Source organism: Hemiscyllium ocellatum, chromosome 49 (genome assembly GCF_020745735.1).
Source record: "Hemiscyllium ocellatum isolate sHemOce1 chromosome 49, sHemOce1.pat.X.cur, whole genome shotgun sequence".
In the NCBI taxonomy this organism is placed as follows: Eukaryota; Metazoa; Chordata; class Chondrichthyes; order Orectolobiformes; family Hemiscylliidae; genus Hemiscyllium; species Hemiscyllium ocellatum.
Genome location: NC_083449.1, coordinates 14268032 through 14412210, shown reverse-complemented (window position 1 = coordinate 14412210; position 144179 = coordinate 14268032).

The window sequence follows — 144179 nt, the reverse complement described above, 5'->3', positions numbered from 1 at the left end:
CTAACCTTTGCCTAAACTATCTCAGTGGATGAGTCCTCAAACGTTATCTCAGCTGCTGTAATGCCACCTTTAATTAGCAATGCCAACCCCGATCCAAGCACACCCAATTTAGCATCTTCTCTGTTCTTACTGAAACGTCTAAATCCCAGAATCTATCACAGTCATTCTCTCCCTCCTCTAACTATGACTCTGAAGTGGCCACAACATCGAAATCCCCGGGATCAATCCCTGCTGCAAGTTTTCCGACTGTATTCTGGATGCTCCTTGCATTTAAGTACACACATTTCATATCAAAATCCTGATTGCCGGTGCACTCTCACGACCTTGTAATCCAATCACTGATTTCACTACCCTCAAACGCCTGTTCACTGGAACTACAGTTCAGATTCCCATCTCCCTGCTGCATTAGTTTAACTCCTTCCCCCGCAGAACATTACCAACCCAACCCCCTACTCCCAGAATATTTGTACCCCTCTGGTCCATGTGAAGTCCACTTTGTTTGTAGAGGTGCCACTTTTTCCAGACAGAGCTCCAATTATGCAAGAATAAAAAGTCCCTCTGTTCTTCACCATTCCTGCTGCCACATATTCAGCTCTGCTCTCACCCCGTTCCACACTTCACTGGCAGGTGATAAGGGCAACAAACCAGAGATAACACCTCTGTCTGTTCTAGCTCTAAGGTTCCACACTAGTTTCCTGAATTTCTGCCTGCGATTCCCACCTTTCATCCCACCTACGTCGGTGGTGTAAATATGTACCACGACTTGGGCCTGCTCCTTCTCCTCCTCAAGGATTCCAAAAACAGGATCAGAGACATCACAAACCCTGGCACCGGGGAGGCAATAAACTGAACATGAGTCTCCATCATTCCCACAGTCTCCCTAACTATTCAGACCCCAATGACTAAAGCTCCATTCCTCTTCCCCTTCCCGTCTGAGCAGCAAAGACAGACTCTGTGGCAGATGCCTGTGCCCCATTGCTTACCCTTGGTAATTCCCCTAGACCCACAGTATCAACATGGAATACTTGTTGAAGGGAACCTCCACAGGTGATTTGTGTACTTGCTGCCAATTCCCTTTCCTCCTCCTGACCCCTCTCCTTCATTCGCGTGGCTGTGGATTAACTATCTCCCTTTAACTCATCTCAATAATTGCCTCAGCCTACTGAATGATCCAATCTACATCGAACTCTCAATCCAGCTCCCTCATTGAGCTAGAGTTGGTTGGACGTCCCAGAAATGACGTCAGCAGGAACAATATAGGTGACCATAACATCCCACGTACTGCAAAAGGAACATTCAACTGCCAGAACCTCCAATCCCACTGATCTAAATTCCTAAATAGACCGCTGAAAAAAATGAACAGCGACAGAAAAGACACGCCACCTTCCCAACTGACGCACAGAACATTTATTTCGTTTTGAGGTGGTGGAAAGGTGTGTGATACTACCCGAGTAGTGTTTCGGATAAAGAAGCTGCCCAAATCTGTAACCTTGTACACTCTCCGAACGACGTCAGCAAATAGCGATCACCGAACCTAAAAGTAAGTAATTTCTACAGTATACTCACGTATCACGAGAGACTCAGCTGCACCCAGATGACATTGAATCATCTCCGACAGACTCCAGAAACTAAAGAAGGCCAGAACTAAAGTTAGTAAATTATACAGTATACTCACATATCCTGACTTTATCTGCTGCTCTCTGGTGACCTCGTAACATTTCCTACAGACTCCAGGAACGTATATTCAAGAAAATAAGCATGATGGAAATCGGACCGAAGTTCTTGAACTGTATCTAACAAGAGGAACAAGGTTTCTTTTAAACTTAGAAGACCAAGGGTATACATTTCAGTAGCATTTGACACAAGGTTTTGGACTAAATAGTTACAGAGTGACCACATGGCACTAAGGATGTAAGGAATCTGAAAGGTTATATCTATAATGTCAGTGAGAGGGCGAATATTTGCCCAGTAAAGTTTATGGTATAAAATAAGTATGAGGTCGTGCATGTTGACCATGAGATCAAAATGGCAGGCTGTTAGTGAATGCAGAACACCCCAAAAAGAAGTGCAGTACTACGGGATTGGGGTGTTCCTGCAGAAGAATCATAAGGTTAGCACGCTGGTGCAGCAAGTACCTTGATTGAGTCATTAGGTTTATTCTTGGAATGAAAGTGTTAATTTATCTGGTACATCTAAAATGTTTCGGCATTTATTCGTTGTACTTGAAGTGAACGAGGGGAAATAATACTGAAATGTACAAAACACAGAGGGGTCTTGCGAAGGTAAATGTTGAGAATGCAGTTCTACTCCCGAAACAGAGTCTCAAATTCAGGGACAACGATAAAGAATACACGATGTTGAATTAACATTGTGATGCAGAGAAACGTGTTCTATCAGAAGTTAGTGAATGTCTGGAATTCCCTTACACAAAGAAATGTGGCAGTTAGATCACTGAAAGTTTTTACAGATTGGCTACACAGGTTTTTGACATCTCGGTGAGTTGGGGGATGCCAGGCATTGGCAGGAAAGTGGAGTTGAACCTTGAAGAAGATCAACCATATTCTTAAATAATGACAGGGCAGGTTTGACCGATAGAAAAGCCGACTGCTTTTCCTATTTCAAACATTATCGTGTTCTGTTATTGGAAAGTAACTGGTTACTGACTGTAATCTAGACCACATCTGGAGCAGAAGTTACGGAGAGGAAAAGATTTTTTCTTGAGCATTGCAAGTAAGGAGGAATTGCACCACGATTTGTCAACAGGAGCGCGGAGATACAGGTAGATGTAGGGGAGAGAAATTCTCTTCCCAGCGTTCTTGCCAAATCTATGAACTGAGGTGAATGTTATTGCTATTGCTGTTATGTATATTTAGCAAAGACATAAACTGCAATCTTCAGTTTCAGTCACAAAGTCCATTTCATTTCCATGATGTAACACTACTCAGTCATAATCATCTAAGAAAGAACAGAATTATTCAGAGCCTTGCGTCTGCCTTTCACGATGTACTGTTTTATATCGGTGTATTCTCTCTGACATCAAACCCGCCTACTTCCACAACTATAATATCACCATTCTCCAGTTCAGACTCAGTGCTACTGCTGAATTAGCCGTCATCTACCCTTCTGTTAACTCCAGACTTTATGGTTCGCGTTCTTGTCTGACCACTTAAATTCGAATGGCAAATATTCGAATGAAACCTAATTTCACTCATGGAAATGATAAAGCATCAGGATTTATTTTATTATTTCACTGATAGCCTTTGGTAAAGAAACTTAAGATGAATACCCGGTCTGGACGAAGTGTGACTTCAGACCCACAACAATATATTTGGTTCCATATTATCTTCAAAATGGCCTCGCAATCATGGGCAATTAATGATGTATGCAAATGCTGCCCTTGCTAGTGATGACGACAACCCGTCAAACAAAAGTATTAAAGGCGAAATAAACCAAAAAGCTTTGAATGCTGTCTCTGAAATAAAGTTCTCCAGTATCTGAAAGTGTTGGGGAATCTCAGCAGGCATGGAGCCTCTGTCGGGAGAAAAAAAACAAGACAAATTTCGAGTTCAGAAAATGTCCCTCACATCAGAACAGAAAGCAACTGGGAAAGAATGTTATATGTTTTGGTGTCAGGGATGTTTGGGCTTGGGGTGGAGGGACGGGGTAGTCGGGTGTATGGTTTGAATTGAATGGATGGAGAAATGCCCAGAAAAAGAAGGGGGAGAAAGAAAGGAAAAGGGGCAAAGGGAATCCTAATGATGAATTGGAAGTAAAATAAAACGGGAGTTTATTCTAACTTTTCTGATTTTCTCGTGTTCACGTCCATTTAGGTATGTCCTGCTTAAAGTGAGTTTTGTTCCCTCAGTCTCAATACAACCTATAGCCTTCCATCAGGGACGGACTGTGCTGACACTCAGCATTAAGTGAAGTGGATTGATTCTGGAACTTTTCAGTCAGGACTGCTTGACATATCCAGAGTGCAGTTCACTGATGCATCAGTAGTTGACAGAACTTCCTTATTTATGTGCACTATGTTATGGAGAAAGTCACCTCCAACTGCTCCTATCTAGCAGATTTGAGGAGCTAAATGGAACATAGTTACATGGGACTGAGGAGCAGGAGTGTGTCACTGGACATTTCGAACCATCTCCACTAATCAGTTAGGTTATGGGTGATCAAGTTGTGGTCTTGTCCTCACTTTCCTGCCTGTGTCTCATTATCACTGACTCACTTCTCTGTCAATTTATTAAAGAGCACTTTGAAGAAATGTAAACAGAGAGGTACCACAAATATCTGAGGAAGAGAATTCCCTCTCAAAAGTTCCATACAGTTTTTCTCCTCAACTCTCTTACAGAGTCATACAGCAAGGAACCTCGTCCACATTGACCAGTCATCCCATTGTCCTCTCGCCTTAAATATTTGTCTTTAGTTTTGTTCTCCACTATCCTGGGAAAAATACCTTGGCTATTCAGGCTATCTAGCCCCCGCATGATTTTATAAGCCACTACAATGTTACGCCCAGGCCTCTGATGCTCCAATGTGAAACAAAAAGCACCAGCTGCACAACATCTTCCTGAAAGTCAATCACTCCGTTTCTAGCAATTTGCTTGTAAATCTTTTCTGCACTTTGTCAAGTTTAACAACATCTTTCCGATAGCAGTGAAACCAAATTAAACACATTATTCTAAATGTGCCAAACCAAAATTCTGTACAGTCGCAACATCATCTCCCATGTTGCATACTCAATGCTCTGACAAATGAAGTCAAATATATCAAAAGCCTTCTTCACGATCCTGTCTACTGTGACTTCACATTCCAGGAAATATGACCCTGCACACTTTTGTTCTCCAACACTCCCCAGGGCCCAAACATAAATTGTGCAAGCTCTGCCCTGCTTTTACTTCCCAAAATGCAACACTTCACATTTATCTAAATTAAACACGATTTGTCACTTCTTAGCCTATTGACCAATCTGATCAACGTCACATTCTACTCTGAGGTAAACATTACTGGCCCACTGTTCCTCGAATTTTATTTCACCTGCAAACATACTAAACAGGCAAATGTTCACGTTCAAATTATTTGTATAAATGACACAAAGTAGTGAACTCAGCACCTGTGGTACACGACTGGTCTCAGGGTTCCAGTCTGGAAAGCAATCCTGTGCGAACCACTATCTCCTATCTTCAAACTAATTTTGTAGTCGAATGGCATGCTCAGCTTGGATCCATTTTAAATCTAGCATTACTAACGTGTCTGCCAGATGGGATCCTGTCGAACGCCGAGCTGAAGTCTACATGAATAACATCTCCTACACAGCCTTCATCAATCTTCTTTTTCACCTCTTCAAAAGGTAATCGAGTTTGTTAGACATGGTTTCTCATACACAAAGCCATGATGAGTATTCCTAATCTGTCGTTGCATTTAAGAATGCGAGTAAATCCCCATCACAGTCAATTCTGTCCAACAACTGATGCACCAATGTTATCAGGCTCACTGATCTATCATTCGGGTCATCATTCAACACATGAAGTTATTCTGCTCTTACAAGCTGCTGTCAATGGGATTACTTCCCAGAACAGTTGAATTGGGCTGAATTCCCTTTGCTTGAGTAAGTGGGCAGATTCCAATGAATCTTCGGCATGAGTGGTAAAGATGACTGAGGAGTTTTCAGCTCACAGATATTACTGGGAGGAGGAATACGGCGAGAGGAAGGGAACAATAGGCTATTCCTTCTCAGGAAGATTGCACCTTCTGCTCTCTTGAGTTGAATCTCACAATAACATTATTCAGCCCCAAAGTTGATCGAATGACGTCTCTTTGAACAATGATAGAACTGTATGAATTCATTACATTCCATTTTCCACGTAGGGACATCATTGTTGCTGTCGTACACAATGCCATTTCTAACGTAACAAATAATCTTATTAGATTTGAATAGGTGTTCAAATATGCCAGTATAATTTTAAAATGCAACGTTTAATACCTTTACAATGTTTGCCTGTAAATGAATGCGTCTTATTCTTAAATGACCTCCCCAGTTTTATTCTCCCATACAAGAGAAAATATTCAGCAGGTATTCACTAGCTCAAAACTTTATATGGATATAAAGAATATTTCTCATTATAATACCTAAGCGACTAATTGTGCATATCATCATACCTTCGTCCTAAGATTGAGTAAAGAGTAAAATCTTTGAAAACTTTCCAAAGTCATTGGTTGTTCACTTCAGGGAATAACAACCGCACACAGTACATTAGATATGGTCACAGTAATGGCCTGTATCGATGCAGTAAAAAAAGTCATTACAATCATACCCTATACCATTTGCAAGAAAAAGTGTCATTCCATTTGTTTTCTAAATAATTTGCGATATCTACAGACTATCTTGATGTGATTTGTGTGCCAGGGCACAGAAATCTGCATTCTGCATCCAATTATATAATTTAAAGCTGTTTTATGCAACCTCCATTGCACAAATTTGTATTACTCACAATGTGCTATTTCACTTTTTGCCAACGATTTGCTCACTTCCCTTCCCTGTCTGTATCCCATTGCAGAAACAATGTCTCCAATTGACAGTTTATTGAATGACTATCATGGTGTATGAGCAAACTAAGATACAGTCCATTCGGCCCCTTCATTCAAACAATTAATCTTGATGGTAATTTGTTGATAAACTCAAATTGATCCCTGATGAATCCCATTGGTTTTAGCTATCCAAACTGAAAATCTATAATTATCCCTTCTCTGTATTTCACGATAGCTAACCAGGACTCCCCTGTTCCTGTGTACCATCTTAGAAAGGCTGTATTGCCTCCTGCTGTGCCTTGTCGATGGTTATCGAGGTTTTTCTGAGCTCAGAAGTACTCCATTATGATCATTTGTTGTCAGAGGTGAGGTCGCACTGTCAATGATCCTGATCTCTAAGAGGTTAAAAGATGAGCACAGAACGTAGACTAACTTTTGAGTACAACGCTACGTGGTCAAAAATGAATTCTTACAGATTCAGCGAGACATCTATTTTGCAGTCTCAGTCACATGCTCAGTTTTCACCCGACACATATTGAGGAGGAGAGCAGATTTCCTCTTTTCCTCATTAACATATGCCCCTTGAACAACACAACCAGTTCAGATAATCTTAATCATTAATTTCTTTTTGACTCTTGATGCTGTCTTGAAAAATTTTCACAGTCGCAACACATTAAAATAAACTATTGTCTTTGAGGGGTGATCATATCGAGGTTCATAAAATCATGTTGCACATGGATAGGTTAAATAGACAAGGTCTTTTCCCTGAGGTTGGGAGTACACAACGAGTCGGCATATATTTAGTGAGAGAGGGGAAAATTTAAATGGGCTCCAAGGGGCAACCTTTTCACTTGGAGGATGATGCGTGTATTTCAGTCGCCTGAGATAGTGGTGGAGGCTTGTACTTAGAAAGACATCTGAATCGGTAACTAGAAAGAATAGTTTCGAGGGAAATGGGCCAAATGCTGACATTGAAACTTAATTAAATTAGGACATCTGGTAAGTAGGAGTAAAAATCTGTTCTGTAACATATATCTCTATGACGCGATGAATACTTCATTGTATTCCTGTGTAACTCTTTAGGGGAGCAGAATGCGCTCAGCCTATCTCATCGCAGTGGTACTGACTGGCTGAATTGGGACTTCCTCTGACTCTGTAAGACCGCTGAGTGTTGCAGTGAAGGAGTAGCAAATGTGGCTCGGAGCTGCGGGAGGCCATTTCACACTCGAAACTGCTTTTGTGTTTGGGAACATCATCTTTTTGTGTATAGGTCCCGCTCTGATTTTACTTTCGAAAATGTAGCACCTCACCTTTACCTGAATTAAACTCCATCCGCCACACCTCAGCTCATTAGCCCATCTCATCGAGATCCCGTTATATTCTTAGAAAACCTTCTTCTCTGTCTTGTACACATCCAATTTTGGTGTCATCTGTAAACGCATAAACCATACGTTTATGTTCACATTCAGATCATTTAGAGAAATGATGAACAGCAGTGGACCCAGCACTGGTGCTTGCGACACGGCACTGGTGTTCGGCCGACAGCCTGAAAAGCAACCTTCGTCGACCACCATCTGTCTTCTCATTTCAATCTAAATCTGACTGACATTTTCTACCTATTTTCCATGAGATTTAACCTTACTAAGCAGTCTACCATGAGTAAAATTATCGAACGTTCACTGAAGTCACGACCCCTGCTCTGCACTCATCAATCCACTTCGCTACTTCTTCCAAAATAATCAAGTTAATGAAATGTAATTTCCTTCGCACACAACCAGCTTGACTATCCCTAATCAGACCTTGTACTTACAAATACATGCAAATCTTATCCTCAGGGTTCCCTCCAGCAGCTTGCCCACCAGAAATGGTAATCTCAACAGTCAATACTTGCCTGGCTTTTCCTTCCCAGGTTGTTTAATAATGGCGTCACGTTAGCCACCCTGATGTCTTCCTGTAGCTCAACTGTGGCTACTTATGATAAAGATATGTTGGTAAGGTGCCCAATAAACCCTTCCCGAGCTTCCCACAGAGTTGTCGGGTAACCATATCAGGACCCATGAAGTGCATTTTGTTAAACAGCATGTGGCTCGAGAATGGAATGAACATCCTGAGGAAGTGTTGGATGTGGGTGAAGTTACAACGTTTCATAGACATTTAATTAAGTGCAAGAATTAAGTTGAAGTTTGGAAAAAAATATGAGCCAAGTGCAGGCAGGTGGGAATGGTTTAGTTTGGGTTCATCGTGAGAATGGTCTGTATGGGCCGATAGATCTGTTTTCAAAAATTCTGTATAAATCAATAACACCATATGTGTTTCTATGCCCAAGTATATGTCTACCTATTTGTGCCCGTGTTGATCTGTTTCTGTGTCTATATGAGCCTCTCCATACTCCTCTGTGCATATCTTTCTTTCATTGTTCTTGCGTTAGTGTGTATATGATTATTTGTATCTCTGCCTCTGCATCTGTGTACAACAAGAAATATTTTGTGTTGGGGTGAATCATTGAAATGGGGGTCAAAACCTCCATCCAACCCTCTTCCTCTGTCTGTCCCTCTTCTGTTTCAAGTGATACAATGCCACACTCTTCTGATCTGATTTAGGACTTTTCAGTCATTTCTACAATGTAAGATTATGTTAAAGTTACAGAATGTGCATTAAAATTCATCTCATCTCCTTCTAAAATAGTTCACTCAGAGTTGCTGGGATATAATTGCAATGGAAACGTGTACACTGTTCCTTTTGTTAGAGATAGTGCAAGAACTTACGTCGTGTTACCGTATTTCTTATATTATAGTTTCTGGAGTGTGTCGGAGATGCTGCAAGGTCACCAGGAAGCAGTGTAGCCTGTCGGGATAAGTCCGTATACAGTGTAAGTTAATTCACTTTAGGTCACCTGTTCTTGATATCCTGACATCTGTCAGAGAGTTCGCGAGGTTACATATTTGGACTGTTGTTTTTTGCCAAATGACTATTTGGGTGCTGTCTCCCATCTATGCTCCTCCTCTAATCAAACTAAAATAACTGTGTGTCTCTTGGGAAGGTGGCAAGTGTTATATTTTCGTGTTTCATTTATTTCAGCAGTCTGTTTGAGTATTCAGAATCGTATGATTGGAGGTTATGGCAATTGAATGTTCCTCCTGCATTATGTGGGAGGTAAAGGTCACATCTATTGTCCCTGCTGACTTCATTTGTGTGATGCCCAAACAACTCCAGCTCATTGAGGGAACTGAAGTTTCAATTGGATTTTGGACAGGGAGGCGGTGACTGAGAGCAGTTACAGGAAGTTAGTTCCTCCACAACCACGTGAAGAAGGTAGGAAGATAGATGTGTATCTCAGGCAGAAATTCGGGAAAGTAGGGTGGAAACTTCGAGCTAGAACAACAGGAATTTTATCTCTGTTTTGTTGGTCGTCACACTTGCGGGTGAAGCGAGGATAAGGAAAAGAATGGAGCTGAAGATGTGGCTGCAGGAATAGTATAGAAGAGAGGTGTTTGGATTCGGCGATAACTTGAGCTCTATCTGGGGAAGGTGGCTCCTCTAAAACAGGATGGTCGTCGAATGAGCCAAAGAGGTACCAATATCCTTGGGCTGGGGTCAGAATTATTAATGGCCTTCGGGGGAGGTATTTTAAACTAATGCAGCAGGCAGATGACAACATGAACTGTAGTTCCAATGTACAGGAAGTTGAGGGTAAAGAAGTCAGAGATAGGTTTACGAGGTCGCGATAGGGCACTTGTAATCAGGATTTTGAATTGAAATGTGTGTACATCAATGCCAGGAAAATCCGGAATATGATGAGTGAACTTGCAGCCTGCTTTGTAACTGGGATTTCGATGTTGTTGCCACTTCAGAGCTGTATCGAGCGGAGGGACTGGAATGTTTGTTGCAGATTCCGCAATGCAGATGTTTCAGTAAGAACAGAGAAGGTGATAAAAGGGGTTGGGGCTGATGTGGAGGGTTTGGCATTGTTAATCAAGTGTAGTATTACAGCAGATGAGATAACATTTGAGTACTGAGATAGTTTGGCCTCAGGTTAGCAACAAGAAAGGGGAAGTCACACTGCCGGGAGTTTTCTGTAATCTTCTGAATTATTCCAATGATGGAGAGAAAAAGGATAGCAAAGTTGATTCTCGATAGGTGCGAGAGTAACTGAGTAGTTGATAAGGGGACATATACTTCCCCAACATTTTCTGGGAATAATACAGTTCAAGTATTGTAGATGTGCAAGTTTCTGCTCAATGTGTGCTGGAGAGTTTTCTGACACAGTATGTAGACAGGCCAACAAAGGGCGATGCCATACTGGATTTGGGACTGGGGAATGATCGCGGCCTGGTGTTAGATTTGGATGTAGGTGAGCACTTTGGCGATTGTGATCTCAATTTGATTATGTTTACATTAGCAATGGGCAGGGATGGGTATGTACAGCAGGGGAAGAGGGATAATTGGGAGAAAGACAATTATGATGCGATTAGGTAAGATTGAAAAAGCGTAGAATGGGGAAGGAAACTGCAGGAATGGACGCACGTGAACTCTGAGCTTGTTCAAGGAGTTGCTATAGCGGGTCCTTGATAAGTAAATACCTATGAACCATGGCATACTAAAGAAGTTGAAGCTCTTGTCAGGAGGTAGAAGATGGCTGACGTGAGGATAACGTGTGTAGACTCAAATAGGTGGCTTGAGAGTTATACATTAGCCAGAAATGATGCACAGAGAGAGCTAAAAAGAGTCAGGAGTGGATATGAGAATTTGCTGCTGGATAAGATCAAGGAAAGTTCGAAGCGTTTGATAGGAATATCAGGAATTAAAGAATGACTACAGGAAGATTAGGCCAATCAAAGATAGCAGTGGGAAGTTTTGCGTGGAAATGAAGTACATAGGGGAGGAGCGTAAGAAAGACTTTTTGCCAGTATTCACCTTTGTAAACGGCAATGCTAGTAACAATACATATATGTATGGTTCTAGATTAGATGATAGTGTATTTGACAAAGAGGAGGTTTGAGCAATTTTGAGAATTCTGAAAATAGAGAAGCCCGCTGGGCTGTATGGGATTTATGCTCGGATTCTCTCGGAAGCCAGGGAGGAGATTGCAGAGATTTTAGCTTTGGTCTTTATGGTTCATTGTCGACAGGAGGAGTGTCTGAAGTCTGGAGGACAGCAAATGCAGTGCCCGCCTTTAAGAACGGGACTCGGCTTAAACCTGATTATTATAGGTCAGAGAGACTTGTTTCAGTTCTGGGTACGGTGTTGGAAAATGTTAGAAGAGATAATAATTGTATCATCTGGAACGGAGTAATTTGATTATGGGTAGTCAACACGGTTTTGAGAAAGGTTGGTCATGCCTCAATAATTTCTTCGTGAAGATGACATAACAGATGAATGACAGCAAAGAGGCTGATGTGTGCATATAAACTTCAGCCAGGCATTAGTATGCTTTCACACAGTCGACTATTGCATGAAATGCAGCGTTTCGAGATTGAAGGTGATATAGCGGTTTGGATCAGAAATTGTTTAGCTGAAAGAAATCAGCGGGTGGTGATTGATTGAAAATGTTCATTCTGAAGATCAGTTTTCAGTGGTGTGCTGTAAGGATCTGTATTTGGCTATCTTCAGTTTGTCATCTGTGTAAAGTATCTGGCGTAGAAGAATGCTTTTGTAAACTTGCCGATGACACACAGGCAGGCAGAGTTGTGGATAGTGCCGATGGATGTTACGGGTTACAGAGTCACAGAGTCATAGAGATGTGCAGCATGGAAACAGACCCTTCGGACCCACTCGTCCATGCCGAGCAGATATCACAATCCAATCTAGACTCACGTGCCAGCAGCCAGCCCAGATCTCTCCAAAACCTTCATATTCATATACCAATCCAAATGCCTTTTAAATGTTGCAGATGTACCAGTCTCCATCATTTCTTCTGACAGTTCGTTCCATACCCGTACCACTCTCTGTGTGAAATAAAGTTGCCTCTGAGGTCTCTTTTATATCTTTCCCCTCTCACCCTAAACCGATGCCCTCTAGTTCTGGACTGCCCGACTCCAGGGAAAAGACTTTGCATACATACAACATCCATGCGCCTCATAATTGTGTAAATCACTATCAGGTCACCCCTCAGACTCTGATACTTCAGGGAAAACAACACCAGCCTGTTCAGCTCATTGCTCAAATTCTACAACCACGACAACATCCTGTTAATTTTTTTCTGAACCATTTCAAGTTCCATAACATCTTTCCAATAGGACAGAGACCCGAATTGCACGCAATATTCCAACAGTGGCCAAACCAATGTCCTCTACAGCGGCGAAATGACTTCCCAACTCCTGTACTCAATGCTCTGATCAATAAAAGAAAGCATACCAAACGCCTTCTTCACTAATCTATCTACCATTTTGAAGGAACTATGAACCTGCATTCCAAGGTGTCTTTGTTTAGTAACACTTCGTAGGACCTTACCATTATATGTATAACGCCTGCTATGATTTGCTTTCACAAAATGCAGCACCTCGCATTTACCTGAATTAAACTCCATCTGCCACTTCTCAGCCCATTGGCCCATCAGGTCAAGATGCTATTGTAATCTGAGGTAACTGTCTTCGCTGTCCACTACACCTCCAATTTTGATGTCATCTGCAAACTCACTAACTGGACCTCTTCTGTTCGTTTCCAAAGTATTTATGTAAATGACAAAAAAAAAAGAGGACACAGCACTGATCATTTTGTCACTCCACTGGTCACAGGTCTCCAGTCTGAAAAAAAAACCCTCCACCACCATCCTCTGTCTTCTACCTTTGAGCCAATTCTGTATCCAAATGGCAAGTTTTCCCTGCATTTCATGAGATCTAACTTTGCGAATGAGTCTCCCATGGGGAACATTGTCAAACGCCTTTCTGAAGTCCCTATATATCACGTCTACCACTCTGTCCTCATTAATCCTCTTTGCTACTTCGTCAAAATCTTAATTAAGTGAGACATGACTTCCCACGCCCAAAGCCATGTTGGCTGTCCGGAATCAGTCCTTGCCTTTTCAAATACATGTACATCCTTTCTCTCACGATTCCCTTCAAAAACTTGTCCACTACCGAGGTAGGTCTCACTCGTCTATAGTTCCCTCGCTTGTCCTTGCCACTCTTTTTAAACAGTGGCACCACTTTCGCCAAAGTCCACTCATTCATCATCTCACCTGTGACGATCAATGATCCAAATATCTCAGCAGATAAGATGCAGAGCTGGGCTGAGAACTGGCAAATGAAGTTTCATGCGGAAAATTGTGAGGTAGTTCACATCCGAAGACGTAACAGGAATGTAACTACTGGATTAATTAACTCCTTGCAGTGCAGATGAACAGAGAGATAACATTGTCCAGGTGCGTATATCCTTGAAATTTTCCATCTGGACTGATAGTGTTCCTTGAATTTCCTGTTACTTGGATGCTGCCTGACCTGCTGCGCTTTAGCCAGGAACACATTTTCAGCTCTGATAGTGCTGTCAAGAGGGCATACGGTGTGTTACTATACGTTTATTACTGTGTGAATGCTTTCGGAAACAGCAAGTCATGCTTCAAGTATACAAGACACTGGTAAGGCCGCACATGGAGTACTGTGCACAGTTCTTTTCACCGCATTATAAGGTGGACGTGGAAGCTTTGGAAAGGGTTTAGAGGAGATATACTAGAGTGTTGCCTGGAATGGAAGTTTGGTTTTACGTGTAAAGGCTGAGGGAACTGAAGCTACTTGCATTGGAGAGGAGAAGGTTGAGAAGTGAATTCATCAAGACGTATAACATAATCCAAGGGTTAGGTAGGGTGGACAGTGAAGGCGTTTTTCCTCGCATGGTGAAGGCTTACACAAGGGGACGTAGTTTTACATTGAGGTGTGACAGATTTATGTCAGTTACAATGAGTTGTTTCTTTACTCAGAGAGTAGTAGTGGAGTGGAATGGCCAACCTGCAACTGTAATCGATCTCCCGATATTCAGGACATTTTAATGTGTATTGGACATAAATGCAGACAACAATGGATTGGTGTATGTTCGATGGGCATCAGGTTAAATTGATAGGTCAGCACAACATCGAGGGCCGAATAGCATGTTTTGTTCGATGTTCTATGAACTGTTCTATGTTTTATCTTTTAAGTTCGATTAAATACTTCGTCACTCCTGCTGAAAGAAACTATATGAAATATTGGAGTAAATTCTCTGCCTGTTCCCTGAAATCAATTCTCCAGTTACATCCTCCAGCTGTTCCTCGCATAATATAATGAGTCTCTTCCAAGGGTCACAAACACATTGTATTTTTTAAAGTCTGTAAGGAAAAGGTCTTGCAGTGAGTTTATAAATGTGTTGCCAATTATATGCTTTCACCTCAGTCGATTTTCGCATTCCGTTTTAGACCAGAAATATCACATAATTCTGCAATTGAAATGCCTGGTTCTGTCCAATCATCCAGCGGGAACCTGCATGTGTGGTTGAACAGCTGAAAGTGATTCCATTCTCCCAGTTTCTCTTGCTCTGTCATTTCTGTTTGTTTTCTTCATATTTACTGCAAAGGCAGAGAAAAGTCAGACTTGTTATCTCGCATAAAGTACTGAACATATTTTGAAATTTTTTTTGTTTTTTTTCCTCTCAATCCTTCAGGCAGAGGGTAAACCAAATGACTAAAGCTGGCACTGATATTCCAACAGTACCCACACGCTTTCTCATATCCCTGTTGCAATGTAGTTTGAGCAGGAGGTGAATATGCTTGTGTTTTCAAATTGTGCACATGCATCCCTGTGACTGGTTTTATGGATGTGTTTGAGTGTGATTACCTCTGTGACCACCTCTACGCGCAATTTCAAATAGTTTAAATGAGTGAAATACAACATGATGACTCAGAATCTAAGACTTCCTGTCTCTCTGTCCCTTTTGCATTCAGAATGATACAATCCCACGCTCCCTACATCATTGTGCACACATTCAATATTTGCTTGTTGAAAACAACATCAATCCCGTGAAACCCCTCAAGTTAATCCAATCGATTACCCAGTCCCCACTGCATGAAACAACGACAGTCACATTGGTCCTGCGTTCCCCGAGGGGTGGCATGGTGTTTAGAATTGCTGCATCATAGTGGCAGAGAGCCACGTTCAGTTCCACCCTCGGTGGATATCTGTGTGGATTTTGCATGTCATTGCTGCGTCTACAAGATTGTTCTTTGAAACTATGGAGAGACCTTGCTCGGCTGAATGACTTGTTTCTTTACTGGAGGTGTTCAATGCCAGTGGACTTCTACTCGACAACATTGACAAATTGATCAAAAGTTAAATGCAAGTCGGTAACGTCTTCAATGTTTGTTTTCTCTTTGGTTGGATGTGCGAGGGTAATTCTGCTGTTGCAATCATTTTCTTACAGTTGTATGGTGCAATACAGGGACGGGTACAGATACTGAGTCTGACACCAGCACACTTATCTCCCAAAAAGTGTGCCTTCTTGACAGAACTAAACACGGAATTTCCTTTCCTTTCTTCATTCCTTCCATCCTTCCTCTGTCTTCCTTCCTCGCTCTTCATTCCTCTCACTTCCTTCCTCTCCCTTTCTTTCTCTTCTTTCTTTCCTTATAACCTTTTTCTATGCTTCTCACTCCCTTTCTCTGTCTTTCTTACTTTCTTTCTCTATCCTCTTTCTGTCTATTTTTCTCTCTCTTTCTTCCCTTGTTTCTCTCTGTCCTTATTTCTTTCTTTCTTTCTTCAACACCACTGCTGAATTCACCAATCCTTGATTTATTTTCACTCATTGTTCGTGAGGAATGCTGGCCGTTCGGTTATTTGTTTCTCGTCGCATTTTCCATTTGAGAATGTTTGGGGATGCGAGTGAAATTCTACTTGAACCATCTGCTGCCCCGGTGCTATGGAATGGCGCACAGAGAATTATTTGGGAGGGAATTCTCGCATTGTGATGCCACAGAAGGAATCTCTGACACATTTCCAAATCTGGATGGTGAATGGATCTGAAAGGAACTTGCAGGGAGCTGTATATCTACCACGGTTCACATTCGAGATGAAGGTGATCATGGAAATGGAAGGAGCAGCTTATTACATACCTGTTCATTCTAGAAACGTTATTAGTTGGTCATTTGCTATGGACTCAAAATGTTAGGTGCTGAAAAAGACCAGTTTGGAGGCGACTGTGTTACTGCTGTTTGTTGGAGGTTAATCCCCCTCAACTCCCCAAACTAGCGACAATATAACGCATAACGGGTACAATCTATAATATGACACGTGATGTGACATGTAAGCAATGCGGTGAGGACTTTACTCACGATTCAATAGAAATGGAGAAGGTTTTATGGGGTTGTACACAGTCAGGAGAGAATAAATTACAGAGACAGCAGTTAGCTTCAGCCACAGCCTCAGATGAACCTTGGTAGTCCGCATTTACACTTTCACAACTCAATTTAAGTCAGCTTTGCAGCACTTGAGAATTAGTAAGCATTTCTCTTCCAGCTGGACATCCCCCTCTTTACACCTTCCTATTCTGCATACTCCTCCAGTGGTTTGGCAGCCAATGGTTACACCTGGAAAGTAAATACGAGGAAGTAATTGATGAAGTGGTGAAATAATTGCATTGGAAAAGAAACCAGCACAAATGGTTCTGAACTAAAATGAATTCTGCACTCATGGGAAATGACCGCACTGCTTCACCAAATGTCATGCAATTAGATGGTGGACATGCAGGACTGTCACTAGAATCACAATTCACGACTAACTATTCTGAGGTGAAAGTTGCAAAAAGTGTTGCTGGTTAAAGCACAGCAGGTCATCAGCATCCAAGGAACAAGAAATTCGACGTATCAGGCCAGAGCCCTTCATCAGGAATGATTCCTGATGAAGGACTCTCGCCCGAAACGTCGAATTTCCTTTTCCTTGGATGCTGCCTGACCTGCTGCGCTTTAACCAGCAACGCATTTTCAGCTCTGATCTCCAGCATCTGCAGACCTCACTTTCTACTCTAACTATTCTGAGGACCTGTCGTCGAATCTCTCAATGGAAAGTAATGAAGTTCGGATGATATTCAAATTGTGTAAAGAAAGTAAGAAACACCTACTCCACTCGTTTCCTTCAGGGAAAGTAAACTGATATTTTTCTTTTCCCTTTTCTTCTTTATATGTGACTCCACATTCACCGAAATGTGATGGATTACTGAATGCCCTTTGGAGCCATTAGGAAGGTGCACTAAATATTGGTTTTCCAAGAGATGCCTCCCTCTCACGGACAGAATTTGTACATATCAACTAATTCATTTTAGACATTCGTAAATCTAAACACTAGAGACGAGAACGTAGTCTTCAGGGGGATGAATCTCCTCCACCTGACCTTCTGAATGCTTCTAAACGATGTTTGATGATACATGGACTCACCTGAAAAGAAAATACGTGGTTGCAATCCTTCATCAGCAGTGCCCAGATGCACCATCATCAAGAATCCAAGAACTAAGAACAGGGGAGTTCTCATGGTCACTGATTTCTTTTTTCTGCATTATGAACTACCTGGAGAAGTGGAACTCTTTATATGTTAACACAAATTATATTGCTGTTAATAATTGCAAAAGAAGAAGTATTCTGTGATGTTCACTCATCAGTCAAGCATCTGCTCAGATTAAGGAGATTTGTAAGTGGAGAGACAGACATGAATCATGATTAACCTGGTGAAAACCAGTGGGAGCACTCTGCAATGTTTCTGCTAAGTAAAATCAAATATGGAGGGCTGCCATCGAACCATTGTTCCAGAACTGATCATCTCAAAGTACAATGTAAATGCTTCTTCTTGTTCATTCAGTCGTTGTGGGCATCACTCATTTGACCAAATTTATTATATATCTCTCATTATCCAGACAGAACTTAAAAAAAGACAAGCATATTGCAGTGAGTTTGTAATCACATGCAGCTGATTTCCTTCCCTGGAGAACATTTAGAAAGACATCAGTTTGCATCATATGTTCTGCATGTGGTTACTCAGTATATAAGGCGGAGGATCACTGCTATTTCAACAGGCAGCAATGTATAATCTGCGTGTTTTGGAAAATAATACGATATCATGGAGTCATACCCGTGCATACAATGGATAAACGACAGTTCTGTCTAACGTCTATAACGCGGGGTTCATATCCTAAATTAATGAAGTCGCATTTTTCGGGTTGTTGCCCGTACCCCACTAAACCTTTCCTATTCATGTAACCTTTAACATGACTTCCCAACATTGTAACTGCACCAGACTCAAACATTTCCTCTGGCAGCTCAGTGCAGACGCACACAGCCTTCTATGTCGTAAAGCTGTCATTTGGGCGCCTTTTGAATCTTTCCCCTCTCACCCTTAACCTATGCCATCTAATTTTGGTCGCCCCTACCCTGGGAAAAGGATTTTGGATATTCAACGTATCCGAGACTGTGATTTTATAAACTGCCATAAAGTAACCCCTAAACTCCCGAAACATCAAGGAAAAGAGGCACGAAATATTCATTATCTCCCTGTAATTCTAACAGTCCAGCCCCGGCAATGTGCTGTGAATATTTTCTCTACCCATTAAAGTTTGCCATCACCTTTCTTATAACAGGGAGATGCGTGGAACTTTTGATAATCCAAAATTGAACGGAACATTCAAAAGTCACCTGTCCAATAAAGCTGAAACTGCAATACCCAAATGAATTGACCAATAAAGGCAAGGTTCCCAAATGTCTTCTTCACAGCACTGTCTAACGATGATACCACCTTCAAGGAACTACGAACTTGCAATCCAAAATCTCTTACGTCGGCAATACTCCTCTCGACTCACCTTTAAATACTTAAGTCCTGCCTTGATTTGCATTGCCAAAAGGTAACACCTCATATTTATCCAAATTCCCGACACAGGCGACTGACTGTGTGAAGTTTGCACATTCTCCACATGTCTGCGTGGGTTTCCTCCGGGTGCTCCGGTTTCGTCCCGCAGTCCAAAGATGTGCAGGTCAGGTGAATTGGACGTGCTAAATTGCCCATAGTGTTAGGTAAAGGGGTAAATGTAGGAGAATGGATGGGTTGCTCTTCGGCGGATCAGTGTGGTCTTGTTGGGCCGAAGGAACTGATTCCACACTGTAAGTAATCTAATCTAAAAATAAATTATATTCCATCTGCATATCCTGACCCACTGACTCATCTGATCAAGGCCCCGTTGTACTCTGAGATAACCTCCTAAACTGTTAAAAATGTCGACAGTTTTGCTATAATGTGCAACTTAACAACATTGCTACGATATTAAAATCCAAGTCATTTGTATTAGAAAAAAACAAAAAAATGGCAGTGGAGACGGCAGCAATCCTTCTGGTACGCAGCATATCACAGGAGTCTACAATCATCCTCTTTCTCCTACCTTGAAGTCATTTTTGTATCCAAATGTGTAGCTGTCACTGTACATCATGATATGATCTCAGCTTGCTCAGTTTGCAAAGCTGACACGATAAACATACTGATATTGGACATTCAGTAGTTTGCGGATTATGAATGTTCTGCACTTCCGCAATGCATACTGTTTAAGACTGTTGAGCCATCTGTGAGACAATCAGAAGTTAGCAGGCGGTACATTGACTTCAACATTGAAATGTTTGCAATGTGGGACAGCAGATAATTAAACTTTGACAAGTCTGCAGCCACTGCACTGACTGCAGTATTATAATTCTGGATCAGTGGTGCTGGAAGAGTTCAGCAGTTCAGGCAGCATCACGATGCTGCCTGAACTGCTGAACTCTTCCAGCACCACTGATCCAGAATCTGGTTTCTAGCATCTGCAGTCATTGTTTTTACCTCTTCAGTATTATAATGCCCTCTGCGAGAAAGGGCGGCTATTCTGTCACTCAAAATTGTGCAAAATATGTATTGTCGACAGTGATAAAATATTGAAGGTAATGCAATTACTCAGTGAGGGATGACTGATATTTGGAAACGGTGTGAATTATGTAAGTACTGCAATACCTGCAATGAAGGACAGTTAATATTTGAACGCTCAGCAGTGTTCATGTTATATATTGTTGAAGTTACTTCAATGTCTACATTAACTGATGACTGATACTTGTACACTCAGCAGTACTAATTTTTGTAATTTGTATAGAAACACAATGTCTGCAGGATTAAAATCTCTATTATATTTCAGGTCGACGTTGTCACACTCTGCTGTGTGCAGACTGTGTATTGTCTGCAAAAAGATAATGCTGACAGCAAGAGATAACTGACATTGGACATTCAGTTGTGTGCATTCTGGGTAATGGACACACGGGCTAACAATGAGATGCTTCATCCTATCCAGATTTATCGTGGGACAATACAGTCTTTGTTGAATTCTGACAGACTGAATGGAGCCTTGTGGCCAGTGAGATCCGCGTTAAACGCAACATTTTAACAGACTAATCGACTGTGCAAAAGCAGCGGAGAATGCTGCATACCGCATTCCTTAAATGGTAGTATTTCTTCCAGTTGTGTGATTTTAGACTGATCTGCAACTCTTGAGGAGAGAATTGGCCCCAGCTGATTCTCACGACTGGTTTGCACTTCAATAATGAGCAATAAATGAAAAGCTACTGAGGGTCGTATTTGTGTGATGGAAATGTCTGCATCTCTTTTTACCCAGGAGGCTGTGGTTCATGTCTCCATTTTCATATCAGATCGAGCAAGAATAAGATTGACGTTAAATGGCCTCAATGTACTGTTCAGGATAAAAAATGGCTGTTGTTTGTTGAGGCCACCATTGACATAGGACACTGCAGCAAAAAGCCTGTTTTTTAAACTCGTCGCCAATCTGCGGAGAATGACGCCTTTTAATCCTTGAAAGAAGCTGTGAAATTATGACAAGACCACTCCTTGATTCTTTTCGATAGTTCTGCTGCGACTTTCCTTTTCGAGTATCTATTTACTTTCAACATTGCGTGGAATGACTAAATGAGATTACAGCTCACCTTAGCCCGGCGGTTTACACTTACTAAGTCTTCAAAGTATATTTCCTCAATCTGCAAATCAATCTTCGCCCGGACCCATTGATAAACCACTGCCGGTAACTGACTTTCCCCAAACTCAATCATGTCTTGGAAGCATACGTGCAGATTTATGCGCACTGCTATATTACCGATGTCTACCACTCGGACAAATCAGCCATTACATTAGTGCTAACTCTGGGAGCTGAGACTATGCAAATGGCGGTCTGATTGCCGAGGTTAAAATAGAAATAGCATGTCTATTCAGCATTCTGTGATGTCCTGGGATCTGGAATGTGCTGTTGGTTCTTTATTTTCATTCTGAATCTTCCATTCTCTGTATCAGTATCTTATTCTGCTTTTCCATCTCTATCTCACTTTTGATTTTATGTATCAACCTGCATCTATTTCCATGCCTGAAACTGATTACTCTATTCTCTGGATCTCTATCTCTGAATTTTGTTCTTTCTTTGCTTTTCTTGCAAAACAGTTTTTCTTCCCCCGTTTCTCAAATAGTTTCCTTGGTTATAAATTGCACTATTCGCTATTTATTAAGGAAATTGAACAGTCTTCCAACATTCTTACGTTCTCCCAGATGTTATCTTGCCTCCGCCGTGCCAGAATCCGGGAGATCGCCAATTGGATTTACTGGATTGTGAAGGGAGAGGATGACCAGCTGGAAATCGTGTTACATATTGACACAAATGATATCGACAAGAAAGGGATTGAGGATCTGAAAAGTGCCGACAGAGAGTTAGGTTGGAAGCTGAAGAACAGGGCGAGCACTGTAGTGATCGCAGGTTTCCGACCTGTGCCTTGAGACAGTGAGGTGAAGTACAGTCAGCGAGTGCAGCTGAACACGTGGCTGTGAGGCAGATGCGGGGTGGGCTTCAGAAACTTAGATCTCTGGGATGCCTTCTGGGCAAGCTGTACAAGAAAGACGGGTTGCACCTGAATTGGACGGGCACAATTCCCCTGGGTGGGAGATTTGTTAGTGTGGTTCAGGAAACTTTAACCTAGTTTACCAGGAGGTGTGAACCAGTGATACATATCTGAGAAGGGGGTAGTTGGAGATGGTACAGTGACAGGATATAATGAATCCATCAGGAAGGTTATTTACGTAATTAAACAAAGGAATTGTTTAAAGTGTGTCTGCTTCAACGCAAGATCTGTCAGAAATATCTGTTAGAACATGGGACTATGATGTTGTGGCCAGAAAGAAGACATGTGTTTCACAAGGGCAGGAATGGTCGCTAGATGATCCAGGGTTTAGAACGTTTAAGAAGAACAGGGAGGGTGATAAAAGGGGAGGCGGTATAGCATTGCTAATCAGCGAGTGCATTACAGCTACGGAAACAAAGTTTGTTGAGGAACGTTTGTCTACTGAGTTAATATGGATGGAATTTAGGAGCAACAAGGGAGCAGTCACCTCATTGAAGGTTTTCTACACACCCTCAAATAGCAGTAGGGAGTTTGAAGAACTAATCAAACTGGCAGATTTTGGAAAACTGCATGTAACAGAGTCGTTGTATGGATGACTTCAACTTTCCAAATATTGACTGGGAACTCTTTAGTTCAGGTGATTTGAATGGAGCCATTTATTGTGAGGGGTGTTCAGGAATTTTTCCTTGCTCCGTATACGGACAGGCTGACGGAGGGAGAACCAATTTTGGATTTGGTGCTCGGAAATGAGCCAGTGCAGGTGTCAGATGTCGCAGTGGGAGACCATTTTGGTGACAGTGACCACAACTGCATTTCATTTATCATAGACTTGGAGAGGTAAAGGAACATTTACCAAGGGAATAAACCTAATTGGGGAATATGGAATAATGACGTTATCAGCCAGGAGTTGGGAAGTGTGCCAGGAAAATTGCACAAAGACAAATGATTTCCACTTTGCAGAGCGAGCACGGACCTTTTCCACATGAACGTGTTCCACTCTGAGCGCCTCAGTGAAAAAAACAATCCTCTCGATGCCAACGTAGTCAGCGTGTGTGTGTCTGTGTCAATATGTGTGTGCATGTCTGTGTCAATATCTGTGTGATTGTCTGTGCATGTGTGCGTGTCCATGTGGATTTATGTTTTTGCGGGTGTGACTGTTTATGTACGTGTGACTGCGTGTGCGTGTGTCTTTGTATATGGTGTGTGGGTGTCTGTGTTGGGCTGTGTGCGTATGTGTGCGTGTTTGTGTTTATGTGGTGTGTGGGTGTCTGTGTGTGCGTTTGTCCCTGTGTGTGTGTTGATGCTTTCGTAAGTGTGGTCGTCTGTTTGATTTTGTGTATGTGCCTGTATGTATGTTGGCCTGTTTGTGTGTGAGTAGGCGTCTCTGTGTGCGCGTGTGCATGTGTGGGTGGGTGACTGTATGTGTGTATGTTCATATGTGCCATTGTTCGCATGCCGGTGCATGTGTGTATGCGCCTGTGCATTGGGAGAGCGTGGGTGTCTGTGTGTGTATGCTTACGTGTGCTGGTTTTTCTGTGTGTGTGTGTGTGTGTGTGTGTGTGTGTTTGTGTGTGTACGTCAAAGAGTGTGGCTGTGTAAAATCACATCAGGTCAGGCAGCATCTGAGATGCAGGAAAATCGACGTTTCAAACATGAGCACTTTATCAGGAATGAGGCCTAGGGGTTTGAGGGATAAATGGGATGTTGTGTGTTCGTTTGAAAGGCAGCTGGGAATGCGGTGGGGAAATGAAGATGAGTAGAATGTGATAGGTAGTGGAGGTTGGACCAGATAGTTAGGAAAGATTATGGAAAGGCAGGGCGGTGCCCAATTGGAGGGTTGAATCTGTTGCTGTTGAGGGGAAGCACCACATGTCTTTACTGCACTTGCTGCCAGTTCCTTTCTCCTATTCCTGACGGTAGACACGCTACCTTTTTCATGTGGTTGTGGAGGAACTAACTTCCTGTAACTCCTATTAGTAACCACCTCCCTGTCCTCAGTTATCCAAAGAAAATCCAAATGAAACTCCAGTTCCCTCAACGAGCTGGAGTTGTTTAGGCATCACACAAATGAAGTCAGCAGGGACAATACAGGTGACCCTCACCTCGCACATAATGCAGGAGGAACATTCAACTGCCATAACCTCCAATCATGCGGTTCTGAATACTCAAACAGACCGCTGAAATAAATGAAACACGAAAATAAAACACTTGCCACCTTCCCAACAGACACACAGATATTTTATTTTGATTAGAGGAGGAGGATAGATGGAAGACGGTACCCAAATAGATGAGATTATGGATGATCTGGGAGATGATGGCTTGGTGGTGAGAGGTGGGGTCATTTTCTAGGGGAGAGTAGGAGGAGTTGTCCTTGAGCTGGCGTTTAGCATCAGTGGTGTGAAGGTGGGTGCGCCAAACTACTACCGCGCCTCCCTTGCCTGCTGGTTTGATAGTGAGGTTGGGGTTGGAACGGAGGGAGTAGATGGCTGCACGTACCGACAGTGAGAGGTTGGAGTGGATGAGAGGGGTTGAGAGGTTGAGGTGGTTAATGTCGTGACAGCAGTTGGCTATGAAGAGATCGAGGACAGGTAAGAGGTCAGCACGGGGTGTCCAGGAGGATGGAGTTTCAGAGGGAGAAGTGGTCGTCAGAGGGTGGGCGAGAATCTTGATTGAAGAAGTAGGCACGGAGGTGAAGAGTTGTTTAATGTTCCGCTGCATGTTGAACACATTAATCCGATAGCAAAGGGGAATGAAGGTGAGGCCTTTGTTGAGGACGGATCTTTCATCCTCAGAGAGTGGTAGTTCTGGAGGGATGGTGAAAACTCGGCAGTACTGGGAGCTATGACCTGGTGTGGAGCTAGAGCTGGGAATGGGGGCGGAGTTAGGCGTATGGGCGGGAATCACGGCGGGGACAGAGATCGGCGTGGGGTCGGGGTTAGGCATGGTGACGGAGATCGGCGTGGGTGCGGAGACACATGCACCGTGGTCGTTGTGCAGGTAACTGGAGTGGCTGGGGGCGGAAATGGCTGCGGCGACGGCATCCCAGGGGGAAGTGGCTGTGGCGATGACAGAAACGGTGTTACTCCCGATAGCCGTGGACCCCCCGAATTTGTCGGCGATAGTCTTCCTGGCAATATTGGAGGCGGTTGTCTGGGTGGCGATCGCGGAGGCTGCAAGGTCAGTGGGCGCGGAAGTGACGCCATGGCTCGCGGCGAAGGTTGCTTCTCCTGTTGCTGCAGCGGCCGCGTCGTTCATGGCGCCCGAGTGATTTCAGAGGCGAATGGAAGATTCTGAAACAGTTGGGGAACTCAGAGTGTGGGGGTAAGTACATGAAAGTTTTTGGTACTTACTGTCTTTAATTTCCCATGTGGCTCAGAAGAACTGTTGGTTTAGTGTATAGATTGTTTTGTGGATGAAGAACAGTAGAGGTCCTTTGCAAGTCTGCGAGAGTGTTGTCCTGAGGAGGTGTAGGTCTAATTGTAGGGAATATATGTAGCGGTGCATGGCTACAAGCGTGGAGCAGAGGATCCAGAGGGAGATCTGTTGCTAGAGGCTTCGGATTTGTTGTAGGTACTGGTTGTCCTGGTTGGGTCCAAATTCTGTTGGTCTGAACGTAGTCCAGCGTCTGTACGGGCTCTGTCGGTTCCATCGGCAGGTGCTGAGCAAGGAGATATGGTTGTGGTAGCGAGTCTGTTTGAGAATGTGGCTGAAGAGCTTCTGGGTAGAGGAGATGATTTGGGCTTTGCAGTGTGAGAGGGAGTCACTGAAATCCTAGTAGAGGGATGAAGAGAGCTTCTTCAAGGAAGATATCCTCAAAAGAGGATTCGCAGTAGGTTATAATCTTCGAGGAGAAAGTGATAACTGCAAATCCTGGAGATCCGAGCTGAAAATGTGTTACTGGAAAAGTGCAGCAGGTCAGGCAACATCCAAGGAGCAGGAGCATCGAATTTTCGGGCATGACCACTTCTTCATAGTGCCCTTGTTCATAGTATTGAGTACAGGAGTTGCGAGGTCATGTTGGTGCTGTGCAGGACATTGTCGGAATGTTGCATGCAGTTCTGGTCTCCTTCCTAACTGAAAGATGTTGTGAAACGTGAAAGAGTTCAGGATTAATTTGCCAGGATGTTGCCAGCGTTGGAGGATTTGTGCTATAGGGAGAGGCTGAACAGGCTGGGGCTGTTTTCCCAGGAGTATCCGAGGCTGAGTGGAGACCTTACAGAGGTTAGCAAAATGATGAAGGGCATGGATAGGATAAATAGGCGAAGTTATTTCTCTGGGATTGGCGAGTCCAGAACGAGATGGCACACGTTTAGGGTTGGAAGGGAAAGATATAAAAGAGACCTAATAGGCAACTTCTCCACACAGAGGGTAATGCGTGTTTGTAATGAGCTGCCAGAGCAATGAGTGACTATATGGGACAGCCGGAGGATGGAAATGTGGACTTGATTTCAGGGAACAGGCAGAGAATTAACTAAAATATTTCACATTGATCTTCACAGGGCAAGTCACGGATTATATAATAGCATATAGAATATAAAACAGAGAACGTTACAGAACACTAGAGGTTCTTCTGCCCTCAAAGACGTGCTGACCTGTCAATTTAATCTGACACCCATCGAACATACACCGTTCCATTGTTGTCCATATATATGTCCAATGCCCATTTAAATGTCCTTGACGTCAGGGAGTTTACTACCTTTGCAGGCAGGCCGTTCCACGCCTATACTACTTTCTGAGTAAAGAAACTGCCCATTGTATCAGATCTAAATCTATTTTATATCTGGTTCTCTTTGTCTGGCCTTCACATCTCACTGTCCACCCAACCTAACCCTTGGATTATGTTATACGTCTCGATGGAATCACCTCTCAATCTTCTTCTCTACAACGAAATCAATTTCAGTTCGCTCAGCCTTTCCTCGTAAAACATTCCCTCCATTCAAGGCAACACCTGAGGAAATCTCCTCTGAGATTTCCAATGAAAGCCAACACACCGTATGCCTTTTTGACAACCCTATCAGCCTGGGTGGAAAATTTCAAGGATTTATGCACTTGGACAAAGTTAGCTCTCTGTTCATATGTACTGCCAAGATTTCTATCTTTACCCGAGGACACTGCATTCTTGTTACTTCGGAAGTGAACTCGCTGACACTTTTCTGTGTTAAACTTTATTTACCACTTCTCAGCCCAGCTCTGCATCTTATCTATGTCGTTCCGTTACCCATAACATCCGTCGGCAATATCCACAACTCTGCCTACCTGAGAGTCATCAGCAAATTTACAAACTCATCCTTCTATGTTCACATCCACTTCATTTACAAAACTGACAAACAGAAGAGAGCCAAAAACAGATCCTTGTGGCATACCACTGATAACTGATCTTCAGGATGAACATTTTCAATCAATTACCATCAGCTGTCTTCTTCCAGCTAGCCAAATTCTGACTCAAACCGCTAAATCACATTCAATCTCGAAACTCTGTATTTGTTCAATAGACTACTGATCGGAAACTTATCAAATGCCTCACTGAGGTTAGTATGCCCACATCAGCCGCTTTGCCTTCATTCACATGTTTTGTCACCTTCTTGAAAAACTCAATAAGATTATTGAGGCACGACCTACCCTTCTCAAAACCGTGTTGACTATCCTTAATCAAATTTCTCCTTTCAATATGATATAAATTTTATCTCTCACAATATTTTCCAACAACTTACCCAAAACTGAAGGAAGTCTCACTGACCTTTCATTATCAGGTTTATCCCGACCCCTCTTCTTAAACACCATAACAGCATTTGCTGTCCTCCAATCTCCTGACACTACTCCTGTCGACACTGATGACATAAAGGTCAAAGCCAAAGGCTCTGCAATCTTGCCTGTGCTTTTCAGAGACACCGAGCGTAAACTCCATCCAGCCCAAGGGACTTACCTATTTTCAGATTTTTCAAAATTGCTAAAACCTCCTCTTTGTTATCCACAATCTCATCTAACCTATTAGCCTGCATCTCCATATTCTCACTAACATTTCCCTTTTCCAATGTGAACACTGATAAAAAGTCTTCATTCAACAATTCCCCATGTACTCAGTTTCCACGGTCACCCTCCCACTACAATCTTTGACTGGCCTAATCTTCCTCCAGTCATTCTTTAATTCCTGATATTCCTATCAATAGCATGAGAGCTTTCCTTGACCTTATCCAGTAGCAATTTCTCATATACTCTCCTGACTCCTCTTAGCCGTCTCTGTGGGTCTTTTCTGGCGAACGTATAACTCTCAAGCCCCCTAATGACACTTCACACCTTGTCCTGCCATTAGCCTTTTTCTCTCTCTGTACAAGAGCTTCAACTTCTTTAGTACACCATGACTGATATGTGTATACTTATCAAGGACTCGCAGTAACAACTCCTTGCACAAAGTCCACATTTCATATGTGTCCATCCCCTGCAGTTTCCTTCCCCATCCTATGCATTTTAATTCTTGCCGATCACATCATGTTATCCCTCCTGCCCTGCAGTATACACCCGTCCTGCCCATTGCTATTGCAAACATAACCGAATTGTAATCACGATCGCCAAAGTGCTCACTACCTCCAAAACTAACATGTGGCCGCGTTCATTCCTCAGTACCAATTTCAGTATGGCATTGGCCCTTGTTGTCCTGTCTCCATACTGTGTCAGAAAGACCTCCTCCGCGCATTGAACAGAAACGTACATATCTAAACTACTTGAACTATATTATTCCCAGTCAATATTTGGAAAGTTAAAGTCCACCATCAAAATTGCTCTGTCACTACCATTCCTATCACGAATCATCTTTGTTATTCTTTCCTCTACATCACTAGAACTATTCGGAGACCTGTAGAAAACTCCCAGCATGGTGACCTCTCCTTCCCTGTTTCTAACCTTAGCCTAAACTACCTCAGTGGATGAGTCCTCAGACGTTATCTCAGCTGCTGAAATACCAGCTTTAATTAACAATGCCAACCCCCATCCAAGCACACCCCTTTTAGCATCTTCTCTATTCTTACTGAAACGTCTAAATCCCAGAATCTCTCACAATCATTCTCTCCCTCCTCTAACTATGTCACTGAAGTGGCCACAACATCGAAATCCCCGGGATCAATCCCTGCTGCAAATTTCATTTCAAAATCCTGATTGCCGGTGCACTCTCACGACCTTGTAGTCCAATCACTGATTTGACTACCCTCAAACGCCTGTTCACTTGAACTACAGTTCAGATTCCCATCTCCCTGCTGCATTAGTTTAACTCCTTCCCCCGAAGAACATTACCAACTCAACCCCCTACTCCCAGAATATTTGTACCCCTCTGGTCCATGTGAAGTCCACTTTGTTTGTAGAGGTGACACGTTTTCCAGACAGAGCTCCAATTATTCAAGAATAAAAAGTCCATCTGTTCTTCACCATTCCTGCTGCCACATGTTCAGCTCTGCTCTCACCCCGTTCCACACTTCACTGGCGGGTGCTAAAGGCAAAAAACCAGAGATAACACCTCTGTCTGTTCTAGCTCTAAGATTCCACACTAGCTTCCTGTTTTTCTGCCTGCGATTCCCACCTTTCTTTCGACCTACGTCGGTGTTGCAAATATGTACCACGACTTGGGCCTGCTTCCTCTCCTCCGCAAGGATCCCAAAAACAGGCTCAGAGACATCACAAACCCTGGCACCGGGGAGGCAATAAACTGAACATGAGTCTCCATCATTCCCACAGTCTCCCTAACTATTCAGACCCCAATGACTCAAGCTCCATTCCTCTTCCCCTTCCCGTCTGAGCAGCAAAGACAGACTCTGCGGCAGATGCCTGTGCCCCATTGCTTACCCTTGGTAAGTTACCTAGACCCATAGTATCAACACACTATACTTGTTGAGGGGAAACACCACAGGTGATTTCTGCATTTGCTGCCAATTCCCTTTCCTACTCCTGACGCCACTACTTTATTCGCGTGGCTGTGGATTAACTATCGCCCTTTAACTCATCTCAATAATTGCCTCAGCCTCTCGAATGATCCAATCTACATTGAACTCTCACTCCAGCTCCCTCATTGAGCTGGAGTTGTTTGGACGTCCCACAAATGAAATCCGCAGGAACAATATATGTGACCATTACATGCCACGTACTGCAAAAGGAACATTCAACCGCCAGAACCTCCAATTCCACTGATCTAAATTCCCAAATAGATCTCTGAAAAAAAATGAAAAACGACAGAAAAGACAGGCCACCTTCCCAACTGACGCACAGAACGTTTATTTCGTTTTGAGGTGGAGGAAAGGAGTGTGATACTACCCTAGTCGTGCTTCGGATAAAGAAGCTGCCCAAATCTGACACCTTGTGCACTCTCCGAATGACGCCAGCAAATAGCGATCACCGAACCTAAAAGTAAGTAGTTTCTACGGTATACTCACGTATCACAAGAGACTCAGCTTCTCCCAGGTGACATTGTATCATCTCCGAGAGACTCCAGGAACTAAAGAAGACCAGACTTAAAGTTAGTAACTTATACAGTATACTCACCTATCCTGACTTTACCTGCTGCTCTAAGGTGGCCACGTAACATCTCCGACAGACTCCAGGAACATATATTCAAGAAAATAAGCAGGATGGAAATCGGACGGAAGTTCTTGAACTGTATCTAACAAGTGGAACAAGGTTTCTTTTAAACTGAGAAGTCTAAGGGTATACATTTCAGCAGCAGCTGACACAAGGTTTTGGACCAAGTGGTTACAGAGTGACCACATGGCACTAAGGATGTAAGGAATCTGAAAGGTTATATCTATAATGTCAGTGAGAGGGCGAATACTTGCCCAGTAAAGTTTACGGTATAAAATAAGTATGAGGTCGTGCATGTTGACCATGAAAGCAAAATGGCAGACCGTTAGTGAATGCAGAAGACCCCAAAAAGAAGTGCAGTACTACAGGATTGGGGTGTTCCTGCATAAGAATCATAAAGTTAACAAGCTAGTGCAGCAAGTACCTTGATTGAGTCATTAGGTTTATTCTTGTAATGAAAGTGTTTATTTATCTGGTACATCTAAAATGTTTCGGCAATTATTCGTTGTACTTGAAGTGATCAAGGTGTAATAATACTGAAATGTACAAAACACAGAGGGGGCTTGCGAAGGTAGATGTTGAGAATGCAGTTCTATCCCCGAAACAGAGTCTCAAATTCAGGGACATAGATAAAGAATAAGTGATGTTGAATTAACATTGTGATGCAGAGAAACGTTTTTTATCCGAAGTCAGTGAATGTCTAGAATTCCCTTACACAATGAATTGTGGCAGTTAGGTCACTGAAAGCCTTTACAGATAGGGAAGATAGATTTTTGACATGTCAGTGAGTTGCGGGATGCCAGGCATTGTCAGGAAAGTGGAGTTGAACCCTGAAGTAGATCAGCCATATTCCTATTTAATGACAGGGCAGGCTTGAGAGACAGAATAGCCTACTGCTGTTCCTATTTCAAACGTTATCATGTTCTGTAATTGGAATGTAACTGGTTTCTTTCCTTGAAGTCGTCTTGTGCATCGAGGAATTCAGTGAGAGCAGAGGATTAGAGTGAGCTAACTCTGGGTGTGGTACGGGAGCGGTACCGTAATCTGACCGTAATCTGGACTGTAACATCGCCCACATCTGGACCAGAAGTTACACAGAGGAGAAGATTTTATCGTGAGCATTGCAAGTAAGGAGGAATGGCACCACGATTTGTCAACATGAGCGCAGAGATCCAGGTAGATGTGCAATGATGGGGGAGAGAAATTCTCTTCCCAGGGTTCCTGCCAAATCTATAAACTGAGGTGAGTGTTATTGCTATTTCTGTTATTTATATTTCGCAAAGACATAAACTGCAATCTTCAGTTTCAGTCACAAACTTCACTTCATTTCCATGATGTACGACGCCTCAGTCATAATCATCTAGGTTGGAACAAAATTGTTTAGAGCCTTGTGTCTGCCTTTCACGCTCTCCTGTTTTATATCGTTGTATTCTCTCTGACATCAAACCCGCCTACTTTCACAAGTATAATATCACCATTCTCCAGTTCAGACTCAGTGCTACTGCTGAATTAGCCGTCATCTACCCTTTTGTTAACTCCAGACTTTATAGTTTGAGTTCTTGTCCGACCACTTAAATTCGAATGGAAAACCTAATTTCACTCATGTAAACGATAAAGCTACAGGATTTATTTTATTATTTCACTGATAGCCTTTGGTAAAGAAACTTAACATTAATACCCGGTCTGGACGAAGTGTGACTTCAGACCCACAACAATATGTTTGGCTCCATTATGTCTTCAAAATGGCCTCGCAATCCTGGGCAATTAATGATGTATGCAAATGCTGCCCTTGCTAGTGATGACGACAACCCTTGACACAAAAGTATTAAAGGCGAAGTGAACCAAAAAACTGTGAATGCTGGATCTCTGAAATAAAATTCTCCAATATCTGAAAGTGTTGGGGAATCTCAGCAGGCATGGAACCTCTGTCGGGAGAAAAAACAAGATAAATTTCGAATTCAGAAAATCTACCTGACATCAGAACAGAAAGCAACTGGGAAGTAATGTTGTTTGTTTTGATATCAGGGATGGTTGGGCTTGGGGTGTAGGAACGGGGTAGTCGGGTGTATGGTTTGAATTGAATGGATGGAGAAATGCCCAGAAAGAGAAGTGGGAGAAAAAAAGGAAAAGGGGTAAAGGAATTCCTAATGATGAATTGGAAGTAAAATAAAACGGGAGTTTATTCTAACTTTTCTGATTTTCTCGTTTTCACGTCCATATAAGTATGTCTTACTTCAAGTGAGTTTTTTTTCCCTCTGTCTCTCTTCTCTTGGTATTTTGATCAAATCATTGGGAAAACTGGTGCTGCCATTATATTTGCTGAGATCCAGAGAAGGTAATGTGAATTGTCAGCTACGTCTTTGGTCAGAGGAACTGTTACTATGGGACTGTGCAGAAATGTAACGACTTTCTCAGCCAGCAGTAAAACTGAGGCATTTTCAACACTGAATTGGTGCACGATTTGTGTGGGGAATCGATTTGCTCCTGTCATTGGAAAGTCAGTGGAGGCGCAGTGGATGCTTTCTTCGGGCTTGTGTTATCAGCTGTGTTCACTCAAGTTTATCCGAAAGTCTGGTGACCACTCTCCTGACGAGATATGGGTACTGCATTGACAGTGTGCCTGGGTCCATGGTAAACAATTGAGCAGAGACTGCCCAGAAGGGAAGGTAGACTGGTGAAAATGAGGAACTGCTGGAAATTAGAATTAATGAAGCATAAGTTTTTGAAAAGTTAATTGAATTGGAGCTTGATGAGTTGATGCATCTGTTGAGCTTTCTCCCAGAGTATTGAGGAGGTAGCAATAGAGACAGTAAAGGAATTGTTGATTATTCTTCAATGCTGGTTAGATTCAGGAAAGAAATCTGCAGGCTGGAAAGCAGGTCATTTGAAACTAAGTATTTTATACAGGCCGAAGAGGGAAAACACAATACTACATAGTTTTATGTCAACTGTGAGAAAAATATTGGAACTTCTCAGAAGGAATGTGATAACTAGACACTTTGAGAACAATGATATGATTTGATCGAGATGGCTGAAATTCAGGAAAGGGAAGCGATCTTTCATAAACCTTCTGCAGTTTTGGAGAGAATGTCCGTTGTGACGTCAACAATTGAGACCAAGTGGAAGTGAAGTATTTGAATTATGAGAAGAGATTGACATGGCTGAATACGGGTGAGTGGAGAACGTTAGACTCCATGGGTAGGTAGGAATGGAATACATACCACGCGGATAAAAATTGGGTAATGGACAAAATGAAGACAGCATTTTTTACCTCTGGACAGAAGGATTGTGGGGCATCAAGTGACCAATGCTTGAATAATACATGCTTACAAGGTATATACAAAAATTGCATTTGAACAACATACAGAATGATTCAAATTTATGTTTATTCAACAGGGAGAGCTTGCGAAGTGCTGTTGTTAAAATGGACCTTGGTTATAATTCAGTAGCAGGGCCTTAAGTGGTTCTTCATGCAAAATGATTAAGGTATCAGAGTAAATATGTCTTACTCAGTAGTAGTGTTTTGTTGAGAGAGTATTTGGGATATTGTGGACAGATTTGGTCTGCTTTGTAAAAAGAAACTAATCTCCATGTCAAAGACACAGTGCAAAGGAGTTTCACCAGACTAAACCCTGGTGTGATGTTAGCGTGAGAAGAGATTGAAGCAGCTATGTCTTTAATCTTTAGCGCTGTGAGAGTGTAAGAAGTTGAAACTTGATATTTATGAACACACACTCAATATGTCCCAAACAGCCATAGAAGATGAGAAATTCCATACTGTCGGTAGTATGTTTGATTCCCATTAGTTTACATGCCTGCACAGAGATCTCATATCGATTGACAGAGATGCAGGCTCTGAATGAACCCTGGACGTTTTATTGCTCTGTAACTATGTGACACTGTACTCAACATGGCATTGGTTGCATCTCTGTCAGCAAACACATTGCTTTAATTCTGAAACAGTTAGCCGTCCCCCACCAGCTTGTGACCACCAGAGAGAACATGGTTCTGCTCTCTCAGCGATAGAAGGTGCTTCTGAGTCTGGTTGAAAAACAGCTTCATTCCCACTGCCAGAAAATTATGTTGAAGCAACGCGTATGTACTATGAGTAACGAAGCCACGAGGAACAACAGGGAACAATTCATCCTGCTCCATTTGTTTCTGAAGTTGAAGCATCTCTGACACCTTCTTGTTACTGTGTTAGTGTATTGAGGAGCTGAATGACCCCTTCTTGTTCCTTTGTAAATATTTCGAGATTGAAACACCCTCTTAATGATCCTGTGTAAGTGACGGGTGAAAGGGAACAGACTTCCTGTCGTCCTGTGTAACAGGTGGGAGGGACTGAATTGGCTATCCCTCTTCTTCCCTAATGGTTTTGATGAGCTAATGGGCTTCTTCACATTGTTGTGAAGCCAAACTGAGGTACTGAATAAAATCCTTCAGTTTCTGTGGAAATGTGCAGCGTCTGGCAGTGCTTTCATATGAATGTTAGCGACACTTTAACAACACAGGATTGAATGATCTCCAGGCCTTCTTGCACATGCATACAGACTGCAGCAGGAGATTTGGGGGGACACATTGTTCTGAACCTTCTGCAACCTACAAGGAATATCCCCATTTCTGATCAATGCGGACTAAATTCGCTGAATACTTGCTTCCACACCGCAGACATTCCCTGATAATAAACTGGAGATACCGGGGGTGAGGAAGCTACCCTGAGGATTTCCTGCACAGATGTCCCACGGTTGAGATGATTGTGCTCTGAATGACTCCAAACAACGGAGAGGTCGCAATGGATTTTCATGAAGCGCAATTTTGGTCAGATTCCTTGATGTCATCTTCAGTTAAATAATGCCTTGATATCGGGGCCAGTTGTTCTTACGACAGAACTTGTATTCATCTCTATAAATCTCATATCAATAGATCATGGTATAGATTAATTACAGTGTCGAATAGCCCCTTCGGCCCAACCGGTCCACACCGACTCTCCAAAGAGCAACCCACCCAAACCCATTGCCCTACATTTAGCCCTTCACCTAACACGACGGGCAATTTAACAATTCACCTAACATACACAATTTTGGACTGTGGGAGGAATCCGGAGCACCCAGAGGAAACCTGCGCAGACACGTTGAGAATGTGCAAACTCTATACAGACAGTTCCCCGAAGCAGGAAATGAACCGACTCAGGAATTCTGGCGCTGTTAGGCAGCAGTGCCACCCACAGTGCCACCGTGCCACCCTAAAGGTGTCGGAGCAGGGATTGATTTCTTCTAAAAGAGAGCAACGAAAGACAGGAATTATCTATTCTACAGGGTCAGGAGAGATAGATCACTGAAAGGTCACCGAATGAACTTCCTTATTTCTGTGCACTATGTTATGGAGAAAGTCACCTCCAACTGCTCCTGTCTGGCAGATTTGAGGGGCTGAATGGAACATAGTTACATGGGACTGAGGAGCAGGAGTGTGTCACGGGACACTTCGAGCCACCTCCACTAATCAGTTAATTTATGGGTGATCAAGTTGTGGTCTCGGCCTCACTTTCCTGCCTGTGTCTCATTATCACTGACTCATTTCTCTGTCAATTAATTAAAGAGCACATTGAAGAAATGTAAACAGAGAGGCACCACAAACAACTAAGGAAGTGAATTCCCACTCCAAATCCTTCCTATTAATAGGAACATCTTAGTGCCTTTTTAATTTGTAACTTTACCATCCTCTATCACTTTCTCTGTTAGCCCGTTCCACACACACACCACACACTGCATGAAAATTCTGTCCCTTTTATATCTTTGTCCTCTCACCTTAAATATTTTCCTTTAGTTTTGGGCTCCACTATCCTGGGAAAAATACCTTGGCTATTCAGGCTATCCTGCCCCCGCATGATTTTTTTAAAGACACTATAATGTCACGCCCAGGCCTCTGGTGCTCCAATGTGAAACAAAAAGGCCCTTCGCAAACAACCAGTTTGACTATCCCTAATCAGACCATGTACTTACAAATACATGCAGTCCTTATCCTCAGGGTTCCCTCCAGCAGCTTCCCCACCACAAATGTTAAGCTCAATAGTCTATACTTCCCTGGCTTTTCCTTCCCAGCTTGTTTCATAATGGCATCACGTTAGTCAACCTGATGTCTTCCTGAACCTCAACTGTGGCTACTTATGATAAAGATATCTTGGCAAGGTGCCCAATAATCCCTTCCCGAGCTTCCCACAGAGTTGTCGGGTAACCTGATCAGGACCCATGAAGTGCACTTTGTTAAACAGCATGTGGCTCGTAGATAAAATGACCATCCAGAAGGAGTGATGGATGTGGGTGAAGTTACAACGTTTAATACACATTTGATTAAGTGCAAGAATTAAGATAAAATTTGGAAGAAATATGGGCCAAGTGCAGGTAGGTGGGAATGGTTTAGTTTGGGATCATCGTGAGAATGTGCCGACAGATCTGTTTTCAAAGATTCTATATAACTCGATTACACCATATGTGTTTCCATGCCCAAGTATATGTCTACCTATTTGTGCCCGTGTTTATCTGTTTCAGAGTCTACATGAGTCACTCAGTACTCCTTTGTGCATTCCTTTCTTTCATTGTTCCTGCGTTAGTGTGTATATGTATGTTTGTATCTCTGCCTCTGCATCTGTGTACAACAGGAAATCTTTTATGATGGGTGTGATTCATTGAAATGGGGATCAAAAACTCCATCCAACCCTCTTCCTCTGTCTGTCCCTATTTTGTTTAAAGTGATACAATGCCACACTCTTCTGATCTGATTTAGGACTTTTTAGTCCTTTCTAAAATGTAAGGTTATGTTAAAATTACAGAATGTGCATTAAAATTCGTCTCATCTCCTTATAAAATAGTTCACTCAGAGTTGCTGGGTTATAATTGCAATGGAAACGTGAACACTGTGTGGCAGGAAAATTGCACAAAAACAAATCATTTCCACTTTGCAGAGGGAGCACGGATCTTTCTCCACACGAAGGTGTTCCACTCTGAGCGCCTCAGTGCAACAACAATCCTCTCGATGCCAACGGAGTCAGCATGTGTGCGCCTGTGTCAATATGTGTGTGCATGTCTGTGTCAATATCTGTGTGCTTGTCTATGCATGTGTGCGTGTCTGTGTGGATTTATGTTTTTGCGGGTGTGTCTGTTTATGTACTTGTGTCTGGGTGTGCGTGTGTGTCTTTGCATATGGTGTGTGGGTGACTGTGTTGGTCTGTGTGCTTATGTGTGCGTGTTTTTGTGTATGTTGTGTGTGGGTGTCTGTGTGCGTTAGTCCGTGTGTGTGTGTGCTGTTGTGTTCATAAGTATGGTGGTCTGTTTGATTTTGTGTATGTGGCTATGTGTATGTTGGTCTGTATGTGTGCGTGTATGTGTCTCTGTGTGCGTGTGTATGTGAGTGGGTGGGTGGCTGTATGTGTGTATGTTCATATGTGTCATTGTTCGTGTGCCTGTGCATGTGTGTATGTGTCCGTTGGGAGAGAGTGGGTGTCTGTGTATGTGTGTGTGTGTGTGTGCGTGTGTGCTGGTTTGTCAGTGTGTGTGTGTGTGTGTGTACATCAAAGAGAGTGGCTGTGTAAAATCACAGCAGGTCAGGCAGCATCCGAAATGCGGGAAAATGATGAGCATTTCGTCAGGAATGAGGCCAAGGGGTTTGAGGGATAAATGTGCGGGTGTGTGGTTGGTTGAAAGGCAGCTGGGAATGCGGTGGGGAAATGAAGATGGGGAGAAGGTGATAGGTAGTGGAGGTTGGAGCAGATATTTAGGAAAGATAATGGAAAGGTAGGGCTGTGCCCAATTGGAGGGTTGAATCTGGGATCAAGTGGAGAAACGGGAAATTAGGAAACTAGTGAAATATGGTGTCTAGGTGTCTCTGTGTGTTTGTCGCTGCGTATCAGTGTGTCATTGAGCGTGTGTATGTCTCTGTGTGTTTCTCTGTGTCTTTGTGTGTGTGAGTGTGTGTGTGCGTGTGTGTGTGCATGTGTGTATATGGTAGTATGTCTGTGTCTGTGTGTGTTCCTGATTTTTTTGTGTGCGTCTGTGGTGTGTCAAAGCTTTGTTGATCCCTTTGGCCAGAAGCTGTTTCCTCGCACATATACTGACTATTTCTACTTTATCTACTAATCCCTCCAGAATACACCTAAGTTGTTCATTCCACCTTCTATTACGACCTTGAGCTATGAATACAGTCTTAATGATGGCAATAATTTGCTGCTGGCACTCCCAGCTTTACCCCTGCAGAAGCAAATCTGAGTCAATACTCCATAACTCGCATCTCAACTCAAACCAAAATCCCGTTATTCCTGCACAGATTGATTTATATTGTTGTTGGGTCTAGCAATGCCTTTGCTTTAATATACTCAAGGACGTCGTCACCTCTGTCCTTGGCACGGTCTTCAGTCTCCCTCTGTTGATTATCCAAACCCCTGACAGTTGTTCACATTTAAACCGATTTCCTCCATATGTTTTCCCTCAAACAACAATTTTCATATCTACTTCCACGAAAAACACACAGACACATACCGAAACATCCAAACACACATAAACACACAAACACGTTCACGCAAACCCGTTGCCTTATACTGGTGCAAAGGAGATGCATACATACATTTTTGGGAGCACATTTCCTGTCACTCCCTGCATTGCAAATCTTTCCAAAGAAGGCATTCTTCTACTTCAAGCATAGCAGCAATACACTGGCAAGTGTTTTAAATTCTCCCGATGTTGTACAGGAGGCCCAGGTTATGGAGTAGCCCGTTATCATGGTCTTCACAGCTGTCCATTCGGGATGTTCCCTTGTTCCCGTTTATCGAGTCTGGGATAGTTCTGCGAGGCATATTCTTAATTTGATGTCACAATGCATTTCAAATTATCTAACAATGCCTTTACATAATGTTCTTATTCTTGTATTTGAGCCCACCATTATCTAACTTCTTACTCCCAGTCCCCTGTCTCCTTATTCATATTTTCGCAACACGTTATCAATTCAAGAGTTCCTTGTTTTTACGGTATCCTTCCCTGTCATTGGATTTTGGCTCCCTAGACTATCGAGTGCTGGCATTGTGAGGCTCAGAAACAATGGAATGTTGAGTGTGGGGCTATTGCTCACTTCGCGGTATGTTCCATGAGGAGCTTCATGTTGGACAAAGGGGTTTCAGCAGCTTTGACTTACGGCTTAGTAACATGGTCTGTGCCTATCCATTGAAAATCTGCGTTTGTCCCTCTTAGCTGATCGTGTGGTCAGTAACACGAGGAATTCTCTTAAGTAGGCGTGCAAAGAACCAGGTATCTAATTTGTAGCTGAAGGACTAATTCCAATTATTGGAAAGGTAATGGCGATGATGGGGATGGTTTTTCCAGAGTTTGTGCTGTGAGCTGCCTCAGACATTCAAGGAGATCTGAGAATTTGGTGACCCAAATCTGGATGCACCATGGGGATGTAGTTCAGCATCTGGATCTGCAACATGTACAACAAATGGAGCAGAGGATGTTGATCTCTGCAACTACGGAGTGAGCGCGAGTGGCGAAAGGGATCTGCTGCAACTGTGTATTATATAATCTGGATACACACATAATGTCACTGACCCTTTACATAGACCAGCGCACAGTCTCCATCTCCGTCCCACACACACACTCCCCCTCAGTCTCTCACACAGACAAACGAACTTTCTCTCCAATTCAGACAGTCATTCCCCCTCTCTAACACATGCACACACTCGCGCGTGCACATACACACTCATGCTCCCCAACATCCTCTTACACAAACACACACACTCTCTCTCCCCCTCACACAGACACTCTCCCTCGCGCATTTTCTCTCTGTCACTCCCACACACAGGCACACACACACACATACACAGACACACACGCACACAGACACACAAATGCAGACACATTGACCTCTTGGTTGAATTTGCATTTTCACATTTGTATTTGCAGACACATTGTATTTGACGACATGCATGCCTTAATGGAGTGGGACAGGGGCAGGGGAATTGAATTGTCTTGAGCCTCCTTCATTGCAAAGCCGTTGCCACTCGACGTCAGTAGGAAGAACGCCTCATATTTCGCCTTGGGAACCTGCAATCATACGAGATCAAAGCGGATTTCAACAGTTTCCTCATGGCCCCTCCCCCAACATTTTCCCAGTCCAAGCATTCAAATCGGCACTGCCGTCCTGACTTGCCACCACCATTCCCATCTCTCCACTCCACCTTCGTCTACGACCCATCACCTTCTCCCTCACCTTCGCCATTCTGTCACATTCTCAGCTACCTTCCCCCCAAATCCGCCCCCTCCCATTCTTCTCCCTGTCTCTTGGACAGAAATTCTCAATCCTGATGGACGATGTATTCCCAAAACATCGATTTTCCTGCTCATCGGATGCTGCCTGACTTGTTGTGCTTTTCCAGCATCACACTCTCGATTTCGATTGCCAGCACATGCACTCTTTGCTTTCTTTTTGTTCAATCCCCATAGTTTTCTCACAACGTCTTATACTCATAGCGGAACAGTAGCTGAGCTGTTAGCACTGCTGCCTCTCAGTGCCAGGAACCGCGATTCAATTCCCACCTTGGGCAACTAGCTGTGTGGAGTTCGCACATTCTCTGCATGTCTGCATGGGTTTCCAGCCACAATCCAAAGATTTGCAGGTCAGCTGAATGGACCATGATAAATTGCCTGTCGTGTCAGGTGCATTGCTTAGGGGTAAAGTTAGGGTAGGGGAATGTGACTTGGTGGGGTAATCTTCAGAGAGTCAGCTTAAACTTGTTGGGCTGAAGGCCTGTTTCCATACTGTAGAGAACCTAATCTAATCAAGTGAAGCTTGTTATTGTAAATTCTTCATTTTCTGTAACCTATACGTTCCCTTTCAATTCCTGTATAACAGGCACAAGGCTGTATAGGAGCTGCGCCAATTACTGTGTCAGAGGCACGAGTGACCGAATGGACTCATTCTGCTGTTCATTTGCACAGCCGCTAGCTGAGTATCCTCCTGGTGTTCCAGCATTATCGTGTCAAAATTTGAACAAGACAGCATAGCCTCAAGATTCGAGGGAGCTGTTGTAGAACTGTATTGAGATGGAAGTTCTTGACCAAGAAGATTTTGAATCTGTGGAATTCCCTGCCCAGTGAAATTGTTGAGGCTTTGTCATTGAATGCTTTTGAAGCTAAGATCGACAATTTTTTGACCAGTAAATGAATTAACGGCTATGATGATAGGCTAGGTTAAGTTGAGCTGATGCCATGAAAAAATCTGCCACGATCTTATTGAAAGGGGGAGCAGACACTAACGAACAGATGGCCTTCTCCTGCTCCGTGTATTTCTGTTCTTACGTAATGGTAAGAACAAGTCAACAAGAAACGGGAATCATATTTGAGCAACTGCCTGGTCGACACTTACAGAGCAGCAAAGGATGCAATGCATTTGGATTTTCAGCAAGATATTCGATAAAGTCTCCGGCCGACTTTGTAAAGTTTAATGTTACGGGATTGGCGCCAAACGATGGACATGGTTTTAGAACAGAAGAGCTGACACAAAAGAGTGAATGGGAATAAAGCAATCTGATTTGAAATGGAGGGATCATATGGTGTCGCAGGGATCAGTGCTTGTGTGTCAGCATGTCAAACATTTGGTTAAGAGATTGAAATGCAATAAACCAAGCGTGCTTTTGGCAGAAAACGATGTTAAATTGTGAATGCATGAGGAGGAGGATGTAAAAAAGCTCCAAGGTGACTGAGATGAGTTGCGTGACGGGCAAATAAATAGCAGATGAAGTTTAATGTGGGTAGCTGTTACGTTGTACAATTTGGTTGGAAAAATAGAATAGGAGCCTACCATTTGGAAACAGATCAGTTAAAAATGATATTTAAAGGGACTTGTGCTTTTTTGGTTTCTTCTGTGCAGTCCACTGGTCCATTGAGTTGTAAAGCCAGAAATCAATACAGGGAGTGACATTGACACGGTGACCACTGTACATAGACCCAACAAGTGGGTAGGTGTAACGTTGAAAAGGATCTGGATATCCCTGTACACCAGTCACTGAAAGCAATGTTGCAGGTACAGAAAGCAGTTGGGAAGGTAAACGTTGTGTTGACATCCAATTCAGGGCGATTTGAGTGCAGAGACAATGATGTCTTGCTGCAGCTGTATTGGGGCTTGCTCAGACACCCATCTGGAACATATTGCAGTATTGTGTGCAATTTTGGTTTTCTCACCTAATAAATGACACACCTGGCATTGAGAGAGGGCAGTGAAGGATGGCTAAACTGGTCTCTGTGATGACAGGCTTCGAACATTAGCAGAGCTGGTGTCGACTGGGCCTGCATTCCATTGGGGTGAAGGAAAATGAGAGGAGATCGTATTAAAATATATAAAACTCTGACAGCGTGAGGCAGCTTGGACGCAGAGAAGATGATTCCTCTATCTGGCACTTCTAAAACAAGGCTGCCTTGTGTTGAGATGATAACAAATATGTGCATTCAGAGGCTGGTGAACGTGCAGACGTTTCTACCACATAAGGCTGTGGAAACCAAGGCACTGAATATAAATTAGGATTTCTAGACACTAAAGGGAGAGATAGCAGGAGTACGGTATGGATATAAAGGATCAGCTATCATCATATTGTGTTGGGTAGAAACTTCGAAGGACCAAAGAGGCTACTGAACTTCATATTTTATAGCTTCCCAAGATCAGACATGTTGTAAGATATGCACAGTGTCCGAAAAGTGCATTGAGTATATAGTTGGCCACGAACTAATATGGCGGAGGCTCAATGTGCTGTTTGGCCTCCTCCTTTCCCGATGTTTCTGTGCAGCCGATGGAAGATAGCTATAGATGTTGTCACGAGTTCTCAGGTGTTAGGAAGGAGGCCTCTGCAGTGTCCACAGGACAGTGTTTCCCAATCCCTTTCCCGATAGGAAGGGTGGTACAGGGTCTTTGTACAGTTTTATCCTTTAGGAACCCGGAACAGTTTGATACAATTGAGTCTCTTGTTTTTCTGTTTCAGAGACCAGTGAAGAGTTTATCACATGTCTGTGTCTCTGGAATACCGCTTAGGCCAGGGGATTTGCTTTCTGAAATAACATTGTGGAAGCAACTTTGACATTGACATTGGCTTCTAGATCAATACTACTGCCATCAGATTTTAAATCTAGATATTTTATTAATTGTTTTCAAGTTCCACCAGCTGCCAGAGAATTAACTTGGTCTGGATTAGTAATCCAGTGACATTTCTACAACAGCACATCTCCACATGGGACCTAATCAGAAACCGTACTGGGCATGACATTTTTGTGCCACTTGACAGCTCTGTCAAAAACAACTCTCATCAATTTGACTGTCATGATGGGACTGAGTGGGTGGTAATTGGTCACGATGTAATTATTTCCCTCTAAGGGGGCAGGACATAGTTCAGTAATTTTTCACACTGCCAAGTAGATGTCAGAGTTTGAGCTGAAATGTAACAGCTTCCTCAGGACAAGGCTTATTGTGCTGCACAGATGTTCAGTCTTATTGCAGGAATGGTATCAGAGCTCATTGCCTTTCACGTATCTCCTGTGTTTAGTTGTTTCATGTCACACACAGCGAATCGAATTGGTTGTGGACTGGCACCTGTGATTCTGTGGGCATCATGATGAGGGTGAGGTAGAAAATTGACTCAAACGTTCGGGCTAAGGATGTTGCAGATACTACATCATTATCTTTTACACTGATGTGCAAGGCTGTTCCAATATTTAGGATGAGAACATTTGTGAAGCCCTCTCCTTTGGAGAGTTGTTTAATCGTCCATCATTCTTTATGAGTTAATGTGCAGAGCTTCAATCTGATATCTGCCTTGGGATCATTGCAAGCTCTCTAAAAGATGTTACTCCTGTTGTTGGAATGTAAGCAGTCAAGTGTGTTAGCTTTACGTGTTGTCATCAGGTTTAGTTACACATGGTTCTGATGTTGGTTTGTTTCTCCACACTCATCATTCAACCATAGATCAGCTTGATGGTTACACTCGACCAGGGATTATCCCAGGCAAAAAGTTACAGATTGTTGTTGAATGCAATTCTGCTGCTGCTGTGATCGACATCGGCACATGATTTTCAGGAAGTCTCGATTCAAGAAAGCTCTGAGATCATTTTTAACCAGGAAATGTAATTGAGGCCATTGAAAAGTTGGTGATAAAAGGGACATTTCAGAGTAATACACTCTAAGAGTCATGCTATATGCATAAAGGCGCCCAACCTGCCTCTGCTCACCAGATTTGCTTAACTGAACTCGTCCTATTTGCCTGCATTTGGCACATACCTCTCTAAACAGTTCAATTCATGCCCCCATTGAATTGTCTTTTACGTATTATAATTGTAATCGACTGTACCACTTTCTCTGACAGCTCGTTACGTATACACGCCACCTCTGTGAGATACAGGTGCCTCAGAGATCCCTTTGAAATCTCCCACCTCTCACATTAAACCTATGCTCTCTGGTTTTTGACACCTGTACCCTCCAGCAAAGTCCTTGGCTATTCACTCTATTCATGCACCTCATGCTTTTATAAACCTCGACAAGGTCGCCTCTTCGCCTCGTATGCAAAATGGAAAAATAATCTCAGACAATCCAATCCACCCTTATATTTCAAAACCCCAGTCTCCATAACATAATTTAAAACACTGCGTAGAGAAATCAGAATCAATGTTTTGAGTCCAGTGACACTTCGTCCGAATGCTGAGGAATAATGCAAGTATCTCAGCTAGTGACCCTGCAATTCCTTCCCCAGCTACTCAAAATGACCTGGGATGAACAAAAGGCATTGGATATTTAACTACGGTTTAAGACCTACTGCATTTTAAGACCTCCAGCCCTTCTTCCTCTGTAATTTTGACTCATTTCAAAATAGCACAGCATAGATTTATTTCCTCGAATTTCATCGCTTTCATATCTTTCTCCAGAGGAAGTACTGATGAGATATCTTTGTGTAGGATCTCACCCATCGAGCAGGAACAGGTTGGAAGGCAGCGCAGTGGGTGAGGTCGAATCCTTGTGAGGTAGTGTGAAAAGAGCACAGCCAGGCACTTATTGATCATGCTGTTGAACTGTTTACTGTCTTTCCTACTTTGTCTCACTTTTTCAGGAAAAAATGCATTGTTTTACATTTTAACATTGTTCTCTTCATTTTTCTCCTTTACACCAAGAATCAGGACCTTGGGCGTTGGGGTGGGTGTTGGGGGTGGGTGGGTCGGCGGGGGGGGTGTTCGGCGGTGGGAGGCTTTGTGCATAAGATTTTGTCACTCTTGGCAACTTGTCCTCATGTGAGTTCATAAAACTAACCAATCTAATTCTTCCCTTGTGGGTCCACACGTAGATGGCTATTTGATCTTATTTTTTGATAGATATTTTTATTGAAAAAAGATATTTTAACAACATCCTATTTCAAACTTACAAAATAATACACACAAATACAAACATTAATACCCAATTAGATATTAAATAAATAATGGCCACAATGTAGGAAACAAAGTGAAAAGAGCCCTATTCTCTCCCTAGTTACTCTTTACCATTAATAAACTTGTGAACCCTCTTGTGGTACTTATAATCTATATTTGCCAAATCTGTCTCATGTCCGCTTTTTGACCCCCTGATCTCTCCCAACAGTATATATTCCCCACGCTTCTTGAGGGATTCACTTGAACCCCACTGCCTGTACCTGACAATTACCGCTTTCTTTGTCGGTGACCATAGCCTCAGTACACCCAATCATGGCCTGCTCCCTGCTCGTGCGAGCATTTTCATGCACATTAACAGGAACATACTGTCCCTGAACTCTCGTCATCTCGCTTGAAAAGTCTCCCACTTGACAGATGTCCCTTTACCTGTAAACAGTTTTCCCCAATCATATTATCTAAGTTCTTCCTAATAACATCTAAATAAGCCTTGCACTAATTGATAACATTAACTTGAGGGCCAGGCCTATCCTTTCCCAGAACTATATTTCAAACTAATAGAATTATAGTTACTGGTCCCAAAGTGCTCGCATTCTAACAGCTCAGTCACTTTCCCTTAATTATTTCCTAAGGAAAGGATATTCTTAAACTGGAAAGAGTGAAGAAGAAATTTACGAGAATGTTGCCTGGACTCAACACTCTGAGCAATCGGTAGAGTTTTGGCAAGCTGTGACTTGGTTTCTTTAGCGCGTGACAGACTGGGGTGGGGTGGATCCCCACAGAGGTATATAAGATCATGAGAGGCATGGCTAGTTTGAATGCACTCAGTTTTTTCACAAGGTTGAGGAGTAAAGGACTGGAGGGCATCAATTTAAGGATAGAGAGGAAAGAGAAAAGGGAATTTGAGGGGCAAGGCCTTTTTAAACAGATGTTGGTATGCACATAGAATGAGTGGCCCGTGGATGTGGTTGAGGCGGGAACGTTAACAAAACTTAAAAGGTATTTAGCCAGATACATGAACAGGCAAGGTGATGAAGATATAGGCAAAGTGCAGGGAAATGGGATTGCTTGGATGTACATTTTGGTCAGTATGAATCAGTTTGGAACAAAGGACCTGTTTCCGAGCTGTAGGGCTCCATGACTCCATGTCAGTATGACTGGAACACACCGTTTTCTGGCCTGTCTGCTAGCACTTGGCTTGTTTCAGGACATTTCAATGAATTCTCATTACAATTTGCAACGCTACATTAAAACACCTTCAATGTGAGATAAAGTGTAATAAAATTCGTTTCAATGGCTTCCAAAGTTCTTCAAACAGAGTGGCTGGATACAACTCGACAGCTGTGGTAAGCATAACTCCCACTGCGGAACAGACATCGAGCCCGGGTTTATTGATCAATGCTCTCATGTTGTCTGCATAACTTCTGGTGATGGATACCTGTCTAGTCCGGATTTGGAGTTCAAAGCACTGCTATGGTCTGCATTGTTCCCCGTGCTAGACAATTATCTAGTTTGGGTTTATAGATCAATGCCTTGTTATAGCCTACATAGCTCCCGTTGCTGGACAGATATTTCGCCTGGGCTTATAGATCAATGTACTTCTCGAACCTGCATCTCTGCCAGTATTGGACAGATATCCAGTCAAGGTTCATAGATCAATGCACTGTTGTGGACTGCATAGATCCCGGTGCAGGACCGATGTCCAGGCAGTTTTTTGTTTATAAATTAATTGACTGGCGAGGTCAGCATACCTCCAGTTGATGGCCAGACATCTCGCACGAGTTTATCAATCAATGCAGTACTGCGGCCTTTATAGCTCCTGGTAATGGACAGATATCTAGACTGGGATTATAGATCCACGCACAGCTGTGGTCTGCATAGTCCCCAGTGCTGAACAAATACCTAATTCGGGTTTACAGATCAATTCACTGCTATGTTGGGCATTGCTTCCCGGGCTGGTCAGATACCTTGTCTGGGTTTATCGATCAATGCCCTGCTGTGATCTTCCAGTGCAGGACCAATATTTTGTCCAAATTATAAACAAATGCACTGTTTTCGCCTGTCGAGCACCCGGTGCTTGATGAATATTTAGCCTGGTTATACAGAATAATGCACTGCTCTGGTCTTCCTAACTCTTGGTGCTGGACAGACATCTAGTCTGAGTTTATAGATCAATGCACTGCTGTGTTCTGCATACCTCCGTGTGATGCACAGGTTATTGAGTTCAAGTTTGTAGATCAATGCACTGCTGCGGTTTGTATCTCTCAACGTGCTGGATAGATATCTCGTGATTCCTGATGAAGGGTTTATGCCCGAAAGATCGATGCTGCAGCTTCCCGGATTATGCCTGACCTGCTGTGTTTTTCGGACACTACACTCTCGACTCCATCTCCAGCATCTGCAGTTCTCACTTTTTCCCTCTGTACGGATATCTCATCCGTGTTTATAGATCAATGCACTGCTGTGGGTTGCACAGTTCCCAGTGATGGACAGATACCTAGACCAGGTTTATACATCAATGTACAGCTGTGGTCGTCATAGCCCCCCGTGCTGGACAGATATCGAGCTCGGGTTTATAGATCAATATAATGCTGTGGTGTGCAGGGCTCCCCATGCATGACAAATATCCAGTTCTGGTTGATAAATCAATGCACTGCTGTGTTCTGCATAATTCCCGGTACTGGACTGTTAGCTGGTCCGAGTTCATTGATCAATGTCCTACGATGGTCTGCTTCACTCCCAGTGCTGGGTAGATATGCATTTCATGTTTATAGATCAATGTGGTCTGCGTAGCTCCCGGTGCTGCACAGATATGGAGTTCAGGTTTATTAATCAATGCTCTACTGTTGTGTACATAGCTCCCTGTGCTGTACAGATACCTAGTCGGGGTTTATAGGTTAATGTGATGCTGTGTTCTGCATAACTCCCGGTACTGGACAGTTAGCTAGTCTGAGATTATTGATCAATGTACTACGATGATCTGTTTCGCTCCCAGTGCTGGGCAGATATGCAGTCCGGGTTTATAGATCAATGTACTGCTATGGTCTGCATAGCTCCCGTTGCTGGGCAGATATGGAGTCCGGATTTATTAATCAATGCACTGCTGTGGTGTGCATAGCTCCCTGTGCTGTACAGATACCTAGTCCGGGTTTATAGGTTAATGCACTGCTGTGCTATGCATAGATCCTGGTGATGGACAGATCTCTAGTCGGGGTTGATATGTCAAAAACACTGCTGCAACCTGCATCATTCCCCATCCTGGACAGATATCTAATTTAGGTTTGTACGTCAATGTACAACTGTAATCTGCGTAGTCCCATGTGTTGGATAGATATCTAGGTTGGATTCTCGATCAATGTAATTCTGTAGTCCGGCTTCATCAATCAATCTACATGAAAGTTGCCACCCCAGGTAAATAGTGCATCTCTGAAAGTTGCCACCCAGTTGCCACCCAAGTAAATAGCGCTGTGAAGAAGGCATATGGTGTATTGGCTTTTATTGGTAGAGGAATTGAGTTCCGGATTCCTGAGGTCATGTTGCAGTTGTATAAGACTCTGGTGCGGCCGCATCTGGAGTATTGTGTGCAGTTTTGGTCGCCATACTATAGGAAGGATGTGGAGGCACTGGAACGGGTGCAGAGGAGGTTTACTGGGATGTTACCTGGTACGGTAGGAAGATCATATGAGGTAAGGCTGAGGCACTTGGGACTGTTTTCATTGGAGAAAATAAGGTTTAGGGGTGACTTGATAGAGGTGTACAAGATGATTAGGGGTTTATATAGGGTTGACCATGAGTACTTTTTTCCACGTATGGAGTCTGCTATTAAGTGGGGGCATAGCTTTAAATTAAGGCGTGGTATGTATAGGACAGATTTGAGGGGTAGAGTCTTTACTCAGCGAGTCGTGAGTTCATGGAATGCCCTGCCAGTAGCAGTGGTGGACTCTCCCTTTTTATGGGCATTTAAACGGCCATTGGATAGGCATATGGAGGATAGTGGTCTAGTGTAGGTTAGGTGGGCTTGGATCGGCTCAACATCGAGGGCCAAAGGGCCTGGACTGCGCTGTATTTTTCTATGTTCTATGTTCTACTGCAGTCTGCATATCCCCCGGTGGTAGACACATATCTCGTGCTTGTGGTTCAATGCACTGCTATGTTCTGCATATCTCGCTGTGCTGGGCAGACATCTTGTCTGGGTTATAGATCAACGCACTGTTGTGGTCTGTATATATCCCAGTGCTGGACATATGTAGTTGACAGTGAAGTGGGTTACCTCAGATTACAACATGATCTGGACCAGATTGGCCAATGGGCTGAAAGTGGCAGATGGAGTTGAATTCAGATAAATGCATCGTGCTGTATTTTGGGAAAGCAAATCTTAGCTGGACCTATACACCTAATGGTGAGATCCTAGTCAGTGTTGCTGAACAAAGATACGTTGGAGTGCAGGTTCATAGCTACTTGAAAGTGGAGTCGCAGGTAGATAAGATAGTGAAGAAGGCGTTTAGTATGCTTTCCTTTATTGGTCAGAGTATTGAGTACAAGAGTTGGGAGGTCATGTTTCGGCTATACAGGACATTGATTAGGCCACTGTTGGAATATTACGTGCAATTCTGGTCTCCTTGAAGGATCTGAGCTACAGGGAGAGGCTGAACAGGCTGGGGCGGTTTTCCCTGGAGCGTCGGAGGCTGAGGGGTGACCTTATAGAGGTTTACAAAATTATAAGAGGCATGGACCGGATAAATAGGCAGAGTCTCTTCCCTGGGGTCGGGGAGTCCAATACTAGACGGCATAGGTTTTGGGTGAGAGGGGGAAAGATATAAAAGCGACGTAAGGGGCAACTCTTTCACGTTGAGGGTGGTATGTGCATGGAATGAACTGCCAGATGACGTAGTGGAGGCTAGTACAATTGCAACATTTAAGAGGCATTTGAATGGGTATATGAATAGGAAGATTTTGAAGGGATATGGGCTAGGTATTGGCAGGTGGGACTAGATTGGGTTGGGATATCTGCTGGTATGGACGGGTTGGACCGATGGGTCTGTTTCCATACTGTGCATCTCTATGACTCTATGACTTTATACATCAATGTACTGCTGTAGTCTGCACAGCTCTCTAGTGATATCTAGTGTTCAATGTTCTGCTGTGTTGTGCATAGCTCGTGGTGCTGAAAAGTTATCTAGTCTGGATGTAAAGATCAATTTACTACTGTGGTCTGCACAGCTCTCTGGTTCTGGACATATATTTATAGAGAGTCCGGTTTTATTGATCCCTGCACTGCTGTGGACTGCATAACTCCGGGTGCTTGTCAGGTCTAGTCCGGGTACATAGATCAATGCACTTCTCTACTCTGAATAGCTACCGGTGTTAAATCAATAACCAATCTAGATTTAAACTCAATATAATGTTGTGGATTGCATAGTTCCCGGTGCTGGACAGGTATCTAGTCCGTTTTCAGAGATCAATGGACTGACCTACTCGACATAGCTCCCGGTAATCGACAGATACCTAGTCTGTGTTTTTCGATCAGTTCACTTCAATGGTCTGCACAGCTTCCAAAGCTGGTCAGATATATAGTCCAGGATTACAGATCCATACACAATTGTAGTCTGAATATATCCCGGTTCCTTCATACTTATCTAATCCGCGTTTATAGATCAATTCACTGCTGTAGTCTGCATATCACCCGGTGCCGTACAGATATCTAGTCTGGATCTATAAATCAGTGCAATGTCGTGGTCTGAATAGCTCCCCCTGCTGAACAGATGTCTATTCCGGTTTTAGAGATCAATGCACTGGTATGTCTGCATATCTCCCACTGTCAGACAGATATCTTGTCAGGGCTTCCTGAACAATGCATCCCTGTAGTCTTCATAGAACCCCGTGCTGTACAGATACCTACTGCAGTACTTTACATCAACGCACTGCTGTGGTCAGCATAACTCCCCTTGCTTGACAGATATTAAGTCCGGGTTTATAGATCAATGTACTATTGTGGTCTGCAGAGCTTCCGGTGCTGGACAGATATCTAATCGGGTTTATAGATCAATTCACTGCCGTGATCTGCATAGCTCCCTGTGCTGGATAGATTATCTAGTCCGAGTTTAAAGATCAATGCACTGCTGTGGTTTTCACAGATCCGTGCTGCGCCGATATCTTCTCCATGTTTATAGAGCAATGCAGGCTTTGGTCTGCATACGACCCAATGTTGGATAGATATCTAGCCCGTGGTTATAGATCAATGCAGACATGTGTTCTGCATACTGCCCGATGCTGGACAGATATTGAGTTCAGGTGTATAGGTTAATGTATTATGTCTGCAACGTATGTCTGCATACATACGGGTGCTGGACAGATATCTAGTCCGGGTTTATAAATCAATGTCCTGCTGCAATCTGCATAGCTTCTTGTTCTGGATAGACATCTAGTCGTGTTTATAGATCAATGCACTTCTGTGATTATCAGAGCTGCTGGTGGTGGATAGGTACCAAATTCAATTTTATAGGACAATGCAGTGTGGCGGTCCGCCTATATCCTCGTGCTGAACAGATGTCTAGCCCGGGTTTATAGACTAATGCACTGCTGTGGCCTGCATAGCTCGCCCTGCTAGACACACACCTTATACTTGTTTATAGATCAATGCACTGCTGGGGTTTGCATAGCTCCCTGTGCTGTACAGATATTTAGTCCGGGTTCACAGATCAATGCAGTGCTGTGGTCTGAACAGGTTCTGTTGCTGGACGGATACATATTCTGTCTTTATAGATAAAAGACCTGCTGCATTCTGCACAGTTCCTGTCGCTGGACAGATATCCTCTCCGGATTTATAGACCAGTGTACTGCTTTAGCCTTCATGCTACTCAAAACTGGTCACATATCCAGCCTGGGTTATTTATCAAAGCATGCTGCGACCTGAATGCCACTCACTGCTTGGCAGATACCTAGTCTGCGTTTATTGATCAAAGCACTGATGTGGCCTGCATTGTTCCCTGTGATGGACAAATATCCAGACTGGCTTTGTAGATCAATGCACTGCTGTGATCTGCATAGCTTCCGGTGCTAGGCACAGATCTAGTTCTGATTTATAGATCAATGCACTGTCGTATTCTGCATTGCTCCTGCTGCTGGACAGATACGTAGTCCGGGTTTATTGTGTTCTGCATAGGTCCTGGTTCTAGACAGATATCTAGTTCTGATTTATACATCAATACACTGAAACTCTGCACAGATCCCTGTGCTGTACAGATATCTTGTTCGGGGGTTTATAGATCAATGCACTAGTGGTCTGCATAGATGCCGCTACTGGACCGATATCTATTCTGGGTTTATTGATGAATGCACTGCCATGATTTGCATAATTTCCTTTGCTGGATAGATTATCTAGTCCGTGTTTAAAGATCAATGCCAGCTGTTGTCATCGCAGTTGCCGGTGCTGGGCCGACATCTTCTTCATGTGTATGGAGCAACGCATTACTTTGGCCTACATTCGATCCAGTATTGGGCAGATATCTAGTCCAGGGTTTTAGATCAATGCAATCATGTGTTCTGCATACCGCCCGGTGCTGGGCAGGTATCTAGTTCGGGTTCATAGGTTAATGTACGACGATGGTCTGCATACATCTGGGTGCTGGACAGATATCTTGTCCGGGTTTATAGATCAATGTCCTGTTGCAATCAGCATAGCTCCTTGTACTGGATAGCTATCTCGTCGAGTTCATAGATCAATGAATTGTTGTGGTCTGCCTAGCTCCCCGTGCTGGAGAGATGTCTAGCCCGGGTTTATAGACCAATGTAGTGCTTTGGCCTGCATAGTTACCCCTGCTAGACAGATATCTCATCAGTGTTTATAGATCAAAGCACTGCTGTCGTCTGCATGGACCCCGTGCTGGACAGATATGTAGTCCAGTTTTGTAGATCAATGCACTGCTGTAGTCTGCATAGCTCCTGGTGCTATGCAAACATCTAGTCCAGCTTTGTAGATCAATGTACTGCTGACATCTGCATAGCTCCTGGTGCTGTACAGATACCGTACTGCACCTTTATGGATCAAGGCACTGCTGTGGCCTTCATAGCTCTTTGTGCTATACAGACATCTAGTCCAGCTTTGTAGATCAAAGAACTGGTGGGGTCTGCATAGCTCCCTGTGATGTACAGATAATAAGTCCGGGTTTATAGATCAATACAGTGTTTGGAAAAGGTTCTGTTGCTGGACAGATACGTAGTCTGTGTTTATAAATTAAAGAACTGCTGCATTCTGCATAACTTCTGTTGCTGGACAGATATTCCTGTCCGGGTTCCGATATCAGTGCATTGCTTTAGTTTGCATACTACCCCACGCTGGTCACATATTCAGTCTGGGTCAATGCACTGCTGCGATCTGAATGCCACTCGCTGCTGGTCAGATATCTAGTCTGGGTTTAATCATCAAAGCATTGCTGTGGCCTGTATTGCTCCCCGTGATGGACAAACATCTTGTCCGGCTTTGTAGCTCAATGCACTGCTGTGGTCTGCATAGCTCCCCGGACTAGACAGATAAGTAGTTCGGATTTATAGCTTAATACACAGTTAAGTCTGCATAGCTCCCCGTGTTGGATAGACATCGCGTCCAGGGGTTTTTAGATTAATGCTCTTCTGTGACTATATGGTTCCTGTTACTGGACAGATATTGACTCCGGATTGAGGCATCAATGCACTGCTGTAGTCTGCACAGGTCCTCGTACTGGACAGATACCTAGTCGGTGTTTACAGGTCAATGTACTGCTGTGGTCTATATAGCTCCCTGTGCTGAAGTGTTATGAACCCCGGGTTTACAGATCAATGCTCCGTTGTAATCTGCACAGCTTCCCGGAACTGCACAGATATCTAGTGCGGGTTTACAGATCAGTGCACTGCTGTTGCCTGCATACCTCCCTGCTTAGACAGATATCTAGAGTCAGAGAGTCATAGAGATGGACAGCGTGGAAAGAGACCCTTCCGACCAACCGGTCCATGCTAACCAGATAGTGTACAGATCAATTCACTGCTAATGTCTGCATAGCTCCCAGTGCTGGACAGATATGTTGCCCAGGTTTATGGATTAATTTCTTGCTGGTGTCTCTACAGCTCCCAGTGCTGGACAGATATCTAGTCCGGGTTTATCGATCAATGCACTGCTGGGATCTGTGCAGTTCCCGGTACTGGACAGAAAACTAGTCTAGTTTTATAGATCAGTGTACTGCAGTGGGTTGCATAGATCCCGGTGCTGGACAGATATCTAGTCAGGGTTTATTGTTTAATGTACTGCCGTGGTCTGTCCAGGTGTGCACTCTGAATAGAATACCAAGTTGCACCAAGCATAGATTATGCTATACTGTGCGCCGTGCTGAATAGATATGGCATCTGGATTTATGGTGTGTGCGATTATCTGTGAGGTGGATTGACATAACAGCTATGTCCACTTATTTTATGACACCATTCTTGTGATTCGACACTCCACCTCTCAGTTCATTAATGCTGCAATGTGAACATGCACAGTATATCATGTTGGTGAATAGAACATCATGTCGGTGAATACACACTGTCTTGGCAGCAGCCACAGTCTATTTACTTAGAAGCAGTCAGCCATTCCCAAAGTTTTGTGAGTCACCATGTGGAAAAAAAGGTTGGTCTCTCGGATAATGGCCAACCTTTTGATACATAGCTCAAAATACCCTCCCCCTCATCACTCCCTAACGGCAATCAACTACATTAAAGTATCCCGTCTGCAGTGAGAAAAATTAGGCCAAATGGGAACATCAGGGAGCAAACCATCAGGGAGATAGAGCAGCACTTCCCACGTCTAAACAGGTCAGCGTGAACACTCCAGTACACACTCTGTCACTAAGCCCTGTAATCTCTGTCCATTTCTTGTAATACACAGCTTTTTATTCTTCCTGAACAATATCCCCAGTTCACGTTTACCCACATTATATTCCAGCTGCAAAATTGTTGTCCATTACTTATCCTACTAGAGATTGTCTACGTCCTCTTGAAAACCTAATTTCCTGGCTATCTTTGTTAGAATACATTTGTTTCATTTCTCGAAAACGCTGATATCGTTTACAATCAGTTGAGGCCCCAGCACTGGTCACTGTGTCTCTGCAGTTGTTAATTTGTGTTCGACTGATAAAGGCTGACTTATCACCAATTTATCCCTACACCTGACTCAGTAACCAATCCTCCCCGTATATCTGTGTAGAAGCTTTAAAAGGCTGAATATTCCCTTTCATTTCCTATGTAATAGGAATAAGAGATAAAAAGCTCTGCTCCAATCCTCGAGTAACACCCTCAAACGGCTGACTGTCCTCATTCTGTTCCTGTTTAAAACTCTTGTTGGGCTGAATGGCCTGCTTCCATATGGGGGCAGTTGTGTGTGGTGCTAAACATGTTGGACCCATCAGTGAACAGCCCATTTCTGTCTTAATGATGGAGGGAAGACCAATGATGCTGCAGCTGCACATAGCCAACAGAGCCTCATGGAAGCTCAGTTTCCATTTGTTTGGCCCTTTCGAAATATGTCCTACTCCAGAGAAGGTGTAAAACATAACAAAGTGTACAGTATCTTCAATATGAGGCTGAGACTTTTCCTCCGCCAGGACTGTGAGCTGGCTGCTCCTACAGATAATGTTCGGAACAGATCCATCTGTGACAAGGGGTTTGGTGAGAATGTTTCCCAGTTTCCCATCACTTCTACAGTGTGGCTGCTGTGCGTTTGAGGTCTCTCCTTGCTCATTCACGAAGATTGGAGTTGTGCATAGTGAGGAGGGCTGTTGTCGGCTGCAAAGGGACTTAGATATGATGCAGAGCTGGGCTAAGGAGTGGCAGATGGAGTTCAACCCTGTCAAGTCTGAGGTTGTCCGTTTTGGAAAAACAAATAAGAATGCGGAACACAGGGTTAACGGTAGGGTTCTTAGTAAGGTGGAGGAGCAGAGGGATCTTGGGGTCTATGTTCATAGCTCTTTGAAAGTTGCCACTCAGGTGGTTGGAGCTTGTAAGAAGGCCTATGGTGTATTAGCGTTCATTAACAGAGGGATTGAATTCAAGAGTCGTGAGGTGATGTTCCAGCTGTACAGGACCTTGGTAAGGCCACATTTGGAATACTGTGTGTAGTTCTGGTCGCCTCACTTTAGGAAAGATGCGGAAGCTTTGGAGAGGGTGCAGAGGATATTTTCCAGGATGTTGCCTGGAATGGAGAATAGGTCGTACGAGGATAGGTTGAGAGTGCTAGGCCTTTTCTCGTTGGAACGGCCAAGGATGAGGGTGACTTGATAGAGGTTTATAAGATGATCAGGGTTATAGATAGAGTAGACAGTCAGAGACGTTTTTCCCCGAGTACAACAGAGTGTTACAAGGGGACATAAATTTAAGGTGAAGGGCGGAAGGTTTAGGGGGGATGGCAGGGGTAGGTTCTTTACCCAGAGAGTGGTGGGGGGCATGGAATGCGCTGCCTGTGGGAGCCGGAATCATTGGTGACTTTTACGCGGCAATTGGATAGGTACATGGATAGGTGCTTAAGCCAAGAAAAATGTTCGGTACAACAACATGGGCCGAAGGGCCTGTTCAGTGCTGTATTGTTCTATGTTCCACGTTCTATGTTTTAAACCTTCTCTGCATTATCTCCAAAGCGTCCACATCCTTTTGGTAATGTGGCGACCAGAACTGTACGCAGTATTCTAAATGTGGTAGAGCCAATATCTTGTACAATCTTAACATAACTTGCCATCCTGTATACTCAATACCCCGTCCAACTAAGGCAAGCATACTATATGCCTTCTTGACCACTCTCTCCACCAGTGCAGCAAACTTCAGGTTAAAATAGACCTGCACTCCCACATCTCTCTGCCCATCAACTTTTCCCAAGGCTCTTTCGTTCATAGTATAATTCGCTCTTTAATAAGTCTTGCCTAAATGCATCAGCTCACATTTTATTTTGGATTGAAAACCATTTTCCACCATTTTGAAACAGTCCCACATTCCTCAGAACTTGTCCCAATGTCCAACAAATCTGAACCCCTCCCTCCTACACCATTTCTCAAGCCACTGTTCATTCTACTTATTTTTTTTTTCATTTTGACATTGGCAAGCACGTAGCACTGGTCGTAATCCCGAGATCAATACCTTTGAGGTCCTCCTCTTTAACTTATCTCCGAGCTCCCTGAATTCTTCTTTCAGAACCTCATGTCGTTGTTTACTTTTGTATCATTGGTGCCTATATGCACCAAGACAACAGGCTGTTCACCCTCCCCTTTTAGAATGCTCTGCAGCTGATCCACGACATCCCTAACCCGAGCACCTGGGAGGCAAAGTACCATCCAGGATTCCGATTTTCGGCCACAGAAGTGCCTATCTACTCCCCTCACAGTAGAATCCTCTATGATTATGACCTTATCTGTCTTTTTCCCGCCCTTCTGAACAGCAGTGCCCGTCACGGTGCCATGATCTTGACAATTGCTGCCCTCTCAGGGGGCCATCTACCCCCACAGTATCATAAACGGTATACCGTTGGAGGGAGATGACCGCAGGGGACACCTGCACTGCCTTCCTATTCTTTTTCTGTCTTTTGGTCACCCATTCACTGTCTCTCTCAGCAATTCTAACCTGTAGTGTGACCAGTTCACTAAACGCGCTATCCACGACCTCCTCAACATCGCGGACGCTCCACAGTGAGTCCATCCGCAGCTCCAGAGCCATCATGTGGTCAAACAAGAGCTGCAGCTGGACACACTTCTTGCAAGTGTAAGAGTCAGGAACGTCAGACACGTCCCTAAGTTCCCATATCAAGCAAGAGGCACATGCCACGGGTCTGAGGTGGCCTGTCATTGTAAGCTTCGCTTTATATGATCGAAAATTAAACAATGTATTTACAGGAGTGCCCGGGGGGTATATCAGTATTTAGAAATGGGGTGATACCGGAAAGTGTGTTGGCATTTACAGGGGAATCATGAGGTGTGTGTAAGAATTTACAGGGGGTTACCGGTGTGTGCTTCAGTACCTGCATGGCTGGGATCACAGGGAGTGTGTTGGGGTCTCCATGCGGGTCCTGGGGAGCGAATCAGCATTTACAGAGTTATAATGGGCACTGTGTCGGTATTTGCAGGGAGGTCCCAGGGAGTGTGTCGGTATTTCGAAGGTGCCCTGTGAAGTGTGTTGGTAGCACAGGAGGCTCACTGGGAGGACAGTGTCGATAGTAATGGGTGGGGGTGCAGGCTGTTTGTCAGTATTTACTGGGGGGTTCCCGAGAAGTGTTTAGCCGAAGCTCCAGGGGAGTGTCTCTGTTTCTACAGGAAGGACCCTGGGAGTGGGTCAGTACTTAAGTGAGAGTCCTGCAAGTGTGTCAGTACACACAGGGGTGTCCCAGGAATTGCGTCAGTATTTACAGGTGGGTCTCAGGAAGTGTTTCGGTATGTATAGTCGGCCCCAGGCAATGTGTCACTATTTACGGGGGGTGGGGGGTGTGGGATCCAGAGGAGTATGTGACTATTTTATGGAGTATCCGTGGAGTGTGTCAGTACACACAGGTCGGTTTACAGAGAGTGTGCCAGTATTTACAGGGCATGCCCAAGATGTGAGTCAGTATTTACGACGGAGTGGTGTTCACAGGGAGTCTGCCAGTACTTACAGGGGTTCCTGGGTAGTATGCCAGTATATACAGGGGCATCTCGTGGAGTCTGTCAGTGTAAGCAGGGCGGGTACTGGGATGTGTGCCAGTATATTAGAGGGAAGGCTCAGGGTTATGTCATTCTTTAGAGGCGGTTCCAGTGGAGTGCTTCAATGTATCCTGGTGTGTGTGTCAGTATTTACAGGCGAGTCCCGGGGAGTACGTCGCTGTTTGCAGGCGGTCATGGGAAATGTATCTGCAATTATAGACAAGTTCTCATGCTGTATTTCGATATTTGCAGGGGGTCCCGGGGAGTGTTTCATTGTTCACAGGGGTCCTGGGGAGTGAATCAGTCCTTTCAGAATGGTCCCGGAGAATGTGTCAGCATGTGCAGGGTGGGTCCAGTGGAGTGTGTCAGTATTTATGGGTAGGGAGGAGGGTCCAGTGAGTGTGTCAATGTTTACATGGTGCTCCCAGGAAGCTTGTCTGTATTTACAGGGGTGACCCGGGGCGTTTGTGAGTATTTACAAGGCTTCTCGGGAAGTGCATCAGTATTTATTGGGGTGTCCTGGGGGCTCCTTGTGGAGTGTGTTGGTATTTATCAGGGTGTCGCAGGGAGTGTGTCAGTATTTCAATAGGGTACCAGGGACTTGGTCACTATTTACATATGGGGCCAGGGTTGAGTATCAGTAGTTACAGGGGTGTCTGGGAAGAGTGTTGGTATTTATTGCGTGTTTGGGGACAGTGTCAGTATTTATAGGCGTATCCCAGGGCCGTTCAAGTTATGATGATATTATTTACATGGGATGATGCTGGTATTTACCTGGTGGTCCAGGGCAGTGTGTCAGGTACTACATGACGTCCCAGGCAGTGGGACATTACTAACAGTGGTGTCCCAAGAAGTGTGTCTGTCATTACAGACTAGCGGTCCAGGTGTGTGTCGTTATTTAATGGACGGTCCCGGGAGCTGTGTAAGCAGTTACAGAGCGGTTCCCAGGTAGTGTGTCATTACTTAGATGAGGCTCTTGACGAGTGTGTCAAACTGGACAGGAGGGTTCCTGCTATTTAGATGAGGGTCCTGGCATATATGTCGGTATATTCAGGGGTATAACAGGGAGTGTGTTTGTTTTTACAGATGGATGCATGGGATTGCGTTGGTATTTAAAGTTGGGTCTCAGAGAGTCTGTCGTTATTTACTGAGGGAGGGGCGTTTGGGGGAACAGGGCAGAATTTCACTATTTCCAGGGACACTCGAGGAGTGTGCAAGTATTTCCAGTGTGATTCTAGGGTGTATGCCAGGGGCGTCATGGGGAGTGTTTCAGGCGGTCCTGGGCAGCATGTTGGTGGTTATGGGGGGTTCGCAAGAGTTTGTCATTGGTTACTCGGTGTCACCGTGAGTGTGTCAGTATTTAGAATAGGGTCGCGGGGAAAGTATTCAAATTTACAGCGGGGGACCCGGGGAGTGCGTCAGTATTTACAGGTTTGTCCACGGGAGTGTATTGGTACTTTCTGTGTTTTCCATGCAGTGTGTCAATATTTACAGGGGATTCCGGGCGAGTGTTTCAGTATTTACTGGGGAAAGATCACTGGACATGAGTTGGTATATATGGAGGGGAGTGACCAAGGTAGAGTGCCATGATTTACACGGGATGGTGCGAGGGAGTCAGTCAGTATTTACTGGGGTGCGGGAGGGGGGCATGGGAGTCTGTCAAAATTTCAGTGGGGTCTGTATTTACAAGGGGTGCTGGGGAGTTTGTCATTATTAACAGGGTCGTTGCAGGGAGTGTGTTAGTTATTACATTAGGTCCCCGGGTGTGTGTCCGTATTTATAGGCAGTCACGGGGAGTATGTCACGAATTAGAGGGTGGTCCTGGGGAGTGTGTCAGTATTTACAGGATGGTCCAGGGGAGTGTTTCTTTATTTACAGCATGTCACGGGGAGTGTGTCCATGCTTACAAGGGGATTTTCCAGGGACTCCAGGGGCAGCCCAAGAAGTGCAATAGTATATATCGTGGGGTCCCAGGGAAGGTGAAGGTATTTGCAGGTGTGCTCTGGGGAGAGTATTAGTATTTGCTGGACGTTCCAAGGGGTGCGTCAATATTTAAAGGAGGCTGCCAAGGACTGTGTTGGTAATTACTAGGGACAGGGTGGGGCAGTGCATCAGTATTTTCAGTGGTGCCCCAGAGAGTGTGTGTTGGTGTTTACTGGAGGTCCAGGGGAGTGTGTCAGTATTTAGAGGGCAGTCCTTGGGAGATTGCCGGTATTTACATTGGGATCCATGGGGGAGCATTGACATTTACAGGGAGATTGCAGGGACTGTGTCGGCATTTACAGAGGAGAATCACAGGGTGTGAGTCAATACTTGCCAGGGGGTTCCAAGGTAGTGTATTATGATGTACACGGGATGGTGCTGGTGAGTCAGTTGGCATTTAAAGGTGTGTCCAGGGGTGTGCGCCAATATTTACTGTGGTGTTCTCGGCAGATTATTGGTATTTACAGAGTGGGTGCCGGGTTCTGTGTTGGACTTGACAGAGCGATCCGGGGGAGTCTGTCAGTTCTTGCAGGGTGTCCCGGGGAGTGGGTATTATTGATTGGGGTGTCCCAAGGTGCGTGTCTGTATATACAGGCGGGGGTCTGAGTGAGTGCGTCAGTATGTATAGGGGTGTCCCAGTGTTTGTGCTGGTATTTACAGAGAGGTCCATGGATTAGTATTTATCGCTGGGGTGGTGGGGGGGAGGGGCGGTGGATTCCAAGAAGTATGTCAACATTTAATCACACCCTGGGAATATAACAGTATTTGGAATGGGGTCCCTGGACTGTGTCAGCATTTACCTCTGCGGTCATGGGGAGCGTGTCAGTATTGGTCCCACAGAGAGTGACACTGTGCCACCGTGCCGCCCACTATTATATGCAGTGAACTCCTGAGGAGTGTGTTGTTATTTACATGGGGCGTCTAAAGTTGAGTGTCATTATTTACAGGGATAGTGATGGAGAGTCATTTTATTTAGAAGGCGTCTAGGGAATGTGTCACCATTTACTGGTGTATCCTGTGGATAAGTGTCCGTATTTGTAGAGGGGTGTTTGCGGGGAGAGTGTCAGTATTGACAGGGCAGTCCCTGGGAGTGTGTCGCTATTGACAGTGAGCACTCATGGAGTGTGTTGTTATTTACCAAGAGTCCCAGGATTCTGTCAGTAATTCTTCGCAGTGTCCATGCAAGTGTGTCTGTATTTATGGGTCGTGTGCCAGGGCTATGTCAATATTTGCAGGTTAGAGTTCCCGAGGAGGGTGTCAGTATTTATAGGGAGGGTCCCGGGGAAGTTAGTCAATAATTAGATGGGATGACTGGGAGAGTGTGTCAGTATTTACAGGGATATACCAGGGAGTGTGCCGGCATTTACAGGGGGTCCCAAAGCGTGTATAGGCATTTACAGGATAGGTCGCAATGTGTATGCCGGTATTTACAGGGTATCCCGTGGTATGAGTTGATATTTGCAGAGGAGAGTCAGGGGTGTACGTCAATATTTATTGGGGGGGGGGGGTCCGTGGGAGTTTGTCTGTATTTATAGGCTGAGTCATAGGGTGTCTGCCAGCATTTACTGGAGAGTTGGCGAACGTGTCGGTATTTACAGTTGGTTCCTGGGAGTGTGCCTGCGTTTACAGGAGGTGCCCAGGGGATGTTGTCGGTATTTAGAGCGGGGTCCTGGGGAGTATGCCAATATTTCCAGGGGGGTTGATGAAAATGTGTCAGTATTTACAAGTCAGTCCCAGGGACTGATTCTGTATTTTTTAGGGAGAACCTGAGGAGTGTGCCTGCATTTACCAGGGAGTGCCTCGGTGAGTTTGTCAGTATTTATGGAGGTGGTCCAGGGGAGCGTATCACTCTTTACGGTGGTGGTGGTGGTTGGGGGAACGAGTGGTGGTGTGTTGGCAGTTATAGGGATGTCCCGGGGAGAATGTCGGTATTTGCAGGGCATCCTGTGGAGTGTGGCAGTATTTACAGGTTTGACCCAGTGGGGTGTCAGCATGTACAGGTTGGGGTTCCCAGGGAGTGCATCAGTAATGCTAATGGGGATTACGGGGAGTGTGTCAGTATTTACAAGGGTGTCCTCGGTATTAATGGGGGGGGGGGGGGAGATCCTGAGGATTGTGTCTGTTCTTACAGGGGTTGTCCTAGGGAGTGTGTCGGTATTTACATAGATGTCTCGGAGAGTTTGAGTGTATTTACAGGAAGGGTCTTCAACGGAGCGTTTAGCAGGGGTTACAGAGAGTGTTTAAGTATTTATGGGGGATCCCGTTGTGCATGTTTATATTTGCAGGGGTGACTCATGGAGAGTATATTTGCATTTACTGGGGGTGTCTAAGGTAGGGTGTCATAATTTACACGGGATGCCGGAGAGTCAGTCGGTATTTAAGGTCAGGGGGTGTATGTCAATATGTACTGGGGGTCCTTGGGAGAATGTTGGTATTTACATGGCAGTGCCGATGATGCGTCAGTCTTTACAGTTTGGTCCCGGAAGTTGTGTCAGATATTAGACCAGGTCCCAGGGAGTGGGTTAGTAATAACAGGTAGAAACCCTAAGCGTGTCTGCATTTATAGGCGGCGGGTCCCGAGCAGAACGTAAGAATTTACAGGGATGTGCTGGGATGTGTGTCGGTATTTTACAGTGATGTGTCGCAGTGCATGTGTCAGTATATGTATGGGGGCGAGGGGTCCAGGGGTGTCTGCTTGCATTTACAGGTGTGTTCCAGGGAGTAGGTCAGTGTTTACCAGGGGGTTTTAGGGAGTGTATCGGTATTTCCACGGGTCCTGGGGAGTGTGTCGGTCTTTACAGCGAGACTCACGGCGAGTATGTCAGTATTTACGGCGGACCCAAGAATTTGTCACTATTTAAGTGGTATCCTGGGAATGTGTCTGTATTGACAGGGAGTGTGTTGCTATTTCCAGTGGGTTCCTGGGGCGTGCATAGGTACACATGGGGGAGAATACGTCTGTGTTTTTGAGGGGTGGGAAGCCTGGTGAGTGTTCCGGAGTTGCAGAAGGGTACCAGAGGGTGCATCATTATTCACAAGCAGCCAGAAGGATAGTGTTACTATTTACAGGTGATTGGAAGGGAATCTGTTTGCACTTGTAAGGGGGTGCCAGAAAGTGTCAGGATTAACAGTGGAGTCCCGGGATGTGGATCAGTATTTACATGGGTCATTCCTGGGGAATTGACCAGTATTAGTGGGTGAGGGTCACGGGGAGTGTGTTGGTATTTACAGTGCAGTCTCGGGGAGTGTGAAAATATATTCCGCTGTGTCCTCTGAAGATTATCAGCCTTTACAGGGGGCATGCTGGGGACTGTGTTGGTACATTTGCAGGAGTTCCCGGGGATTGTGTCAATATTTACAAGCGTGTTGCATGAAGAGTCTCAATATTTATACAGGGCATCCCAGGGAGTGTGATGATACTTATCAGGACTTCCTGAGCAGTGTGTCACTATTTACAAGGGGGCCTCATTGGGTTATCAGTATTTACTGAGGGATACTTGGGAGTGTGTCGGTATTTACAATGAGGCTCCTGGCGAATGAATTGATATTCACAGGGCGATTCTGGGGAGTGTGTCAGCATTTACACGGGGTTCTCGACAAATGTGTCTATATTTACAGGGGGGTTACTGGGGAATGTTTCAGGGTGTTCAGGGGAGGTTGTCAGTATTTACATAGAATTCCCAGGGAGTGTGTCTTTATTTGCTCAGGAAGGTCACAGGGTGTGCAGGACATTGGGGGCTCTTTGGGAAGATGCCATTATTTACAGGTGTTACAAAAGTGTTTCAGTATTTACAGGGTGTTCTGGGGAGGTTGTCAGTATGTACATAGTGTTCCTGGGGATTATGTCAGTGTTTAATGTGTGGTCCTCGAGTGTGTCGGTATTTGAAGGCATGTCCCGGTGAGCATGCCCATATTTACAAGAGGGTTTCAGGCAATGTGTCATTATTTACAAGGGTTACCTGGGGCGTGTGTGGGTATTTACAGAGGAGGGTCCTGCAGAGAGCATCGGTATTTATGGGGGAGAGGCGGGTGGTGTTCCCAGGTGTGTTGTCTCTATTTACAGGGGATGGTGCTAGAGAGTCAGTCGGTTTTTCTAGGGCGTTCTGCAGAGTGTGTCAGCATTTGAAGATGTTCCGAGGGAGCATGTCAGTATTTATAGGGGTATCCCAGGGAGTGTGTTGGTATTTACAAGGGGCGTCCTGACGAGATTGTTGGCATTTATTGGGGATTTCTGGTGACTGTGACAGTAGGTAGAGTGGGGTCCTAGGAAGTGTGTCAGTGTTTACAATGGGGTGCTGGGAAGCGAGTCAGCATTTACAGTGTGGTTCCTGGCATTCACTTGGTATTTACAGTGAAGCTCACGGAGTGGGTGTTTGCATTTGCAAGAGGTTCTCGGGGAGGAGGGTTTAGTATTTGCTGGGGTTTAGCAGGCTGTGAGTCGGTATTTACTTTTTATGCCACGGATTGTGTCACTATTTACAGGGGGTATCACAGGAAGTGTGTTGTTATTTACAGGGGAGGGTTCTGGCGTGTGCATCGGTATTTAGAAGGTCCCTGGGAGGGTGTGATTATTTACAGGGGATGGTGCCTCGGAGTCAGTCAGGATTTGCATGCGGGTCTGGAAGAATGTGTCAACATTTACAGGGTGTCCTGGGGTGACTATCAGTTTTTAAGGAGGTGTACCGAGGAGTGTGGCTGTATTTACAGGGCTTTCCTGGGAAGTTGCTGCTGTTTGCACGGTAATCCTGTGGAGTGTCAGTATTTAAAGTGTGTTCCTGGGGAGTGTGTCTGATTTACACGAGTGTCCCAGGGAGTGTCTCTGGATTGTGCAGCTCTCTAAACTAGAAATATCAGCATGAACAGTTGGCATGGCCCAGCTCTGTCAACCAGGAATCTCATTGTGAACAGCAGATGGTCTGGCTCTCAAAAAATGGGAGTCTCGGTGCGAACAGCCGGGATAGTGCAGATCCAAACCAGAAATATCAGTGTGAACAGCTGGAATGGTGCAGATCCCAAAACTGTGATTGTCGGTGTGAACAGCCATGATGATCCAGATCGCTAAACTGGGAATCTTAGTGTGAATAGCTGCGACGATCCAGCTCTCTAATCATGGGAATGTCCGTGTGAACAGTGATAGATGATTTACAGTCACCATCTCAGTAAAGTTTACAGAGGCAGTGAATGGGGGAATACAAGCATTGTGTGAGAGGGTTTCTAATGGAATGTGGTTAGAGAGAAAACTTAGGAATTGGTGTAGGGTGGTGGGGATTGATGGAGGCAGGTGGTAAGAAAGGTGCAGTTGATGGAATACGAGGATTACGGAGGCGAGGCATGTTGGACGGGTGAGGCTGATGGTGGAAGGAAGGATAGGTTGGTGGATGGAGAAGTGGTGTTGGGTGGATTATGGAGGATGTTGAAGGAGCAATATGCTCTTAGAGGGAAGAGGCTGTTGGTGGAGGGAGGAGGGCGTTAATTGAGAGATAGTGTTGATTGAGAGGGTCAATAATCCTCCCCTCCCCATTGGTGGTGATATATTGTCCTCGACTTATTTGCTGATTTACAATTTGAGTTAAAATTTCTCTTTCTGCGGCCTGTAATCACATCACCATACAGTTCTGATGCTTCAAACTGTCTCTTTTTATAGACTAATTTCAGTGCAGAAGGAGGACATGTTGGCCCATCAAGCATGCACTGACCTTCTCACCAATCTAAGCCCTGTAACTCAAGCATGGCCTATCCCCAGAAGCTGCACATCCCTGGATATGTTGGGGTACGTTAGCACAGCCAATCCACCTGAGCTGCACGCCTTTGTTCCGTTCTTGGAAAGCTGAGCTCCAGGAAGAAATCCATGCAGATTCAGAGAGAAAATACTCAAAATCCACATAGACAGCTGGCCAAGACTGGAAGTGAGCCCAGGTCCTTGGCGCTGAGACGCAGCAGTGCTAACCACTGAAATACCGTGCTGCCTCTTTAGGCTTGGAAATCGACCTTCACCTGCATCCTGCCCTGTTTTATGTCAAATCCCTGTCCATTAATCCGATCATACAATTGACCAGATGACTGGTGACAGAGCAGTCCCCGTGCAGCTCATCTCAATGGAAAAGTTCACTGTTCCCTCAGTATTGCTGCCAGTGGCCCATGAACTGAAATGTGGAGAGATTACTGGATTTAGTGACACAGTATGCACTGGAGAGTTCACTTTGACCCGTTCAGACATAGGAAACTTGCTGCATCTCCCAGACTGTCTGCTCCCTGATGTTCCCACTGGCCCCATTACTCTCAGTACACGCGGGGATGGGGAATGGTGAGGGAGAAGATGTTTTCAGCTGTGTATCAAGGGGATGGCGTTTACAGAGACGCTACCGTTCATCCTATGTGAATATCCATTAACGATGGCAATAGCTCACTGTTTCTAAATGCAGAGGTGGTAGCAACTGCCATGACAGTGGGTATTAATCAACATGATGTAGTGTGCATGGGCACACTACAAGATTAATGGAGTGAGAAAAGGAGTGTGCAATCACAAAAATGAGAAGGAAAGGCATTGCCAGATCAACCGAAATAGTAAGTTATATCACATTCTCAATGCACTGCAGAGAACCATTAACCTCGAGGAGATATCTGTTCAGCACGGATTACTGTGCATATCAAGCTCTGCTTGGTCCAATGCAGGATACAGTAAACTGTGCAGACTATATAAACCTATATAATCTATAAACTCAGACTCGATAGCTGTTCATCACTCTGAACTATGGGGACAAAAGCAGTGCACTGATCGATGAATCCAAAGTAGATATCTGCCCTGCACGGGCAACTAGGCAGAAATTGAGCTATCAACCCAGATTCGATAGTTGTCCAGCAATGGGAGCTATGCAGACAAGAGCAATACATTGATCTTTAAACCCAGACTAGACATATGTCTGGCACAGGATAAATGCAGATCACAGCAGTGCATTGATCTATAAATGCGGACTATATGTCTGCCCAGGGCGGCAGCTATGCAGATCACGGAAGCAAATTGATCTATAAAGCCGACATAGATAATTGTCCAGCACCAGGAGCTGTGCAGACCACAGCAGTGCAATAATCTACAAATCCAGACGTGATATCTGTCCAGCACGCAAAGCCATGCAGACCACAGCAGTGCATTGATCTATAAACACGGACTAGATATCTGTCCAGCACAAAGATATGTGGAAATCACTGCAGTGCAATTCATCTATATACTTGCACTAGATTTCTGTCCAGCACGGAGAGCTATGCAGACAACAGCAGGACAATTATATCCAGGCAAGCCTAAGTGAAGCACTCTGGAAGAGGTTGAGATGCATCTTAACTCACTTTCTCTAATTTACAGTGTTTTTTTCATGTACATTTCCATTTTATAATGAGAAGGGATTGCAAACAAATGCAATGGCAGTGTACTAGCTATGGGCATGTTCATTTCCTTCTGTTAACATCTCCGGGAAAGGATTGCATGGAATCTGCAACAACTGCATTGATTCTCCAAAATCATTCTTCGAAGAAGGAAATACCTTTGAAACATCCTAAAGCTTGCAGCAGAGTTGGAATGTTTCAGCCGGACCTCCTGTGGTCTGCCCACTCTTTGTTTCTCTTTTTTAATTTTGTTCGCTAGAGTGTTTTTTCTTCCAAAACTTTCAAGTTTTAAATGTGAATCAGGATGGAATGCAAGAAGTGAGTCCCAGACTGGAGGCTGGCGTGGGGATTCAAGGCCTCAAGATCGAAGTCACAGTGCGGAAAGGAGGCTGGGCCTGGTATAGTATGGAGACTGGGCACGGAGTGGCATGGAGAGTGGGGCTGGAGATTGAGCCCGGTGCAGCCTGGAGATTAAGACTGTTGCAGTCTGGAAACTGGACCAGTTTGGTCTGGACTCTGGGCCCGGTGCAGTCTGGATACTGTGACAGTTGCAATTCGGAGACTGGGCCTGGAGAGGACGGAAAACTGGGCCCAGAGCTGTCTGGAGACTCTGAGCAGTGCCGTCTGGAGACTGGGCCCAGTGCAGTCTGGACACTGCGCCTGTCACTTTCTGGAGACTGGGACCAGTGAGGTCTGGCGTCTCGTTGCTGGCGCAGGCTATCGTGAAGGGACTGTAAATCAAGTCTGTTGCTGCTTTTCTTTCTTTTTTGATTATTCTGCTGGACTTTGATCGATGATTCATTCAATTTTGTACCGATTATTTAAGAATCAGTGCCTGGATTTCTTGTGCCTACGATGATGCCGTAAGTGAAGAAATTTGGAAGTTTTTACTGCATTCATTAGAGTTCACATGACAATGAAGCCAATTCAATTCAATTATGAGAGTCACTATGTTTGATGCTTTAGTCCTAACAAAGATGTTCTGCCATCATCACTTTGAACAGAAGAGGGAGGGATAGGGACAGAGACAATCAAAGAGTGAGAAACGACATTTAAATCTCCATTTCAATGGAATCATTCCCATAACAACAGAAACCCAAATTCTCAGAGTTGTAGATGCAGAGATACCCAAATTAAGACACGAAAACACACACGCAAAGACGAGGCAAACACAGACAGACAGACGGAGACACACGCACACAAACACACACATACACACACATAAGCATAAACGCACAGGTATATGCAAACATTCGGCTTTTCATGACTGCCTTACCTTCAATAAGATCTGATCTCGGCCTCAACGTTATTTCTTCTTGGGAAATAAGGCTGTCAAAATGTTGAAAAGTTAGAGTGGGAACAGTTTGGAATCAGTGACTATAATTATTTTAGCTTGAAAATAGTTCTCGACAATTATAGGCCTGGTCGACACTTTAACGTTATAAATTTGTGCAAGACCTATTTTGATGGCATTAGGCAGGAACTTTCAAAAGATCGTTGGTGGAAAATGTTCATTAGTGGAGGGACATCAGGCAAGAAGGAGTCATTCAAAAGAGAGATAAGGAGAGTTCAGGGAGAGCATGTTCCTGTTAGCGTGAAGGACAATGCTAACAGAAGTAGGGAACTGAACACGACACGGGGTATTTCGGCTCTGGTCAAGGAAAAAGAAGGAGGTATATATCTGATTTGGACAGCTGGAATCAAGGGAAACTTTTGAGCGTACAGTGTGGGCGGGGACATTTATCAGGGAAGTCAGGAGGACAAAAAGTGGCCATGAGATTTCATTGGCTGATAAGGATAAGGAGAATGGAAACAGATCCTACAATTATATTAAGGGAAAAGAGTAACTAGGGAGAGAACAGGGTCCCTTAAAAATCAAATAACTATCAATGTGTGCTTCCGCAGGAGGCGAGTTAGTTTCATTAGATGAAATCTTCCAACATGAAGACAGTGAAAAGTTTGCAAGTCTCCACATGTGACACAATCTTTGATACAAATGTCCGCTTATTCACGTCCCAAAGTGCAGAATCTTGGGGAAAAGCAGAAAGATAAAGAAAACATACTAAAAATGTAAACCATTGCAGACCTCCATATAAAAGTGGAAAACCCCAGATACGCAGTTTACAATTGCTTTGAGCCAGGACAGATGACTCAAATATTCTTATGCAGCAGCCCAGATGATAATTTGATAATTTTTTCGATAGGTGTACAGTGAAAATGACCCAGAATGAGTTAGCTAAGTTGACTACCAGGTTTTAAAACAGACAAAAGGAAATGCATAAAATTACGGAATGAGAACAGACAGAACAGAATAAAGAACACCTACAGAAATCCGTGTGTCCAAACGAGACTTAATTATGCTGTTCCAAATATGCACAACAGTCCCAATAAATAAACACCTTAAACTCTGTAAAAATGAAACAAAGTCGTGCAGGACGAAGTTAGAAAGGCAGAAGGAGAGAGAGATTCTAACAGCCTATATCCACACAGTCCACTGCTGAACTGCCTCGAACTAAACTTCAGTTTTGAGGACTGACCGCTCTGTTTTATTCTACGGGTCAGTTCTAAAACTCAATTCTCATCGGTTTACATAAAAACAACAAAGGCTCGCAATACCCTTTCATTTCTGTACCAACTCTGCCAACTTGGAAACCAGCCTATTTGCAACTACTCTGAAAAACAATCAAGAACATTGTCTCCTTGAGAAAAGGAATATATTTTTGGAAAAAAATATCAGTTTTGTGAATCCTCCCACCGTAGAAAAATGAACCATCAATCTCTAAAGATGTCTTCATTTTCAAATGGTTCAAAACAACGGGTTAGTAGTCCAAAACACACACGTACTCTGTACTAACTATACACATGCAAACATGCACAATCATATGTGAATTCAGGCTGTGGCACACCAGCCACTCAACGCCACTAAATCTCATTCGAGTCTCAACAACGCATCAGAAAGTACGTTTCCACGACCTGCTACATGCACAAGTGTCGAATTGAATGGCTGGAACAACAAGTTCCATCGAAACAGTCTGGCATTTTTGTCCTTAAATTATTCCAGAAATGTCAATAGGTTATGATAAGTGTATACGATCGTCTCAGATGCATTGCTGGTTATAGAAACAAAGAAACAATGTAATGCCAACACCAGGCTTAAAATCTATTTCTTCACCGTTGAATATTTCTGTTGATTAACATTAAAATTTCTAGGAAAATATCTGATTGGTCTTTCTATTCTCATAATCCACATGTCAGAGCATCACACTGACACCGGCATCTCTGGCATCGATTGCGACCTTGAATGGCTTCATGTAATCAGGTGTAGATAAAACTAAGGCAATGGGTAACCCAGTTTTCAAGATGTCAAATGTCTTTGACAGTCCGCTCTCCACTCTTGCACATTGTTAACAATTCGTTGAGTGGAGCTGCCACACTGTTAAAATTGGCACAAACTTACAGTAAAACCCACTCAATCCCAGCAACCGTAGTACTGCTCTTTTCCAAGATGTTATGGGAAATTCCTCAAATACTTTGTTTTCGCATCCCATGAAGCCATTTGACCAATGACATGGACCATGAAGGTTACCTGCGCTTTGGCAAATTCAACTTATCTAGGTTTACAACCAAACCCGCCTTTGAAGTTGATCAAACAAGTCAGATAAAGGCTGTAAATATTCCTTCCATTTGTGTCTAAAATTACCAGGTCATCAATATACGCCACATAGCTGAGTAATCCGGCAATGACCTTATTAGTTATTCTCTGAAATGTGCTGGAGTGTTTTTTTTCTAGTATCAAACAACATGACTTTGAATTGATACAGTGGATTTGGCGTTATGAAAGCCGAAATTGCCTCTGCACTCTCTGACAGAAGTACTTGCCAGTAGCTTCTGAGCAAGTCTAACTTAGAAACGTAAATTGCTTTCCTACCTTTTCGACACAGTCCTCCAACTGTGGTATTGCATATGCATCAATCTTTGCAACGGAACTGACATTGCAATAACCCACAAACAACCTTTGGTGCCATCTCACTTTGGCATTATGACGGTGGATGTCCTCTAGTCACGAACTCACTTCGATTTTCTCACCTCGGAGCATGTGTTTTATCTCCTTCTGAACCTGTGCCAACGTTTGAGGCTTATGCCTATAAGGACGTTGCTTAATTGGAACAGCATCTCCTGCATCTACGTCATGCACATTTCGGCTATTACTTTCCAGTTTATTTCTGTGTATCTCCCAATGTGATAATAATAATTTGTTCAGCCTATTTCGAGGGGTTTTTTTTGTGGAAGATAACTCAATAATGTATGCCAGTTTGTGACAACGCCCTCATTGTTCAATTTGATTTGTTGAATGCCCAATTCGGAATCCTCTGAACCAAGTTCTTCCTTCAGCGCTGTAATGATTAACATCTACTCCTCGTGCTTTCCTTCCCTGCCAAAATACCTCTCGAGCATGCACATATGACAGTCTCTGTGATCGTTATTCCTGTCTTGTGTCCTTATCAAGTAGTTTACATCACTAAATTTCATCTCTATTTGATAAGGTCCACTAAACTTTGTCTTTAAAGTTTCGCTGAATACTGGAAGTAACACCAATACTTTATCCCCGAAGGCAAAATTGCAATTGATTTTTTTTTATCCGGTTCTTCTTTCATTATATCCTGCGATACGTTTAAATGCTGTATAGCCAACTCCCCAACCTGAAGATTCCTGAAGAAGGGCTCATGCCCGAAACGTCGATTCCCCTGCTCCTTGGATGCTGCCTGACCTGCTGCGCTTTTCCAGCAACACATTTTCAGCTGTGATCTCCAGCATCTGCAGTTCTGACTTTCTCCTAGTCAACTCCACAACTCTATTCAGTCGGTCTGTAATACGTGACACATAGTACAAATGTGTAGTCTCTGAATTCTGACTCACTAATCTTTGCTTAATCAATTTTAACGGCCCTCTCACTTCATGCCACAAAATTGAGTTGCATGGATTGAATTTGTTTAATTCATTTCGTGCATCTCTAATTGCAAAAAGTACTCCCTTATCCCAGGCATCTATAGCCCTGAGCATAAGCCCTAAACATGTTCTTAAAGTATTGATGCCATCTCTCTAATGTTCTCTGCGATTCTGGATGATAGGCAATAGTCACAATTACTGTAACCCCAAACTCTCCATAACCTTTTTGAAGAGTTGGATGTGAATTTTGTCTCATGACCTGACTGTATCTCTATTAGTAGTCAGTATCTCTTAACAAAAGAATAATTCTTCTGTAACCCTTATAGCAATGATATTGCACAATGGACTGTCTCACGAAATCTTGGTGATGTATCCATTATTCATAGTAGATACTGATTTCCACTTTTTGTTCGAGGAAGGGGACCTATGCAATCAATCAAAAGTCTTGTGAAAGGTTTTCGAACTGTGGAAACAGGTATTGAAAGTGTAGGTTTTATTACTGCCTGGGGTTGTTTGATTAACTGACGTGTATGGCATATCTGGCAAAATTCAACTACATACTTGTGTAGTGCAGGAAAAAATGTCTTTGTAATTTAGTCTGTGTTGTCCTCACTCCTAAATGACTTTCAAGTGGTAGCTCATGAGCCACTCACAGCGATGAATATGCTATGGTCTCTATTTCCTCATTAAGGCATCATTTTTTTTTACGTAATATCGCACAAGGTTGCATGAACACTCCTTTTCGGTAATGCCTTTTGATACAACTGCTCTAAGTTCTCAGCTTTATCGTGCAACTCAATGAGCTTAGCAGAGTTTAATATACTTGCAAGTTTACCCATTTTCCCCTTCTCTGTCCAACTTATCTGATCAAGACAAAATCTGATAATGCTGTTTCAGTTTCCTTATCTCTCCCTTTTGATCTCTTCAGCTTCAGCTTGTGCCTCCGTGACCTTGTAAAGACACAGCCTCGGAAAATTTCCAAATAAGATTGTGCAGTGCTTCAGTTGCCTGCTCTCCACTGTCTTCTCAACTGGAGCAGCCAGCATGCCTACCTGTGAATCAGCTAGATCATTTGCAAGGATAAATTATATTCCTGGAGCTGAGAGTTTATCCAGTACTCCTGCCATCAATTCTCCACTCTACTCTGGCCACTCTATCCTCACTTTACATAATGAAGCACTTTCTTTGTCTCACCATGGATTCCTGTTATGAGTATCGTTTCTGGCAATACTCCTTCATTAGTACATATTTCTTCATCTTTCAGCATCACGGACTGAGAGGATCCTGTGTTCCTTAATATAATATTACCTGCTATTCCTGGCCTATCCGAATAAACTTTACCATTGCGTATATATTTTAAGCACATCTGGCACTTCCACCTTAATGAACCTCTGATGCAGCTTTGTAGCTTACCTTGGGCTTTTGGTTACCATGCAAGCGAAACTTCCAGGTTTGTGCAGTTTCCTACAGCTGACTTTCACCAACACAATGATTCTGTGTGGGATACTTAATTACAATGAAAACAACAAAGTTTTTTTATCTTGTTTATTCCCTTCACGATTTTTCTTTTTGCCCTGAGGTAAGTTCTCCTTCTGATATTCACCTTTCCCTTTCCACGTATCTTTGCCCCAGTTTCGAACCCTCATGAACTGTAATTGATTCTGGAAGCCAAACCATATTTTAAGGACCAGCTCACAATCATCTGCCATTTCAGCTGCGATCTTTGTCATTTTGACTCTCTGCTCTTCCACATGAGTTCGCATTAGTTGAGGCAGTGAATTTTTGAATTCCTCCAAAACAATTGCCTGTCTAATGGCATCGCAGGTTTGCTTTATTTTTTAAAACTTCTTATTCATCAATGGCAATTGTTTGTGATCCTTTCAAACTCAATATAGGTTTCATCAGGGTCCCTCGTTAGATTCCTAAAACGTTGTACATAGACTTCTGGTACAAACTCATTTGCACTTAAGATGGTTGCTTTAACATCCTCATACTCCCCAGATTTCTCCTCTGATAGCGAGATTTGAGAAGATTTATAGCTCAGGTTGAGGTTCTGGACCTAGGTTTGCTCGCTGAGTTGGAAGGTTCGTTTTCAGCCGTTTCATCACCATACCAGGTAACATCTACAGTGAGCCTTAGGATGAACTAATGGTGGCATAGCCGGCTTTCTGCTTATATGCTTGGGGTTCCATGGGTTGGGATGTCATTTCCTGTGGTGATGTAATCTCATATGATGATGTGATTTCCTGTTCTTTTTGAAAAGGGATAGTAAATGGCATCCAAGTCGACATCTTTGTTGATAGACTTCTGGTTGGAATGCCATGCATCTAGGAATTCTCTTGCATGTCTCTCTTAGGCTTGTTTTGGAATGGATGTGTTGTCCCAGTCGAAGTGTCAAAGTGGTATTCTTCCTCATCCATATCTTTACTGATAAGGATGACTAGCATCCTTACATACTTTTGCAAATCTACTAAGTTCACCTCGTCCAACTCCAGAAAATTCTTAGCGACTGAAAGAGTTATTGCCATCACAAGCTTGGTCTACCCAACCAAGTCAATACGCAAAATAAAGACACTAGCAACACCCACTCTCTATTTAATTGCCAAAATGAGTCCCAGTCTGTTGTGGACGTGACAAAAACACTCAAAACATTCTTATGAAGGCAGCCTAGAACATAAGTTTGCAATTTGTTTTGGTAAAGTACAGTTAAGTTTGCCAGAAGTAAGTTAGTTAGGTTGACTGCCAGGCTTAAGGGCTTATGCCCGAAACGTCGATTCTCCTGCTCCTTGGATGGTGCCTGACCTGCTGCGCTTTTCCAGCAACACGTTTTCTGTTTAAAACAGACAAAATCCTATTCACAAAATCACGAAATGAAACAAAGGGACAGGACAAAGAACACGGACAGAATTCATTCTATCCAAACTAGACTTCATTATGCTGTTCTGAATGTGCACAACAATTCCAATAGACAAACCCCTTAAACACAGTAAAATTGAAACAGGCTTGCAGATCGAAGTTGGAAGGGCAGAAGGAGAGAGAGTCTAACAGCCTGTTTCCACACAGCCCACTGATGAACTGTCTCTAACTTAACTTCAATTTTCAGGACTGACGTCTCCCCTTTCATTATACGGGTCACTTCTAAAACTTCAAAGCTTTGGCCTAAAATCTCATCTGTTTACTTACAAACAAAAAGACCTCTCAATGCAAATGCATCTCTGTACCAAACCAGCCAACTTGGAGCCCAGCCAGTTCACGACACCTCTGACAAATATCAAGGACACAGTATATTTGAGAACAGGAACAGCCTTTAGTAAAAGGTCCAGCTTTGTGACACAGTTCAACAACAAAGTTCATAAGCACCTGGCCAAGTTTCACAGTCCTCACAAGGACTCGATTGCCCCCACCCCGCTGCCTTGCAGCCTGTTCCTGCTCGATGGCTGAGATCCCACGTGAATATATCACGTCAGTATTTACCGAGTGGAAGCGACGGAACTTGGGCAGACAAAATAAAAGTGATGTTTTGAAACAAGGACACATTATACAAGATGAAGTGCTGCGGGTCTGAAAATGCATAACCTTTGATAAATACCCAGCATACGCTCAAGTGTATGCCACATCATTGCGGGAAGCAAGGGAAGAAACTGCATGACCACTAACTGAGATGCTTATATCATTCCTTACATTTCTGAAGAAGGGTGATTGGACCAAAAACATGAACATTGATTGCTCTGCAATGATGTTGCCAGACCTACTGAATTTTCCCAGCACTTCCTTTCTTTGTTTCTCAAGTGAGTCCCAGATCATTGCAGGGAGCTAGAGAAGAAAGTGCAAGGCCAGGAGCCGGGATGTTTGCGTGATAACATAGATTTGTGAGGAAGGGTCACGTGATCCACAACATTGCCTCTGCTTTATCTGCACAGATGCTGCCAGATCTGTCAAGATTCCCCAACGCTTTCAGCCTTTGTTTCTGATTTACAAAATCCGCAGTTCTTTCATATTTTTATTTGTATAATTAATAGCCGTTGTGAGGTGCTTTAGGACGGGAAAAAAACCGAATGTAGTGACATTATTTTTTAAAAGGCTGCATGAAAATGCTAGGAAATTACAAATCGATAAGTGTGATGTCAGGGGTGGGTAAGTGTTTGGAGGAGATTCTGAGAAACAGGAATTTCATGCATTTGGAAAGATAAGGACTGATTAGGGATCGTCAGACCGGTTTTTCTTGTGGGAAAACGTGTCTCACAAACTGGATTGCAATTTTTGAAGATGTGACCACGAAGAAGGTGGAGGTAAAGCAGCATACGTTGTTACATGGTCCTTATTAAGGTTAAACACAATTGCGGATGGTAAACTGGTTAATAAGGTTAGATCCAGGGGATCAGAGAGATCTAACGAATTCGATACAAAATTGGCTTGGCAGTAGGAGAGAGATGGCAGTGGGAGACATCTGTTGTTCTAACACAAGGCCTGTGACCCGTGGTGTGCCTCAAGGACCAGGTTGCTGCTGTTCATTGCTATTGCAAATATTTTGCGTGAGAATATAGGAACCATGCAAAGTGATTTTGTAGATTCAACCAAAATTGCTGCTATCGTGGATAGTGAAGGAAGTTTTTAAAGAGAACAGTGAGATATTGATCACATGGGCCAGTGGGCCAAGGAATGCCAGATGGAGCTTAATGCAGAAAAATACAATGTGTTGCATTTTGTTAGATAACCAGGGCAGTATTTACACTGTTTTGGTATGGCCTTTGGGGAGTGCTGTCAAACAGAGAAACGCAGGAGTGCAGGTAGAGAGTTCTTCAAAAGTAGAGATGCAGGAGACAGGGTGGTGAAGAAGGTGTTAGGCATGTTTAACCTCATGGGACAGAGCATTCATTACAGGAGTTGGGACATCATGCTGTTGGGTGAGAATTACCAAGAGAATGGTAACACAGCATTTGGAAAACTGAGCACAATTCTTGTCACCCTGCTGTAGCCAGGATGTATTAAACTGGAAAGGGGACAAAATATTTAAAATTACTTGACGGAAACTGGAGGTTTCGAGATATGAGGACAGGCTGGGATTTTGTTCACATGCTGTACGAAGTTGAGGGGTGACGTCATAGAGGTTTATAAGATCATGAGGGTCGTGAAGAGGATGAATAGACACGGTCTGGTCCCCAGGATGCGGGTGTCTAAAACCAGAGAGTATAAGTTTAATGTAAGAGAGAAGATAATTAAAAGGGATCTAAGGGGCAGCTGTTTCTCACAGAGGGTGGTGTGCCTATGTAACGAACTGTCAGAGAAAGTGGTAGAAGCGAGTACAATTGCAATGTTGAAAAGCCAATTGGATGGGTTCATGAATCGGAAAGTTTTGGAGGGGTACATGCCAATAGAAGAAAAAGAGAACTTGTTCAGTTTAGGAAACATGCTGAGCACGGACGAGTTGTGCCAAAGGGTCTGTTTGTATACTGCATGACTCTCACAGTCGATGACGCTCTAACCGCTCTTTCATCACGAAATCTTCGTTGCACTCAATACATTTCGATGTCAAAACTCGTCTGCAAATGCTTTCAATGATCTAGCTCTCTGAACTTCCTTTAGTAGAGAATTCTTGACATTGGTGTGGTGCTGTAAACCACAGAAGCAGAATTATATTCAAGAGCGATCTGTAATATTTTGCCTGGGATAATCCCTCAGTCTACCATTATCATCAAGCTGATGTCGGGTTTCATGATGTGTGTGTGAACATGCCACAGTCAGAACCATGTGTATCTTAACCTGATGACAACATGTTAAAGCTACTACAATTGACTGGTTAACGTCCAAACAGCAAAGCTAACATCTAATAGAGAGGGCGAAATAATCACAAGATTAACAGACGAACTGTGTTGTCACATCCGTCATAAATGGCAATGGACGCTGAAACAAATAACTGGAGGAGAGGGCTTCACAGATAACCGCATCCTAACGAATGGATCAGTCCTGCACATCAGTGTAAAATTAAAGGATGCATTCCCTGCAACATCTTCAGCCAGAAGTGTTGAGTGGATGATCGACCTCAACCTCGTCATGATGCCAACAGAATCACAGGTGCCAGCCTTCAACCAATTCATTTCGCTGCACCTGACGTGAAGAAACAACTGCACACAGTAGATGCGACAATGACAATGGGCCCTGACATTAATCCTGCATTTGGACTGAAGACTTATGCTGCTCAACAAGCCCTGTCCCTGGTGAAGCTGTTTCATTCCAACTCCAACACTGACATCTCCTTGGCAATGTGGGAAATTGCTCAACCATGTCCTATCTCCTAAGAGGCGAATAATTACAATCTGACGAATTACCACCTTCTCAGTCCTGTCACGAAACTCGAATTGGTGGAGGTTCCTTTTCGCATCATTGTCAAGCAACACAGAAATAACCTGCTTAGTATGGTTTCCAATACGTCCCCACTTGGAGATCGTGCTGCTGTGGATTTGTCACTGGATTACTAATCCAGACCAGGCTAATGTTCTCGCAGCTGGTGAAATTTGAATTTAAAAACACTTAATAAAATGTCGCAATGTAAATCTGGTGCCAGTAATAGTGCTCTTGACGTCAATGTCGATTGCAAAAATCAGTTTGCTTCACTAATGTCTTTTCAAGAAGCAAATCTCTCTTCCTTTCCTGATCTGGCCTAAAAGCTATTCCAGACAGACTGAGATGTGATAAACTCCTCAATGTCCTCTGAAACGGCCAAACAAGAAACTCAATTGTATCAAACTGCTCTGAGGCCTGAAACGAATAAACCGGACAGAACACCCGGCACCAGCCTCGGTACCGGAAAGGAAAATGGCAAATACAATCCTGTCGATCCTGCAGACACATCCTTGTTAACATCTGAGACTTTGTGAAAACATTTATACAGCTTTCCCATAGACTGTACAGAAACATCGCGAAAGAAGAAGGCTGTTCAGCACATTGAGCCTCCCCTAGTCCTGTTCATGGCTGATCATCACCCTCATGCCCGTCTCCCACACAATGGATATACTCATTAATGTGATGAACTATTGGAAATAAAAGTTAAACATTAAGTTCAGCTGTCCCTTCGATCCATCGTCTTGTTCACCATTCAATATAATGATGCCTGATTCTTTATTGTAACATGTGCTTTCTCTGTGAATTTCGGTCTAGAAATCCTGACTTATATTCAGGGCCTTGGCTTCCACAATCTTATGTCGGAGGGAATTCCCCAGGTTCACCAGTCTCTGCTTGCTGACATTTGCTCTCATCTCAATGCACTGCCTGTACCAAATACTGTGGGCTCTTGATTTTTACATCTCAGCCAGGGAAGGTATCGTTCCTGCTTCCAATCTGTCTCACCCTGTCAGAGTTTTAGATATTTCCCTGAGACCTCCAAGCATTTTCCAAAACCCCATGGAATACAGGCCCTTTTCGACCCAAACCCTTCCTCCACAATAAACCTGTCGTCCCAGAGATAAGTCGGGCTATCCTTCACAACACTCTCTCAATGTCAGATTTGTCCTTTATTAGTTAAGAAGACCAAAATTGCACACAATATTGCAGAATGTTACAGAGAAGATCTCACCAAGGCCATGTTCAGCTACAGTAAGGCACCCATACTCCTGTACTCAAATCCCCACTAAATGAAGTTCAGTGCTACATTTATTTTGCTAACTGCTTTCTGTTCATGTAATATTGTCTTCAGTGGCTAGTGTACAGGGAGATGGAGATCCTTTTCAATGTTACAGCTGTGACTTGGTGGATCCATGTACACTGGTCAGCATATGAATGTCATTTCCCATGTTGAATTCTGGCTTCAGAACTCACTGCCTTGCATGGTCCTTGGACGTCTGTGCAGGGGGAAACAAAAAATGCAGCATCAATCCCTTTACAGATCACAATTATTCAACCAATCCCTAATCAAATAGAAGGCTTCAATTGTATCTTTTTTCTCCACATCACACAACATCACATCTCTCCACGTTTCTCCCCATCTTCCCTGTATTTACCCAATCACTCCACCTGTCCCAGTCTACTTTCAGCTTTTTTGCATCCTCCTCACCCACTCACAATCCAACATTTTCCAATGCATTATGCAGATTTGGAAATGCTGCATTTGATATGCAGGGAATAGCTAGGGGGCATGCATCGAGCCCTGTGCTACCCCCCGAGTCTTCTACCGGAAAGAAACATTGTTTCTTGCCAGCTTTCCCGTTCTAAAACGACGTATTAATCCCAATCCCATAAGATTTCATTTTACGCACTAAGTTTGTGACTTAATCAAAAATCTTTCTGAAAATCTAAACGCATTGCATATATATTTTCTCCATGCCTAGTCGCTTTCTGAAATATGATTCCCAATTCACAAATCTACTTTGACCTTTTTAGTCCAATGTCTTCTCCAAAGCTCTTATTTACTAATTTCATTCTATATGCTTTTCTTTTCTCAGCAGACTTAAGTTTCTTCATTGTGCTGGGAAGATTTTTTTGTTCTGTTTTCTTTCTCTCTGTGAAGACAGAACTAAGGCATTTGGTTCATATTTCTGCCAATTCCCTGTTCTCCATTCTTCATTCTCTGATTTCAGACTGTAAGGAAGCTGCACTTGTTGTTTTTCTTACCTTTCCCATTGACATACTTCTGGAAGCTATTATATTTCATTCTTATAGCGTGGCTAATAGAATCAGAATAAATCCAGAAATGCCAGCATTAGACTGCTCAATGATTGACCTTCCACAACCATACAGTCACAAAAGTATTGGCTTGGTACCATCAGAAATACAGCACTGTCTAGATTAGTCTCAATTTCCTACTCTTGGCCCGTAGCCAGGAATGTTTTGACTCTTCTATTGCTTGTCCAAGTACTTTTTAATGGTTGTGTGGTTACCAGGACAACTCCCCTCTCGGAAAGGACATTACAGATCTACAGTACCCTTTGGTGAAAATCAATCCTCAAACCCTCTCTAAACCTCAAACCCTACATTTTAAAAATGAGCTGCCTTCTTCTTGGCCCGTTGCCGAAACGGAACAGTCGCTGAAAATCCACACTGTCAATACTCCTCACAATCTTATGATTCTGAATCATGTCGCCCTCTGTCTTCTCTGCTGCAAAGTAAACAAACGGCGCTTATCCAGGCTCTCTTCATAACTGATATGTTCAAGTTCAAAGAATATCCTGGTGAATCTCATCTATACCCCGACAATGTCATTAATTCTTTCCTGTAATGTGACGCCTAGAACTGCATCCAGTATTCCACCTTGAATTAACTGAAATCCTGCATAGCTCTTATAATCTATGGCTTGACGAATAAACGCTACCACCACCGTTCCCTTTGGCTCCTTAACTCGTCTACTACCCTGGCGAGTCACATTCACAGATCTACGGAGAAGCACCGTCTGAGCTTCCTGGTATGCTGGCATTCATTGAGTGCCGTCCTGTCTGGTTCCTTCTTCCAAAGTGCATTACCTCATATTTAACAAGGTTACATTTCTTCAGCCATTTACTTGCCCATATGACCAATCCATCTATATCTTTGTGCAACGTAAGTCCTTCCTCCTAGCTGCCAACCACCAGTTCAATCTGTATTTCAAACGCAAACCTATATCTCATACTCTCCCCAATTCCCGTACTTAATGTTCACATCGAATTTTTTCAAAGAGTACCACAATAATAGGGACACAACACTGTTCCCTCTGCTACACCAGGGGGCACTGAGCTCCAGTCGCACAAACAGCCTTCTACCACCACCCTCTGTCGCCTGAAACCAGGGCAATTTTGGATGTATCTTGCCAAGTTACAAATGATGCCACGGTATGTTACTTTCTCTATCAATTTCAAGTATGTGGCTTTGTCAAAGGCCTTGCTGCCAAACCAAATCAACAAACTCCTCAAATTAATTAAATCATACGAGTTGTGCCTGTCGTCCCTCTGATAACAGTCAAACCTTGCCTCTAAATGGAGATTAATTTCCTCCTTTTCTGTTTTTTCTAACGGTTACCCTAACACTGATCTCATCCTCACTGGTATATCTACAACGCCCTTTCTATAAAGTCGGACCACATTCCTCTTCTCCAGTGCTCTGTCACCTCTTCTGTGGCCGGATTCTGCTTAACAACTTTGTTCGGGGATTTGCCTCCCGTATCTCCCATAGCTGCCTGACCCGTGGCTTTGTCCAATTTGATACTAGCCAAAGCCATCAATCTTTGCCCGCATCTCAAACAATCCGCTCAAGTGCTTCCCATCCCATCTTTTGTAATTCTGTACTGGAATCATCCTTAATCCAGGTAAAACAGATGTGAAGCTCTCAACTAACAATCTATCCATGTTCTCCAGCTTCAGACACAGATTGCCCTCTATGTTGCTCATGGGTCCTAACTTTTCGCTGCATATCCTGTTCTACTTGATTTCCTTGTAGAATATCTTGGGATTCTCCCTAACCTTGCCTGCCTACACTTCTCATGCCACTATGTTCGTCAGTCCCTTCGTATGAACTTTGTAAGTTTCACTGAAATCACCTCTCATTCTTTGAAACTCTAGAAAACACAGGCCTGGTTTCCCCACCAGACAATTTTGCCATTTAGGGATTAATTAGAAAAACGTCCATTGTAGTTCCTCTGTAGTCACGGTATTTTTTCTTAGTTTAGGACACCAAGACTGTACAGAAAACTCCGGTACTTTCTCATCAATGCTCTATGGAACTGGTATAGGAAATCTATACTTGTATATTCTAATTTCATTCACATATATGCAAACATAATTTTTACTTTCCCTTTGCATAGGTTCCTCCCAGTACCTTTCGCTTTAACTTTTCCTGCTAGCATACTGTGTGAGTTCTTTGTTAAAATATCCTCCTGCATATCCGGCTTACCACATCCATTGGTTCACCACTGTGCGTGCATGCAAGAATCATCTTCAAACCATTCCAAAAAAAAAGGTTTGCCACTTAGGATTTTCCTTTCATTGATGCATTTTCATACTCTCCAGTTTTGCCATTACCTTCAAAGTCTCTAATAGCACCTTCTTTGTAATCGAGTCCAAATGTGACAATTTAACTGATCTGCTTCTTGTCATTCTCCATGTTCGTCCCTTATTAAATCATCGGATAATGTTAATAAACTTCCAGTTCTCCAGATTGATTTCCTGCCTTTAAAAAAAATAGGATATTTACACAGTGATCCACAAGGCAAGTAAAATGTCTGTTACTGCTTCCTCCAAAATTCTGGTATGCAGTACATCTGATCGGTCTTTTGTCGAAACGTCGATTTTCCTGCTCCTCGGATGCTTGCCTGACCTGCTGTGCTTTTCCAGCTCCACTCTGAACTCAATCCCTTGACATTTCAACACACAATCCTGGTATCTTTTTAAATGGTACCTCATCATAGATATGAATAATTTTAGTTTGAGTTACACAAGTCCGGCCGGCCCTTGGTATTTCTGGGAGATTTTCCCCTGTGAGGACAGATACTACGTAACTGTTTAGATTCCCTGTCATTTCTCTGTTCACAGCAATAAACTCTATGTAAATTATCTGTCTGATATCTGACCTTGCTTTTATTTCATTCATGTACTGATAGAAACGTTTTGATTGTCTTTATGTTTCCTGCTAGTGAAGGCCCTTTGCTCCTTCACTCACTTTATAACTCTCCATCCTGTTTTATATTGTCTTTCAGTGTTCTTCTCACCAAAGTATATCATTGCACACTGCTCTGCATTGATCCTCATCAACCATGTACCTAAATACTCAACCAACTTGTCACTGTCGTGATGATGTTCCACACTGCCATGACAGGCTTTACAGTTCTTCCACGTTTAGTATCTGCAAGCATTGATATTGTACTGGAGTCATACTTACCTCTGAATGACATAAATTCTGACATACTCAAGCGTACCAGGATACTACAAACTGGCACATTTCCGATATAGTAAGTCAAATAATGACACGCTACCAACCAAACAATAGAATTACTGATGCTCCAGGCAGAATGAGTGCAAATCACGGAGTAAGAGCAATTCCGACAGATTCGTTATGACTGTATTCATGTCACCGTCTTCGTGTGTGAGAGCGGCAGGATTGGCAGTCTTTGCTCAAGGAGATGCAATTATTCCCTCGACTGCACCCAGCTCGCCCCCCAGCGCTACTGCGCAAGCAGCATCAGGGATATAAAGAACATCAAGGACACAGTCATAGAGGGAGAGGGGGAGGGCAGCGGTTCACAGCATCACCCAAACTAACAGCACAAATGCACATGTGCAATGACACAACAGGCTTATGTAGAGAAGAATGAAATTCTACTGAGGCTCCTCAGAATGGAAGTTGGTTATGTGAAGTAATGTTTGTGCTTTCTCTCCAAATTAGAAATGTTCTCTCTTTGGTCAGGATTCCCGACACAGAGTGTACGTATTGAAGTGTATTTCCAATGTAACTGCAGCCAGCGCCTCTAAGTCGAACATTTTGGAAAATGCTGCAGATGAATTTTATTGCGCTTGCTCTAACTTCCAATAATTTGTGATGTACTCTGGAATGCAGTGTTGATGAATGCGAGGTCAGCCATTTTTAAAGGGATAACAGCAAACTGAATTATTACTTAAATTATGAAAAATTGCAGCATACTGCAGTGCAGAGTGACTTGGGTGTCCTTGTGCCTGGATTACAAAACGTTTGCTTGCAGTCTTTAACTAAAATATAGGTACACACCCAAAACACAGATAGAGGTACACTGACACGCAACCATAACCTCATGGACTCAGACTCAGACACATCCACATATCAACACACACACACACACACACAGACACACACACACACACACACACACACACACACAGCAATGTTTTCAAAACAGAGATAGTTGCGTTATTGATTTATACGGGGACCAAACGTTATGAGAAGAAGGCAGGCGAATAGTGCTGAGAAACACAGCAGTCATTATCGGACAACAGATCCGATGTATTGCGATTACTATCAGATCATCAATGATTTACAAACTAAGTTGATGCTTTTGATGTGGGGACTGATTGGATTAGAGTCAAAAATGAGGTCTGCAGATGCTGGAGATCACAGTTGAAAATGTGTTGCTGGTTAAAGCACAGCAGGTCAGGCAGCATCCAAGGAATATCCTATTCTTTGGATGCTGCCTGACCTGCTGTGCTTTAACCAGCAACCCATTTTCAACTGATTGGATTAGAGCCCATTTAGCTCATTCACGTCGATCACCATTTAATACATTGTCAAATAGAAGGAAACAGCGGGTCTGCTATGGGATTTAGACAGGGATGTTAGTGAGAAAACTTTCGTTAAACACAATATATTGTGCGTTCTAGTAAGGTTTTGCTTTCTTGTAAGGACAAAGTAGCTATAACCATAGGTAGAGAGATCGCTGAGCTCTGGGACAGACAGAAATGGAGAGTCCGATCACATGGGTCGGGAGTTGCAGGAAATAAATAGGAAGGAAATGGAGTGATGGATTTCTTTTTGCACATGGAAAAGTTATAATCGGAGGAACATTTTAATGCACCTGTGAAGTTTATTGCTAAGACCACAAATGATTCACTGCATGTACTTCTGATCCCATAAATTGAGACAAAAAGCAAATGTTTTCGAATATGTTTCATAAAATCCCTACAGTGTGGAAACACGCCATTGGGTCCAAAATGCCCATAAGTACTCATCACTGTAAGACTACATTTCTCATTGATAATCCGCTTAACCTGAACATCTTCAGAGTGTGGGAGGAAACCAGAGCACCGGCTGGAAATTTATGCAGACACAAGGAGAAAGTGGAGACCCCATACAGACAGGCAGCCGTGGTTGGAATTGAACTTCGGTCTCTGGCACTAGAAGGCAACAATGGAGATGATTCAGCCACGATGGTACCTCTTAACGCGAGTCCCTGATGAATGTCTCGTTTTGAAGAGAAGGCGGTCAGTTTTAAGAATGCAGTGTATTAATTTTAAAACAGACATTATGAAAACGTGAACTTTTTTTTCAAAATATACATGGACACATATAAACATATTTCAAATGAGAAAGTGAGTTCATTTTCATTAAGGAAATGGCATTGGGTGCAACAGAAGTAATGTAGCACTGAACGTTGCTGGAGCAATACAGTGTGAAAAATACTCAAGGAGACCTCACATGGTTCAGTTTGGAGGTCGGATAACATTACTGTATGTTTCAACTCAGACAGGAGAAAACGGAATGTGCGAGAGAAGGATCGTTGATTGCTCACTCTCTCGTTCTTTATTCCTCGACACAACAAAGTGTGAGAACTGAAAACACTTCAGCAATCTTTACCACTCGTAGAGGATTCCTGTCGATGTTTCATTGGAATTTTCCCACGGTCTGAAGCAAAAGAATCTCTACTACCTCCACCTGCTTCAGGAGAAAATCCCATTGCCAACAGCTTGAATGAACAGAATAACTTCCAGGAACAGAATGATATTTGGGGAAGCTCACTTTTTTTTTCTTTAGTCATGAGTTTAGCTATTATTTTGTTCTTTTACTTTGACACTCTGTCCAGATGCGTGCCTGTGTATTGTGTCTGTGTGCAATGAGGAACAGACAGGAATCATTGGCTGAGACTGCAACCAGATCAGTCACAATGTTACTGACTGGTGAGACAGTGTTAACAGAGTTTCTGCTCATCATTCCTGTGCCCTTTGTTCCATTCAGCCCCTCAAAGCTGATAGACTGCAGCAGCTGGTGACTACTTGTTCATTATTCCTGGTGCACAGCAACAGAGCAGACCATTCACATATCAAGTCAAACAAATACAGTTTCCTGTGGGTTTGAAAATGCTCCTGAAACAAAAACAGAGGATATGTACAAAAGAGACACCTCATGTCGTTTTACTGAGGTCTCCCATCTGTAAGTTGTGTTTCATCTACTGGACATTTTATAGACCCAGATTCACTGTCAATACAGGCCCAAATGGGTCACAAAACCCTCAAGTCTCCCTGACTGCAATATCTCCTAACAGAATTTTAAAACTGTCAAAGAAATGAAGCGAAAAGATAAGACATGGGAATAGGTTGTTCATCACCTCAAGTCTGCCTTTCCCTTGAATTCGACCACGGCTGAACTAATCTAGGCCTGAAATGTACTTGGTTTTGTGAAATACGGCAGGGTACGACAGAGGGGTTTTCGATGATGAACGTTGGGTCCAGTGACCATAAAAGTGCTAGATTTAAAATGGTTATTGAAAAGGATAGGCTGGTCAACAAGTTTAAGATTTGAGTTGTCACAAGGTCAACTTTGAAGGTATTGGGCAAAACTTTCAAATATTCATTTAAGAAGATGGTTTGCAGGTAACGGGATGGCTGGCAAGTGGGAGGCTTTCAAAAGCAAGATATTGAGAGTTCAGAGAAGGTATCTTCCTGTAAGAGTGAATGACAAGACTGACTGAAGTAGGAAACACTGGTAGACTGGAGATTTTCAGGTTCTGGTCAAGAAATAAGGAGGAGGCATATATCAGTTTTCGACATCTGGGATCGGTGAATGCCTTGAGGAATACAATTGGTATTACAGTATACATATAACGAATGTCAGGAAGGCAAAAAGACAATATGAGATAGCTTTCACAGAGATAGCTAAGGAGAATTCGAAGTGATTCGACAAATATATTAATTAAAAAGATTAATGAGGGAGAGGATAGGGCCCCTTAAAACTCAAAGAGCCATCGATGTGAGAATACAACAGGTGAATAGTCGGATTTATGTCATATGTCTTCACAAGTATAAATTCAAAAGTTTTCAATCACTTCTTCTAGCGCCATCTTAGACACAAAAGTACCGAGGCACAGAATTTCGTTGCTTTCCTAAACTGGTCTAAAATTGACTGCAGACACACAGACAGGAGATAAACTCTTGGATGGATACTTAAACAGTTAAGCAAGGCACTCAATTGCATCAAACTGTTCCGAGGTCTTGAAGGATAAAACTTTTTAGCAACACCAACACCCAACACAGTCCTGTCGAACCAGCAGAGACCTCATTCCTAACATCAGAGAGCTTGTGACAACCTTTACATAACTTTCCCACAAACTGCACAGAAACATCAGTAAAGGAATAGGTCATTCCACACATTCAGACTCCCCCATTCTCGTACATGGCCGAATATCTCTGCACTATACATATACACACATATATGAAATATATATACCTTAATGAGATTAACGATTGCAAAATATATAAATTAGGAACTGCAGTATCCCTTCGGTACACATAATTTACTCTCGCATTCAATATAATGAAGATTGATCCCCTATCTCCAATATTACTCCTCCTTTCACACCATGCTTTCAGTGTTTAGAAATCATTGTTTTTATTCAGTTCCTTGGCTTCCACAGCCTTAAAGTAGTAGGGCATTCATGTGGTAGAACATATGGTAGAACTGATAGGTTCACTGGTCTCTGAGGACAGACATTATTCTCACCTCAATGCAGAGTGGCCTGCCTGTACCTAATACTTGGCCCCTTTTTTTAGATGCCCCAGCCATGGAAATTATCATCTGAGTCCAATCTGTCTCACGATATCAGAATTTATTATATTTCACTAAGATCTGCACTGATTTTCCTAAAGCCTATGAATTACAGGCCCTTTTCGACCGAAACTCTGCTCCCACAACAAGCCTGTCATCGCAGAGATCAGTGTCGTCATCCTTCGCTGCAATCCCTCAATGTTAGGTTTGTCCTTTATGAACTAACGATACCAAAACTGCACACAGCACTGCAGAATGTTCCAGCTGATGTCTCACCAAGACACTGCACATCTGCAGTAAGCCGTCCTTACTCATGTTCACAAACATTTCTGAAATGAAGGTCAATACACCATTAACCTTCCTAACTGCTTTCTGTTCCTGCAATATTGCTCTCAGCGACTAGTATACAAGGAGATCCAGATACTTCAATGATACAGCTACCCACTTAATGAGTCAGTACACACTGGTAGCGTACCTATGGCATTTCTAATACGGAGTTCTGGCTTCAGAATCCACTGCCCTGCGTGGGTATCGGAGGGCTGCGCAGAAGGCAACAGTGAGAAGAAGTATAGGTCCCTGTATAGAGTAACGAATCAAATAGTAGGTTGTGATTCTGTTTTTGCCAGCAAAACACAAAACATCAGATAGGGAGAGTCGTAGGGACTTGCAGCAGTTACATAGAATGAGGTGCATGGGTGGTGGAAGGGGTTACAGAGATAAGGAAATGTGCAGGGGTTGCTGGAGTTTCCGCAGATAGAGAGGCTTTTTAGTGGCTATAGGAAATGACAGAGGTATGAAGGTGTCTGGGCGGAGGACGTTACCAAAATAAGGAGGCACATAATGCTGCAAGAATTTATATACAGATACATATGTTTGTAGAGAGTGTGGTAGATTTTGAGGGAGAAAGCAGAGATAGGGAGGAATATAGGGGCTGGAGGAGAGTCCAGAGATACGGAGAGCTGCAGAATCTAGAGTATGGTACAGAGATAAGGCATGGATAGGGGCTGGAGAATTTTACAAAGTCACAGAAATATGTAGATTGTGGAGGAGGTTACTGAGTTGCAATGGGGAGAATATAAAGGCTGCAGTATAACGGAAGGTTGCAGACTCTTGAGAAACTGAGGGAGGTTGCATCATGGCTGGTGGAGAAATAGTGAGGCTGGAGCAGGTTGCTGAGATAAGGGAAAACACAGGGTTGGAGGATTTTACAGAGTTGTTGGGAGGGTTGTAGTGTCTCAGAGAGATAAGAGTCGATGGGAAGTGTGTCAGGAGTGGAGCAAGGTACGGAGATAGGGAGGGTTACAGAGTCTGGACTATGGTATAGCAGTAAGGAATGCGTAGATTTTGGGGGAGGTTACAGAGATAGGAAGGTGTATATGGGCAAGAAGAGATTACAGAAATACAGAACGTTGTGGGGCGTGGAGGAGGTTACAGAGATCGGGGTGTAGGGACTGCAGGAGATTACAGAAATACAGAAAGTTGTCGGATTGAATGAGGTTAGAGAGATACGGATGTGTGTAGGGGCTGGAACAGGTTACAGAAATCGGGATGGGGTGTAGGGTTTGGAGGATGTTGCAGGGAGACGGAGGAACGTAGGGCCTGAATGAATTTAGTGAGATAGTGAAGGTTGTAGGGGTTGCAGATTGGAGATATAAGGAGGGATGTAGATAATGGAGGAAGATAAAGAGATAGGGAAGGTTACAGATGTGAGGAGTTAGCAGAGGTAGGGAGGGGTGAATGCTCTGGAGGAGTTTATAGAGTTAGTGAGCATTATAGGTTTTGTGGGGTTATAGAGACAGAGACTGGTTTAGGGGCTGGAGGAACTCATAGTGATAGAGAGGGATAGAGGGGCTTGAGGAGGTTAGAGAGATAGAGACAAACGCAGGGTCTGGATGAGGTTAGAGATAAGGAAGGTGTTGGGGCCTGAATGAGGATAAAGCGATAAGGACAGTTGTAGAGGCTGCGCGAGGAAGAGAGATAGGGACGTGTGTGGGGTCTGAATGTTGTCGATATAAGGAGGGGTATCGAGGCTTGAGGAAGTTAGAGAGAGGGGTTTAAGGGCTGGAGGAGAGTACAGTGATAGGGAGGGATGTAGGCTATGGAGGAGATTACAGAGATAGAGAAGTGTGGAGAATCTGGAGTTGAGAGAGAGAGAATGAGGGGTGTAGCGGTTGGAGGAAATAGGGAGGCGTGTCGACTCTGGGGAAGATAAAAGATGTAGTAAGGTGTGTAACGGCTAGAGGAGCTTACTGAGACGAGAAAGGGTTTAGTGTTTGGAGGTCGTTACTGAGATATGTAGGTTTACATGAGCTGGATAAGGTTACAGAGACAGGGCGGAGTATAGAGTGCAAGGAATATTACAGAGGGAGGAGGCGTTTAAAGTCTTAGATACATCACAGAGATTGGGAGGAATTTTGAGGCTTAGGGATGTTACAGAGACAGGGAAGTATGGAGAGTGAAAGGAGCAGTTACCGAGGGAAGATATTTAATTGGGTAAAAGGAAATTATGATGCTATCAGACAGAGATTGGGAAATACAGTCTGGGGGCAATTCTTCCACAGAAAGAGCACAGTTGACATGTGGAGACTATTTAAGGAGCTGTTGTTGCACGAATTTGTTCCTCTTAGTCTGGCAAGAAGGGGTAAGATAAATGAACCTTGGATGACGAGAACAGAGGAACTTCTCGTCAAATGAAGAAGACAGCTTATGTAAGGTGAAAGAAGCAAGAATCTAGCACAGCTTTAGAGGATTACAGGCTTGCTAGAAAGGAACTCAGAAATGGACTGAGGAGAGCCAGGAGGAAGCACGAAAAAGGCTTAGCAGGAAGGATTCAGGAGAATGCAAAGCCATTTTATTCATACGTGAGGAATGTGAGATTAGATTAGATTACTTACAGTGCGGAAACAGGCCCTTCGGCCCAACAAGTCCACACCGACCCTCCGAAGCGCAACCCACCCATACCCCTACATATACCCCTTACCTAACACTACGGGCAATTTAGCATGGCCAATTCACCTAATCCGCACATCTTTGGACTGTGGGAGCAAACCGGAGCACCCGGAGGAAACCCACGCAGACACGGGGAGAACGTGCAAACTCCACACAGTCAGTCGCCTGAGGCGGGAATTGAACCCAGATCCCTGGCGCTGTGAGGCAGCAGTGCTAACCACTGTGCCACCGTGCCGCCCAATGATCAGGGAGAAGGTAGTGCCAATCAGGGCAGCGGGGGGAACTTGTGCGTGGAGTCTGAGCAGATACGGGAAGCCCGAAATGAGTTTTTTGCTTCTGTTTTCACCAAGGAAAGGGATCTTGTTGTAACTTAAAACTTAGAGGAGCTGGGATACAGTCTTGCACTTGGTTTTTGCTGGTTCCAGCATTTGGATATTTTAGGAAGAACAGAGAAGATGGTCAAAGAGGTGGATTGTTATTCTAGGACAGTATTTCAGTTCAGAAAGGATGTTTGGGGAATCGTGAACTGAGGTAGAATGGAACAAGTTTAGAAACAGGAAAGGAGAGATCACCCTGTTGGGAGTTTTCTACAGACCTCCGAATATTTCCAAAGATGTAGAAGAAAGGAGAGCAAAGATGATTCTCGATAGGAGCGAGAGAGACAGGGTAGTTGTCATGGGGGACTTCAACTTTCCAAATATTGAGTGGGAACATAATAGTAAGAGTACTATATATGGGTCTGTATTTGTCCAGTATGTGCAGGAGGGCTTCCTAACACAATATGTAAACAGGTCAACACGGGGCGAAGCCACATTATATTTGGTACTGGGTAATGAGCCCAGCCAGGTGTTAGACTTGGAAGTAGTGAGTACTTTGGTGATAGCGATCACAATTCTGGTATGTTTACTTCAGTGATAGAAAGGGATAGGTGTGTATCACTGGGCAATAGTTACACCTGGGGGAAAGACATTTCCGATGCGATTAGGCAAGATTAAGGAAGCATAGGATGGGGAGGTACACTGCAGGGGATGGGTACATTAGAAATGTGGAGCATATTCAAGGAAAAGCACCTGTGTGTCCGAGATAAGTATGTACCTGTGACCCATGGAGGAAACTGTAGAACGCTGGAGCCGTGGTTTCCGAAGAAAGTGGAATCTCTGGTCAAGAACAAGAAGAAGGCTTATGTTAGGATGAGATGTGAAGGCTCAGTTAGGGCGCTTGAGGGTTACAAGGTAGCCAGGAAACACATAAAGAGAGTGGTCAGAAGAGCCAGGAGGAGACTTGAGAAGTTGTTGGCGGATAGAATTAGGGTAAACCCTAAGGTATTCTATAGATACTTAAGGAATAAAAGAGTGACGAGAGTAAGTTTAGGGCCAATCAAGGATAGTAGTAGGAAGTTGCGAGTGGAGTCAGAAGAGATAGGGAAAGCACTAAATTAATATTTTTCGGTAGCACTAACTCTAGAAACGACAATGGTGTCGAGGAGAATACTGAGATACAGGCTACTAGACTAGGTGGGATTGAGGTTCACAAGGAAGAGGTATTAGAAATCCGGCAGAGTTTGAAAATAGATAAGTCCCCTGAGCCGGATGGGATTTATCCTAGGACTCTCTGGGAAGCCAGAGAGGAGATTGCCGAGCCTTTGGCATTCATCTTTAAATCGTTGCTGTCTACAGGAGTAGTGCCAGAAGACTGGAGGAAAGCAAATGTGATTCCCTTGTTGAAGAAGGGGAGTAGAGACAACCCAGGTAATTAAAGACCAGTGAGCCTTATTTCTGATTTTGGTAAAGTGTTGGAAAAGATTAGAAGAGATAGGATTAATTATCATCTCGAAAAGAATAATTTGATTCGTGATAGTCAGCACGGTTTTGTGAAGGGTAGGTCGTGCCCAACAAACGTTACTGAGTTATTTGAGAAGATGATCAAAAGGTAGATGAGAGTAAACCGGTTGATGTGGTGTATATGGATTTCAGCAAGGCATTCGATAAGGAACCCCACAATAGGCCAGTGTACAAAATGCGGAGGAATGGGATTGTTGGGGATATAACATTTTGGATCAGTAATTGGCTTGCTAAAAGAAGACTGAGTGTGGTAGTTGGTAGGAAATGTTCATCCTGGAGTCCAGTTACTAGTGGTGTTCCGCAAGGGTCGGTGTTGGGTCCACTGCTGTTCGTCGTTTTTATAAACGACCTGGTTAGTAAATTGGAGATGACACTAAGGTCGCTGGAGTTGTGGATAGTGACGAAGGATGTTGTAGGTTACAGAAAGACATAGATAAGCTGCAGAGCTGGGCTGAGAGGTGGAAAATGGAGTTTAATGTGGACAAGTGTGATGTGATTCACTTTGGTCAGAGTAACCGGAATGCAAAGTACTGAGCTAATGGTAAGATTCTTGGTAGTGTTGATGAGCAGAGAGATCTCAGTGTTCATGTACACAGATCCTTGAAAGTTGCCACTCAGGTTGACAGGGTTGTTCAGAAGGCAAACAATGTTTTAACTTTTATTAATCGAGGGATCGAGTTCCAGAACCATGAGGTTATGCTGCAGCTGTACGAAACTCTGATGCGGCTGCACTTGGAGTATTGTGTATAGTTCTGGTCACCGCATTACGCAAAGAATGTGGAAGCTTTGGAAAAGGTGCAGAGGATAACTACTAGGATGTATCCAGATATGGAGTGAAGGTCTTACAAGGAAAGGCTGAAGGACTTGAGGCTGTTTTCCTTAGAGAGAAGAAGGTTGAGAGGTGACTTATTAGAGACATATAAGATAATCAAAGAGATATATAGGGTGGACAGGGAGAGCCATTTTCCAAGTATGGTGATGGCGAGAACGAGGGGGCATAGTTTTAAATTGCGGGGTGATAGATATAGGATCATATGTCAGAGGTGGTTTCTTTTCTCAGAGAGTCGTAAGGGTATGGAATGCTTTGCCTGCAACGGTAGTAGACTCGCCAACTTTAAGTACATCTAAGTCGTATTGGGCAAGCATATAGACGTACATGAAATAGTGTAGGTTAGATGGGCTACAGTTTAGTATGAAAGGCCAGCGCAAAATCGAGGACCGAAGGGTCTGTACTGCGCTGCAATTGTTTATGTTTAGTTTATATGTTCTATGAACAGGTAAGGATTGATGAATGTTGATATTCTAGCAATACTAGAAAACATTAAGATTGTTAAGTCCCAAGGGCCAGAGCAGATTTATCCTAGCCTGCTCCGGGAAGAGAGGAAGGAAGTTGCTAAGCCGTTGGAGAGGATATTTGCCTCCTCACTCTCCACAGGTGTTGCACCGGAAGGATTGGAAGGAGACGAATGTTGTCCCTCTTCTCAAGAATGGTAATCGGGAAATCCCTGGCAATTACACACCAGTCAGTCTGACGTCTGTGGTCAGCAAAGTTTTGGAAAGAATTCTGAGGAATAGGATTTATGAAAATTTGGAAAAGCACAAGGTGATTAAAGGCAGTCAGCATGGCTTTGTGAGGGGCAGATCATGCCTCTCCAATCTTATTGAGTTCTTTGAGGAGATGTCAAGACAGGACGACGACGGTCGAGCAGTGGTTGTGGTGTAAATGAACTTCAGCAAGGCATTTGTTAAGGTTTCCCATGGTAGGCTCATTCATAATGTGAGGAAGTATGGGATACAGCGAGATTTGGCTATCTGGATTCAGCTTTGGCTGGCTGACAGAAGGCAAGTGATTGTATTGAGAACGTACTCTGCCTTGAGGTCCGCGTTGAGTGGGGTCCCACAAGAATTTGTTCTTCGGCCTCTGTTCTTTGTAGTTTTTTATAAATGACTTTGATGAGGAAGTTGAGAGGTGGGTTAGTAAATTTTCAGATGACACATAGGTTGGAGGTGTCGTTAATATTACAGAGGGCTACTGCAGCCTGTAGCGCAACATAGACAGGATGCCGAGCTGGGCTGAGAAATGGCAGATGGAGTCCAACCTGGTTCAGTGCAAAGTGATGCATTTTGGAGGTCGAAGTCGAATGCTGAATGTAGGATTAAAGGCAGGATTCTTGGCAGTGTGGAGTAACAGGAGGATCTGGATGTGCAAGTACATAGATCCCTCCAAGTTGCCAACAAAGTGGATAGGATTGTTTAGAAAGCATGTCGTCTTTTGGCTTTCATTAACAGGAGGAGATAAGACGGATACAGAGGGTTGAACGGACTGGAGTAGATCAGAGAGATACGGAGTGTTGTAGGGGATGCCGGAGGTTAGAGAGTTCGGGAGGTGTGTTGGGGTTGGAGCACGTTGGTACTGACCATATTTTGAATTTTTTTTGTTTTCTTGCCCTCAATGTTTCAGGCAGAGGGTAAGCCAAATGATCAAAGTTGGCATTGATATTCCAACAGTACCCATTCGCTTTCTCATATCCCTGTTGCAATGTAGTTTGAACAGGAGGTGAGTATGCTTGTGTTTTCAATGTGTGCACATGCATGCCTGTGAGTGGTTTTGTGTATGTGTTTGAGTGTGATTACCTCTGTGACCACCTCTACGTTCAATTTCAAATAGTTTAAAAGAGTGAAACACAACATGATGACTCAGAATCTCAGGCTTCCTGTCTCTCTGCCCCTTTTGCATTCAGAATGATACAATCCCACGCTCCCGACATCATCGCGCACACATTCAATATTTGTTTGTTGAATACATCATCAATGCCGTTAAACCCCTCAAGTTAATCCAATCGATTACCCAGTCCCCACTGCATGAAACAACGACAGTCACATTGGTCCTGCGGTCCCGCAGGGGTGGCATAGTGTTTAGCATTGCTGCATCATAGTGGCAGAGAGCCAAGTTCTGTTCCACCCTCGGTGGATATCTGTGTGGATTTTGCATGTCATTGCTGCGTCTACAAGATTGTTCTTTGAAACTATGGAGAGACCTTGCTTGGCTGAATGACTTGTTTCTGTACTGTAGGTGTTCAATGCCAGTGGACTGCTCCTCAACAACATTGACAAATTGATCAAAAGTTAAATGCTAGTCGGTAAACGTCTTCCATGTTTGTTTTCTATTTGGTTGGATGTGCGAGGGTAATTCTGCTGTTGCAGTCATTTTCTTACAGTCGTATGATGCAATACAGTGACGAGTGCAGATATTGAGTCTGACACCAGCACATTTATCTCCAAAAATGTGAGACTTATTGACAGAACTAAACACGGAATTTTCTTTCCTTTCTTCCTTCCTTCCATACTTCCTCTGTCTTCCTTCCTCTCTCTTCATTCCGCTCACTTCCTTCCTGCCTCTTTCTTTCTCTCTCTTTCTTCCTCTCTCTTTATTCCTATCTCTTTGTTTCCCTCTTTCTTTCCTTATATCCTTTTTCTATGTTTCTCATTCCCTTTCTCTGTCTTTCTTACTTTCTTTCTCTATCCTCTTTCTGTCTATTTCTCTCTCTCTTTCTTCCCCTGTTTCTCTCTGTCCTTCTTTCTTTCTTTCATTCTTTCTTCAACACCACTGCTGAATTTACTAATCCTTGATTTATTTCCACTAATTGGTGGTGAGGAATGCTGTCCGTTCGGTTATTTGTTTCTCGTCGCATTTATCCATTTGAGAATATTTGGGTATGCGAGTGAAATTCTACTTGAACCATCTGTTGCCCCGGTGCTATGGAATGGCCCACAGAGAAATATTTGGGTGGGAATTCTGGGATTTTGATGAAATAGAAGGAATCTCTGACACATTTCCAAATCTGGATGGTGAATGGATCTGTAAGGAACTTGCAGGGAGCTGTATATCTACCACGGTTCACATTCTAGATGAAAGTGATCATGGAAATGGAAGGAGCAGCTTATTATATACCTGTTCATTCTAGAGACATTATTACTTGGTCATTTGCTATGGACTCAAAATGTTAGGGACTGAAGAAGACTAGTTTGGAGGTGACTGTGTTACTGCTATCTGTTGGAGGTTAATCCCCCTCCGCTCTCCAAACTAGCGATAATATAACGCATACGGGCACAATGTATAATAAGACACGTGACGCAATACGTAAGCAATGCGGTGAGGGCTTTATTCACGATTCAGTGGAAATGGAGAAGGTTTAATGGGGGTGTACACAGTCAGGAACGAATAAATTACAGAGATAGCAGTTAGACACAGCCTCAGATAAACCATGGTAGTCCGCATTTACACTTTCACAATTCAATTTAAGTCAGCTTTGCAGCACTTGAGAAGTAACCAGCATTTCTCTTCCACCTGGACTTCCCCTACTTTACAATATGCTATTCTGCATACTCCTCCAGTGGCATGGCAGTAAACGGTTACACCTGGAAAGTCAAGACGAGGAGGTAATTGATGAAGTGTTGACATAACTGTATTGAAAAAGAAACCAGCACAAATGGTTCTGAACTAAAATAAATTCTGCTCTCATGGGAAACGACCGCACTGCTTCACCAAATGTCATGCGACTCGATGGTGGACATGCAGGACTGTCACTATAATCACAATCCATGACTAACAATTCTGAGGACCTGTCTTCGAATCTCTCAATGGAAAGTAATGAAGTTCGGATGATATTCAAATTGTGTAAAGAAAGTAAGAAACACCTACTCCATTCATTTCCTTCAGGGAAAGTAAACTGATATTTTTATTTCCCTTTTCATCTTTATATGTGACTCCACATTCACCGAAATGTAATGGATTACTGAATCCCCATTGGAGCCATTAGGAAGGTGCAATAAATGTTGGTTTTCCAAGAGATGCCTCCATCCCCCGGACAGATTTTTGACATATCAACTAATTCATTTTAGACACTTGTAACTCTATACATGACAGACGAGAACGTCGTCTTCAGGGGGATGAATCTCCTCCACCTGACCTTCTGAATGCTTCTAAACGATGTTTGATGATACATGGACTCACCTGAAGAAGAAATACGTGGTTGAAATCCTACATCAGCAGTGCCCATATGCACCCTCATCAAGAATCCAAGAACTAAGAACAGGGAAGTTCTCATGGTCACTGATTTATTTTTTCTGCATTATGAACTACGTGCAGAATTGGAATTCATTATATGTCAACACAAATTGTATTGCTGTTAATAATTGCAAAAAAAGAACTATTCCGTAATGTGCATGCGGAAAGATCATTTCACTCATCAGTCAAACATCTACTCAGATTAAGGAGATTTGTAAGCGGAGAGACAGACATGAATCATGATTAACCTGTTGAAAACCAGTGGGAGCTCTCTGCAATGTTTCAGCTAAGTAAAATCAAATATGGAGGGCTGCCATCGAACCATTGTTCCAGAACTGATCATCTCAAAGTACAATGTAAATGCTTCTTCTTGTTTATTCAGTCGTTGTGGGCATTATTCGTTTGACCAAATTTATTGTATATCTCTAATTATCCAGACAGAAATTAAAAAGACAAGCACATAGCAGTGAGTTTGCAATCACATGCAGCTGATTTCCTTCCCTGGAGGACATTTAGAAACTCATCAGTTTGTATCAGATGTTCTGCATGTGGTTATACAATATATAAGGCGTAGGATCACTGCTATTTCAACAGGCAGCAGTTTATAATCTGCGTATTTTGGAAAATAATGCGATATCATGGAGTCATATCCGTGTTAATAATGGAAAGCGACAGTTCTGTCTAAGATCTCAAACGCGGGCTTGATATCCTAAATTAATGAAGTCCCATTTTCCAGATTGTTGCCGGTATCCCACTAAACCTTTCCTATTCATGTAACCTTTAAGATGACTTCCCAACATTGTAACTGCACCAGACTCGGCGGTTTCCTCTGGCAGCTCAGTCCAGATGCACACAGCCTCTATGCAGTAAAGCTGCCATTTGGGCACTTTTTGAATCTTTCCCCTCTCACCCATACATGAATGCCATCTAATTTTGGTCGCCCGTACCCTGGGAAAAAGATTTTGGATATTCAACGAATCCGAGCCTGTGATTTTATAAACTGCCATAAAGTAACTCCTAAACTCCCGAAACATCAAGGAAAAGAGGCACGAAATATTCATTATCTGCCTGTAATTCTAACAGTCCAGTCCCAGCAATATGCCGTGAATATTTTCTCTACCCATTAAAGTTTGCCATCATCTTTCCGATGACAGGGAGATGCTTGGAATTTTTGGTAATCCAAAATTGAATGGATCATTCAAAAGTAACCTCTCCAATAAACCTGAAACTGTAATACTCGATGAATTGAGCAATAAAGGCAAGGGTCCCAGATGTCTTCTTCACAGCACTGTCTAACGATGACTCCACCTTCAAGGAACTACGAACTTGCAACCCAAAATCTCTTACGTTGGCAACACTCCTCTCGACTCACCGTTTAAGTACATAAGTCTTGCCTTGATTTGCATTGCCAACAGATAACACCTCATATTTATCCACATTATATTCCATCTGCCATATCCTGACCCATTGACTCATCTGATCAAGGCCCCGTTGTACCTCCTTCACTGTTAACAATGTCGACAGTTTTGGTGTAATTTGCAAACTTAACAACCATGCTACGATATTCAAATCCAAGTCATTTGTATTAAAACAAAATAGGCAGTGGACACGGCAGCAATTCTTGTGGTACTCAGCATATCACAGGACTCTACAATCATCCTCTTTCTCCTACCTTGAAGTCATTTTTGTATCCAAACGTCTAGCTCTCACTGGATGTCATGGTATGATCTCAGCTCGCTCAGTTTGCAATACTTACAGGATAAACAAACTGATATTGGACATTCAGTAGTTTGCAGATTATGAATGATCTGCGCTTGCGCAATGTATACTGTTTAAGATTGTTGAGCCATCTGTGAGACAATCAGAAGTAAGCAGGCAGTACATTGACTTCAACATTGAAATGTTTGCAATGTGGGACAGCAGATAATTAAACTTTGACAAGTCTGCAGCCACTGCACTGACTGCACTATTATAATTCTGGATCAGTGATGCTGGAAGACCACAGCAGTTCAGGCAGCATCAGGATGTTGCCTGAACTGCTGAACTCTTCAAGCACCACTGATCCAGAATCTGGTTTCCAGCAACTGCAGTCATTGTTTTTACCTCTGCAGTATTATAATACCCTCTGTGAGATAGGGCGGCTATTCTGGCACTCAACATTGTGCAAACTATGTATTGTCGACTGTGATAAAATATTAAAGGTAATGCAATTACTCAAAGAGGGAATTACTGATATTTGGAAACGGTGTGAATTATGTAAGTACTGCAATACCTACAATGAAGGACAGTTAATATTAGAACGCTCAGCAATGTTCATGTTATGTATTGTTAACGTTACTTCAATGTCTACATTAACTGATGACTGATACTTGTACACTCAGCAGTACAAAGTTTTGTAATTTGCATAGAAACACAATGTCTGCAGGATTAAAATCTCTATTATATTACATGTCGACGTTGTCACCCTCTGCTGTGTGCAGACTATGTATTGTCTGCAAAAAGACAATGCTAACAGCAAGAGATAACTGACATTGGACATTCAGTTGTGTGCATTCTGGGTATTGAACACACGAGCTAACAATGAGATGCTAGATCATATCCAGATTTATCTTGGGACAATACAGTCTTTGTTGAATTCTGACAGACTGAATGGAGCCTTGTGGCCAGTGAGATCCGCGTTAAACGCAACTTTTTAACAGACTAATCGACTGTGCAAAAGCAGCGGAGATTGGTGCATACCGCATTCCTTAAGTGGTAGTATTTCTTTCAGTTGTGTGATTTTAGACTGATCTGCAACCCTTGAGGAGAGAATTGGCTCCAGCTGATTCTCACTACTGGTTTGCACTTCAATAATTAGCAATGAATGAAAAGCTACTGGTGGTCGTATTTACGTGATGGAAATGTCTGCATCTTTTTTTACCCAGGAGGCTGGGGTTCATGTCTCCATTTCCATCTCAGATCGCGCAAGAATAAGATTGGCGTTAAATGGCATCAAGGTATTGTTCAGAATTAAAAATGGCTGTTGTGTGTTGAGGCCACCATTGATACAGGACACTGCAGCAAAAAGCCTGTTTTTTAAACTCGTTGCCAATCTGCGGAGAATGACGCTTTTTAATCCTTGAAAGAAGCTGTGAAATTATAACAAGACCATTCCATGATTCTTTTCGATGGTTCTTCTGCTACTTTCCTTTTCGAGTATTTACTTTCAACATTGCATGGAATGACTAAATGAGATTACAGCTCACCTGAGCCCGGCAGTTGACACTCACTAAGTCTTCAAAGTAATTTTCCTCAATCTGCAAATCAATCTTCGCCAAGACCCCTTGATGAACCTCTGCCGGTAACTGAATTTCCCCAAACTCAATCATATCTTGGAAGCATACGTACAGATTTATGCGTACTGCTGTGGTACCGATAACTACCACTCGGAAAAATCAGACATTACATTGTTGCTAACTCTGGGAGCTGAGACTATGCCAATGGCCGTCTGATTGCCGAGATTAAAATAGAAATAGCATGTCTATTCAGCATTCTGTGATGTCCTGGGATCTGGGACGTGCTGTTGGTTGTTTCTTTTCATTCTGAATCTTCCATTCTCTGTATCATTACCTTATTCTGCTTTTCCATCTCTATCTCACTTTTGATTTTATGTATCAACCTGCATCTATTTCCATCCCTGAAACTGATTATTTTATTCTTTGGGTCTCTATCTCTGAATTTTGTACTTTCCTTGCTTTTCTTGCAAAACAATTTTTCTTCCCCCGCTTCTCAATTACTTTCCTTGGTTATACTATGCAAAATTCCCGATTTATTATGAAAATTGAACAGTCTTCCAACATTCTTAGGTTCTCCCAGAAGTTATCTTGCCTCCACCGTGCCAGAATCCGGGAGATCGCCAATTGGATTTACTGGATTCTGAAGGGAGAGGATGAGCAGCTGGAAATCGTGGTACATATTGACACAAATGATATAGACAAAAAGGGATTGAGGATCTGAAAGGTGACGAAAGAGAGTTAGGTTGGAAGCTGAAGAGCAGGGCGAGTACTGTCGTGATCTCAGGTTTCCGACCTGCGCCTCGAAACAGTGAGGTGAAGTACAGTCAGCGAGTGCAGCTTAACACGTGGCTGTGAGATAGATGCGGGGGAGGGCTTCAGATACTTATATCTCTGGGATGCCTTCTGGGCAAGGTGGGAGCTGTACAAGAAAGACGGTTTGCACCTGAACTGGAGGGGCACAATTCCCCTGGGTGGGTGATTTGTTAGTGTGGTTCAGGAAACTTTAAACTAGTTTGGCAGGAGGTGTGAACCAGTGATATATATCTGAGTAGGGGGTAGTTGGAGATGGTACAGTGACAGGATATAATGAATCCATCAGGAAGATTATTCACGTAATTAAACAAAGGAATCAGTTAAAGTGCGTCTGCTTTAACGCAAGGACTGTGAGAAATATCAGTGTCGAACTTAGAACATGGGACTATTGTGTTGTGGCCAGAAAGGAGACGTGGGTATCACAAGGGCAGGAATGGTCGCAAGATGATCCAGAGTTTAGAACGTTTAAGAAGAATAGGGAGGGTGATAAAAGGGGAGGGGGTATAGCATTGCTAATCAGCGAGTGCATTACAGCTACAGAAACAAAGGTTGTTGAGGAACGTTTGTATACTGAGTTAATATGGATGGAATTCAGGAGCAGCAAGGGAACAGTCACCTCATTGAAGGTTTTCTACACACCACCAAAGAGCAGTAGGGAGTTTGAAGAACTAATCGACTGGCAGATTTTGGAAAACTGCATGTGTGACAGAATCGTTGTATGGATGACTTCAACTTTCCAAATAGTGACTGGGAACTCCTCAGTTCAGGTGATTTGGATGGAGCCTTTTTTTTGTGAGGTGCGTTCAGGAATTTTTCCTTGCTCCTTATATGGACAGGCAGACATTGGGGAGAGCCCATTTTGGATTTGGTGCTCGGAAATGAGCTAGTGAAGATGTCAGATCTCGCAGTAGGAGACCATTTTGGTGACAGTGACCACAACTGCGTTTCATTTATCATAGATTGGAGAGGGAAAGGAACATTTACCAAGGGAATAAACCTAAGTGGGGAATATGAAATAATGATGCTATCAGACAGGAGTTGAAAAGTGTGCCAGGAAAATTGCACAAAGACAAATCATTTTCACATTGCTAAGGGAGCACGGACCTTTCTCCACATCAACGTGTTCCAGTCTGAGCGCCTCAGTGCAACAACAATCCTCTCGATGCCAACGTAGTCAGCGTGTGTGTGTCTGTGTCAATATGTGTGTGCATGTCTGTGTCAATATGTGTGTGCTTATCTGTGCATGTGTGCGTGTCCATGTGGATTTATGTTTTTGCGGTGTGTCTGTTTATGTACGTGTGTCTGCCTGTGCGTGTGTCTTTGTATATGGTGTGAGGGTGTCTGTGTTGGTCTGTGTGCGTACGTGTGTGTGTTTGTGTGAATGTGGTGTGTGGATGTCTGTGTGTGCGTTAGTCCTTGCGTGTGTGCTGATGCTTTCGTAAGTGCGGTGATCTGTTTGATTTTGTGTATGTGCGTGTATGTATGTTGGTCTGTTTGTGTGTGTGTAGGTGTCTCTGTGTGCGTGTGTGCATGAGTGGGTGGGTATGTTCATATGTGCCATTGTTCGCATGCCTGTGAATGTGTGTATGTGTCTGTGCATTGGGATAGCGTGGGTGGCTGAGTGCGTATGTGTCCGTGTGCTGGTTTGTCAGCGTGTGTACATCAAAGAGTGTGGCTGTGTAAAATCACATCAGGTCAGTCAGCATCTGAGATTCAGGAAAATCAAGGTTTCCAAAATGAGCACTGCGTCAGGAATGTGGCCTCCTGGGTTGGGGGAGAAATGGGAGGGTGTGTGGTTGTTTAAAAGACAGCTGGGAATGTGATGGGACAAATGAAGATGAGGAGAATGTGATAGGTAGTGGAGGTTGGACCAGATAGCTAGGATAGATAATGGAAAGGCAGGGTGGTGCCCAATTGGAGGTTTGAATCTGTTGCTGTTAAGGGGAACAACCACATGTCTTTACTGCACTTGCTGCCAGTTCCTTTCTCCTATTCCTGACGGTAGACACTCTACCTTCTTCACGTGGTTGTGGAGGAACTACCTTCCTGTTACTCCTCTAAGTAACCGCCTCCCTGTCCTCAGTTATCCAAAGAAAATCAAATTGAAACTCCAGTTCCCTCAACGAGCTGGAGTTGTTTGGACATCACACAAATGAAGTCAGCAGGTACAATAGAGGTGACCCTTGCCTCTCACATACGGCAGGAGGAACATTCAACTGCCATAGCCTCCGATCATACGATTCTAAAGACCAAAACAAACCGCTGAAATAAATGAAACACGAGAAAAGCACTTGCCACCTTCCCAACATACACACAGATATTTTATTTTGATTAGAGGAGGAGGATAGCTGGTAGACAGTACCCAAATATTCTTTTGGCAAAAGCAACATTCCAAATATGTAACCTCGCGAACTCTCTGACAGATGTCAGGATATCAAGAACAGGTGATCCAAAGTGAATTAACTTAGGCTGTATACAGACTTATCCCGACAAGCTCCACTGCTTCCAGCATCTCCGACACACTCCAGAAAGTATAATACAAGAAATATGGTAACACGAAGTAAGTTCTTGCACTATATCTCACAAAAGGAACAGTGTACACGTTTCCATTGCAATTATATTCCAGCAACTCTGAGTGAACTATTTTAGAAGGAGATGAGACGAATTTTAATGCACATTCTGTAACTTTAACATCATCTTAAATTTTAGAAATGACTGAAAAGTCCTAAATCAGATCAGAAGAGTGTTGCATTGTATCACTTAAAACAGAAGAGGGACAGACAGAGGAAGAGGGTTGGATGGAGGTTTTGACCCCCATTTCAATGATTCACCCCCAACACAAAAGATTTCTTGTTGTACACAGATGCAGAGGCAGAGATACAAATATAATATACACACTAAAGCAGGAACAATGAAAGAAAGATATGCACAGAGGAGTACTGAGAGGCTCATATAGACACAGAAACAGATCAACACGGGCACAAATCGGTAGACATATACTTGGGCATAGAAACACATACGGTGTTATTGATTTATACAGAATTTTTGAAAACAGATCTATCGGCCCATACAGTCCATTCTCACGATGATCCCAAACTAAACCATTCCCACCTGCCTGCACTTGGCCCATATTATTTTTCCGAACTTCATCTAAATTCTTGCACTTAATCAAATGTCTACGAAACGTTGTAACTTCACCCACATCCATCACTTCCTCAGGATGTTCATTCCATTCTCGAGCCACATGCTGTTTAACAAAATGCACTTCATGGGTCCTGATATGGTTACCCGACAACTCTGTGGGAAGCTCGGGAAGGGATTATTGGGCACCTTGCCAACATATCTTTATCATAAGTAGCCATACTCGAGGTACAGGAAGACATGAGGGTGGCTAACGTGACGCCATTATTAAACAACCTGGGAAGGAAAAACCAGGGAAGTATTGACTATTGAGATTAACATTTGTGGTGGGCTAGCTGCTGCAGGAAACCCTGAGGATAAGATTTGCATGTATTTGTAAGTACAAGGTCTGATTAGGGGTAGTCAAACTGGTTGTGTGCGAAGGAAATTACATTTCATTAACATGATTATTTTGGAAGAAGTAGCAAAGAGGATTGATGAGTGCAGAGCAGGGGTCGTGATTTCAGGAAAACGTTCGATAATTTTACTCATGGTAGGCTGCTTAGTAAGGTTAAATCTCATGGAAAATAGGAAGAAAATGTCAGTCAGATTTAGATTGAAATGAGAAGACAGATGGTGGTCGACGAAGGTTGCTTTTCAGCCTGTCGGCCGAACACCAGTGCCGTGTCGCAAGCACCAGTGCTGGGTCCACTGCTGTTCATCATTTCTCTAAATGATTTGAAAGTGAACATAGGACGTATGGTTTATACGTTTACAGATGACACCAAAAGTGGATGTGTACAGGACAGAGAAGAAGGTTTTCTCAGAATATAACGGGATCTCGATGAGATGGGCAAATGAGCTGAGGTGTGGCGGATGGAGTTTAATTCAGATAAAGGTGAGGTGCTACATTTTGGAAAGTAAAATCACAGCGGGGCTTATACACTAAAAGGTGATGTTCCCAAACAGAAAATCAGTTTCGAGGTTAAAATGACGTCCCGCAGCTCCGAGCCACATTTGCTACTCCTTCACTGCAACACTCAGCGGTCTTGCAGAGGCAGAGGAAGTCCCAATTCAGCCAGTCAGAACCACTGCGATGAGATAGGCTGAGCGCATTCTGCTCCCCTAAAGAGTTACACAGGAATACAATGAAGTATTCATCGCTTCATAGAGGTATACGTTACAGAACAGATCTTTTACTCCTACTTACCAGATGTCCTAATTTAATTTAGTTTCAATGTCAGCATTTGGCCCATTTCGCTCGAAACTATTCCTTTCTATATACCGATTCAGATGTCGTTCTAAGTACAAGCGTTCACCACTATCTCAGGCGACTGAGATACGCGCATCGTCCTCTATGTGAAAACGTTGCCCCGAGGATCCCATTTAAATTTTCCCCTCTCACCCTAAATCTATGCCCACTAGTCGTGGACTCCCAACCTCAGGGAAAATATCTCTCTATTTAACCTATCCATGTGCAACATGATTTTATGAACCTCGATATGATCACTCCTCAAAGACAATAGTTTATTTTAATGTGTTGCTACTGTGAAAGCTTTTCAAGACAGCATCAAGAACCAAAGAGGAAATTAATGATTAAGATTATCTGAACTGGTTGTGTTGTTAAAGGGGCATATGTTAATTAGGAAAAGAGAAAATCTGCTCTCCTCCTCAATATGCGTCTGGTGAAAACTGAGCACATGACTGAGACTGCAAAATAGATCACTCGCTGAATCTGTAAGAACGCATTTTTGACCATGTAGCGTTGTACTCAAAAGTTAGTCTATGTTCTGTGCTCATCTTTTAACCTCTTAGAGATCAGGATCATTGACAGTGCGACCTCACCTCTGACAACAAATGATCATAATGTAGTACTTTGAGCTCCGAGAAATCTCTACAACCAACCACAAGGCACAGCAGGAGGCAATACAGCCTTTCTAAGATGCTACACAGGAACAGGGGAGCCCTGGTTAGCTATCGTGAATTACAGAGAAGGGATAATTAAAGATTTTCAGTTTGGAGAGCTAAAACCAATGGGATTCATTAGGGATCAATTTGAGGCTATCAACAAATTACCATCAAGTTTAATGATTTGAATGAAGGGGCTGAATGGACTGGAGCTTAGTTTGCTCATACACCATGATAGTCGTTCAATAAAATGTCAATTGGAGACATAGTTTCTTCAATGGGATACAGACAGGGAAGGGAAGTGAGCAAATCGTTGGCAAAAAGTGAAATCGCGCAATGTGAGTAATGCAAACTTTTTGCTTTGGAGGAAGCCTAAAACAACCTTAAATTATATAATTGGAGACAGAATGCAGATTTCTGTGCCCTGGCAGACAAATCACATCAAGATAGTCTGTAGATATAGCAAATTATTTAGAAAACAAACGGAATGACATTGTTTCGTGCAAATGGTATAGGGTATGATTGTAATGATTTTTTTTACTGCATCGGTACAGGCCATTACTGTGACCATATCTAATTTCCTGTGTGCGGTTGTTATTCCCTGAAGTGAACAACCAATGACTTTGGAAAGTTTTCAAAAATTTTACTCTTTAATCAATCTTAGGACGAAGGTATGATGATATGCACAATTAGTCATTTCGGCCTTAGAATGAGAAATATTCTTTATTTCCATATGAAGTTTTGAGCTAGTGAATACCTGCTGAATATTTTATCTTGTATGGGAGAATAAAACTGGGGAGGTCATTTAAGAATAAGACGCATTCATTTACATACAAACATTGTAAAAATATTAAACGTTGCATTTTAAAATTATACTGGCATATTTGAACACCTATTCAAATCTAATGGGATTATTTGTTACGAAAGAAATGGCATTGTGTACGTTAGCAACAATGATGTCCCTACGTGGAACATGGAATGTAATGAATTCATACAGTTCTATCATTGTTCAAAAAGACCTCATTCGATCCACTTTGGGTCTGGATAATGTTATTGTGAGATTCAACTCAAGAGAGCAGAAGGTGCAATCTTCCTGAGAAGGAATAGCCTATTGTTCCCTCCCTCTCGGCGTATTCCTCCTCCCAGTAATATCTGTGATCTGAAAACTCCTCAGTCGTCTTTACCACTGATGCCGGATTTCTGACGAAGATTCATTAGAATCTGCCCCCTTCCTGAAGCAAAGGGAATTCAGCCCAATTCAACTGTTCTGGGAAGTAATCCCACAGACAGCAGCTTGTAAGAGCAGAATAAATTCATGTGTTGAATGATGACCCGAATGATAGATCAGTGAGCCTGATAACATTGGTGCGTAAGTTGTTGGACAGAATTGACTGTGATGGGGATTTACACGCATTTTTAAATGCAACGACAGATTAGGGATACTCATCATGGCTTTGTGTATGAGAAATCATGTCTCACAAAATCGATTGCCTTTTGAAGAGGTGGAAAAGAAGATTGATGAAGGCAGTGTGGGAGACGTTATTCATGTAGACTTCAGCTCAGCGTTCGACAGGATCCTATCTGGCAGACGCGTTAATAATGCTAGATTTAAAATGGATCCAAGCTGAGCTGGCCATTTGACGACAAAATTAGATTGAAGGGAGGAGAGAGTGGTTCGCACAGGATTGCTTTCCAGACTGGAACCCTGTGAAAAGTGGTGTACACAGGTGCTGAGTTCAATACTTTTTGTCATTTATACAAATGATTTGAATGTGAACATTTGCCTGTTTAGTACGTTTGCAGGTGAAATAAAATTCGGGAACAGTGGGCCAGTAATGTTTACCTCGGAGTAGAATGCGACTTTGATCAGCTGGGTCAATAGGCTAAGAAGTGACAAATCGTGTTTAATTTAGACAAATGTGACGTGTTGCATTTTGAGAAGTAAAAACAGGGCAGATCTTCCACAATTTATGGTTGGGCCCTGGCAAGTGTTGGAGAACAAAAGGGTGCAGGGTCATATTTCCTGGAACGTCGAGTCACAGGAGACAGGGTCGTGAAGAAGGCTTTTGATATATTTGATTTCATTTGTTAGCGCATTGAATATGCAAGTTGGGAGATGATGTTGCGACTGTGCAGAATGTTGGTTTGTCACATTTAGAATAATGTGTTTAATTTGGTTCTCACTGCTATCGAAAAGATGTTGTTAAACTTGACAAAGTGCAGAAAAGATTTACAAGCAATTTGCTAGAAAAGGAGTGATTGACTTTCAGGAAGACGCTGCGCAGCTGGGGCTTTTTGTTTCACATTGGAGCATCAGAGGCCGGGGCGTCACATTATAGTGGCTTATAAAATCATGCGGGGGCTGGATAGACTGAACAGCCAAGGTATTTTTCCCAGGATCGTGGAGCACAAAACTAAAGAACAAATATTTAATGTGAGAGGACAAAGATACAAAAGGGACAGAATTTTCATCAGAGTGTGGTGTGTGTGTGTGTGGAACTGACCAACAGAGAAGGTGATGGAGGATGGTAACGTTACAAATTAAAAAGGCACTACGATATTCATATTAATAGGAAGGAGTGGGAGGTATATGGGTCCAATTCTGTCCAATAGGACGTGATTTGATTGGGATGACTGGTCAGTGTGGATGAGGTTCCGTGCTGTATGAATCTGTAAGAGAGTTGAAGAGAAAAACTGTAAGGACCTTTCGAGTGGGAATTCTCTTCTTCAGATGTTTGTGGTACCTCTCTGTTTACATTTCTTCAATGTGCTCTTTAATTAATTGACAGAGAAGTGAGTCAGTGATAATGAGACACAGGCAGGAAAGTGAGGACGAGACCACAACTTGATCACCCATAAACTAACTGATTAGTGGAGATGGCTCGAAATGTCCAGTGACACACACCTGCTCCTCAGTCCCATGTAACTATGTTCCATTCAGCCCCTCAAATCTGCTAGACAGGAGCAGTTGGAGTTGACTTTCTCCATAACATAGTGCACAGAAATAAGGAAGTTCGGTCAACTACTGATGCATCAGTGAACTGCACTCTGGAGATGATGGATATGTCAACCAGTCCTGACTTGAAATTTCCAAAATCAATCCAGTTCACTTAATGCTGAGTGTCAGCACAGTCCTGTCCCTGATGGAAGTCTATAGGTTGTACTTAATGTGGAGACGCAGCTCAGTGCCCATCTCGTTTTTGTGACAAGCTGTTTTCATATTGAAATGGATTCAGATTTGAAAAAATGTCATTGGAAATCTCAGGGAGTATAGTGCAATGGCTTTCTCCTCCATGTATCCAGACCTTCCCTTCTGTGCAGTCTCTGCTCAATTATTTACCATGGACCCAGATACACTGTCAATGCAGTACCCATATCTCATCAAGAGAGGGGTCACTAGACATTCGGATAACATTGAGTCAACACAGCTGATAACACAAACCCGAAGAAAGCATCCACTGCGTCTCCACTGCCTTTCCAATGACAGGAGCAAGTCGATTTCCCACACAAATCGTGCACCAATTCAGTGTTGAAAATACCTCAGTTTTACTGCTGGCTGAGAAAGTCGTTACGTTTCTGCACAGTCACATAGTAACAGTTCCTCTGACCAAAGACGTAGTTGACAATTCGCATTACCTTCTCTTTATCTCAGCAAATATAATGGCAGCACCAGTTTTGCCAATGATTTGATCAAAAACCCAGAGAAGAGAGACAGAGGGAACAAAAGTCACTTTAAGCAGGACATACCTAAATGGACGTGAACACGAGAAAATCAGAAAAGTTAGAATAAACTCCCATTTTGTTTTACTTCCAATTCATCATTAGGATTCCCTTTGCCCCCTTTCCTTTCTTTCTCCCCCTTCTTTTTCTGGGCATTTATCCATCCATTCAATTCAAACCATACACCCGACTACCCCGTCCCCCCACCCCAAGCCCAACCAAACCTGATACCAAAACATATAACATCATTTCCCAGTTGCTTTCTGTTCTGATGTGAGGTCCATTTACTGAACCCAAAATTTATCTTGCTTTTTTATTCCCGACAGAGGCTCCATGCCTGCTGAGATTCCCCAACACTTTCAGACAGTGGAGAATTTTATTTCAGAGATCCAGCATTCACAGCTTTTTGGTTTAGTTCGCCTTTAATACTTTTGTTTCACGTGTTGTCGCTTTTGCATACATCATTTATTCTTGCATAATTGGTGCTCTGTCTGGAAAAAGTGGCACCTCTACAAACAAAGTGTACTTCACATGGGGTACAAATATTCTTGGAGTAGGGGGTTGAGTTGCTAATGTTCTTCGGGGGAAGGAGTTAAACTAATGCAGCAGGTAGATGGGAATCTAAACTGTAGTTCCAGTGAACAGGCGTTTGAGGGTAGTGAAATCAGGGAGTGGATTACAAGGTCGTGAGAGTGCACCGGCAATCGGGATTTTGATTTGAAATGTGTGTACTTAGGTGCAAGGAGCATTCAGAGTACGGTCGGAAAACTTGCAGCAGGGATTGATTCCGGGGATTTCGATGTTGTGGCCACTTCAGAGACATAGTTAGAGGAGGGAGAGAATGACTGTGATAGATTCTGGGATTTAGACGTTTCAGTAAGAACAGAGAAGATGCTAAATGGGGTGTGCTTGGGTGGGGGTTGGCATTGTGAATTAAAGGTGGTATTACAGCAGCTGAGATAACGTTTGAGGACTCATCCACTGAGGTAGTTTAGGCTAAGGTTAGAAACAGGGAAGGAGAGGTCACCATGCTGGGAGTTTTCTACAGGTCTCCGAATTGTTCTCGTGATGTAGAGGAAAGAATAACAAAGATGAATCGTGATCGGAATGGTAGTAACTGAGTAATTTTTTTATGGTGTACTTTAACTTTCCAAATACTGACTGGGAATAATATAGTTCAAGTAGTTTAGATAGGTAAGTTTCTGTCCAAATCACGGAGGAGGTCTTTCTGACACAGGGTGGAGACAGGACAACAAGGGCCAAGGCCATACTGGAATTGGTACTGGAGAATGAACGCGGCCACATGTTAGTTTTGGAGGTAGTGAGCACTTTGGCGATCGTGATCACAATTCGGTTATGTTTGCAATAGCAATGGGCAGGACGGGTATATACTGCAGGGCAAGAAGGATAACTGGGGGAAGGGAATTATGATGCGATTTTCAAGATTTAACATGCATAGGATGGGGAAGGAAACTGCAGGGGATGGACACACATGAAATGTGGACCTTGTTCAAGGAGTTGTTACTGCGAGTCCTTGATAAGTATACACCTATCAGCCATGGTTTACTGAAGAAGTTGAAGCTCTTGTACAGAGAGAGAAAAAGGCTAATGGGAGGACAAGGTGTGAAGTGTCATTAGTGGGCTTGAGAGTTATACGTTCGCCAGAAAAGACCCACAGAGACGTTTAAGAAGAGTCAGGAGAGTATAAAAGAAATTGCTACTGGATAAGGTCAAGGAAAGCTCTCAGGCTATTGATAGGAATATCAGGAATTAAAGAATGACTGGAGGAAGATTAGGCCAATCCAAGATTGTAGTGGGAGGGTGACCGTGGAAACTGAGGACATGGGGAAGTGTTGTATGAAGACTTTTTATCAGTGTTGACATTGGAAAAGGGAAATGGAAGTGAGAACATAGAGATACAGGCGAATAGGTTAGATGGGATTGTGGATGACAAAGAGGAGGTTTTAGCAATTTTGAAAAATCTGATAATAAGTAAGTCCCCTGGGCTGGATGGGGTTTACGCTCGGTTTCTCTGGAAAGCAGAGACAACATTGTAGAGCCTTTGGCTTTGACCTTTATGTCATCAGTGTCGACAGGAGTAGTGTCAGGAGATTGGAGGACAGCAAATGCTGTTATGGTGTTTAAGAAGGGGAGTCGGGATAAACCTGATAATGAAAGGTCAGTGAGACTTCCTTCGGTTCTGGGTAAGTTGTTGGAAAATAATGTGAGAGATAAAATTTATATCATCTTGAAAAGAGTAATTTGATTAAGGATAGTCAACACGGTTTTGAGATGTGTAGTTCGTGCCTCAATAACCTTATTGAGTTTTTCAAGAAGGTGACAAAACATGTGAATGAAGGCAAAGCGGCTGATGTGGGCATACGAACCTCAGAGACAGGCATTTGATAAGTTTCCGATCAGTAGTCTATTGCACAAATACAGAGTTTCGAGATTGAAGGTGATTTAGCGGTTTGAGTCAGAATTTGGCTAGCTGGAAGAAGACAGCGGGTGGTAATTGATTGAAAATGTTCATCCTGAAGATCAGTTATCAGTGATGTGCCGCAAGGATCTGTTTTTGGCTCTCTTCTGTTTGTCAGTTTGCTCAATGATATGGATGTGAACATAGAAGGATGGGTTAGTAAATTTGCTGATGACACTCAGGTCGGCAGAGTTGTGGATATTGCCGACGGATGTTATGTGTAACGGAACGACATAGATAAGATGCAGAACTGGGTTGAGAAGTGGCAAATAAAGATTAACACAGGAAAGTGTGAGCGAGTTCACTTCCGAAGTAACAGGAATGCAGAGTCCTGGGGTAATGATAGAATTCTTGACAGTACATATGAACAGAGGGATAACTTTGTCCAAGTACATAAATCCTTAAACTTTCCACCCAGGCTGATAGGGTTGTCAAAAAGGCATCCAGTGTGTTGGCTTTCATTGGTAGGGTGAGTGGTTTCGGAACCGACAGGTCATGTTTCAGGTGTACAAGACAGTGGTAAGGCCGAACATGGAGTATTTGTACATTTCTGGCCACGACAATATAAGAATGACGTGGAAGCTTTGGAAAGGGTTCAGAGAAGATTTCCTCAGGTGTTGCCTTGAATGGAAGGAATGTTTGACGAGGAAAGGCTGAGCGAACTGAAACTGATTTCTTTGGAGACAAGAAGGTTGAGAGGTGATTCCATCGAGACGTATAACATAATCGAAGGGTTAGGTTGTGTGGACAGTGAGATAAGTTTTCCTCGGTGAAGGCCAGACAGCGAGAACCAGGCATAACATTTGAGGGGTGATAGATTTAGGTCTGATACAATTTGCAGTTTCTTTACTCAGAGAGTACTATCGGCATGGAACGGCCTGCCTGCAAAGGTAGTAAACTCCCTGATGTTAAGGGCATTTAAATAGGCATTGGACATATATTTGGACAACAATGGAACGTTGTATGCTCGATGGGTGTCAGATTAAATTCACAGGTCAGCACGTCTTTGAGGGCAGAAGAACCTCTAGTGTTCTGTAACGTTCTCTCTTTTATATTCTATGTGCTATTACATAATCCGTCATGTCCCCTGTGAAGAACAATGCGAAATACTTTAGTTAATTCTCTGCCTGTTCCCTGAAATCAACTCCCCATTTCCATTCTCCGGCTGTCCCACTTATGATATCCTGACATTTTTCCAAAGTTTACACATATGTTGTATTTTGTTCAATTCTGTATGGAAACGCTCTTGCAGCTGATTTATATATTTCTCGTCAATTTTATGCTGTTCCTTTTCATTTAGCTCTGTATTACCTGTTTCTGGTTCCGAAAATAAACATCCCAAATTCGGCAGACACTATTGCTTGCCAATCTGAATTCTTTAATTTGTGATTGGTTTGTATCCTTGACAGCTTTTGTGCACCATGACTGGTTCATCTTTTTCTCGAGTCTTCCTTTTTGCCATCGTCCATCATTATTAAAAGTTATGAAATAGCTGCCTAAAAGTAGCCCCCACACATCCACTGACATTCGCCTCTGTCTATTTTCGCACACTATTTTAGACCAGAGAATAGACAGAATTCTGCAATTGAAATGGCTGTTTCTTTCTAATCGTTCAGGGAGAACCTCCATTCTCCCAGCTTCTCTTGCTCTGTCATTTCTGTCTTTCCATTTCCTGGAACGAGAGACAAAAGGCAGAAAGAGATAATAAAGCAAGGGGCAGGGGAAAGCAAGACAGAGTGAAAAATGAGACACCGGGTGAAAAATTGTCATACAGAGATAACGATGCAAAGAACAATAAGAGATAGATTAAACAGGTGACAACTGTAGAATTGTGACAGACAGGTGAAGCGATATAAGTGAGATCGACAGAAAAAAAGAATGAAATAGTTCGAGACTTGGAGAGAATGAAGAAGAGAAATATGGAAGGAACGCTGATGAAATAGAACGACATAAAGATGGGGGAGAGAATATTTAAGAGAAAGGGACAGGAAAAGAATAAAAATGAAAACAAAGATATGAAGAGTCATGGAGTCATTGGGATGTACAGCATGGAAACAGACCCTTCGGTCCAACCTGTCTATGCCGACCAGACATCCCAACCCAATCTCATCCCTCCTGCCAGCATGTGGCCCATATCCCTACAAACCCATCCGATTCATACTCCCATTCAAATGCCTTTTAAATATTGAAATTGCACCAGCCTCCGTAACCTCCTCTGGCAGCTCATTCCAAACACGCATCACCCTCTGTGTGGAAAAGTTGCCTATTAGGTCTCTTTTATATCTTTCCCTTCCAACCCTGAACCTGTGCCATCTCGTTCTCGACTCACAAATCCCAGGGAAATAACTTCGCCTATTTATCCTATCCATGCTCCTCATCATTTTGCAAACCTCTGTAAGGTCTCCACTCAACCTCCGACACTCCTTAGAAAACAGCCCCAGCCTGTTGACCTCTCCCTATAGCACAAATCCTCAACGCTGGCAACATCCTGGCAAATTAATTCTGAACTCATTCACGTTTCACACCATCTTTCCGATAGGAAGGAGACCAGAACTGCATGCAACATTCCAACAATGTCCTGCACAGCACCAACATGACCTCCCAACTCCTGTACTCAATACGATGACCAAGGGCACTATGAAGAAATGCTCATGCCTGGAACTTCGATTCTCCTGCTCCTTGGATGTTGCCTGACCTGCTGCACTTTTCCAGTTACACATTATCAGTTCGGATCTCCAGGATTTGCAGTCCTCACTTTTTCCTCGAAGATTTTAACCTACTGCGAATCCTCCTGCAAGAATGCCTTCCTTGAAGAAGCTCTCTTCCTCCTTGTACAAGAATTTCAGTGACTCCCTCTCACATGCACACCCCAAATCATCTCCTCTGCCCAGAAGCTCTTCAGCCACATTCTCAAACAGACTAGCTACCACAGCCATATCTCCTTCCTCAACACCTGCCTACAGAACCCACAGAGCCCGCACGGACGATGGACTACATTCAGAACTACAGAATTTGGACCCAACCAGGACAACCAGCACCTACAACAAATCTGAAGCCTCTAGCAACAGATCTAACTCCGGATCCTCTGCTCCACGCTTGCAGCCATGCGCCGCTACCTATATTCCCTACAATTAGACCTACCCCACCTCAGAACAACACTCTCACAGACTTGCAAAGAACCTGTACTGTTCTTCTTCCACAGAACATTCTATACACTAAACCAACAGTTCTTCCGAGCCACATGGGAAATTAAAGACAGTAAGTACCAAAAACTTTCATGTACTTACCCCCACACTCTGAGTTCCCCAACTGTTTCAGAATCTTCCATTGGCCTCCAAAATCACTCGGGCGCCTTTAACCACGCGCTCACTGCAGCACCATGAGAAGCAACCGCCGCCGTGAACCATGGCGTCACTTCCACACCCACTGACCTTGCAGCCTCTGCGATCGACACCCAGACAACCGCCTCCAAGATTGCCAGAAAGACCACTGCCGACAGATTCGCGGGCTCCATGGCTATCGGGAATAACACCGTTTCTGCCATCGCCACAGCCACTTCCTCCTGGGATACCGTCACCTCAGTCAGTTCCGCCCTCAGCCACATCAATGACCTGCACAACGACCACGGTGCATGTGTCTCCGCTCCCACGCCGATCTCTTTCCCTCCCTGATTCCCGCCCATACGCCTAACTCCGCCCCCACGCCCAGCTCCAGCCCCACACCAGGTCATAGCTCCCAGTACTGCCGAGTTTTCACTATTACTCCAGAACGACCACTCTCTGAGGATTAAATATCTGTCCTCAGCAGGGGCCTCACTTTCATTCCCCTTTGCTCTCAGATTAATGTGTTCAACACGCAGCGAGACATCAAACAATTTTTCCACGGCCTTCGCCTCCGTGCCTACTTCTTCAACCAGGATTCTCGCCCACCCTCTGACGACCCCTTCTCCCTCTGACGCTCCATCCACCTGGACACCCCGTGCTGGCCTCTTACCTGTCCTCGATCTCTTCATAGCCAACTGCTATCAGACATTAACCATCTCTACCTCTCCACCCCCTCACCCACTCCAATCTCTCACCCTCGTTACATGCAGCACTCCACTCCCTCCGTTCCAATCCCAACCTCACTATCAAACCAGCAGGCAAGGGAGGCGACGTAGTGTTTAGGCGCACGTACCTTTACACCGCTGAGGCTAAATGCCAGCTCACGGACCACTCCTTCTACTGTCCCCTAGACCATGACCCCACTTCCCACCACCAAACCAACATCTACCAGACCATCCATAACCTTATCACCTCAGGGGATCTCCCATCCACCTCCTCCAACCCCGTAGTCCCAAAACACCACACCCACCGTTTCTACCTCCTGCCCAAAATCCACACACCTGACTGCCCCGGCCGACCCAATGTCTCAGCCTGCTCCTGCCCCCCAAACTCATCTCTGCATACCTCGTCACGGTCCTGTCCCCGACTCCAAGAATTCCACATCTTTACTTCGGACACCACCCATGCTATCCACCTCCTCCATGTTTTTCGCTTCCCCAGTCCCCAACGCCTTATCTTCACCATGGACATCCAGTCCCTGTACACCTCCATGCCCCATCACGAAGGACTCAACGCCCTCCACTTCTTCCTTTCCCGCCGAACCAACCAGTATCCTTCCGCTGACATTCTCCTTCGACTGACTGAACTGCTCCTCACCCTGCACCTCTTTCCAATCGTCCGACTTCCTCCAAACCAAAGGAGTAGCCGTGAGCACCCGCATGGACCCCAGCTATGCATGCCTCTTCGTAGGATATGTGGAACAGTCCATCATCCGCAGTTACACTGGCTCCACCCCCAACTTTTCCTCCGCTACATTGACGACTGTATCGGCGCTGCCTCGCGCTCCCATGAGGAGGATGAACAGTTCATCCACTTTACCAATACCTTCCGCCCGACCTCAAACTTATATGGTTCGTCTCAGACTCCTCCCTTCCCTTCTTAGGCCTCTCCATTTCTATCTCGGGCGACCACATCAACACAGACATTTACTGTAAACCGACCGACTACCTCAGCTCCCTAGACTACACATCCTCCCACCCTGCCCCCTTTAAAAACGCAATCCCATAATCCCAATTCCTTCCTCACCGCCGCATCTGCTCCCAGGAGGACCAGTTACAATAACGTACAACTCAGATGGCCTCCTTCTTCAAAGACCGCAATGTCCCCCAGACGTGATCAACGATGCTCTCCACCGCATCTCCTCCACTTCCTCCTCCTCCACGTTTGAGCCCCGTCCCTCCAATCGCCACCAGAACGTAACCCCACTGGTCCTCACCTACCACCCCACCAACCTCCATATACATCGTTTCCTCCATCGTCCTTTCCGCCAAATCCAAAGGGACCCCACTAACAGGTATATATTTCCCTCCCCTCCACTATCAGCGTTCTGGAAAAACCACTCCCTCTATGACTCCATCGCAAGGTCCACACAACCCACCAACCCAACCTCCACTCCCGGAACCTTCCCCTGCAACCGCAAGAAATGCAAAACTTGCACCCGCACATCCCGCCTTACTTCCCTCCAAGACGCCAAGGGATCCTTCCATATCTGCCACAAATTCAACTGCACCTCCACACACATCAGTTACTGCATCCTCTGCACCCGATGTGGCCTCCTCTATATTGGGGAGACAGGCCGCCTGCTCGCGAGGCGTTTCAGAGAACACCTCTGGGACACCCGGACGAACCAATCCAACCGCCACGTGGCTGAAAACTTCAACTCCCTCTCCCACATCATGAAGTGCATGCAGATCCTTGGACTCGTCCAACACCAGACCATAGCAACATGGCGTCTGGAGGAAGAGCGCCTCATCTTCCACCTAGGAACCCTCCATTTACATTGGATGAACACATGTTTCTCCAGTTTCCTCATTTCCCCTCCCCCCACCTTTTCTCAGTCCTAATTCAGCACCACCTTCCTAACCTGCAATCTTCTTCATGACTTCTCTGACGCCACCACCACTCCAGGCTATCACCCTCACATTAACCTTATTCCACCTCTCGCATTTCCAACGCCCCTCCACCAAGTCCCTCCTCCCTGCCTTTTATCTTAGCCTGCTGGGCACACTTTCCTCATTCCTGAAGAAGGGCTCATGCCCGAAACGTTGATTCTTCTGCTCCTTGGATGCTGCCTGACCTGCTGTGCTTTTCCGGCAACATATTTTCAGCTCTGATCTCCAGCATCTGCAGTCCTCACTTCCTCGTATGACCAATGAAGGAAAGCATACCAATGTCATTCTTCACTATCCTATCTACCTGCGACTCCACTTACAAGAAGCTATGAACCTGCACTCCAAGGTGTCTTTGTTTAGCAACACTTCCTAGGATCTTACCAATAAGTGTACAAGTCCTGCTAAGATTTGCTTTCCCAAATTCCAGCACCTCGCATTTATCTGAATTAAATCCAGTCTGCCAATTCACAGCCCATCTGGTCCAGATCTTGTTGTAGTCTGAGTTAACCCACTTGTCTGTACACAGTCGACTCTTGAGAGTCAAAGAGAATGGTAGGATGGAAAACAACTCAGTAGTAATCAACAAGACAGAGTTGCAGTCAGATGAAAGCGAGGTGTGGGAGGGAAGCATATTCCAGAGATTAATTCCCCGAAAAGCACAGCTACACTGAATTCACTAAACCATGATTTATTTTCACTGATGCGTCATGAGTGACGCTGACTGCCCGGTTATTTGTCGCTCGTCACAGTTGCCCGTTTGAGAATGTTTGTGGATGCGAGTGAACTTCTACTTGAACCATTTGCTGGCCGGGTGCTGTGAAGGGGCCCACAATGTAACGTTTGGGAGCAAATTCTCGGATATTGATGAAATATAAGAAACCATTTATAGATTTCGAAATCAGGACGGTGAGTGGAACAGAGAGAAACTAGCAGGGTAATGGAATTCCTGTATATCTGCCGCCGTTCACTTTCTGGATAAAGGTGACCATGGAAATGGAAGGAGCTGCTTATTGTACACCTGTTCATACTTGAGACAGTATTAGTCTGTCATTCGCTATGGACTCAAACTGTAAGATTCTGAAGGACGCTCGTTTGCAGCCGACAGAGACGACTGCGTTTCTGCTACTTAGTGGACTTTCTTCGACATCCACGCCCCAAAGGTGTGACAATATCATTCATACTGCGCACAATCTGTAAGAAGACACGTGGCACGATATGTGAGCAATACAGTGAGGGCTTTATTCGCGGTTCAACAGAAATGGAGAAGGTTTTATGGGCACGTACACAGTCAAGAGACAATAAATTACAGAGATATCAGCCAATTTCTGCCGCAGCCTCAGATGCACCTTGGTAACCCACTTTTACCATTTCACGATTCAATTTGCGACGTATTTGCAGCACTTTAGAAGCAATAAGCACTTCACATCCAACTCGATATGATTCTCCGGGCAATCTCCAACCCTGCAGAATCCTCCAGCCTGTTGGCAGGCCTTGAAATCTGGAAAGCAAAGATGAGGAGGTAATTGATGAAATGGTGAAATAATTCTAATCTAAAAGGCAACACTGCAAATGCTTCTGAACTAAAATGAATTCTGCACTCAAGGGAACTAACTGCAATGATTCACCAAATGCTGTGAGACTGGAGGGTGAACTTGCAGGACTGTCCGCAGAATCACAATCCAGAACAAGCTCATGTTCTGAGGACCTGTCTTAGAATATCTCAATGGAAGATAATGAAGTTTGAATGACGTTCAAATTGTGAAATGAATGTAGGAAATCCAAATCAACTCATATCCTTCAGGGAAAGTAAACTGATATTCTTATCATTCAGAGGTGAAATGTGATTCACCTCTGAATGTCCTCTGGGACGATTAGAAAGGTACAAAAAATGTTAGCTTTGCCAGAAATGCGTCCATTCAAATCCGGATTTTTGTAGATATCAATTTATTCATTTTTAGGCATTTGTAATACTAAACACGACAGATGAGAATGTAGTTTTCAGGGGACTAATCAGATTCAAGTGACGTTCTGAATGCTTCTAAAGGCTGTTTGAGGCGAAACAGACTCACTTTTAAAGAGAGGAGGTGGTTGCATTTCTTCATCAGCCGTGCCCAGCTGCACTGTCACCAAGAATCCAAGAACTAAGAACAGGGCAGTTCTCATGGTCGCTGATTTCTTCTTTCTGCACGATGAACTAGCTGGAGAATTGGAACTCCTTATATGATAACGCAAACTACATTGCTGTTAATAATTGTAAAAATAAGGAACGATTCCGTGATGCGTATTAAAAAGGACCATTTCGTTCAGCAGTGAATCATCTACTCAGATTAAGGAGATTTGCTAGTGGAGAGACAGAAATGAATCATGATTAACCTGGTGAAAATCAATGGGAATTCTCTGCACTTACTCAGCTTTGTATAATCAAATAAGGAGTGGTAGCATCTACCATCGTTCCAGAACTGAAAACCTCAATGGGTAATGTAAATTCTCTTCTTGTTCATCCAGTCGATGTGGCTGATCCAAATATATTGTACATCTCTAATTATTCAGTGTGAAGTTAAAAAGACAAGCAGATTGCAGTGAGTTTGTAATCCCATGCAACTGGTTTCCTTCCCTGGAGGACATTTAGAAACTCATCAGTTCTGCAAATGGTTACATAATATCTAACGTGTGTGATTACAGGCAAGAGTTTATAACTTGCGTCGTTTGGACAACAATGCGATGTCTTAGACTCTTAGCACTCATCAGTGTGCAGAAGATGTATTGTCTCCAGCAATACAATATTGAAATTATTGTAATATCTCAGTGAGTCTTTATCATGAATATTGTCTGACTCGTAGCTTCTTCCTTCATATCCAAATGTATGTTGCCATTTGCCTTTAACTATTTCTGTTCATAGCAGTTGCATATCCCCCACGGAGTTGGCTGGATGATTGGTTTCTAATGCAGAGGAAGGTCAAAAGCGCAGGTTCAATTTCCCACACTGACAGAGGTTAATATGAAGGGTCAGGTTTCTCAACCTCACCTCCATACCGGACGAGTGTTCAACCACCATAATTTGTCTGCCCGACGGTTCTCTGGGACGAGAGCAACATAATTCCATCACTTCCAGCATTTTGAAATGATCATTTCATCTTGCATTATATTCCTGGCTCTCTGGTAAAATGCAGTTTCATTTGGTAGCATTGTCGATTTTCCTGCATCTCAGATGCTGCCTGACCTGATGTGATTTTACACAGCCACACTCTTTGACGTACACACACAAACACACAATCTCTCTCACACACACACACACACACACACACACACACACACACACACACACACACACACACACACACACACACACTGACAAACCAGCACACGTACACACACACACAGACACCCACGCTCTCCCAATGCACAGACGCATACACACATGCACAGGCATGCAAACAATGGGACATATGAACATACACACATACAGTCACCCACCCACACATGCACACACGCACACAGAGACACCTACTCACACACAAACAGAACAACATACATACAGGCACATACACAAAATCAAACAGACCACCGCACTTACAAAAGCATCAGCACACACACACGGACTAACGCACACACAGACACCCACACACCACATACACACAAAGACACACACATACGCACACAGACCAACACAGACATCCACACACCAGATACAAAGACAAACACGCACACGCAGACACACGTACATAAACAGACACACCCGCAAAAACATAAATCCACACAGACACGCAACATGCAAATACAAGCACACAGATATTGACACAGACATGCACACACATATTGACACAGACACACACACGCTGACTTCGTTGGCATCGAGAGGATTGTTGTTGCACTAAGGCGCTCAGAGTGGAACACGTTGATGTGGAGAAAGGTCCGTGCTCCCTCTGCAAAGTGTAAATGATTTGTCTTTCTGCAATTTTCCTGGCACACTTCACAACTCCTGTCTGATAGCATCATTATTCCATATTCCCCAATTCGGTTTATTCTCTTGGTAAATGTTCCTTTCCCTCTCCAAGTCTATGATAAATGAAACGCAGTTGTGCTCACTGTCACCAAAATGGTCTCCCACTGCGAGATCTGACACCTGCACTGGCTCATTTCCGAGCACCAAATCCAAAATGGGCTCTCTGCCTTCAGCCTGTCCATATAGGGAGGAAGGAAAAATTCCTGAACACACCTCACAAAAAACGGCTCCATCCAAATCACCTGAACTAAGGAGTTCCCAGTCAATATTTGGAAAGTTGAAGTCATCCTTACAACGACTCTGTTACATGCGCTTTTCCAAAATCTGCCAGTCGATTAGTTCTTCAGACTCCCTAATGCTATTTGGGTGTGTGTAGAAAAACTTCAATGAGGTGACTGCTCCCTTGCTGATCCTAAATTCCATCCATATTAACTCAGTGGACAAACTTTGTTTTTGTAGCTGTAATGCTCATTCACAATGCTATACCGCCTCCCCTATTGTCACCCTCCCTGTTCTTCTTAAACGTTCTAAACCCTGGATCATCTAGCGACCATTCCTGCCCTTGTGAAACCCACGTCTCCTTTCTGGCCACAACATCATAGTTCCATGTTCTCAGTTCGACACTTATATTTCTGACAGTCCTTGCGGTAAAGCAGACGTACTTTTACCGATTCCTTTGTTTAATTACGTGAATAACCTTCCTGATGGATTCATTATATCCTGTCACTGTACCATCTCCAACTACCCCCTTCTCAGATATGTATCACTGGTTCACACCTCCTGCCAAGCTCGTTTAAAGTTTCCTGAACCACACTAACAAATCTCCCACCCATGGGTATTTTGCCCGTCCATTTCAGGTGCAACCCGTCTTTCTTGTACAGCTTGCCCAGAAGGCATCCCCGAGATCTAAGTATCTGAAGCCCTCCCCGCATCACAGCCACGTGTTAAGCTGCACTCGCTGACTGTACTTCACCTCACTCTCTCGAAGCACTGGTCGGAAACCTGAGATCACTGCAATACTCGCCCTGCTCTTCAGCTTCCAACCTAACTCTCTGTCGTCACTTTTCTGATCCTCAATCCCTTTCTTGTCTATATCATTTGTGTCAATATGTAACAGGATTTCCAACTGCTCATCCTCTCACTTCAGAATCCAGTCAATCCAATTGGCGATCTCCCGGATTCTGGCCCGGCGGAGGCAAGATAACTTCTGGGAGAACGTAAGAATGTTGGAAGACTGTTCAATTTCCGTAATTCACAGGGAATAGGGCATAATATAACCAAGGAACTTAATTGAGAAACGGGGGAAGAAAAACTGTTTTGCAAGAGAAGCAAAGAAAGAACAAACAAAGCAGAGATAGAGACCCAGAGAATAGAGTAATCAGATTCAGGCATGGAAATAGATGCAGGTTGATACATAAAATCAAAAGTGAGATAGAGATGGAAAAGCAGAATAAGGTGATGATACAGAGAATGGAAGATTCAGAAAGAAAAGAAAGAACCAACAGCACGTTCCAGATCCCAGGACATCACGGAATGCTGAATAGACAAGCTATTTCTATTTTAATCTCGGCAATCAGACCGCCATTTGCATAGTCTCAGCTCCCAGAGTTAGCAACAATGTAATGGCTGACTTGTCCGAGTGGTAGTTAGTGGTACCACAGCACTGCGCATAAATCTGTATGTATGCTTCCAAGATGTGATTGAGTTTATGGAAATTCAGTTACCGGCAGAGGTTCATCAAGGGGTCTAGGCGAAGATTGATTTGCAGATTTAGGAAAATTACTTTGAAGACTTAGTAAGTGTCAACTGCCGGGCGAAGGTGAGCTGTAATCTCATTTAGTCATTACATGCAATGTTGGAAGTAAATAGAAACTCGAAAAGGAAATTCGCAGCAGAACCATCGAAAATAATCAAGGAATGGTCTTGTTGTAATTTCACAGCTTCTTTCAAGGATTAAAAAGCGTCATTCTCTGCAGATTAGCAACGAGTTTAAAAAGCAGACTTTTTGCTGCAGTGTCCTATGTCAATGGTGGCCTCAACACACAACAGCAGTTTTTAATTCTGATCAATACATTGAAGCCATTTAATGTCAATCTTATTCTTGCTCGATCTGATATGAAAATGTAGACATGAACCCCAGCCTCCTGGGTAAAAAGAGATGCAGACATTTCCATCACACGAATACGACCCTCAGTAGCTTTTCATTTATTGCTAATTATTGAAGTGCAAAATAATAGTGAGAATCAGCAGGAGCCATTCCTCTCCTCAAAGGTTGAAGATCAGTCTAAAATCACACAACTGAAAGAAATACTGCCGCTTAAGGAATGCGGTATGCAGCAATCTCTGCTGCTTTTGCACAGTCGATTAGTCTGTTAAAAAGTTGCGTTTAACGCGGATCTCACTGGCCACAAGGCTCCATTCAGTCTGTCAGAATTCAACAAAGACTGTATTGTCCCACGATAAATCTGGATAGGATGAAGCATCTCATTGTTAGCTCGTGTGTCCCATACCCACAATGCACACAACTGAATGTCCAATGTCAGTTATCTCTTGCTGTCAGCTTTGTCTTTTTGCAAACAATAACTAGTCTGCACACAGCAGAGTGTGACAACGTCGACCTGTAATATAATAGAGATTTTAATCCTGCAGACATTGTGTTTCTATACAAATTACAAAAATTAGTACTGCTGAGTGTACAAGTATCAGTCATCAGTTAATGTAGACATTGAAGTAACTTTAACAATACATAAAATGAAGACTGCTGAGCGTTCAAATATTAACTGTTTTTCATTGTAGGTATTGCAGTACTTCCATAATTCACCCCGTTTCCAAATATCAGTCATCCCTCATTGAGTCATTGCATTACCTTCAATATTTTATCACTGTCGATGTTGAGTGCCAGAATAGCCGCCCTTTCTCGCAGAGGATATTATAATACTGCAGAGGTAAAAACAATGACTGCAGATGCTGGAAACCAGATTCTGGATCAGTGGTGCTGGAAGAGTTCAGCAGTTCAGGCAGCATCCAGATGCTGCCTGAACTGCTGTGCTCTTCCAGCATCACTGATCCAGAATTATAATACTGTAGTCAGTGCAGTGTCTGCAAACTTGTCAAAGTTTAATTATCAGCTGTCCCACATTGCAAACATTTCAATGTTCAAGCCTGCTTACTTCTGATTGTCTCACAGATGGCTCAACAACCTTAAACAGTATACATTGCGCAAGCGCAAAACATTCATAATGTTCAAACTACTGAATGTCCAATATCAGTATGTTTATCACGTAAGCATTGCAAACGGAGCAAGCTGAGATCATATCATGACGTCCAGTGAGAGCCAGACATTTGGATACAAAAATGACTTCAAGGTAGGAGAAAGAGGATGATTGTAGAGTCCTGTGATATGCTGCGCACCGCAAGGACTGCTGCCGTGTCCACTGTCTATTTTTTTGTTTATTCTAAATACAAATGACTTGGATTTTAATATCGTAGCATGGTTGCAAAGTTTTCACATTACACCAAAACTGTCGACATTGTTAACAGTGAAGGAGGCTATCTCAGAGTACAACGGGGCCTTGATCAGATGAGTCAATGGGTCAGGATATGCAGATGGAATATAATTTTTTTTTAGATTAGATTATTTACAGTGTGGAAACAGTTCCTTCGGCCCAGCAAGTCCACACCGACCCTCCGAAGCGCAACCCATCCATTCCCCTACATTTACCCCTTTACCTAACACTATGGGCAATTTAGCATGTCCAATTCACCTGGCCTGCACATCTTTGGACTGTGGGAGGAAATCGGAGCACCCGGAGGAAACCCACGCAGACACGTGGAGAATGTGCAAACTCCACATAGTCAGTCGCCTGAGTCGGGAATTTGGATAAATATGACGTGCTACCTTTTGGCAATGCAAATCAAGGCAAGACTTACGTATTTAAACGGTGAGTCGAGAGGAGTGTTGCCGACGTAAGAAATTTTGGGTTGCAAGTTCGTAGTTCCTTGAACGGTGGTGTCATCGTTAGACAGTGCTGTGAAGAAGACATTTGGGACCCTTGCCTTTATTGGTCAATTCATCGGGTATTACAGTTTCAGGTTTATTGGACAGGTTACTTTTGAATGTTCCGTTCAGTTTTGGATTACCAAAAATTCCATGCATCTCCCTGTTATCGGAAAGATGATGGCAAACTTTAATGGGTAGAGAAAATAATCACAGCATATTGCCGGGGCTGGACTGTTAGAATTACAGGGAGATAATGAATATTTCGTGCCTCTTTTCCTTGATGTTTCGGGAAATTAGGAGTTACTTTATGGCAGTGTATAAAATCACAGGCTCGGATACGTTGAATATCCAAAATCCTTTTCCTAGGGTAGGGGCGACCAAAATTAGATGGCATAGGTTAAGGGTGAGAGGGGAACGATTCAAAAGGCGCCAAAATGCAGCTTTATGACATAGAGTCTGTGTGCGTCTGGACTGAGCTGCCAGACGAAATGGCTGAGTCTGGTGCAGTTACAATGTTGGGAAATCATGTTCAAGGTTACATGAATAGGAAAGGTTTAGTTGGATACGGGCAACAAGCTGGAAAATGCGACTTCATTAATTTAGGATATCAAGCCCACGTTTTAGACGTTAGACAGAACTGTCGTTTTCCATTGTATGCACGGATATGACTCCATGATATCGTATTATTTTCCAAAACACGCAGATTATACACTGCTGCCTGTTGAAATAGCAGTGATCCTCCGCCTTAGATACTGTGTAAACACATGCAGAACATATGATGCAAACTGATGTGTTTCTCAATGTCCTCCAGGGATGGAAATCAGCTGCATGTGATTACAAACTCACTGCAATGTGCTTGTCTTTTTTCAGTTCTGTCTGGATAATTAGAGATATACAATAAATTTGGTCAAACGAATGATGCCCACAACGACTGAAAGAACAAGAAGAATCATTTACATTGTACTTTGAGAATATCAGTTCTGGAACAATGGTTCGATGGCAGCCCTCCATATTTGATTTTACTTAGCTGAAACATTGCAGAGTGCTCCCATTGGTTTTCACCAGGTTAATCATGATTCATGTCTGTCTCTCCACTTACAAATCTCCTTAATCTGAGTAGATGTTTGACTGATGAGTGAACATCACAGAATAGTTCTTCTTTTGCAATTATTAACAGCAATATAATTTGTGATAACATATAAAGAGTTCCAATTCTCCAGGTAGTTCAAATGCAGAAAAAGGAAATCAGTGACATGAGAACTTTTCCGTTCTTAGTTCTTTGATTCTTAATGACGGTGTATGTGGAGTCACATCTGAAGAAGAAAAGGGAAAAAAATATCAGTTTTCTTTCCCTGAAGGAAATGAGTGGAGTAGGTGTTTCTTACTTTCTTTACACAATTTGAATATCATCCGAACTTCATTACTTTCCCTTGAGAGATTCGATGACATGTTCTCAGAATAGTTAGAGTAAAAAGGGAGGTCTGCAGATGCTGGAGATCAGAGCTGAAAATGTGTTTCTGGTTAAAGCGCAGCAGGTCAAGCAGCATCCGAGGAACAGGAAATTCGACGTTTCGGGCAACAGGCCTTCATCAGGAATCATTCCTAATGAAGGTCTCTGGCCTGAAACGTTGAATTTCCTGTTCCTTGGAAGCTGTCTGACCTGCTGTGCTTCAGCCAGCAACACTTTTTCAGCTTTCACCTCAGAATACTTAATCATGGATTGTGATTCTAGTGACAGTCCTGCATGTCCACCATCGAATCGCATGACATTTGGTGAAGCAGTGCGGTCATTTCCCATGAGTGCAGAATTTATTTTAGTTCAGAACCATTTGTGCTGGTTTCTTTTTCACTACAATTATTTCACCACTTCATCAATTACCTCCTCGTCTTTACTTACCAGGTGTAACCATTGGCTGCCAAACCACTGGAGGAGTATGCAGAATAGGAAGGTGTAAAGAGGGGGAAGTCCAGCTAGAACAGAAATGCTTATTACTTCTCAAGTGCTGCAAAGCTGACATAAATTGAATTGTGAAAGTGTTAATGAGGACTACGAAGGTTCGTCTGAGGCTGTGGCTGAAACTAACTGCTGTCTCTGTAATTTATTCGCTCCTGACTGTGTACACCCCAATAAAACCTTCTCCATTTCTATTGAATCGCGAATATAGCCCTCACCGCATTGCTTAACACAATCGCCTCCAAACTGGTCTTTTACAGCGCCTAACATTTTGAGTCCATAGCAAATGACCAACTAATAATGTCTCTAGAATGAACAGGTATGTACTAAGCTGCTCCTTCCATTTCCATGATCACCTTCATCTAGAATGCGAACCGTGGTAGAAATACAGCTCCCTGCAAGTTCCTTTCAGATCCATTCACCATCCAGATTTGGAAATGTGTCAGAGATTCCTTCTGTTTCATCAAAATCCGAGAATTCCCTCCTAAATATTTCTCTGTGGGCCATTCCATAACACCGGGGCAGCAGATGGTTCAAGTAGAATTTCACTCGCATACCCAAACATTCTCAAATGGAAAATGCGACGAGAAACAAACAACCGAACGGCCAGCATTCCTCACGAACAATTAGTGAAAATAAATCAAGGATTGTTGAATTCAGCAGTGGTGTTTAAGAAAGAAAGAAGGACAGAGAGAAACAAGGGAAGAGAGAGCGAGAAAAAGAAAGAGGATAGAGAAAGAAAGTAAGAAAGAGAGAGAAAGGGAGTGAGAAGCATCGATAAATGATATAAGGAACGAAAGAAGGAAAGAAAGAGATAGGAAGAAAGAGAGAGGAAGAAAGAAGAGAAAGAAAGAGAGAGGAACGAAGTCAGAGGAATGAAGAGCGAGGAAGGAAGACAGAGGAAGAATGGAAGGAAGGAAGAAAGGAAAGAAAATTCCGAGTTTATTTCTGTCAATAAGTCTCACATTTTGGGAGATAAATGTCCTGGTGTCAGACTCAGTATCTGCACCCGTCAGTGTATTGCACCGTACGACTGTAAGAAAATGACTGCAACAGCAGAATTACCCTCGCACATCCAACCAAAGAGAAAACAAGCATGGAAGATGCTTACGGACTTGCTTTTAACTTTTGATCAATTTGTAAATGTTGTTGAGGAGCAGTCCACTACAACTGAACACCTACAGTACAGAAACAAGTCATTCAGCCTAGCAAGGCCTCTCCATAGTTTCGAAGAACCATCTTATAGGCGCAGCAACGACATGCAAAATCCACACAGATATGCACCGAGGGTGGAACTGAACTTGGCTCTCTGCCACTATGATGCAGCAATGCTAAACACATGCCACCCCTTGGAGACCGCAGGACCAATGTGACTGTCGTTGTTTCATGCAGTGGGGACTGGGTAATCGATTGGATTCACTTAAGGGGTTTAACGGGATTGATGATGTATTCAACAAGCAAATATTGAATGTGTGCGCGATGATGTAGGGAGCGTGGGATTGTACCATTCTGAATGCAAAAGGGGCAGAGAGACAGGAAGTCTTAGATTCTGAGTCATCATGTTGTGTTTCACTCATTTAAACTATTTGAAATTGCGCCCAGAGGTGGTCACAGAGGTAATCACACTCAAACACATCCACAAAACCAGTCACAGGCATGCATGTACACTCATTGAAAACACAAGCATACTCACCTCCTGCTCAAACTACATTGCAACAGTGATATGAGAAAGCGTATGGGTACTGTTGGAATATCAATGCCAACTTTGATCATTTGGCTTACCCTCTGCCTGAAGCATTGAGGGGAAGAAAACAAAAAAAGTCAAAATAATGTCAGTACCTTATGGGAGAGAAGAAGTCTGACTTTTCTCTGTCTTTACAGTAAATGTGAAGAAAACAAACAGAAATGATAGAGCAAGAAAAACTGGGTGAATGGAATCACTTTCAGCTGTTCAACCACACATGCAGGTTCCCGCTGGATGATTGGAAAGAACCAGGCATTTCAATTGCAGAAGTATGTGATATTTCTGGTCTAAAACAGAATGCGAAAGTCGACTGAGTTGAAAGCATATAATTGCCAACACATTTATAAACTCACTGCAAGACCTTTTCCACACAGATTTTAAAAACTACAATGTGGTTGTGAACCTTGGAAGAGACTCATTATATTATGCATTGAACAGCTGGAGGATGTAACTGGGGAATTGATTTCAGGGAACAGGCAGAGAATTTACTCAAATATTTTATATCGTTTCTTTCAGCGGGAGTCACGAAGTATTTAATCGAACTTAAAAGATAAAACAGAGAACAGTTCCTAGAACATAGAACAAAACATGCTATTCGGCCCTCGCTGTTGTGCTGACCTATCAATTTAATCTGATGCCCATCGAATATACACCAATCCATTGTTGTCTGCATGTATGTCCAATGCCTATTAAAATGTCCTGAATATCGGGGGATCGATTACAGATGCAGGCTGGCCATTCCACGCCACTACCACTCTCTGAGTAAAGAAACAACTCATTGTATCTGACATAAATCTGTCACCCCTCAATCTTAAACTACGTCCCCTTGTGTAAGCCTTCACCATGCGTGGAAAAAACGCCTTCACTGTCCACCCTACCTAACCCTTGGATTATGTTATACGTCTTGATGAATTCACTTCTCAACCTTCTCCTCTACAATGCAAGTAGCTTCACTTCCCTCAGACTTTACACGTAAAACCTTCCTTCCATTCCAGGCAACACTATAGTAAATCTCCTCTAAACCTTTTCCAAAGCTTCCATGTCCATCTTATAATGCAGTGAAAAGAAGTGTGCACAGTACTGCATGTGCGGCCTTACCAGTGTCTTGTATACTTGAAGCATGACTTGCAGTTTCCGAAAGCAGTCACACAGTAATAAACGTATAGTAACACACCGTATGCCTTCTTGACAACACTATCAGAGCTGACAATGTGCTGCTGGCTGAAGCGCAGCAGGTCAGGCAGCATCCAAGTAACAGGAAATTCAAGGAACTATCAGTCTAGATGGAAAATGTCAAGGATTTATGCACCTGGACAATGTTATCTCTCTGATCATCTGCACTGCAAAGAATTTTACCATTAATCCAGTAGTCAAATTCCTGTTACGTCTTCGGATGTGAACTACCTCACAATTTTCAACATGAAACTTCATTTGCCAGTTCTCAGCCCAGCTCTGCATCTTATCTGCTGAGATATTTGGATCATTGATAGTCACAGGTGAGATGATGAATGAGTGGACTTTGGCGAAAGTGGTGCCACTGTTTAAAATGAGTGGCAAGGACAAGCTAGGGAACTATAGACGAATGAGACCGACCTCGATAGTGGACAATTTGTTGCAGGGAATCGTGAGAGAAAGGATGTACATGTATGTGAAAAGGCAAGGACTGATTACGGACAACCAACATGGCTTTGGGCGTGGGAAGTCATGTCTCACTTAATTAAGTTTTTGACGAAGGAGCAAAGAGAGTTAATGAGGACAGAGCGGTAGACATGATCTATATGGAATTCAGAAAGGCGTTTGACAATGTTCCCCATAGGAGACTCATTAGCAAAGTTAGATCTCATAAAATGCAGGGAAAACTTGCCATTTGGATACAAAATCGGCTCAAAGGTAGAAGACAGAGGATGGTGGTGGAGGGTTTTTTTTCAGACTGGAGACCTGTGACCAGTAGTGTGCCAAAATGATCATTGCTGGGTTCTCTATGTTTTTTTTTGTCACTTACATAAACAATTTGAAAGCGAACATAAGAGGTACAGTTAGTGAGTTTGCAGATGACATCAAAATTGGAGGTGTCGTGGACAGCGAAGACAGTTACCTCAGATTACAATAGTATCTTGACCTGATGGGCCAATGGGCTGTGAAGTTGCAGATGGATTTAAATTCAGATAAATGCGAGGTGCTGCATTTTGTGAAAGCAAATCATAGCAGGCCTTCTACACATAATGGTAAGGTCCTACGAAGTTTTACTGAATAAAGACACCTTGGAATGCAGGTTCATAGTTCCTTCGAAGTTGCAGATAGAATAGTGAAGAAGGCGTTTGGTATGATTTCTTTTATTGATCAGAGCATTGAGTACAGGAGTTGGGAAGTCATTTTGCCGCTGTACAGGACATTGGTTAGGCCACTGTTGGAATATTGCGTGCAATTCGGTTCTCTGTCCTATTGGAAAGATGTTGTGGAACTTGAAAGGGTTCAGAAAAAAATTAACAGGATGTTGTCAGGGTTGTAGAATTTGTGCAATGGGGAGAGGCTGAACAGGTTGGGGTTGTTTTCCCTGAAGTATCGGAGGCTGAGGGGTGACCTTATAGTGATTTGCACAATTATGAGGTGCATGGATATTGTAAATATGCAAAGTATTTTCCCTGGAGTCGGGGAGTCAAGAACTAGAGGGCATCGGTTTAGGGTGAGAGGGGAAAGATATAAAAGAGACCTCAGAGGCAACCTTATTTCACACAGAGGGTGGTACGGGTATGGAATGAGCTGTCAGAAGAAATGGTGGAGGCTGGTACATCTGCAACAGGCATTTGGATTGGAATATGAATATGAAGGGTTTGGAGAGATTTGGGCTGGCTGCTGGCACGTGAGTCTAGATTGGGTTGTGATATCTGCTCGGCATGGACGGGTAGGTCCGAAGGGTCTGTTTCTATGCTGCACATCTCTATGACTCTGTGACTCTGTGACCAGTAACATCCAACGGCACTATCCACAACTCTGCCTACCTGTGTGTCATTGGCGAGTTTTCAAAAGCATTTTTCTACGCCACATACTTTACACAGATGACAAACTGAAGATAGCAAAATACAGATCCTTACAGCACACCACTGACAACTGATCTTCAGTATGAACATTTTCAACCAATCACCACCCGCTGATTTCTTTCAGCTAAACAATTTCTGATCCAAACCGCTATATCACCTTCAATCTCGAAACGCTGCATTTCGTGCAATAGCCTACCGTGTGAAAACATACGAATGCCTGGCTGAAGTTTATATGCACACATAAGCCGCATTGCCTTCATTCACCTGTTATGTCATCTTCTCGAAGAAATCATTAAGGTGATTGAGGTATGACCAACCTTTCTCAAAACCGTGTGGACTATCCATAATCAAATTACTCCTTTCCAGATGATACAAATATTATTTCTTATAACATTTTCCAACACCTTACCCAGAACTGAAACAAGTCTCTCTGACCGAGAATAATCAGATTTAAGCCGAGTCCCCTTCTTAAAGACGGGTACAGCATTTACTGTCCTCCAGAGTTCAGACATTCCTCCTGTTGACAATGAATCATAAAGGTCAAAGCTAAAGTCCCTGTAATCTCCTCCCTGGCTTCCCAGAGAATCCGAGCATAAATTCCATACAGCCCAGCGGGCTTCTCTATTTTCATAATTCTCAAAATTGCTAAAACCTCCTCTTTGTCAAATACACTATCATCTAATCTAGAACCATACATATATGTATTGTTACAATCATTGCCGTTTTCAAAGGTGAATACTGGCAAAAAGTCTTCATTAAGCTCCTCCCCTATGTACTTCATTTCCACGCAAAACTTCCCACTGCTATCTTTGATTAACCTAATCTTTCTGTAGTCATTCTTTAATTCCTGATATTCCTATCAAACGCTTGGGACTTTCCTGGATCTTATCCAGCAGCAACTTCTCATATCCTCTCCTGGCTCTTCTTAGACCTCTCTGAGCATCATTTCTGTCTAATGTATAACTCACAAGCCACCTATTTGAGGCTACACACGTTATCCTCACGTCAGCCATCTTCTACCTCCTGACAAGAGCTTTAACGTCTTTAGTATGCCATGTTTGATAGGTATTTACTTATCAAGGACCCGCTATAGCAACTCCTTGAACAAGCTCAGAGTTCACGTGCGTCCATTCCTGCAGTTTCCTTCCCCATTCTATGCTTGTTCAATCTTACCGAATCGCATCATAATTGTCTTTCTCCCAATCATCCCTCTTTCTCTGCTGTATCTACCCAATCCTGCCCTTTGCTAATGTAAACATACTCAAATTGTGATCACAATCGCCAAAGTGCTCACCTACATCCAAATCTAACACCAGGCCGCGTTCATTCCCCAGTCCCAAATCCAGTATGGCATCGCCCTTTGTTGGCCTGTCTACATAATGTGTCAGAAAACTCTCCAGCACACATTGAGCAAAAACTTGCTCATCCAAAATACTTGAACTGTATTATTCCCAGAATATGTTGGGGAAGTTTATGTCCCCATACCAACTACTCAGTTACTCTCGCTCCAATCGAGAATCATCTTTGCTATCCCTTTTCTCTCCATCACTGGAATAATTCAGAAGATTATAGAAAATCTCCCGATAGTGTGACTTTCCCTTTCCTGTGTGCTAACCTGAGCGCAAACTATCTCAGTACTCAAACGTTATCTCAGCTGCTTTAATACTAAACTTGATTAACAATGCCAACCCCTCCACATCAGCCCCAACCCCTTTTATCACCTTCACTGTTCTTACTGAAACATCTACATCGCGGAATCTGCAACAAACATTCCAGTCCCTCCTCTAGATACATCTCTGAAGTGGCCACAACATCTAAATCCCAGTTACAAAGCAGGCTGCAAGTTCACTCATCATATTCTGGGTTTTCCTGGCATTGATGTACACACATTTCAATTCAAAATCCTGCTGACAAGTGCCCTATCGCGACCTCGTAATCCTATCCCTGACTTCTTTATCCTCAACTTCCTGTACATTGGAACTACAATTCATGTTGTCATTTGCCTGCTGCATTAGTTTAAAACACCCCCTCCTCCCCACCTCCAAAGATCATTAACAATTCTGACCCCAGCCCTAGGATATTGGTACCTCTTTGGCTCATTCGACGATCATCCTGTTTTAGAGGAGCCACCTTCCCCAGACAGAGCTCAAGTTATCGCCGAATCCAAAAATCTCTCTTCTATACTATTCCTGCAGCCACATCTTCAGCTCCATTCTTTTCCTTATCCTCGCTTCACCCACAAGTGTGACGACGAACAAAACAGAGATAAAATCTCTGTTGTTCTAGCTCGAAGTTTCCACCCAACTTCCCCGAATTTCTGCCTGAGATACACATCTATCTTCCTACCTTCTTTGTCGGTGCCAAGATGGACCACGATTTTGGCCTGCTCCTCTTCTCCGAAAGGGACACAAAATGACGATCAGAGATATTATGAACCCTGACACCAGGGAGGAAACACACCAACCGTGAGCCTCCGTCGTTCGCACAAAACCTCCTACCTGTCCTCCTGACAATGAAATCACCAATGACAAAACTCTTCCTCTTCCCCTTCCACTCTAGTCAACAGAGACAGACTCTGCGCCAGAGACCTGCACCATATCGTTTTCCTCTGTTAAGTAGCCCAACCCCCAAACAGTATCCAACACGGTATACTTGCTGTTCAGGGGAACCACCACATGTCTTTACTGCACTTGCTGCCAGTTCCTTTTCCTATTTCTGACAGTAGACACTCTACCTTCTTCACGTGGTTGTGGAGGAGCTAACTTCCTGTGACTCCTCAGTTATCCAAAGAAAATCCAATTGAAACTCCAATTCCCTCAACGAGCTGGAGTTGTTTAGGCATCACACAAATGAAGTCAGGAGGGACAATACAGGTGACCCTTACCTCCCACATAATGCAGGAGGAACATTCGACTGACATAATCTCCAAACATACGATTCTGAATACTCAAACAGACCGCTGAAATGAATGAAACACGAATATATAACAATTGCCATCTTCCCAAGAGACACACAGATATGTTATTTGGATTAGAGGAGTAGGAAAAATGGGAGACAGTACCCAAATAGTCTTTTGGCAAAAGCAACAGCCCAAATATGTAAACTCACAAACTCTCTGACAGATGTCAGGATATCAAGAACAGGTGACCTAAAGTGAATTAACTTAGACTGTATACAGACTTATCCCGACAAGCTCCACTGCTTCCTGGTCACCTTGCAGCATCTCCGACACACTCCAGAAACTATAATCTAAGAAATACGGTAACACGAAGTAAATTCTTGCACTATCTCTAACAAAAGGAACAGTGTACACGTTTCCATTGCAATTATATCCCAGCAACTCTGAGTGAACTATTTTAGAAGGAGATGAGACGAATTTTAATGCACATTCTGAAACTTTAACATCATTTTACATTTTAGAAATGACTGAAAAGTCCTAAATCAGATCCGAAGAGTGTGGCGTTGTATCACTTAAAACAGAAGAGGGACAGACAGAGGAAGAGGTTTGGATGGAGGTTTTGACCCCCATTTCAATGATTCACCCCCAACATAAAAGACTTCTTGTTGTACACAGATGCAGAGGCAGAGATACAAATATACATATACACACTAACACAGTAACAATGAAAGAAAGATATGCACCGAGGAGTATGGAGAGGCTCATATAGACACAGAAACAGATCCATACGGGCACAAGTAGGTAGACATATACTTGGGCATAGAAATACACATGAACTTATCGAGTTATGCAGAATTTTTGAAAACAGATCTATCAGACCATACAGTCCATTCTCACGATGATCTCAAACTACACCATTCCCACCTGCCTGCACTTTTCCCATATTTTTTTTCCAAACTTCATCTTAATTCTTGCACTTAATCAAATGTCTATGAAACGTTGTAACTTCACCCACATCCATCACTTCCTCGGGATGTTCATTCCATTTACGAGCCACATGCTGTTTAACAAAATGCACTTAATGGGTCCTGATATGGTTACCCGACAACTCTGTGGGAAGCTCGGGAAGGGATTATTGGGCTCCTTACCAACATATCTTTATCTTAAGTAGCCACAGTTGAGGTATAGGAAGACATCAGGGTGCCTAACGTGACGCCATTATGAAACAACCTGGGAAGGAAAAGCGAGGCAACGAGAGACTATTGAGATAAACATTTGTGGTGGGCAAACTGCTGGAGGGAACACTGAGGATAAGATTTGTAAGTACAAGGTCTGATTAGGGATAGTCAAGCTGGTTGTTTGCGAAGGAAATTACATTTCATTCACTTGATTATTTTGGAATAAGTAGCGGAGAGCATTGATGAGTGCAGAGCAGGGGTCGTGACTTCAGTAAAACGTTCGATAATTTTACTCATGGTAGACTGCTTAGTAAGGTAAAATCTCGTGGAAAATAGGAAGAAAATGTCAGTCAGATTTCGATTGAAATGAGAAAACAGATGTTGGTAGACGAAGGTTTTTTTTCAGCCTGTCAGCCGATGACCAGTGCTGAGTCACAAGCACTAGTGTTAGGTCCACTGGTGTTCGTCATTTCTCTAAATGATTTGAATATGAACATAGGGCGTATGGTTTATACGTTTACAGATGACACCAAAATTGGATGTGTGCAGGATAGAGAAGAAGGTTTTCTCAGAATATAACGAGATCGCGATGAGATGGGCTAATGAGCTGAGGTGTGGCGAATGGATTTTAATTCAGATAAAGGTGAGGTGCTACATTTGGGAAAGTAAAAACTGAGCGGGACTTATACGCCTAAAAGGTGATGTTCCCAAACAGAAAAGCAGTTTCGAGGTTAAACTGACTTCCCGCAGCTCCGAGCCAGAGTTGCTACTCCTTCACTGCAACCCTCAGTGGTCTTTCAGAGGCAGATGAAGTCCCAATTCAGCCAGTCACTACCACTGCGATGAGACAGGCTGAGCCCATTCTGCTCCCTGAAAGAGTTGCACAGGAATAGAATGAAGTATTCATTGCGTCATAGAGATATACATTACAGAACAGATCTCTTACTCCTACGTATCAGATGTCCTAATTTAATTTAGTTTCAATGCCAGCATTTGGCTCATTTCCCCCGAAATTATTCCTTTCCATACACCGATTCAGATGTCTTTCTAAGTACAAGCCTCCACCACTATCTCAGGTGACTGATGCCATACATGCATCATCCTGCATGTGAAAACGTTGCCCTTTGGATCCCATTTCAATTTTCCCCTCTCTCCCTAAACCTCTGCCCACTAGTGTGGACTCCCTAACCTCGGGGAAAAGACCCTGTCTATTTAACCTATCCATGTGCAACATGATTTTATGAACCTCGATATGATCACCCCTCAAAGACAATAGTTTATTTTAATGTGTTGCGACAGTGAACATTTTTCAAGACAGCATCAAGAGCCAAAAATGAAATTAATGATTAAGATTATCTGAACTGGTTGTGTTGTTAAAGGGGCATATGTTAATTAGGAAAAGAGGAAATCTGCTCTCCCCCTCAATATGTGTCTGGTGAAAACTGAGCACGTGACTGAGACTGCAAAATAGATCTCTCGCTGAATCTGTAAGAACGCATTTTTGACCATGTAGCGTTGTACTCAAAAGTTAGTCTACGTTCTGTGCTCATCTTTTAACCTCTTAGAGACCAGAATCATTGAACGTGCGACCTCACCTCTGACAACAAATGATCATAATGGAGTAATTCTGAGCTCATAAAAACCTCGACAACCATCGACAAGGCACAGCAGGAGGCAATACAGCCTTTCTAAGGTGGTACACAGGAACAGGGGAGCCCTGGTTAGCTATCGAGAAATACAGAGAAGGGATAATTATAGATTTTCAGTTTGGACAGCTAAAACCAGTGGGATTCATCAGAGATCAGTTTGAGGTTATCAGCAAATTACCATCAAGTTTAATAATTTGAATGAAGGGGCTGAAAGGACTGGTGCTTAGTTTGCTCATACACCATGATAGTCATTCAATAAAATGTCAATTGGAGACATAGTTTCTGCAATGGGATACAGACAGGGAAGGGAAGTGAGCAAATCGCAGGCAAAAAGTGAAATAGCGCAATGTGAGTAATGCAAACTTTGTGCTTTGGAGGAAGTATAAAACAACTTTAAATTATATAATTGGAGACAGAATGCAGATTTCTGTACCCTGGCACACAAATCACATCAAGATAGTATGTAGATATAGCAAATCATTTAGAAAACAAATGGAATGTCACTGTTTCTTGCAAATGGTATAGGGTATGATTGCAATTTTTTTTACTGCATTGGTACAGGCCATTACTGTGACCATACCTAATATACTGTGTGCAGATGTAATTCCCTGAAGTGAAAAACCAATGACTTTGGAATGTTTTCAAAGATTTTCCTCTTTACTCAAACTTAGGATGAAAGTATTATGATATGCACAATTACTCGTTTAGGCCTTGGAATGAGAAATATTCTTCATGTCCATATGAAGTTTTGAGCTAGTGAATACCTGCTGAATATTTTATCTTGGATAGGAGAATAAAACTGGGGAGGTCATTTAAGAATAAGACGCATTCATTAATATACAAACATTGTAAAGATACTAAACGTTGCGTTTGAAAATTATACTGGCACATTTGAATACATATTCAAATCTAATGGGACTCCTTGTTACGAAAGAAATGACATTGTGTACGACAGCAACGATGATGTCCCTACATGGAACATGGAATGTAAGGAATTCATACAGTTCTATCATTGTTCAAAGAGACCTCATTCGGTCCACTTTGGGGCTGGACAATGTTATTGTGAGATTCAACTTAGAGAGCAGAAGGTGCAATCTTTCTGAGAATGAATAGCCTATTATTCCTCCTCCCAGTAATATCTGTGAGCTGAAAACTCCTCAGTCATCTTTACCACTCATGCCGGATTTCTGACGAAGATTCATTGGAATCTGCCCACTTCCTCAAGGAAAGGGAATTGAGCCCAATCCAACTGTTGTGGGAAGTAATCCCACAGACAGCAGCTTGTAAGAGAAGAATAACTTCATGTGTTGAATGATAACCCGAATGATAGATCAGTGAGCCTGATAACATTGTTGCATAAGTTGGTGAACAGAATTGACTGTGATGTGGATTTACACGCATTTTTAAATGCAACGACAGATTAGGAATACTCATCATGGCTTTGTGTATGAGAAATCATGTCTAACAAACTCGATTACCTTTTGAAGAGGTGAAAAAGAATATTGATGAAGGCAGTGTGGGAGACGTTATTCATAAAGACTTCAGCTCGGCGCTCGACAGATGCCATCTGGCAGACGCGTTAGTCATGCTAGATTTAAAATGGATCCAAGCTGAGCATGCCATTTGACTACAAAATTAGTTTGAAGATAGGAGATAGTGGTTCGCACAGGATTGCTTTCCAGACTG